Source organism: Lithobates pipiens, unplaced genomic scaffold (assembly GCF_037356315.1).
Source record: "Lithobates pipiens isolate NorthernLeopardFrog02 unplaced genomic scaffold, aLitPip1_a1.2 Scaffold_23, whole genome shotgun sequence".
Classification (NCBI taxonomy): Eukaryota; Metazoa; Chordata; class Amphibia; order Anura; family Ranidae; genus Lithobates; species Lithobates pipiens.
The window spans coordinates 199,552,979-199,679,970 of NW_027507785.1; the positions used below are offsets into that span (position 1 = coordinate 199,552,979).

Genomic DNA, 126,992 nt, shown 5'->3' on the forward strand with positions numbered 1-126,992 from the left:
AAAGGACTCCTTGCCAAAGAGACCAGGCCCTATCCAGTGTTGGAGATGCCATGAGGCGGGACACGTGTCGGCCCATTGCCCTCTTACCTCTGAACCCATGGAATGTGACGCTAGCCGGCGTCAGTCGCTATTTGCGGAACCATCTTGTGCTGCAGTTCCTGGACTAGAGACTGAACCGCAAATCTGCGATATTACAATCAATGACTTTCCTGTTAAAGCGTTAATGGACTCAGGAAGCCTTGTAACCTTGGTGCATGCTAGCCTGGTGACTGGGGACTTAGAGTCTAAAAAGCATATGAGTGTTGTGTGCATACATGGTGATACAAAAATGTACCCTATAGTGCTGGCTAAAGTCGGGACTGAACAAGGCACCGTACAATATGAAGTGGGTGTGGTTAAAAACCTCATGCATAATGTAATATTGGGGCGCGATTTTCCATTATTCTGGGCTCTCTGGGAAAAAAGAAAAATCCCCAAAAGGAGTGAGGATACCTCTAAGGGGGTTGCCTTGTCCACTGTGAATGATAAAAGTATGCAGGATGAAAATGATTGTTTTCCTTTACAGGTCCTGGCTGGGGAGGAGGAGGCTCCTCCCACTGAGCAAAATATACTAGACTTAGAGGTGTCTAGAGATAATTTTGGGGCTGCACAATTACAGGACCCCACTCTCAAAAATGCGAGAGAGCAGGTTGCTGTAATGAATGGGGTACCTCAGGAACCAGATGCTGAAAAAAGATTTCCACATTTTTCGGTGACTAATGATCTTTTCTATAGGGTTAATAAGGTTAAGGATGAGATTGTGGAACAGCTTCTGGTACCTAAGCCGTACCGGCGTCAGGTGCTTGACATGGCACATAACCATGTTCTTGGGGGACACTTGGGGACTGACAAAACGCGAGAGAGGGTTCTCCAGAGGTTTTTTTGGCCGGCCATATATGATGACATTAAAAAATACTGTGAGTCGTGCCCCACATGTCAGGTTAGTGCCCCAGTGTCACATTTTCGCAGTCCTTTGGTTTCGCTCCCTATTATAGAGGTGCCTTTTGAGCATATTGCCATGGATTTAGTGGGTCCCATTGTAAAGTCAGCTAGAGGACACCAGTATATTTTGGTAGTCCTGGATTATGCGACCCGCTATCCTGAGGCTGTACCCTTAAGAAACACTGCATCTAAAACAATTGCACGTGAGTTGTTTTATATGTTCTCTAGGACTGGGATCCCCAAAGAAATCCTAACTGACCAAGGTACGCCATTTATGTCGAAAGTAATGAAGGAATTATGCAGACTATTTAAAATCTCACACATCCGTACCTCTGTGTACCACCCCCAGACGGACGGATTGGTGGAGAGATTTAATAAAACTTTGAAACATATGTTGAAGAAAGTGGTGGCAAAAGATGGTCGTGACTGGGATCATTTATTACCCTACCTCATGTTTGCTATTAGGGAGGTGCCCCAAGCGTCCACAGGGTTCTCACCATTCGAGTTGGTCTATGGTCATCACCCTAGGGGTCTACTAGACATTTCAAAAGAGACATGGGAGAATGAGTCCACCCCATACAAGAGTGTTATTGAGCATGTAGCACAAATGCAGGACCGTATAGCCACTGTAATGCCCCTGGTAAGGGAACACCTCCAGAGAGCTCAAGAGGCCCAAAGTAGAATTTACAACCGGTCCGCAAGAATCAGGACATTCAACCCAGGCGATAGGGTCCTTATACTAGTCCCCACTGTTGAGAGTAAATTCTTGGCGAAGTGGCAAGGTCCTTATGAAATTGTTGAAAAGATCAGTGAGGTGAACTACAAGGTGCACCAACCAGGTAGAAGGAAGCCTTTCCAAGTTTATCACATAAACTTGATCAAGCCCTGGAAAGACAGGGAATCCTTGGGGGCGACAAATACTGTTAATAATTTGTCACAACCAATCCCTCCAGTCAAGGTAGGTGATACTCTATCAGTGTCACAGAAACAGGAGGCTCAGGAATTTTTACAGAAAAACAAAAACAAGTTCTCTGACCTCCCAGGGCGTACACACCTCATCCATCATCACATTGAAACTGAGCCTAGAAGCAGAGTAAACCTTAAGCCCTATAGGATACCTGAGGCACGTAGGGAAGCCGTATCTGCCGAGGTAAAACGTATGCTTGCTCTGGGGGTAATTGAGGTGTCACAGAGTGAATGGTCCAGCCCAATTGTGCTAATCCCAAAGCCCAATGGAACTTGGAGGTTCTGTAACGATTTCAGAAAGTTGAATGAGATCTCCAAGTTCGATGCGTATCCTATGCCCAGGGTAGATGAGTTGATTGAGAAGTTGGGTAACGCCAGGTACATAACCACCCTCGATCTCACAAAGGGCTACTGGCAGATTCCACTTTCTGGTGAGGCTAAAGAGAAAACTGCATTCTCCACCCCTGATGGGCTATTCCAGTATGTAGTGATGCCATTCGGGTTACATGGAGCGCCTGCAACTTTCCAGAGGTTGATGGACTTGATTCTGCGACCACATCGTGATTACTCAGCTGCCTACCTCGATGATGTGGTCATTTTTAGCCCTGATTGGGAAAGTCACCTCTGTAAGGTACAGGCCGTGTTGGATGCCATAAGTGATGCGGGGTTGACCATAAATGCCGAGAAGTGTGCTCTAGCCCTAGAAGAGGCCAAATATCTGGGCTACATTATTGGGAGAGGGTTGATTAAGCCACAGCTAAATAAAATTGAGGCAATACAGAGTTGGCCTAGACCCCTGACAAGGAAACAGGTTAGAGCTTTCCTGGGTATTACGGGGTATTACCGTAGATTTGTGCCGAACTTTGCCTCAGTTGCTGCTCCGCTAACTGACTTGACAAAGGGCGGAAAGACAGCAATGGTCACGTGGACCCCAGAGGCCGAGGAGGCTTTCCAAAGCCTTAAGTCTGCCTTGTGCCAACCACCTGTGTTAGTCACCCCCGATTTCAGGCGAGAATTTCTGGTCCAGACAGATGCCTCTAGCACAGGCTTAGGTGCAGTACTCTCACAAGTAGTGAATGGTGAGGAGCATCCGGTGACGTACTTGAGTAGAAAACTAACCCCGGCCGAGAAAAATTATGCCATTGTGGAGCGAGAATGTTTGGCAGTGAAGTGGGCCCTAGAATCTTTAAAGTATTACTTGCTAGGCAGGAAATTCAAGTTGGTGACAGACCATGCCCCCCTAACATGGATGAAGTTAAACAAGGAGAGAAATGCAAGAGTGACTAGATGGTTTCTCTCCCTACAAAACTTTAATTTCACTGTGGAACACAGGCCAGGGAAATTACAGGCAAATGCTGACGCATTGTCAAGGGTAAGTTGTCTGTGGGGACAAAAGGCTCAGCCCTCCGGTCTGAAAAAGAGGGGGGGGATATGTAGACATGTCACTGGAGAAGTGATCGAGGGGGTGTACATCTCACCTAGGTTGCTACACAGTGTGAGATGGTAAGTCCAGGATGGATCAGTTTCTCAGCAGCGATATGCTGCTGAGTTGTTATTTAATTTTGCCGGGCCTGGGTTTATATGGAATGGCAGGTAGGTTTGGTAGAGGGACCTGTCATTCCACATCCCCCGATCCAGTTCTGGGTTTGGGATCAGGTGAGCTTGGATCCTAATTAGCCTGGGAAGCTAAAGGCTCTGTAGGGTCTGCAGGTGATTGTTCTCAGCCAGGGAATGAACAATCTGTGTGTTGAAGGAAGCTGCAAGCACAGCCACTGCTGGAGCTAAAACTCACCCTGCGATATCCAGGCGAAAGACGCTGTGTTTGTAAGTGTCAGATAGGTGAGCAGAACCTGTTAGTAAGCGCCCAGCCGGGCTAGGACTTTTATTTTTGTTGTACTTAGAAAGCACGGTGTTGCTATATATATTTTGTTTGCTGGACTGTTTGCACCACGAATAAACGCCAAGATCTGCTTTATCAAATTCCAAGTCTGCTGTGAACTGTGTCCAAACACACCCTACCTCGGGAAGATCCCTTACACTAGCTATATAGGTGGATATAATGGTGTATACTGCGGTCAGGGCACGCAGACAACATCCACTACAGAAGAGCAAGAATGCAAAATCGGCCGATAACGGTGTAGGTACACAGAACACCCACTAACTGCTACAGACGCCAACACAATACACAAGGCTGCCGCGCTGGCGGCCTTATATAGTGTGGGGCGTGTACTACACAGCCTGAGCTATGATTGGCCACAGGCATCCTGTCTGTGGCCAATAATGGCTCTCCACGCTGCCGGCGCTGTGATTGGCCAAGCATGTGGGGTCACAGTGCATGCTTGGCCAATCGTGAGCCAGCAATGCACTGCAATGGCGCAGTGCATTGTGGCGCCAACGGCCCATAACGTTCGGTATTCGCCGAACGGGCGAACAGCCGATGTTCGAGTCGAATATACATGAAGCTCATACCTACTTGTCATCTTAGATATTTTCCAACACAACTCAGTGCTGGAAGCTCATTACAACAGTAGATGTAACAATATATTCACGCATAACACACTAGACAGATTTGCTAATTACTATACTTTTCAAACAAAGAAGCTGTAATGTAGGGCAAAAAAATTTATTAAAAAAAGCAGATGTCAACTTTTGGAGACTGTTCATTTTACAGAAATCTTAAAAGCTGAACTTCAGTCATAGAAATAGAAAGTGCTTTCCACAGCAGGTGTGCTGCCTTATGCCATGTACACACGATATGACTTTTCGGTGGACAATTCGATCGTGTGTGGGCTCCAACTGACTTTTTCTTCCCAAAAGTTCGGCAGACCTAGAAATAAGACTGGCTTCAAATTTGTCCGCCGGACTCGGCTTTTAGTGGACAATCCGCTCGTCTGTGTGCAAGTCCGACGGACTAAAACCGACGCTAGGGCAGCTATTGGCTACTGGCTATGAACTTCCTTATTCTACGTCATTCTACGTCATCACATTTGAATCCGTCTGACTTTTGGAGTGATTGTGTGTGGCCAAATCCGTTAGTTTTAAAAGTTCGGTGGACCTCAGCTGCCAAGTCCATCAGATTGTCCACCGGACCAAGTCCGTCGATAAGTCTGATCGTGTGTATGTGGCATTACTGGGAATAAAGTGCCCCAGTGCAGGGGGAAGCAGGGTGACGTTTCAGCCCTAGAGATTAATTTTTTCTAAACAGTACTGTGTTATGGGGGTTAGTCGTCACTGCAGCTTGCTGCTAAACTGAGTAACTTGTAACCTACAAAAGCATTGCCTTGTCTGGGGGGCCCCTCTGCAACAAACGACAGCCAGCCTTTCCCTACTCATTGTTTGCGAGCATTCGTCTTCAGCAGCCCAGAGTTTAGAGTAACAACTTGCCTAACGGGCACTTTCACCCCTTTCCTGACCAGGCCAAAATTTTCAGCTTTCAACACTGTCACACCTTGACAATTGCGCAGGCATGCAGCATTATACACATATGACATTTTTATCTCCCCCCACACTACAGCTTTCCTTTGATAGTATTTAGTCGCTACTAGGTTTTATTTTTTGCTGAACAAATGTAAAAAAAAGCAAAACATTTTGAAAAAAAAATAACTGAACTGTGTATGGACACAGCTGATCATGTGGTATCTGTGACTGGCGATCACAGAGTACGCTGGGTGTGCACCGCAGCGAGCACGGATCTTGAGGTTGTCAACAGATGCCTTCCTAGAACTAAACTTCCTAGAACTTCCTAGAACTAAACTATAGCACTGTAGCCATCATTCTGCTACAGTGTGGTCAACAAATGGTTAGAGCTAGTAGTGTCAGAGATTAGCTATTTTCATTCCAATTCCTATGGAGATCATCTGTCAAGAATGTCACCAAAATTTAAATAGTCAACAGTAATCCTACCACCATTTGATGTCGATGACTGTCACGTCGGCATCCTCTGTGGCTCAGAGTCTGGTGGGTTGCTAATAGGAATCTTTTTACAAGTGTGCGCACCCGAAGAGAAGGCCTGGGACTCTCAGCAGAAGGAGCCTAAAGCAAGGCTTGACAAATTTGCTTGGAATCTAGGAGCCAGCTAAAAAAGTTAGGAGCCAGGTCGGTAACAGCGATCCGGACCTGTCCCTGGCCTGACATGGAGATGAGTGAGGGGAAGATGGCCCCCCACCTGTCTCCAAGTCATTGCCCATAGCTCTTAAAGGGATATTTTGTTTTATTTTTTTCAAATGACAATATTTTTTTAAATTACATTTTAATATAAATATGAGATCTGAGGTCTCTCTGACCCAGATCTCATATTTAAGAGGTCCTGTAATGCTTTTTTCTATTACAAGGGATTTTTACATTCCTTGTAGTAGGAATAAAAGTGGCACAATTTTTTGAAATCATTTTAAACGTGCCTCGTCCCGCCAAGCTCACGCGCAGGATCGAACGCATATGTGAGTAACGCTTGCATATGAAAACTGTGTTCAAAGCACCCATGTGAAGTATCACCGCCATCGGTAGAGCGTGAGCAATAATTCTAGCTCTAGACCCCCTCTGTAACCCAAAACATGCAACTTGTATTGAATTTTTTTAAAAGTCGCCTATGGAGATTTTTAAGGGTAAAAGTTTGTCGCCATTCCACGAGCGGGCTCAATTTTGAAGCGTGACATGTTTAGATCATGGGTGGAGGCTCCCAGGCAATTATCACCGAAAGGGAGTCTCTTCACCCTAACGCAGCCTCTAGATCGCGGGTGGAGGCACCCAGGCAATTACCACCGAAAGAGAGTCATTTCACCCTGATGCGGCCTCTAGATCGCGGGTGGAGGCTCCCAGGAAAATACCACCGAAAGAGAGTCCCTTAACCCTGACGCGGCCTCTAGATCGCGGGTGGAGGCTCCCAGACAATTACCACCGAAAAGGGAGTCTGTTCACCCGACGTGGTCTCTAGATCGCAGGTGGAGGCTCCCAGGCAATTACCACAGAAAAGAAGTCCCTTCACCCCGACGTGGCCTCTAGATCGCGGGTGGAGGCTCCCTGGCAAATTACCACCGAAAAGGAGTCCCTTCACCCCGACACAGCCTCTAGATCGCGGGTGGGGGCACCCAGGCAATAACCACCGAAAGTGAGGCCCTTCACCCTGATGAGGCCTCTAGATTGCGGGTGGAGGCTCCTAGGCAATTACCACCAAAAGGGAGGCCCTTCAGCCCGACGTGACCTCTAGATCATGGGTGGAGTTCCCAAGTAATTTCCACTGAAATAGAGGCCCTTCACTCTAACGCGTTTTCTCGATCGCGTGTGGAGGCTCCCAGACAGTTACCACCGAAAGGGAGGCCCTTCACCCTGACGTAGTCTCTAGGTCGCGGGTGGAGGCTCCCAGGCAATTACCATGGAAAGGGTGGCCCTTCACCCTGACAGGGCCTCTAGATCGTGGGTGGAGGCTCCAAGGCAATAACCACCGAAAGGGAGGCCCTTCAGCCCGAAGCGGCCTCTAGATCGCGGGTGGAGGCTCCCAGGCAATTACCACCGAAAAGGAGTCCCTCCACCCCAACACATCCTCTAGCTCGTGGGTGGATGCTCCCAGGCAATAACCACCAAAAAGGAGTCCCTCCATCCCGACGCAGCCTCTAGATCGCAGGTGAAGGCTCCCAGGCAATCACCACCGAAAAAGAAGTCCCTCCACACCAACACATCCTCTAGCTCGTGGGTGGATGCTCCCAGGCAATAACCCCCGAAAAGGAGTCCCCCCATCCCGACGCAGCCTCTAGATCGCGGGTTCAGACTCCCAGACAATTACCAAGGAAAAGGACTCCCTCCACCCTGACGCAGCCTCTAGATCGTGGGTGGAGTCTTCCAGGCAATTACCACAGAAAGGGAGGCCTTTCACCCCGACGCGGTCTCTAGATCGTGGGTGGAGGCTCCCAGGCAATTACCCCTGAAAGGGAGTTCCTTCACCCCGACGCGTCCTCTAGATCGCAGGTGGAGACTCCCAGGCAATTACCACCGAAAGGGAGTCCCTTCCCCCCGACGCAGCCTCTAGATCGCAGGTGAAGGCTCCCAGGCAATTATCACCGAAAAGGAGTCCCCCCATTTTGGTGGTAATGGTCTGGGAGCCTCCACCCGCCATCTAGATGCAGCGTCGGGGTGAAGGCTCCCAGACCCTTACCACCAAAATGGAGTCCCTTCACCCTGACGCGGCCTTTAGATCGCAGGTGGAGGTTCCAAGACAATTACCACTGAAAAAGGAGTCCCTTCACCCCCATGAAGCCTCTAGATCTTGGGTGGAGGCTCCCAGGCAATTACCACCGAAAGGGAGTCCTTTTACCCCGAGGCGGTCTCTAGATTGAGGGTGAAGGCTCCCAGACAATTACCACCACAAAGGAGTCCCTTCACCCTGAAACAGCCTCTGGATCGCGGGTGGAGGCTCCCAGACAATTTCCACCAAAAAGGAGTCTCTTCAACCCGACGCGACCTCTAGATCGCGGGTGGAGGCTCCCAGACAATTTCCACCGAAAAGGAGTCCCTTCACCCCGGCGCGACCTCTAGATCGCGGGTGGAGGCACCCAGACAATTTCCACCGAAAAGGAGTCCCTTCACCTGACGCAGCCTCTAGATTGCAGGTGGAGGCTCCAAGACAATTACCACTGAAAAAGGAGTCCCTTCACCCCGACAAAGCCTCTAGATTGCAGGTGGAGGCTCCAAGGCAATTACCACCGAAAAGGAGTCCCTTCACCCTGACGCGGCATCTAGATCGCGGATGGAGGCTCCCAGACCATTGCCACCGAAATGGAGTCCCTTCACCCCAACGCGGTCTCTAGATCGTGGGAGGAGGCTCCCAGGCAATTATCACTGAAAAGGAGTCCATTCACCCCGATGTGGCCTCTAGATCGAGGGTGGAGGCTCCCAGACCATAACCACCAAAAAGGAGTCCCTTCACCTTGACGCAGCCTCTAGATCGCAGGTGGAGGCTCCAAGACAATTACCACTAAAAAAGGAGTCCCTTCACCCCGACGAAGCCTCTAGATCTTGGGTGGAGGCTCCCAGGCAATTACCACCGAAAGGGAGTCCTTTCACCCTGACACGGTCTCTAGATCACGGGTGGAGGCTCCCAGACAATTACCACCACAAAAGAATCCCTTCACCCTGACACAGCCTCTAGATCGCGGGTGGAGGCTCCCAGACAATTTCTACCAAAAAGGAGTCTCTTCATCCCCGAAGAGGCCTTTAGATTGAGGGTGGAAGCTCCCAGGCAATAACCACCGAAAGGAAGTCCGTTCACTCGACGAGGTCTCTAGATTGCGGGTGGAGGCTTCCAGGCAATTACCACCAAAAAGGAGTCCATTCACCCCGACGTGACCTCTAGATCGCGGGTGGAGGCTCCCAGACAATTTCCACCGAAAAGGAGTCCCTTCACCCGACGCAGCCTCTAGATCGCAGGTGGAGGCTCCAAGACAATTACCACTGAAAAAGGAGTCCCTTCACCCCGACAAAGCCTCTAGATCTTGTGTGGATCAAGGCAATTACCACCGAAAGGGAGTCCTTTCACCATGACTCGGTCTCTAGATCGCGGGTGGAGGATCCCAGGCAATTATTACCGAATGGGAGTCCCTTCACCCGACGTGGCCTCGAGATCTCAGGTGGAGGCTCCCAGACAATTTAAGATTTGTTGGTATTGCGCTGCCCCTATATTAAATAACCCTCCGAAGGTGATAAGTATAATGCCTAATTACATAAATCAATAGTGTAATATAAAAATATATATATAAATGTCTACTGAATAATATCAAAAAGTGCAAAGTGCTACATTAAATAAAATAAAATAAACACACCACAGAGGTGATAGGATGCAAATAAATGAAAATCAAGTGAACAAAGGTAAGTAACTAAAAACAGTCTCTTAAAAAATTACTATTTTGATAAAGTGCAGAGAAAATGCAAAAAAAATAAAAAATAAAATAAAGAAAAGTAAACGCACTACAGAGTCAATTGAAAACCTCCACGGAAACACAACTGCTTCAATTGAGTGCAAAGCCAAAAAACTGTGAATTGATCATAAAGTGCCAAGTGCGTCTTATAAATGTGCAAATAAGTAAACACTCTCCAGAGGTGATATAAGTGAACCACCCTAATAATAAACAAACAATATACAAGAAAATAAGAAAGAGTATACCTAGACCAAAAAGAGGGTAACCTCTCCTGATCACATGGAAATAAACTTTAGAATTAAACAAAAAATATATATAGTAGTAAACGCACTACAGAGCCGGCTGTAGCATACGTTATATCAGAATGAATCCGACCTCTATAGATTAAATATACATATTGAAATCCATCAAAAATAAAAAGATATAAATATTTAAGTCCATAAATAAACAACAGTCTCCTTTAAGTGCAAGTGCTTTGTGCAAACTTGTGCAAATTCAACTGAGGTGTGGATCTCCCAGTGCTTAATCCCGCTGTGATCACACTTTAGTGGGCAGTGGCCCCTTACCTATAGCAAGGAGGGATTCGCATAGAGGTATATAGATTTCTTTATATGTCTTCTCTCCTGGTAAATTCGGTCACCTTCTCCTTTAAATTTTATGCTCATTGCTCCATAGGACCCAATAGATTAACCACTTGACCACTGGGCACTTAAACACCCTTAATAACCAGACCAATTTTCAGCTTTCGGTGCTCTCACATTTTGAATGACAATTACTCAGTCATGCAACACTGGACCTATATGAAATTTTTGTCCTTTTTTTCACACAAATGAAGCTTTCTTTTGGTGGTATTTAATCACCGCTGGGTTTTTTATTTTTTGTGCTATAAAAGAAAAAAGACCGAAAATTTTGTAAAAAAAAGAATTTTTCTTCGTTTCTGTTATAAAATTTAGCAGATTAGTAATTTTTTCTTCATAAATTTTGGCCAAAATTTATACCACTACATATCTTTGGTAAAAATAAGTACAAATTGGTGGATATTATTTGGTCTTTGTGAAAGTTATAGAGTCCACAAGCTATGGTGCCAATATCTGAAAATTGATCACACCTGAAGTACTGACGGCCTATTTCAATTCTTGAGACCCTAACATGCCATAAATTTACAAATACCCCCCAAATGACCCCTTTTTGGAAAGAAGACATTCCAAGGTATTTAGTAAGAGGCATGATGAGTTTTTTGAATTTGTCATTTTTTCCCACAATTCTTTGCAAAATCAAGATTTTTTTCCTTTTTTTTACAAAATTGTCATATTATCAGTTTATTTCTCACACAGCATATGCATACCACAAATTACACCCCAAAACACATTCTGCTATTACTCCCGAGTACGGTGATACCACATGTGTGAGACTTTTACACAGTGTGGCCACATACAGAGGCCCAACATGCATGGAGCGCCATCAGGCGTTCTGGAGCACCCAGGACAATTCTGACATTTCTCTCCTACATGTAAATATCATCATTTATTTGCTAGAAAATTACATCGAATCCCAAAACATTATATATGTTTTTTTAGCAAACACCCTGGAGAATACAATGGTGGTCGTTGCAACTTTTTATCTCGCACGGTATTTGCGCAGCAATTTTTCAAATGCTTTTTTTTGGAAAAAAAACAGTTTTGTGCTTAAAAAAAAAAAACACAGTAAAGTTAGCCCAATTTTTGCATAATGTGAAAGATGAAGTTACACCGAGTAAATCGATACCTAACATGTCACTCTTCAAAATTGCACAGGCTCGTGGAATGGCGCCAAACGTCGCTACTTAAAAATCCCCATAGGCGACGATTTAATTTTTTTTTTACTGGTTATATGTTTTGAGTTACAGAGGAGGTCTGGGGCTAGAATTATTGCTCTCACTCTAACGTTCGCAGCGATACCTCACATGTGTGGTTTGAACACCGTTTTCATATGTTCAGGGGGCGCGCGAGAGCGGAATTCTGGGAGGACGTCATATGACGGCCTCCCAGAGTTAAGAAACCACCCTGTAGCCATCATTCGGCTATAGGGCGGTTATTAAGTGGCTAATAGAGAGGGAATACCATAGTGTAGTATTTCACAAATAGCATTTATTAAAAATTTTCATACATAGGGTACTCACACATTAATAGATAGAAAAAAGCCTTTTTCTAGTAATCAGCAGAAAGTGCATCCACAGTCAGCTTCCTTCCCGTCCCAAACAATTACAACCACAAAGGAGTCCCTTCACCCCGACACAGCCTCTAGATCGCGGGTGGAGGCTCCCAGACAATTACCACAGAAAAGGAGTCCCTTCACATCCGACGTGGCCTCTAGATCACGGATGGAGGCTCCCAGACCATTACCACCGAAATGGAGTCCCTTCACCCTGATGCGGCCTCTAGATCGCAAGTGGAGGCTCTCAGGCAATTATTACTGAAAGGGAGTCCCTTCACCCTGACGAAGCCTCTAGATCTTGGGTGGAGGCTACCAGGCAATTACCACCAAAATGGAGTCCTTTCACCCCGACGCGGTCTCTAGATTTCGGGTGGAGGCTGCCAGGCAATTTCCACCGAAAGGGAGGCCCTTCACCCCGATAAGGCCTCTACATTGTGGGTGGAGGCTCCCAAGCAATTACCACCGAAAGGGAGTCTCTTCACCCCGAAGCAGCCTCTAGATCGCAGGTGGAGGCTCCCAGGCAATAACCACCGAAAAGGAGTCCTCCATCCTGACGCAGCCTCTAAATCGCGGGTTTAGGCTCCCAGACAATTACCAAGGAAAATGATTCCGTTCACCCCAATGTGGTCTCTAGATCGCGGGTGGAGGCTCCCAGGCAATTACCACCGAAAAGGAGTCCCTTCACCCCGCCGCGGCCTCTAGATCTCGGGTGGAGGCTCCCAGACAATTAACACAGAAAAGGGAGTCCCTTCACCTCAACGCAGTCGCTAGATCGCGGGTGGAGGCTCCCAGGCAATTAGCATTGAAAGGAAGTCCCTTCACCCCAACGCGGTCTCTAGATTGTGGGAGGAGGCTCTCAGGCAATTACCACTGAAAAGGAGTCCATTCTCCCCGATGTGGCCTCTAGATCGAGGGTGGAGGCTCCCAGACCATAACCACCAAAAAGGAGTCCCTTCACCTTGACGCGGCCTCTAGATCGCAGGTGGAGGCTCCAAGACAATTACCACTGAAAAAAGAGTCCCTTCACCCCGACAAAGCCTCTAGATCTTGGGTGGAGGTTCTAAGGCAATTACCTCCGAAAGGGAGTCCTTTCACCCCGACGTGGTCTCCAGATCGGGGGTGGAGGCTCCCAGGCAATAATTACCGAAAGGGAGTCCCTTCACCCCGACGCCTCATCCAGATCACGGGTGGAGGCTCCCAGAGCATTACCACCGAATTAGGAGTCCCTTCACCCTGACACGGCCTCTAGATCGCAGGTGGGGGCTCCAAGACAATTACCACTGAAAAAGGAGTCCCTTCACCCTGACGCGGCCTCTAGATCGAAGGTCTCTAGAGCGCGGGTGGAGGTTCCCAGGCAATGACCACCGAAAGGGAGTCCCTTCAACCCGACGCGGTCTCTAGATCGCGAGTGGAGGCTCCCAGGCAATTATTACTGAAAGAGAGTCCCTTCACTCCGACACGGCCCCTAGATCGCGGGTGGGGGCTCCCAGGTAAGGACCACCGAAAGGGAGTCCCTTCACCCTGACGCGGCCTCTAGATCGCAGGTGGAGGCTCCAAGACAATTACCACTGAAAAAGGAGTCCCTTCACCCCGACGAAGCCTCTAGATCTTGGGTGGAGGCTCCCAGGCAATTACTACCGAAAGGGAGTCCTTTCACCCCCGACGCGGTCTCTAGATTGCGGGTGGAGGCTCCCAGGCAATTATTACCGAAAGGGAGTCCTTTCACCCCGACACAGCCTCTAGATCGCGGGTGGAGGCTCCCAGGCAATTACCACCAAAAAGGAGTCTCTTCACCTCGAAGAGGCCTTTAGATCGCGGGTGGAGGCACCCAGGCAATAACCACCGAAAAGGAATCCCTTCACCCCGACGCGTCCTCCAGATTGTGGGTGGAGGCTCCCAGGCAATTACTACTGAAAGGGAGTCCCTTCACCCCGACGCGGTCTCTAGATCGTGGGTAGAGGCTCCCAGGCAATTATTACCGAAAGGGAGTCCCTTCACCCCGACATGGCCTCTAGATCATGGGGGGAGGCTCCCAGGCAATTACCACTGAAAGGGAGTGCCTTCACCCTGACGCGGTCCCCAGATCGTGGGTAGAGGCTCCCAGGTAATTATTACCGAAAGGGGAGTCCCTTCACCCCGACGCGGCCTCTAGATTGCGGGAGGAGGCTCCCAGGCAAATACCACTGAAAGGGAGGCTCTTCACCCTGACGCAGTCTCTAGATCACGGATGGAGGCTCCCAGGCAATTACCACCAAAAAGGGAGATCATTCACCCGACCCGGCCTCTAGATCATGGGGGGAGGCTCCCAGGCAATTACCACTGAAAGGGAGTGCCTTCACCCTGACGCGGTCCCCAGATCGTGGGTAGAGGCTCCCAGGTAATTATTACCGAAAGGGGAGTCCCTTCACCCCGACGCGGCCTCTAGATTGCGGGAGGAGGCTCCCAGGCAAATACCACTGAAAGGGAGGCTCTTCACCCTGACGCAATCTCTAGATCACGGATGGAGGCTCCCAGGCAATTACCACCAAAAAGGGAGACCATTCACCCGACCCGGCCTCTAGATCGTGGGTGGAGGCTCCCAGACAATTATCACTGAAAAGGGAGTCCCTTCACCCCAACGCGGTTTCTAGAGCGCGGGTGGAGGCTCCCAGGCAATGACCACCGAAAGGGTGTCCCTTCAACCCGACGCGGTCTCTAGATCGCGGGTGGAGGCTTCCAGGCAATTATTACTGAAAGAGAGTCCCTTCACTCCGACGCTGCCTCTAGATCACGGGTGGGGGCTCCCAGGCAAGGACCACCGAAAGGGAGTCCCTTCACTGTGACGCGGCCTCTAGATCGTGGGTGGAGGCTCCCAGACAATAACTACCGAAAGGGAGGCCCTTCACCCCGACCCAGCCTCTAGATCGCGGGCGGAGGCTCCCAGACAATTATAAAGGAAAAGGAGTCCCTGCACCCCGACGCAGCCTCTAGATCGCGGGTGGCGGCTCCCTGGCAATTACCAACTAAAAGGAGTCTCTTCATCCTGACGAGGCCCCCCCAGTAGTCCTGAGGGTGAGCTCTTTGGAGTGGAAGTGCTGTGTACAGATGTGTGCGAGGTGACAGAAGAGTGGAGATCTCCCCTGTCATTGCTGATTTCTCCAGCATCCCTGTATGGAAAGGTCAGTGATTGTGCCTGCATAACAGTGATACATTTACTTACTGCAATGCTGTGGGCTAGTAAGCATTGGCAATGAGCGAGTTCTCATCCAGGGTTGCAATGTTATAGTCCAGGTAAAACCCCCATTCCCCCCTATCTATGAAAGCTGTAAAGGAAAGATGCAGACTAATGTAAGCTGAGTGACTCAGTTGAGGCCACCCATGGGTGAGCCACTCAGCTTGCACCCACCTGCGACCCATCCTTTGCAGGCAGCATGTTTAAAGATAGTCTCTGCTAAATAGAAGAGGAGCCATAGAGGAACTAAAAAGGTAAGCAGAAGATCAATGGATTCTGTTGCTTGGACCTGCTTGCTGTAGCTCAGGGTGACCACTGCCGTTCCCCAATTTGGGACACCTCCACGCCATGTGATAAAGGGTGCCTATCTCTGTCTGATATCTGCTGCAGATAGGGGAGGCAGTAGGGTTGCAATCTCTGGGGGTATAATTAATCCTTGGTAGAAAGTTCAACTGAATAAATTGGTCTTTAGCAGAGATGATCAGTTTGGTTTATTGTGACTTCAAGAGGCTTCATTGTCATAATCAAACAGTGAAATGCCCCCACCCAACCCTCAGGAGACTTCACAAGGCACTCAGGAGGTCACTGTGGACCATCTGGTAATCTGAGACTCCATCCTAAATTCTGGACAGTCTGTGACTCCTGCTCCTCCTCCTGACCATCCATAAACATACCGACTGTAAGCCATCGATAAGATAGAACGAGTCCAGAGAGGGCTAACAAAAATGGTGAAAGGTTTGAGGGAGAATACATATCAAGAGTGACTTCAGGAACTTAATATGTACAGTCTGGAGGAAAGAAGGGAAAGGGGAGACATGTTTGAGGCCGAATTCTCATATGTGCAGCCAAGGGTTTCCTGCTTTTTCACCGATTTCGGTGCAGATTTTTGCCTGAATTTGCACCTGACCTGGACACAAACACGCACAGGACCCTTTTGCAATCCGCTCCCCGGCCAACCCGGACCTGTCTGAACCTGCTCCAATAAGAGCCGGTCTTACTCGCATGTCATGCAAACTGTATGCGGAGAAACACTCACATATATGAAGCCAGCCTTTAAATACATCAAGGGGGTAAACCAAGGTTCAGAAGGGCAGTTTTTTTCAATAAAAAAAACAAATCAAGAACATGGGGACATGACCGCAAACTAACTGAAGGAAAGTTCAAAACGAATCTTAGAAACAATGTTTACTGAACGGGTAGTTGATGCTTGGAATAATCTACCAGCAGAGGTAGTGAGACGGTCAACAGTAAATGGCTTCAAACATGCTTGGGACAAACCTAGATCTATACTCAGGCAACATAAATTAAAAAAAAGGACTTTGTTTCAATCGTTTTTATTAATTTTACAAAAGACAGTAATACAATTTAGTAAACATTTTTACATTACTGAGGCTATCAAGAATGGTGAAGGCCTGCCTTCACTTTTTTATGTAGCTAGTAATGAGCACCCCCTAATCTGTGATGTTCACCCCCCTTACCTTTCTTAAGGATCACCCTCCAAACTGACTCCCGCTTCCATCCACACCTGTACCCAACAACCTGCAATATATGATTTCCCCCCATCCATTCCTATCATAAGGGGCACCCTACAACCATACTGACACCAAACAGCTCACGATCTATGTACTTTTGTAAAATGTAGTAGATCTTCTGTTTTTAATATCAAATAGTGCAGGTGATCCATTCAGATAATCATGCCAATTAGCTTCAGAGGTGGTCTCATATGGCACAGCAATTCCACTTCCATGAGGGTCCTGGAAGAAATCCAAAAACATAAGAAAAACAGTTAGTGCCACACCAATATTTGTAGAGTCCAGAAAGAATTGCAGCATTATAGAGAATTACACCAAGCATACAGGAGAAGTGGTACTGTGCTGATTCCTTACATGCAGAATAAAAACAGATACTGAGAATTATGCCCAGCACAGGGGACAAGAGAAGTAGCACTGTGCAGTGTACATACGGACAGAAAAAGAATGATGTGCGCTCAGGAAGCGACACTTATGGGCACTGATTAGGTGGCACCGATATGCAGCACTGATAATCAGTGCCCTGATTATCTGTACAAGTCTCTCTGCGAAGAAATGCTGCCGATTGGCTGTCCTCTCCTCAAACACTGTCAATGTGAGGCGAGGAGAACCGATAAAAGGAATTTCCATATTTACATGTGATTGGCTGTGATTAGACACAGCTGATCACATGTTTAAAGAGCCAAGTCATTGGCTCGTTACAGAGATCGGGGTCACACTTTGTATTGGGGACACGCCCCCAAGCCCAGGCTTCTCCTTTCTCCTCCTTCATCTGGCACAACTTTCTTCTGGGACTTGTAGTACCACCAAGTCGCTCAGTTTAACGTCTCCAGGTGGGGACTACATCACCCACAAATCTCTGCTGTTCCCAGCAGCCCTACGTGGCTCCCTGGGTGGGCTTTCCCTTCCCAGGATATTCTGCAGCCAATGCTTGCCCTCCTGCTGTCTGAGTGGTAGGTGGGACCGTCATCCAGCACCCGTAGAGTCCTTTTTCTCCTCTTCTCTAGCCCAGCAGCTCTGGCAGGGAGAAGTAGATAGTCTGCAGGGTAAGCTGTGTGATAACCCATCATGCAGAGGGACAAAGCAGCACCACTGCTCAGGCTTCAAAAGCACTTATGTATTCAAAAAAACACTACATGGATTTAACCACTTCAAGACCAGGCTTTTTTCTGACACTTGGTAAAGTCAGAATTTTTTTTTTTAAAGTCTGAATTACTTGGAACCCCCAAAAACATTATATATTTTAGCAGAGACCCTAGAGAATAAAATGGTGGTTGTTTAAATATTTTATGTCACACTGTATTTGTGCAGTGGTCTTTCAAACGCAATTGTTTGAGAATAAATACACTTCAATGAATTTAAAAAAATAAATATAAAATAAAAACTAAGCAGTAAAGTTAGCCCAGTTTATTGCATAATATGAGAAAGATGATGTTACACAGAGTAAATAGATACCCAACATGTCATGCTTTGAAATTGCGCACACTCATGGAATGGCGACAAACTACAGTACTTAAAAATATCCATAGGTGACACTTTAAAAATATTTTTACGTTACCCATTTAGAGTCACAGAGAATGTATTGTGCTATAATTATTGCTCTTGCTCGAACGATCGCAGCAATACCTCACATGTCTGGTTTGAACACAGTTTACATTGGCGGGTGCGATCACGGAGGGATGGGGCGCTTTAAAATAAATGTTTTTCTTATTTTTTTTGATCACTTTAATTGCTGTCACAAGAAATGTAAACATCCCTGTGACAGCAATTGTCACGTCTCAGGTATTTTTTTGGGGGACTAAATAATTGATAAAAACAGCGGGGTCAATAATCAAGGATTACCGCTTATAGCGAATCAAAAACCGTCCCACCCATTAGGGTGGGGTCCCTCAATAACAGAAACAAGATGCTCAAAAATGTCAATGTCAATATTAATGAGGGTCAAGAAGAGACCACCCAAACAAGTAGTTGTAAAGTGAGGATCAACTGCAGCATTTTTGAGTATTTTTTGGAGGGATCTGGGGTCTATAAGTGGGGATCTGGGGTCTATAAGACCCCTACTGATGTAATCCCTACTTTCTACTTCAACGTCCCCTCCCGCTGCTTGTGATAACAATCGAGCAGCTGCTTAGCCGCATCGGTTAATATCACAGGAAAGCTGACCGTCGGCTCTAAAAAAGGTTTACCGGGGTGAGGCACACCCTGGTACAACCACTTGTGGCAGAATGACGTACAGGTATGCGATTTTGCCACAAGTGTGCAAAATGCAACTACTATAAGTACATTAATTTGGCTTACTATCAGTCTTGTAGGTTGCTGGTCACAGACTGGAGCAATGTGTCCCAAGTTTCCAAATTGCCAACATTCACTAGGAAGATTTACATTTTATTCTATGAGGCCCAGTGCTGTCATCCCAGAGAAGTACAGGCACTTCCCTGCGGTAGGATCGTGTTTTCAGCCCAATAGAAATCAATGGGAGTGGCTGAAAAACGCATGTAACTGCCTAACAGCCAGTCACCACCTTTCAACTGACCAAAATAAAAACCCCTTTCACCTGGATCATGCATAAAAAACACGTTAATACAATTGGAGAAGCCGACACTCACGTGTGCAGCTAGCTGTAGCATGTTGTAATTCAGGCAGAACTGGCCAATCAGTAGTTGTGTTTAATTAGTTACCATCTTTTCTGCAGCAATCATGTGACCAATGTCTCGGCAGCACTGGTATGAGCGATTTCCCAAAAAGGATGCGATTAGGCTTTATTAACCGCCCCACACATATATATACTGTGGTAGGATGGCAATTCAGCACAAAATCACATAGCTGTATGTAATTTTTTTCCTTCACGTTAGGGGAAAAAAAAAGGAAATAAATTATATTTGGGTAAAGCTTCGCATGACCACGCAATTGTCAGTGAAAGTATTAAAAAAAATGGCCTGGTCATGGGGGGGTAAATCTTCTGGAGCTGCTGTGGTTATCTTGGTTTCATGTTCTGTTTAGATCACTGAGGTTCATTTTTAATAACATTCTTGTAATGATAAGGTATAGATCTACTTGGATTGAAGAAGCTTTATTCTGGATAAAGAATGACAGTGCAGAGCATAGAATTCGTCTCTTACCACACTGAGCAATCTAGGAGTGTGTACCTCTCCGTGTTTTAGTGAGCCCTGATAAAGAGAGGGGGTGTCTGGGGAGGGGTGAGGAAGAGAGGGGGTGTCTGGAGGGCCGCTGATAAGGCATTACAACTGGCCCTTCAGTACCGGGCCCAGTCCCTATTAGTCCAGAAAGGGGGCCCGGGCAACTTTACTGCTCATGGCTTCTGGTGCAGTAGGGCAGCTCAGAGCAGAACCACCACCACTACTACTAGGCTTAAAGGTCCCAAATTACATTTAGCTAGGCTCCATTGGGAGGTGAGGAAGAGAGGGGGGTGTCTGGGGAGAGGTGAGGAAGAGAGGGGGTGTCTGAGGGGGGGTGAGGAAGATAGGGGGGTGTCTGAGGAAGAAAGGGGGTGTCGGGGGAAGGAAGAGGGAGGGTGTCTGGGGGGGGGGAAAGGTGAGGAAGAGAGGGGTGTCTGGGGGGGGGGGTGAGGAGGAGGGGTGTCTGGGGGGGGGAGGAGGGAGGGTGTCTGGGGGGGAGGTGAGGAGAAGAGGGGGGTGTCTGTGGGGAGGTGAGGAAGAGAGAGGGACACTGTGAATGTGAAACGTCTTCTTCCGCCTCCAATCATGTGACAAGGGGATAGACTAAGGGAGAACGGGCAGCCTTCCCACACAATACCAGGGATTCGAACACAAGGCACTAATCTGAAAATGAGGTTTGAACCGCAGGGCTCCGAACTAAAAACGAGGCTTGGATTCTAGGGCACGGTGTCGCTCTGACAGCGAGGCTTGAAACTCAGGATACTGATTTTGTAGTGAGACTTGGAACTCAGAACAATGATAAAGAAATGAGACTTGGAATGCGAGTGAGGCTTGGATACTATTCTGGAAAGGACTCTTAGAACGCAGGATACCGCTAGAGTGAGGCGTGGCTCGCACAATAAGGTCTCGGAATCGAAGCTTGGAACGCAAGTGTTGATCTGAGAGTGAGGTTTGGAACGCAGTATGCTGATTTGGGAGCGAGGCTTGGAACTCGACCATAGAAAGAATAAGGAAGAAGAGGTAGAAAATCGGAGGAAGCACAGAAAGGTGGAAGAGGTGATATGAACTCCCTAGATGAGGTACTGTAAGGACTGATCTCTTGTAGCTGGGTTATCTACGTGCTCACACTGGACGGATATTGTAGTGTGAGGTGGAGTAATGGAGGCTGGGTACTATTTCAAAGTGTTTCTAAAGCCTAAACATGTTTTACCATAATGTATTTTCTGCATTAAAGTAAAAAATGTTTCAGTATGCGTATCACCCTCTTATACTTACCTGAGCCCTCACATGACCCACGCTGCGCCCATCTGTAGGGGCTTTGTCCTCTCTCCTTGCTCTCACAGGCTTTGCAGAGAGCAGCGGGAGTCATTGGCTCCTTCTGCTGTCAGATTCTGTGAGGAGGGAACGAGGGCCACAATCTGTGCCTACGCACACAGCTCGGAATCATGCCCACAGGAATGTCTGACGGCAAATGGATTGCTATGGGGGCACTGGGACTTGAGGTTTAAACAGGGGCACCAGCAGAACCCCAGAAGAGGAGGTTCAGGGCCGCTCTGTTAAATCCTATCTCATTTTTTGTTATTTAACCGTTGTTGACCACACAGCTGCTACAGGGTGGCAGCTGTGCACTGGATGATGTGTTTGTGTGTGTGTGTGTATATATACACATGATCCTGTCCTTATGCCTGCAGGAGGTGAGTGCCCGCCACCGGTGTGCCGCTTCCGTCAGCACCCGCCGATCGCTGGACAGAGACTCAGAATGGAGCTCTGCCTGTGTAAACAAGGCAGAATTCCGTTCTGACAGGTGGGAAGAGATGGATTCTGTGTTCCTGCAAAGCAGTGACTGAGATCCTTCTCTTCCACTAGTAAAAGCAGCACACATAGAAAACACAAACACTGGCTAGGCAGAAAGTTAACCCTTTGATTTACCTAGATGTTTAACCCCTTCCCAGCCGGTGTCATTAGTACAGTGACCGTGCATATTTTTATCACTGATCACTATATTTGTGTCACCGGTTCCCACAAAGTGTTAGTTAATGTCTGCTGCAATATCACAGTTCCGCTAGAAGTCGCTGATCACCACCATTACTAGTATAATACAAATTCCAGTATATATCCCATAGTTTGTAGACGCTATAACGTTTGCTTAATTAGTGTGTGTTTCACCTGCACATTTTTGGTTTGTTTTTATTTGCACCACCGCGGATAAAAAAAAAGAAGAAAACAAATCAAAATACGCCTATTGGGATTTTGTTTACCAAAAACATGTAGCGGAGTATATATTGGCCTAAATTTATGAAGAAATTCGATATATATATTTTTTTTTTTTAATTTCTTATAGGATAGGTTTTATAACAAAGTAAAAAATATTGTTGTTTTCTCTTTTTTTTTTCACTGTAAACAAAAAAAGACTGACAATTTTGAAAAAAAAACAAAAAACAAAAACGCAGTGGTGATCAAATACCACCAAAAGAAAGCTCTATTTGTAGGGAAAAATGACATCAATTTAGTGTACAGCGTTGCAAGAGTGCGCAATTGTAGTTAAAGTAACGCAGTGTCGTTTCACATAAAGTGGCTTGGTCATGAAAGAGGGCAAGGGGTTAAAAAAAAAGAAAAAAAGATTTTATAATCACTTTAAGGCTGGGTTGGCAATATCGTGAATTGGATGAGGGCTTCCTGCATCCAATTCGCAATAGCAGGAGATTTTGACCGACTCTCTATGGAGCCGATTCACATATCTCCCCGGGTTTGGTGCATATTTGCACAGGAGCTCTTTGCTTCTTTTGGTCTGTTTCATGTCCAAATTCAGCCAAAAATTCGGGCTGAAATTGGACCTGAAACAGTGAAGGCGGATGCACCGGACCCCTGCTGTCAGCCACATGCGAAGATAGTGTGAACCCAGCCTAAGAGCAGCTGGTGTCTGCAGTGCAGTGCCCATATTAAAGATGGTCACACCCCTTTATGTTGTTTTACAGGAAATGCGACGATCCTTCCATGCAATGAGGTTACGTGATTTTTAATAACGTTTTATCCATCCTGTGTCACTGCTGTATTTTTAACATGAAGAAGAGGAGGAGGATAATGCCGAAAATGCAAACCAGCTCATCTGATGGGAAGGAGAAGTCGGCTGTCCCAGATCTTCCCTCTGCACAGTGTGACCCCAGTCCATCTCCTGTAGTGAGAGCTCTGGATCAGAGAAAAGTCCTCAGTTCGCTCAGCTATAACAAAAACTTGCTGAAATATTTGAACGACGATCGCCAGCATCAATCGTCCTTCTGTGATTTGGTCATTGTGGTGGAAGGGAAGGAGTTCCAAGTGCACAAAGTGGTGGTGGCCGTGGGCAGCAGTTACTTCCATGCTTGTCTGACGAAGAACCCAAACATGGATGTGGTGACATTAGAGCATGTAAATAGCTCAATATTCCAACACTTGCTGAATTTTCTCTACACATCCGAATTCTTGGTGCTGGAAACTGAGATAAGCCTGGTATTGGAGGCTGCAAAGTTTTTGGACATAATTGATGCCGTTAAATTGCTGGCGGCTGAAAGTGACATTTTACCTCACCTTGACAATCAGCTGTCTTTGAACACAGAAGACAATGCCGTTAATAAACTCGACAACAATCACAAATGCCCCTTCTGTGAACGGAGTTTTTGCTATAAAAAAACACTGGAGAATCACGTGGACAAAGCCCACAAGTTGGATACAACTGATGTTCCCAAGAATTCTGATTCCTCCCCTAGGAAGTCAACGCGTAAAAGAAAAAGTCCCCAAAAATATGATGATGTAGAAGACGTAGAGAGTGACAGTGGAGCGTCAAGTAGCGATTTGGGCAAAAGCAGTCAGGAGAGCACAGACCCAGAAGATTCTGACAGTGAGCTTCAGGAGGAAAGCCATGCAGTGGAGGACAATGACCAGTCTGTGGAAGAAGAGTATGGGGGGGAGGTATCTGGTGGTGATGAGGGACAAAACATTGGGGAACAAGAAGAAGGCGAACAGAAAAATGAGAATGCTGTTAGTTTTGGAAAATTTCCAGAAGGTCTTGCGCCAATTGTGTTACAGGTTAACAAAAAAAGAACTTTAAAATGCCCAAAGTGTGATAAGACCTTTGATCGATTTGGTGAGTATATTGATGATATTGCTTCTTTGCAATCACCTCTGCTTGCTTTTATGATATATTGTTTTTTTGTTTTTGTTTTTTTTTCCTTTGTTTTTTAGATTTTGTTAACTTTATTTTTTGCCTGGAATCCTGTATATGCACTATATCCGGCTGTATAAGTGTTAATGACTGATGAACTCAGGATTGGTAGAAACTCCTGGCCATTGCCACCCACACAACTGTAGCCATGGCATTCCCAGCCCTGCAACTGCATGTACACAAAGGGACTGAGATTCTCATAACATTATTGACTTAATAGGGGTAAATGATGTCTCACGTTCATCCCTACTAATAATCTTTTTTTCTTGCAACTGGTGATTCGTAAGCAATGTATCCTGAAGGATAAAAAGTCACAAGTAGGGGTGCACTCAGGCATGTTTGGACACGCTGTCCTGCCAGGAAGCTGTAACTGAGGACAGCCAATTATAAGGCTGGATTCACACCTATGAGGTTTTAGTGCTTTTTGCATTTTGCAGATTTGCACTACAGTCCATTTAACATGGTTTCCTATTGAACAGGTTCTGTAGTGCAAATCTGCAAAATGCAAAAAGCACTAAAACTGCATAGGTGTGAATCCAGTCTAAGTGACAGACATTCCTTTCCTCACAACTGCATGTATACATGCCCCTTGTATATGTGCAAACAAAGCCTCCGCCACTTATGATTTGCTGTCTGTTATCAGAGCTGGTGCAAGGATTTTTGTCTACTTAGGCAAAGGTGCATTTTTTTTAAATTTTTATATGTCTTTGTATATATTTAAAACATTTTTTTTTTTAATTTTTATTTAATTTTACTTAACTTTTATTACTATCACATAGGGGGCAACTCGCCCCCCTATGTGATAGCATATAGGTGACAGGTTCTCTTTATGGAGACACCCAGGGTCTATTAGACCATGGATTTTTCCTTTCTGATCCACTGCAGCTGATGGAACACAGACTGTGTTCCCAGCACTGATTCCACAAAATGACTGCTCCGGTCCAGGAAGTGATGTCATACATGTCACTTTCCGCTTTGTGTACAGGAGGGAGGCTGAGTGGATGGAGCTCTGCTGCGCTTCCACCGCCCTTCCCAGTGACAAACAGCTGTGACAGTACCAAGCCCACAGGTGGGACAGCGGAGCCTGGTGAACATGGCAGGGGGGCATTTCGCGGCGGTGGTGGCAATGATAAGCTACTTAACAGCTGCTTGTATCACTTGCACATGAAAGCCAAAAGTCTGCTATACTAAAAAAAAAAAATAATAATCTTACTCCACACATTCACACTCAGTGTGAGAAGTTGAGATTCAGTCTTTGAATTTATGTTCTTGGGATGGTGCCATTATGTAATCCTTGTTGTAACTCCACCCACATGAATATTGCCACGTGCAATGTACATTCCCTTTTTTCTACTGTCCTATTCCGTATGGTTTGCTGTGTTCGCACATCCAAAAGGCATACTGTAAGCGGGGCTTTTACAAAAGCACCGGATGATGATCTTTTCCCCAGTCCCCCCTGGATCCAGTTATGGTTGCATGGTATTTTCAGGGTGGGCTTCCTGAGGGTGACCACATTCAACCATGCCTGTGCAATGTGTATTAAAATGGCTACTTAGTCTTAATGGCAAGATGACAACGCAGGTGCACAATTGGAAGAAAGAACAGTGTTGTCGCCCTCTAACAGGAAGTACTCAAATGAGGACTTTAATGGCAGTATCACCAAGTATTAGTTCACTGAAAGTTGTATAATAAAATAATTAGCATGACTTTTGAAATCATGTTACAGCTCGTATTGAAAGTAATTGGTTAGTTTTACATACACTTTTTAATACAACACTGTCTGTCACCCAAATAAAATCCTAATGTCAGTTCCCTACCTATATTACCTGCCTAGGTGGCTTGTCTCCTACCTTTGCTCCGTTCAAGTGCTGCACTTCCGTCAGACTCTAACATTGGATAGATGCCTGTGAACCATGTCATGCACTGTGATTCCATTCTCTGATCTCCCTAAAGACAGCTGAGGATAGAACTATAGAACCATAGTACGCAACAGAAGACGTGGGCATCTGACACTGTCAGAAGTGTGACTGCTGAAGAGCCTGAGGAAGGCTGCTGTGCTTGAACGAAATAAAGCTAGGAGACATGGGCCACCACAGAGATTAGTTTATTAGCTGCTCTATAACATGAAACTGATAAAAAAGATTTTTCCCAAAACATCTTTCTGGACAGCACCCGAGAGATCATGGCTCCTCCTCCAACAGGAAACACCTCATCATTCCAAGCTTTAACAGGAGGCCTCCACGCAGCTTCCTTCAGTTTTTTGTGTTTCCTTCAGCCGGAGCAACATCTCTGGTGGGAGCCATGATCTCCTCAGGGCTTTCCTGGGAGACAAAGGGTTCTCATCTGTCAGTTTTTTATTTTCTTAGGCGAGTGCTCCTCCCACTTGCTGGATGATCCCGTGGGCTCCCTCTCCCCGTTTCATTCTTGGGGAGAGCCTTTACTGCCTGGGAGTACTGTCCATTTTTTATTGCAGATGGGCAGTTGCGGTGGGTGGTCCCCTGCTGGCCGCCCGGATTGCGGGATGGCAGCAGGGCAAAGCTGTGCAGCCGCCATTGTTTTGGTGGCTGAGGAGAGCCCTCTGCCATGTCCGGTGAGTGAGTGAGGGCAGGGTCACTTGGTGCTCTTAAACTTCCGTTTCCTGGTCGGCACGACTGCGTTTTTGAATCTCTGAACTGGCTTTCTTTCAGCCACGAGACCACAGTGCACTCTACAATGGAGGATGCAGCGGAAAAGGGGGTAAGCCAGGGCACCAGCAAGGCCAAGGTAAGGGACTGTGTTCCTTTTTTTACTGTGGGTCATTTTCGCCTATGGGTGGATTTGCTAGTGAAGGTCCCCACCTTTAGTGAAAAGGAGTCTTTGGTGGTGGAAGAACCAGACAAGGTTTTCATCAGGTCTGTTATGGTCCTTCCCGCGCCAAGTAAGGTTAACAATGGATGCCAGCTTCTGGGGTTGGGGGGGCTCGCATGGTCGGTCAATGGGCTCAGGGCTCGTGGTCCACAAGAGAAGCAGTAAGATCTTCGGATTGGAGAAAACTAAAAGCAATAGAAATGGCTTTGCTGACATTTGCCAGAGAAGTGCAGGGACTTCATATACAGGTCCTGTCGGACAACGCCACAGCAGTGGCCTACATAAACAGACAGGGGGGTACCAGAAGCAGAGCTCTTCAGTACCTAGCAGGAAGTATTCTAAGATGGGCAGAGCTCCATATTCTATCCTTGTCTGCGGTCCATCTAAAAGGGAATCTAAACAAGGTAGTGGACTTCCTCAGCAGAAACAAGGCAGAGTGGTGATTGAACCCAGAAATCTTCCATATGCTCGTGAAGAAATGGGGGAAGCCAAAAGTGGATCTCTTCACAACTCAGGAAAATGCACAGGTGTATTTTTCTTCTCCCTGAACAGAACCAAGCCATCCCTGAGATTAGATGCTTTGGCGCACAGCTGGAATTTTCATTTCTGCTACACTTTTCAGCTTATCCCTCAGGTCATAAGGAAAATCCAGGAGGAGGATACGACCGTAATCCTCATCACTTCCTTTTGGCCCAAGAGAGCTTGGTTTTCATCCCCCCTCCAGATTCAACTTGAACCGTACTGGCACTTTCCGTTGAGACAAGACCTGCTGATACAAGGTTTCTTACTTCACCAGGAAGTAGCAAAGCTAAAGCTCACAGCTTGGCTTCTGAAGAGCAGCTCCTAAGAAAGAAGAGGTTTTCGGGTAGATTGGTTGCCACACTCCTATCTAGGAAGAGTGTTACCAGAGCAATTTATTCAGAAGTTTTTCAACTCCTGGTGCACTGCATCCAGCGGATCCTTTAAAATATATATTTCTTCTATTTTGGAATTCCTGCAAGGAGCGGATAAGGGCTTAGCAGTCAGTACCCTCAAAGTTCAAGTTGCTACGCTGGGAGTATTTTTGGAAAAATCAATCTCATCAGAACCCCTAGTGATCAGATTCTTCAAGGCCTTTACCCGGTCCAGACCGGGAGTGACCAGAAGCTGTCCAAAGTGGGACTTATCAGTTGTTCTACAGGCCCTGACCAGGGAACAATTTTAACATATTAATTTAGCCTCTGTGAGACTGATTAATTTGAAAACTTTTTTCTTTTTTTTTCAGTTACTATAACAGCTTGAAGAACTAGTGAGCTTCAAGCCTTGTCAATCAGGGAGCCATTTTTATTTTTTTTTTATTTTTTTCTCTTTTCAGACCAAATTGTTCTGAAGACAGATCCTAATTTTTTACCGAAGGTCACTTCGGTCCAAAATCGAGCTCAGGGGAGGATACTTTTTGCTCTAATCCATCAGGAAAGAAGGAAGAAGACTTCCCTACCTTAAATGTTAAGAGAGCAGTCTTAAGTTACCTGGAAACCACTAAGGACTTTAGGCGTTCAGGTGCATTATTTGTTTCATATGCTGGTAGTTGGAAAGGAAGACAAACTATCAGAGGAACCGTTGGCAGATGGTTGAGAATGGCGATCACTGAGGCCTGTTCCCTTTCAGGCCAGGAGAGTCCAGTTGGTATACGGGCTCATTCTGCAAGAGCTTTGGTGGTGAGTTGGCAGAGCTGGTGCTACCCCAGAACAGATCTGTAAAGCAGCTACATGGAGGAGTCTGACGACATTTTGCCCATCATTATAGGTTAGACCTCCTGATGCTGGGTACCAGGCTTTCAGAAGGAAAGTCTTGCAGACTGTTGTCCCACCCTGAATGGGGTAAGTCTCAATTATCCCCTCGAGTGCTGTCCTAAAAGATGTTTTGGGAAAATTAAAGTTAGACTTACCGGTTACTTGTTTTCCAATAGTCTTTCAGGACAGCAATAACCGCCCCCCCCCCCTTTTTTTTTTTTTTTTTTGCTGTAATGCTATGATATAACTGTTGCTTATGTGTTGCAGCCAGGGCTGGAGGTTCTCTACAAACAACTAAAGGAAGCTGCGTGGAGGTCTCCTGTTAAAGCTTGGAATGATGAGGTGTTTCCTGTTGGAGGAGGAGCCATGATCTCTCGGGTGCTGTCATGAAAGACTATTGGAATACAAGTTACTGGTAAGTATAACTTGAAATTTTTTATGTGATGGAGAGTTCTGCCTTAAAAAGAACCAGTCAGAAATAGGCATTTGTAGTATTACAATTTTTTTTTACTTGAGGATGAAAGTAGGGATGCACTGTGACTGATACCACTTTTTTATGAACAAATATGAGTACAGATACTTTTTATCAGGTACTCGCCAATACAAATTACTGATACCTATGGTCCAGTGCAGTGCGATTTAAGCTTATACAAAATAAATGGGCTCAAATCGCACTGTAAAGAATCACATGTAATTTGAACAGGAATGCAGTTTCCCACACTGCTCCTGTGTGAACCCATGCTTAAGTCACTATGGCAAACCTGGGTTCACACCGTACACACGCCAGTCACAAAGCTTGTGGTCTGTATCATTCTGATCCATCCATCAATCCATCCATCCTTGCTATGTGGCTGCTGTATAAGACTGAGCCAGGGTGTGTCCACAAGAGAGGCAAGGACAGCAAGAGCCGCTAGTTGTGATGAGGACCGGTGAACTGTCAAATCACTGTCAGACAGCACAGAGCCACAGCACGTGCAGGCTGGAGGAAGAGGCGCCAGTGCTTGCTGTGGATAGTGCAATGTGTTTCCGAGGGCATAGTCTCCTTCTTCAAGCATGCTCATTGTACTCCTCAGCCTCCCTATAAGGCAGGCACCAGCTCAAATAATTTGGGAGGAATAATTAAGAGAAGTAAGGTGTTTTTTTTTTTTTTTTTTTTGCACATTTATACTTGGGTGTATGCAGCATCAGTTTAATGCTGCATCTGTCCCCCGCCGCCTCTGCACTGAGAACCGAGCCATCAGAACACCGCCCATGTCTTGGTTCTCACAGATCCCTCAGTGGAGAGCTGCTGACTGTCAATTAGCAGCTCTCCTCACTGATCCTCCACGCTCACTGGAGTGCTGATCTGTGGAGGGGTGGGGAATGGCCATCTCAGGCTCTCATCAGCTTGCTGAGAAGCTGAGACGGGCATCAGTCCAGGCGCCCGGCGGACCCAGACTTTATTGTCATAATGACGCAGTGCCTGGACTGATTCCTGTTATGTCAGCAGAGAGCAGACTTCAGACTGCTCTCTGCTGAAACCGGGTCACCCTGATCTGGGGCAGGAGATGGGACAGCCTCTGTGGAAGCCCTATATCCATCCACAGAAGTGAGGCCTCTGCTTGCCTAAATCATAAATATAAATGAATAACAGGAGAGAACTATCTCTGGATGGTAAGTCTGCACTATTCAATGGAAGAGTTGAGGTTCTGATTTCTACAAATGCCACCTGCTGTCTTCTATTTAACGAGAACAATGCTATACTGGTAAGAGCTGTGTTGTCTATGTCTACACCTGTCTTATCAATGAAAATGCTTACCTTTTATTAGAGCTGACATTTATTTCCAGGTAAATATGAGAGCCATACAAGAGTGCACACAGGAGAAAAGCCTTTTCAATGTGACATCTGCAATTTGAAGTACTCCACCAAATCCAACCTTACAGTTCATCGAAAGAGGCACAACAATGAAACAGCGATTCCCAGAAAGGATCACAAGTGCCCATTCTGCAGCAAGCTCCATGCAAGCAGGAAGACCCTTGTGAAACATGTCAAGAGGTAAATCATTTGAGCTACATATTTACTGCTTGTGTGCACGGTTTATGTAGTTCTCCATGTTTTTACAATAAAGAGCTGGAAAAATATCAAACTCCTCTTTACTTAGGACCTCTTTCCTACAGTAAGAGAATAGTAACCCTTCCCATAGTAAGACAAGGGATTTACAACTACTGTAGTATCTCTGCAAACAGGTTGGGGACACTTGTCTCACTTCTGGTTGCTTTGGTTAACTGCCAAATAGCACTGATAGGCAACTGGCAATTATCCAGCTACCCTGAAACTGCAAGCCTAGCATGTCAAGATAGCCATAAAATGGAAGACCTCATCCAATGAGATCGCAGGGAAAATGGTTGGTAATATAAATTTGCAATTTGGAAAGTCCATTTTTACTAAAGACAAATGGCTTAAAGACTGGAATTGTAAAAAAAATTGCCTCTGTCTAGGATTCTGTAATTTTGCTTCCTGGAGGTGTCTCATCAGTGTCTCTCAAGTAAGCTGAGTGCTCCATTTTCATAGAGGGTACTGTTTGAAAAATAAGTATAGCTAGCTAAACCTTTTTGGCTATACTTCTCCTGTGGATCACAGGAGTGCAGTTCTGCTAAAGCCCGCTGTAGGATGACGTCAGACCCAATCCAGTCTCTGAAAAACTTTCGACCATTTGCCCAGAAGCCTAGACCGGCAGCTGGCTCAGCTCTCAACAAACCACTGGGAGCCTAAACCAGCTGCTCTCGCCCCCTACACAGCCCAGCACTCCAGTGAGTGCTGGAGGATAAGGATGAGCTCAGGCGTCTTCGCACACCCCACATGCAAAGCCCGTCAGGAAGTCGGCACTGCGTGTGCCAATCACAGGCAGTGAGACATTTCCCGATCTGTGCAGCCGCGCATCGGGACAATGTATCCCTGCCTGTGATCAGCGCAGTGCCGACTTCCTGGCGGACTCTGCACATGGGGTGTGCGAACACGCCTGAGCTCATCCTTGCTGAAGGGGCAGAGCAGAGAGCTTGTAATTAACAGTCACCAGCTCGCTGAAGGCCAACACAGAATGATCAGTGGTGTTTCATTGCTCAGTTCTTGGTCTTAGAGGTGGGAGACAGCTGCAGCTGAGAATGATGCTGCAGCCATCTAGGTAAGTATTGTTTTTTTTTTTTTTCTATTCCCATATTTTTCTTTTAAGCTGGCCAAACACATTACAGTTTGTACAACATCCTTTAAAAGCTAGGTTTACCATGGCAGAGAAACAGCATGCTGTTCATGCGGTGATGTCACCTCACTTGTGGTCCAGTGATACTTCCTCCAGTCCAGTAACCAATAGTGCTGATAGTACCAGAGTGACAGTTAAAACACTAAGTAATGATGGGCTTACTTCATACTGAGCCCTTTGGCCACAGAGGTGCCAATTCTACACTGTGGAAAAAAAAAAAAAAAATAGATTTTTTTTTTTTTAATCAAGCTTAATTTTTCACCAACATCTGCAAGAAAGATGAGAGTACAAATATCGGTCTATGCTGGGAGTTACCACCTCTACTCTCCTATCACTGAGGAACATTGCTACTTTTGGCTGGATTTGTTTCAACAGGTCAAATGATGCGGTGCTTTACAATTCCATCTCTCTGTGCATAAGAGATGATCACAAACTTGATCGATTTGCTGTTTCGCATGTGGCAGCAATTGGTGGTCCTATAACTCCAGATTAGCAGCATCAAGGAGATTTGTATCATTTGTGTGGCTTGGTGTACTACAGATATTGCTGGAGATTGTGTTGTGTTGCATATTATTTACATAATGCCAACAATTTACGCTGCACTTTACATCTTATACAGTCACATCAGTCCCTGCCTCAAGGAGCTTATAATCTCTCTAAGTTCCCTATCTTAAATTCATACACATACTAGGGCTAATGTAGACAGGAGGCAATTAACCTACCAGAATTTCTATGCAGTATGGGAGGAATCTGGAGTACCCAGGGCAAACCCACACAAGCAGAGGGAGAACATGCAAATCCATGCAGGTGGTGTCCTGGCAGAAGTGCTAACTACTAAACCATTGCACTTCAGACCCCATTGACTATCCTTTTTATTTTAATTACTTTTTATTGAAAAAAGATTTGTTTTATACAAACATAGGGCATAATTTTCTAAACATAGAAAAAATGCATATATCACAGCAAAAAATACAGATTCTTTCCTCAAGAGTTTACCTAGCGCCACAGGCACAGTCATACTAACACTCTAGTTGTCTCTGACCCACCTGCGAAACTATCCCCCCCCCCCCCCCCCCAAAACCCAATTTTTCGAACACGTGCTGCTAAATCCGGCCAAGTCTATTCTGGCTAGCCGGTAAGCGAGTGGCAAATCACTTCAGGAACAGGAATAGGGAGCATCAAGGAGACTCCCAGACCAAGCCCTAGTCGAGTGAGTTCGCCTTAAGTCTTATCCTCCACTGTCTCGTCCAGGGGGTAACCAATATCTCTCAACCATGGATTCCATAGCACCTTGAATTTTTTTAAGTTGTTTTGTCTAATAAGCATGGCTCATTCACACCAAATTGTAGAGTTTATGGCATTTACCCATGCTTGTAATGCTGGGGGATTTTTTGCCTGCCAATTCATCGCAATTAGACGTCTGGCCTGGTACAGGCATCTTACTATAGATATCTTTGTTGCAACAGGGGTACTACCCCATTCCATAATCCCTAATAGGCAGGTCTTAGCTTCTGGTTCCAAGGTGGTATTGAAGGTCCTGTTAATTCTATGTACAATTTCTATCCAGTACTGATATAATTTTGGGCACTTCCATACCATGTGAAGTAGGTCCCCTAATGCTCCACATCTAGGGCACTCACCGTTAGACTTTCTACTTATCTTCCACATTTTTTTAGGAGTATAATATGCCCTATATAAAAAAAGCTTGTGGGACATACGCTGCGATGTGGAGATAGACACCAGGTTCCCCTGTGCTAGGGCCTCGTCCCATTGCTCCTGCCCAATTGGTCCCAGGTCTTCCACCCATCCCCTCCTACTCTTGTCAGGTCCCTCGCCATTCAAGGCTTTATCCCTGAGTTTTATGTATAAGCTAGAAATCTGGCCCTTCGTTTGCCCTCATTCGAGGAGTCCCCGAAACAGGGGGGGTCTTCATCCTCTCGATGGTAAGTGTACCATACTGTGCTTGTATCCCGTGTCTCACTTGCAGGTATATATAAAACGTTTTGTTAGAGATACCAAATTCCTGACGGAGATCTTCAAATGATTTCATGGTGTTCCCCTGGTAGAGATGCACCAGTCTGGTAATCCCCCTTCTCTCCCACTCCAGGGGCCGATCTATTCTATTTAATTCAGCCAGTTCTCCATTATTCCATAGGGGGGTATACTCCGTTACTCCCTCATAGCCCAGGAGTTGCTTGGCTGTCTGCCACACTTTCCTCGCCAGAACATTTGTAGGGCATTTGTAAGCAAATGAGTTGGCCTCCAAAACTTCAACTAAGGTTTTATGGTATGCTTTATTAATCATCAATTTATGATTTGGACAGCCACCCCCCTCTAGTCCAGCCCCCGTTAAATGCTGGAGCTGGGCTGATAGGAAATATATTCTTGGATGCGGTATCGCTACTCCTCCCTTTTCTGCAGGAAGCTGCAGCGTCCGCAGCCGAATCCGAGGCTGTCTCTTTTTCCATATTAATTCACGAATCAGTCCCTCCAATCTGTTGAACCACTTCTGATTAATCCAGATTGGGGAATTGTGGAGAATGTATAGAATCTGTGGCTGCCAAATCATTTTTACTAAGTTGCATCGTCCCGCCACAGACAGGGGAAGACGACACCAATTATTGACCTTCTGCTTCAATTTCGCCAGTAATGGTACCAGATTCTCCTCGACATACCGAGCTATATCTCTAGGAATCCAGACACCCAAGTATTTCAACTCCGACAATGGCATAAGGGCTGATTTACTCCAGTTAATAACCAGGCCTGATTGTTGCCCAAATTCCTCCATCAACCACACTACCCTGTTCAGAGTGGAGCCCACATCGCCAATAAGGAACAGGACATCATCTGCAAATAGGGCCAGCTTCTCCTCCTCCAGTCCGCGCCGGAATCCCTGGATATCCGGGCGTGATCTCGCCATCACAGCCAGGGGTTCCATAGCCAGCACGAACAGCGGGCACCCCTGCCTCGTACCCCTTTCTAAATGAAACATATCGGAAAATAGGGTCCCCATTTTAATCTTGGCCCTAGGACCTCTATAAAGTAGTTTTACCCATTGGATAAATAGGGGGCCAAAGCCGAAACGTTCCAGTACGCCCCAAAGATAGCCCCACTCCAGGCTGTCAAAAGCTTTAGTAGCGTCTAAAGCTAGTATGGCCCCTGGTTTATCATTATCTCTAGGTATTTGTAGATTAAAAAAAACCCTCCTAATATTAGTATTAGTTGTTCTACCTGGGATGAATCCGGACTGATCTGGGTGTATTAATTTATGAATATAACTATTTAACCGGGTTGCTAGGACCTTAGCTAGGATTTTTACATCTGAGCATAACAGGGATATCGGCCGATATGACGAGACCTCTTGTTGATCCTTCCCCTCTTTGAGGATTAAAGTGATGTTAGCCTCCAGCATTGAAGCGGGGAGCTTCCCCGCCTCTAATACATGATTTAACGTTTCCAGTAGTGCCGGCATCAACTGTTCGCTATATCGTTTATAGATTTTTACTGGAAGCCCATCAGGGCCAGGAGATTTATAGTTGGGCATACTAATCATCGCACTTTTTAGCTCTTCCAAGGTAAGTGGTAAGTCTAGATTCATTTTATCCTGGTCTGAAAGCATGGGAATAGCTGTTTGGTGCAAAAAATTGGTGGCCAGAACCTCACAATCCTGTATAGTTGATTTATATAAGGTTCTATAATAGTCACTAAGTACCTTCATAATCTCGGGGGGCCTAGAGACAAGGTCGCCCTTCCGTGTTTTAATTGCCTGTATTACTGTAGAGGGGCCATTAGATTGAACCAATAGGGAAAGAACTCGACCCACCTTCTCTCCTTCGCCAAAATAATATTGACGTTGGAAGATACGCTGGTTCTCTACCTTTTTTTAAAATTGCCATTTTATATATCTGTTGGCTATCCACCCAGATCTGTTGTTTCCCCGGTGATGGGTCCTCCACAAACTCTCTCTCAGCCTGGATAACATCATTTCTAATTATTCTCTCTTGGTCTCGAGCTTCCCGTTTTTTGTTATTGCAATTTTCTGTATGAGTATTCCTCTAAGAAAGGCCTTTAGGGAGTCCCATTCCAGGTGCCGCTGTCCCTCTGTTAGTTTGGAGAAATTCCCCTATTCGATCCCCTAAAAGGTTAGAGCTATCGATTAATTCCAGCCAAGCGGGGTTTATTCTCCACTCTCTGTGGGGCAAGCTCTCCCGTATTCAAAGTTATAACCAGAGGAGAATGGTCTGATATCCCACGGACCCCATATTCTATATCTGCCACCAACCCGACTGCCTCTTTATTCCCCAAGCCCATGTCTATTCTTGATAGCGTCTGGTGGGTACTGGAAAAACAAGAGTACTGCCTGTCCTGAGGGTGTCGCACGCGCCAGATATCCCTTAATCCAACTTCTAGTAGAAATTCATGCAGTCGGCCTGTTCTATTCCCAGCTGGACAAGGGAATCTGTCCAGACGCTTATCTATAATTTCGTTGAAATCACCGGCTATTATCCACGGGACGCCCATTTTACCCAAGCTAAACATAAGAAGTTTATCCATAACCTCTAGCTTAAAAGGAGGAGGTATATATATATTCGCTAAGACATATTCCTGCCCATCCACCAGGCAGTGCAAAAAGACAAATCTCCCCTCCCCATCTATATGAGACTCTTTACATAGAAAATCTGTGCCCTTCCAAACTAGCACACTCACACCACGAGAATATGATGAATAGAAGGAATGGTAGTATGCCTGGAATTTCCGATTATGTAACAAAGAGGCCGTGGTTGGGGTTAGGTGGGTTTCCTGTAAAAAAAAAAGCAAACCAGGTTCCTTCCCCTCCGTCTCCAACATCACAGACCCCCTTTACTTAGGGTCTCCCAGGCCCCTCACATTCCACGAAGTTATGTTCCACCTACCCATCAACTCCAGTAGTTAATTGATGTACCCATGGAGGGGAGAAGGTGAGGGAACCGCTTCCTCTCCCCAACACCGCTCCCCATCCCAACCTGTCCCCCATCACCACCCCGTTACTCACAGCACGCGTTCGAAGACTCCCCTCCCTCCCTCCACCCACCCAACCCTGCCCATCAGAGCAACCCCTAGGGGTCTCGATTGTAGCCGGTATAATCATACCCCATTCATGAGTGTCCAAACTCACCGCCCCCCCACATGATCTTACCACACCCATTTAACACACGTCTAAGGTGGGATCATAATCCCTCCATGACACCAATTATGCCCCTATATAAAAAAGACAAAAAGGAGGGGGTAGGGAAAAAGGGAGAGAGCGGGAGAAGAGGAAAAAAAAAAAGGGGGGGGGGGGGAAGGTGCTGCTATAGCTTCAGAAACTTGGTAGTTACAATATTATTATAATACAATATTTTTTTACCTTCAAAGTATATATATATATATATATATATATCCCCCCCCCCCAACCCTCCCCTCAAATCCCACCCTCCCAACTCAACTATAAAACCTCATTTACCACATTCAATGCAAACTTGTATAAATTATTAATTCGCCATGTGATATCGCAGTGCTCTATAATCCATAATGCTTACCCCTTCCCTAATCAATTTATTATATCGTTTTACCCATCTCACCCAAGCAACAAGCAGTAGCATTATAGCTCCCCATTCCTTCACTGAGATGGGTTCACAAGTAAAGTGTACATGAACAAATTTACATTCCCCCTTGCAACCCCCCTCCCCACACCCCCGCCCTCCCACCTCACCTATACCATATCCTTATACCCTGTATAGATCACCCTATAGTGCTCAATAGCTCGTGGTACCTTTAGCTCCAAACTCTAATCTATTCATTTTATCCATCTACTTCCCTACCCCACCCCATTAACCCTTAAAAAAAAAAAAAAAAAAAAAAAAAGGATTTCTCTTCCCTTTTTCACCCCCCCCCCCCCCCACCACTCCCCACAGGGGCTCATACAGGCTGGTTCTAAGTATTATTAAAGAGACTCTTTATGTTCCTCCAGCCAGTTCACAACCTCCTGTGGGGAATTAAAAATTAATGTTGAGCCTAAAACAGACACACGAAGTCGGGCTGGATACAATAAGACATACATTATCTTATGCTTTTGCAGGGTGCGCTTAACAGAAATAAACTCTGCTCTCTGTTTCTGTAGATCCGATGAAAAATCTGGGTAGAATGATACCCTAGTCCCCTTATAGAAGATGTCTCCTAATCCCCTAACCCTCCGCGTCAAGATCATTCGATCATTGTAATTAATGAATTTCAATATCATTGGCCTACAGCGTCCCTCCGATAGATGAGATCTAGGAGGAACTCTGTAGGCTCTTTCTATGCAGGAGGGCGAGGAGAAGGAGACATCTCCCAGCAATTCCTTAAACCAATTTTCCAAAAAAGTTATGGGGTTGGGACCCTCACTTCCCTCTGGCAGGCCGATTAATCGCACATTATTCCTGCGGTTCTTATTGTCCATGTCGTCGATTTTGGATGCCTGTGCGATAATTTGTTTCTGGAGTGTAGCTATTTTTCCCTGCAAGGGGGATAGTTCATCCTCCACCATGCTTAATCTTCCCTCTAGAGCATTTGTTCTATCAATGGTATTACTTAATAGTTGGCTCATAGCATGCAGTTCATTTTGAATATTTTTTAATTGACTGTCCAGACCAAAGATGGAGCTCTTGCACTCATTAACCGCCAACAATATCTCTCGTAGAGTGGGTTCACCGCCCCCCACAGATCTTGGGACCATCCTGCTTTCCTCCTGGGATAACTCACCTACCCCCCCTCCTGGAGGTAGGGTGCCAAGCTCTGATGAAGATTGACCTGCACTTCTCCTGTCCCCCAGTGACCCCTGCATTTTAGGTTGGCCTGGCGGGTGGTGTTGTACTTTCCTTCCTGGAGAAGTCGCATGTGCAAAGCGCTCGAGTTTCGAAGCCGCAGAGGCTTGATTTAATTTTTCTTTGGTAGCCCGCGTTTTTTGATTCCCCTCCCCATGGGACATGTCCTCCATGGCTCTTTTACTAAGCATGGTAGAGTCTGTGTGAAAAAAACGCTAAGCCTGCAGAAGATAGTAATATGTTGGTCTATAACTCCTCAGCGAAGAGCCCAGCTATTTTATTCAGAGAGCCTGAGGGGGGGGGAGCCAGCTAATCCACCAGTCACACAGTGCCGAGGTCTCAAATTAATTATGTTATAGAGCGGGCTCTCTTCGACTGTCGGTTTATCAAGAGGAGAACAGGTGGGGAAAAACAAACATTTCATCCAAACAGGGGGGACCAATGTACCTCTCCGCTGTCTATTACTGACAAGACCACAGTCTCCACCACACAGCTTCTATCGTCAGTTCCGCTAGGCTACCTAGCAACTCTCACCATTCCAAAGCCAGGGTGCCGTCGGCTAGTCCAGCGAGATGTCACCGGGAGATCTTGTGCCGGCCCGGAGCCCTCCCCGCATATCCTCGTGTAGCGTCTCAGAATTCGTGTGCCTTCGGATCTCCGGCCGAGATCTCGCGATAGCTAAGCTGTCCGCGGGACCCTCCTCGGATATTCTCAGTAGTCTCCGACAGTGCTGGTCGAAAAATAGTGGTAGTACACGCTTCCAGATCCGAACGCTCGATATGGAACTCCAACAGGGGGCAATCAGGAGACAGCAACTGTGGCCACCGGCGGATTACATTCCTCTAATCGTAGGGCGGAGGCAGAGCGTTCGGACACACTCTCACTCCTTCTCACTCACTCACACCCATTTCCATCCGGCCACACCCCTCCTAATCCCCCCATTGACTATCCTTAGACGTTTGTGAATCCAGCCTTGCAGAGGGATTACCTTGTTATACAGCCAGTTTCTGCAAAGTACAGTTAATATAATGTGCTGACATTTGAAAAAAGTAGGCTCTGTATGTGGAGCAGCAGATTTTTATGGGCTCCATGAGTCCACGTATGGCTCTTACCTTTTTTATATACAATGATCGATTGCTGTAACAAAACATTCATTCTGAAACCATGACTGCTAGAGCAATCTGTCCTCATTATATAGTGCAGTTGAGGATGTTACATGTTGCTGTATTTAAAAATGGTGTGAAAATTTTGAGACGTGACGTGTGCACATAATAAAAAGCAGAGATTAATATTTCTTGCTATTCATTTTTTTTTTTTTCCAGGTTCCATGCAGAAAATGCACAAGAGTTTATTGCAATCAAGAGATTAAAGAGTGATGGCTGGAAGTGTGATGTAAGTCATTTTATTGAATTTGTTATATGTTTGAGGGAGTAAAATCGGGCCCCTCTGATTCCTCTTGTATTGAATTGTAATGTCTGCCTTTATTTTGTAAATGTCTGTGCACACTCTTGGCACTATATACATTCTGTATAATAATAATGTTTACTAACCAATAACTGGTTGAAGTACAACTATAGGCAAAACTTTTTTTTTTTTTTCCATTTTGGATAGAGTAACAGAGGGTTATACCCCTGTAAGGTTTATTTTTGCCCTCTTTGTCCCATTGGGGAGATTTCCCTTCACTTTCTGTCCTACAGTTAAAACAGGAAGTGAGAGGAGATCTCTGCAAATTAAAGGAATCCCTTGGGGACTCCCAGGACACAATAACTAGTGCCCCCATTTTGAAGATTTCCCCCCTCTTATTTTTCTGGGGACAACCCAAAATTTAGGATCTTCTTTTACTTTCAATGATAATGGTAAACAAGACAAAAAGAGGGGGGGGAATCTCCCTAATAGAATCACGGAAAAAATGGCTTTAGTTATACTAGACTTGTACTAAGCATACACATAGGTTTATAATAGATTCTTCCATCCTGGCTAAACGGTGAAGATGAATCCCCTCTGTTGACTTGTGTCAGCTGTCAGAATCCTGAACAGTGACTGCATCTGATTGGATACAGCTATTGTTTGGCAGAACAATTTCCACCTGGCTCCTTCAACAAAAGTTTATTGAAAAATAGTTTTTTTGTCAATCTGGGTGGTGCCTGAATTTCAGCAGGACTTGGCAAAGTTTGTCCGTGTATTGCAGGCAGAATCTAAGTATTAACACAGCAACTAAGGCCGCGTACACACGCGCGGACTGTTCGCCCAACTTTGTCCGTCAAACAGTTTCGGCAAACAGTCCGCTCAAAATTAGCATGGACGGACATGGCCACACACGACGGGCGAACAGTTTGCTGAAACCGCGCGCGATGGGGATGGGAGGAGCCGTGGACACGTAGCGGCCGTCGGCTCGCATCCTTTCCCCCCGCCGCCCCCGCCCATGCCTCCTGATCCACCCGCTCCGCCCACCCGCCGTCAGCTGTTCGCTTCCACGAGGCGAGCGGACACCCCGGATCAAGCCAGGAGAGAGAGCGAGCGGAGAATGCTTCCTGTGAAGCGGAGACACAGCGGTGGGAAGGTGGCTCTGTAGGAAGCCTTACGCCCCCCCCTCCTTTCAGCGGAGCAGGCTTGACGGCACGGACCTTCTCTACCCTCCATAGGTCGGTAAGGCAAGAATTAGAGGGTCATTGACAGAGTGGAGGAGCAGTGAGAGGTGAGCAACCGTATGGATGAGTGGAGGGGAGATGGCCTGCTGGAGATTTGGTCATCATCAGTGATCAGAAGTTATCATTCTAAAGACCTCTCTTTGAAAGCGGTAAGGTACATACATGTATAAGCTGGGTAACGATTGCTGCTAATGTGACATCTACTACCCGTCTATCAGTGTACTACCAATATCGCCTGATTAGCTGGACACGGACCTTTCCACCCCTGCACAGGCCGGCAAGGTTATGAATGAGATAATCAGCGACAGAGTGGAGGAGCAAGGATAGCTGAGTAATCTGTGTGAATGAAAGGAGGGGTGATGGTCGGCTGCATATCTTGTCATCATCATTGACTAGAAGCTGTTATGGTAATAACTTCTCTTGGAAAGTGGTAAGGCGGATATATATATAAGCACGCTAACAACTGCTCTTAATGTGACTCCTTCTCTGGGACTATCAGATTGTTACCAACACTGCTTGATTAGCTGGATATAAACCCTGCAGGGGGAGGAATGATGAGAGGTGAACAGATGGACATTTGAAGGATTAATAATCAGTAATGCTATGCGGAGTTTTTTTTTCTTTTTCCTCTATTTACAATTTTAGATAGAGACATAAAATAGCGGTCGGGTTGGGGGCTCATTTCACAAATTGTCGGTCCTTCGCCCATTGTGCACCCAGCACTCCCGGACAGCAATCTTGTCTTGTAGTGGCCTGCAGGCATACAGGTACAAGGGAGTGAGGTATCCCGCCCCCAGAAAGTGACCTGAGCAACCCGGACCCCATAAGAGTTATAGGGAAAGGGACAGGGCCTGGATCTGGGTGTCAACCTGTAACAAAGGAGAATGCCGGGGAAGATGAATAAAAGGGGGGGTACGGGACCCGTTAGCCCGGGGGGGATACAACGATACTTAGTGGGGGAGATAAGTGTGTTGGAAAGCAGCCAGGAAACCCCTAGCCAGAAGACATCAAGAAAATCAGGTGCAGGCACGAGTAAAACTATAGACACGGGAGAAGTGCGGGGAGCAGGAAAGCCTAAGGACGTAGGCCCAACTCGTACCAGGACGGGGGGGGTAAGCTCCCGAGATGAAGATAAAGGGAAAAAAAGGGAAGAACTGGGGAGAAAAGGAGAGGCTACCCCCCTACCCGAAATTCAACCTGAAATCCAACCCGAATTAGAAGGAGCCCTAGTGCTGGCAGACCCACAAGTGAGCCTGAGCATGCTGAGAGAGGTTTTTACAGAGGCATTGACCAAGGTTGAAACATCACTTAAATCTGATATAGCCGGGATTAAGACAGATATTGGCCGAGTGCTAGGAAGGGTGGAAGAGTTGGAGGAAAGAATGAATGGATACGAACAAAATATGAGGGATCTAAAAGAACAAGTGAAATTAGCCCAAAAAACAAACAGATCGATCCTATATAAAATCGAGGACCAAGAAAATCGCGGAAGAAGGAAAAATTTAAGGATAAAAGGCCTAGAAGAAAAATTTAGGAATGAAGAGCTCCCCAGGGTGATGCAGGATTTGTTCAATCCCATTCTAGGTAGGGCGGAGACGGACAAATTAAAAATAGACAGAGTACATCGAGTCATGGGATACCGCGCCCAAGCCACAGGAAAACCAAGAGACGTAATAATTAGATTCCATTTTTTTGAGGATAAAGCGTTAGTGTTGGAGAATATCCGAAGGTTGGACAAAATTTTGTTTCAGGAGGCGGAGATACAGATATTCTCGGACCTAGCAGGGGAAACATTGAGGAGAAGAAGGCTCCTTAAACCTCTGACAGATCTGATGAGGTCACTAAATGTCCCCTATCAATGGGGGTTCCCAGCATGCCTTAGGGGGAGGAGAGATGGCCGCTCCGCAGTACTAAGGTTCCCAGAGGACTTAACGGACTTTTGTAATAAGTTAGGAATCCCCCCACCAGCACTACCAGGATGGGAGGAGGTGTTGGGGAACGAAGGAATTAGTAGGGTGGTGCAATGGTCTCGGGTTCAGGATGGGGGGGGGAGGGAGGGGGTATAATTACCATCATTGGTGGGTGAGGGGGGGAGCTGGGGGGGAAGGCGAGGGCACCTGTATAGGCCGTGAATGAGGCGGTCCTCCCCAAGAAGGCTAGGTGGGCAAAAGATGACCTGTGGGTCACCGGGACACCTAAGCGAGGAACAAATGTGGAAATTGTTCACTCCTCCGAATGGAGGAGGGGGAAGGGGGGAGGGGGGATGGGAGGGGGGTGGAGGGGGGGGTGGGTCAGGGGGTAATCTCTCTCTCAAACAGGGTTTAGGTGCTCTCTCTACCGCTCTCTCGCCCCCCCTTCTCTCTTCCCCCGCGTCGACCTCCGGTGGGGGGGGGATGTCTCCCTCCCGGGGGGGCGGGGGAGGAGGGGAGGGGGAGGGGATCGGTGAGACATGACAAGACTGAAATTGATAACATATAATGTAAGGGGTATAAGTACTCCCCAAAAAAAGTTCAGAGTTAATAGGGAGTTGGAATTGTATGGAGCGAATGTGGTCTGCTTGCAGGAAACACATTTATCACACGAGGCTACAGGGAGATTGACGTCCCGGGGGTTCCCAACATGGTTCTACGGTGACTCTACAACATGCAACGCCAGGGGGGTAGCAATAGGCTTTGAGAGAAGTGTTAGGTTTGAAGTCGAGAAACAGATGGCCGACCCGGAAGGGAGATTCCTGTTTATAAGAGGGAAACTATCGGATGGAATATACACCTTTGCGAATATATACTCCCCAAACAGGGACCCAGATAAATTTTTAAGGAAGGTTTTGGAACTATTAGCGGAGTTTAAAAAAGGTAAACTGATAGTAGCGGGAGATCTGAATATGAGCATCGACCCTCGAGTGGACTCCTCAGCCGGGTCCCCGCGATGGCCGGAGCTTAGATATAAAAAAATAAAGGCCCTGCTCTTAGAATTTCAGTTGGTTGACGCTTGGAGGATTAAACATCCGAACAGCAGAGACTATACTTTCTACTCTTCGGTGCATGGCACATACACCCAAATTGATTATGTTCTGATTGAACATCAAATGCTTCCAGCTCTCAAAGATACAGTAATAAAATCTATCTCCTTATCTGACCACGCTCCAGTCATGGTGCAGCTGGAGCTTGTAATGGATCAGGCTAAAAGAGAGACATGGAGATTAAATGAAGCTTTGATCCAGGACCCAGAAACTAGAAGCAGAATTGAAACAGAACTAGAAGAGTTTTTTATAAGAAATGATTCCCCTGGGGTCACGAGGAGTACGATATGGGAGACCCACAAAGCATATATACGAGGTATCCTAATAAGCATCGGGACAGGGAAAAAAAAGGAAATAGGGAAAAGGTTACAAGATCTAAATAAGGAGATTTGGGAACTGGAGCAACAAACTAGATCAAAGGGGATTCCAGAGAAAGCAGAGCTAAAAGAGAAGAAGCTACAACTAGAAGAACTTATGGAGGAGGAAAGGGTGCGAGTTAACCACTGGGTAGAGAGCATAAGATACCAGGAGGGGAACAAACCTGGGAAATGGTTAGCGAGAGTAGTGCGGGAGAGAAGGAATGCGTCTTTCATACCCAAAATTAAAAATGAAAAGGGGGAAATGAAGCACTCCACCCCTGAAATAGCGACGGTCTTCCATAAATATTATAGTCGGTTATATAAGGTAGGACAGAGAATGGAGAAAAACAGAGCTACCGAGTATTTAAAAGGGATAGATCTTCCTAAAGTCCCAGAGGAAGAGTTGGAATTGTTGGAGACCCCGGTCACGGTAGACGAGGGGGCGAGGGCAATAAGAGGGATGGCAATAGGGAAAAGTCCAGGCCCGGATGGGTTTCCAATTTTATATTATAAAAAGTTTGAAAAGATATTGGCCCCCAAATTATGCGAGTATATGAATGCAGTTGCAGAAGGGGAAGATCTGAGGGAAGAGGCATTGATGGCTTACATAACTTTGATATTAAAGGAGGGGAAGGAGCCAACAACCCCTGGGAGTTATAGACCAATCTCTCTTCTGAACACGGATGTGAAGATATTCTCAAAAGTGATAGCAGAGAGATTGAAACCGTTGCTCCCCCAATGGGTCCATAAGGACCAAACGGGGTTTGTTATGGGCAGGGAGGGGAGGGATAACTGTCTTAAAACCCTAATGTTGATTCATGGGGCGGAGAGCAGTGGACCCCCAGTCGCCCTGTTATCGGTGGATGCTGAAAAAGCATTCGACAGGGTAGACTGGGGCTTCATGTTTGAGACTTTAAGATATTTGGGATTAAAAGAAAAAATATTACGATGGATAAAAGCATTTTATTCCCGCCCGTCGGCAAAAATTAAAATTAACGGTAATCTCTCCCCGGTAGTGAAGCTATACAATGGAACTAGACAGGGATGCCCCCTGTCTCCAATGCTGTTTATACTCGCCTTGGAACCCTTGTTGGCTTCAATTAGGAAGAATGGAGACATAAGGGGGGTGAGAATGGGCGGAGAAGAGTATAAGATCTCTGCGTATGCGGATGACATATTATTTTATGTATCGGACCTCAGGGTGACTTTGCCAAATATAATCAGGGAGATCCACAGATATGGGAAGCTGACAAATTTCAAGATTAATATGTCAAAAACTGAGATTCTGAACATAACGGTACCAAAAAAAGAACAAGAGGAACTCCAGAGGTTCTTCCCCTTCATCTGGTGTAGGGAAGATTTGAGGTACCTGGGAGTAAAAATCACACCCACATTGTCATCCGCATACGCAGCTAATTATACAGATATATTGAATAGGGTGAAAGAATGTATTAAACGCATGAGATATAAGCCCCTGTCGCTAATAGGAAGAGTAAACGCGTTGAAAATGTTTATTTTACCAAAACTGATATATGTGTTTCAAATGATCCCAATAAAAGTTCCGCAGGAGTTCTTTAGGAAACTCCAAACCCTAATTTTAAAACATATATGGGGACGTAGGAATCCCAGAATCTCATATGCGACTCTGGAAAGGGGGAAAGTAGAAGGGGGATTAGCCGCCCCGAACTTTAGAAGATATTATCAGGCAGCAGTAATCTCACGGGTGGTGGATTGGGTGTATGATAAAGGCGATAAAGGGTGGGTAAATATAGAGAAAACACAAAGTGGAGTTAATTTAGGAAAAAGGATCTGGATACCTAGGGACTACCGTGACTTGGGGAGAAGCACTAACCCACTAACTACTAATTTGTTTAGAATATGGGATAAAGTGGGCGAATTAAATCACTGGCAGCACAATTCACCTTTAATTTCTTTATTAGACACAAGTTTTTTTAAACCAGGGAAGGAAGAATATGTTTATTTCACAAGATGGGCAAAAAGGGATGATATTTTTTTGAAAGATGTGATGAACGGGGACAGAGTTTGTACTTTAGGAGAAATAAGACAAAAATGGGGATGTAGGAAATTAGACAGCTGGAGATATGCACAAATTAAACATTTTGTTCAGGCGCTACCCCGACCACTCCGCGGGGAAGGAGATCTTAGACCTATGGAGAGAATACTTTCAGACCCGGGCTGTAAAAAAAAAAGTTTGTCCAAAATCTATAAAATTCTGGAGGAGGAAAAGGAACCAGGAGAACCACTGTTTTTAAAAAAATGGGAAGAAGAGTTGGGTACTCTGGGAGATAAGGAACGCAGAAAGAAGATTTTAAGAATAGCAGGTACAATATCTAAGGACAATATGTCAGCGGAAATGTCATTTAAATTAATGGCAAGATGGTATATTGTCCCACAAAGAGCGCATAAGAGAAGGCCGGACATATCAGCACTCTGTTGGAGGGGTTGTGATAAGGTGGGAACTTTTGCACATATCTGGTGGGAGTGTGGCAAGATTGGCCTTTATTGGGAGAAAATAATAGGAAACATCTTCCAGATAACAGGGGAACAGGTAAAGAAGGATCCTTGGACATGTCTATTCCATGACACTGATAAAACAATAGGAGAATATAAAAATTCATTGGTACCTCACTTATTGATTGCTGCAAAAAGCCTGATCCCAAAGAGATGGGGCTCTGTTGAACCCCCATCCATGAGGGAATGGTTAGCTAAAGTAGAGTGGTTAAGATCAATGGAGGAATCAATATTTAAAAGAGGAGATCAAGTGGAAATTTATCATAGCAAATGGGGAAAATGGTTGGAGTATAAGAAACAAGGGAATGTCCCAGAATGAGTGGTCCCGAGGGGAGGGGAGGGAGGGGGCGGGAGAGAGAGACGGAGAGAGAGAGGGGGGGGTTGGGGAGGGGGATCTGAGGGGGAGGGGACGGGAAAATATAAGTTTATGGAATAGGAAGCATATTTTTGTAATATTCCTACTTTTCCGAATTTCTTTAAAATAAATAAAAATAAAATCGAGGAAGATGTTAAAAAAAAAAGGAAAAAAGGATTGCATGTGATGTCAAAGCAGCACTGCCAGTAGGCAAAATAGTGGCGATAAGAAGAAGGGCACCCAAAAACCACAAGGGCGTAAAACTTGCCACAAATTTGTTGACGAGAGATTATGGCGTGCTATAAACTGATGCAAAAAAAAAAAAAAAGAAACCGCGCGCGATGACGTGAACGGCACGTACGACGGGACGAAAAATACGACGTCCTATACACTGCATTATAACTTTCGGCGTGTAAATCCTTTCTGAGCATGCGCGGAACTTAGTTTGACGAACAAGCCTACACACGAGCGGACTGTTCGCTGAAACAAGGTTTCAGCGGACAGTTTTTCGGAAATTCCGTAAAACCTTGTTCGTCAAACTGTCCGCTGAAAGCCCACACACGAGCGGACTGTCCGCCCAAACACTGTTCAGCGGACAAAGTTGGGCGAACAGTCCACCCGTGTGTACACGGCCTAATTCCAAAACTTTAGTTTCAAGCTGGAGGAGGCCTAAATGAGTAACGTTCATCTAAGCCTGTGATTTATGCTGATTCACTTTACAGAATATCTAAGCCAAAGAACATAAATGTGATTGTTTCAGCTTGCCAGTCCTGAGCTGTAATGACTGCGTTCATTTTTCTTTTTTCTGTTATTCTTAAATGATATGGAAATTGTGCCAGTAACACATCTTGTGTACTAGAGCAGTGATGGCGAACTTTGGCACCCCAGATGTTTTGGAACTACATTTCCCATGATGCTCATGTACTCGCAGTGTAGTGGAGCATCATGGGAAATGTAGTTCCAAAACATCTGGGGTGCCAGGGTTCGCCATCACTGTACTTGAGGGACAACGCTCACTTACTGCTCTGTATGTATGAAGCATTGTCACCCTAGGTTGTTGTCCTGATTTGGACTACAAGCACCTACCCTTCTCCTCATCTCCACTACACAGTTTTCTAGTTCACAGAAGATGGTTGAGAAGGCTGCTAACATTTGAGATTTAGATCCGTCTGTAGCAAGTTACTAGCATACTGAATTTTTGGCAGAATCAACAGATATTTTTCTGTACTAGCAGAAAATGTGCTTGTTGTTACAAAAAGTAAACACCGCTACAACATCAAAGGACTTGTAAGGTTCTACTTACCAGAGCAGACCCTATACTCCTCTTTTAGGGTCCCCCACGAGCGCTCCTGGCTCCTCCTGTCTTCTGAGTACCCCCCCCCCCCCAGCAAGTGACTTGCTGGGGCTACTCATGCGCGTTTGTTCCCAAGCCCCGCTACTTGCATCCACAGACACAGACAGTTGGGCTTTGCCCCGTCCCTCTCTCTGGTGTCATAAGATTTGATTGACAGAAGCCAATGGCTCCCACTGCTATCAATCTTCCCAGTGAGGAGGGAGAGAGTCACTGCACTAGTGCATAGCACTGAATCAAAATTGGACTCCGGTAAGTATAAGGGGGCATGGGGGAGTGGGAGATCCAGGACATAGAGGTTTTTTTTACGTTAATGCAAAGAATGCATTAAGGTAAAAAACCTTGAGGCTTTAGAATCACTTTAACAGCAGGTAGGTAGTACTGTGAGGACTCTTCCTAATTTTGTTTCCTACGTTATTCATGTGTTGTTATGGTAATTGATTGCTTTACCTGATCATCTTATTATTTAATGAATGTACTTTTTTGCTTTAATATGTATGTATCTCATTTCTTAGATCTGCAATAAATCTTTCACACGGCGGCCCCACTTAGAGGAACACATGATCCTTCATTCACAGGACAAACCATTTAAGTGCACCTATTGTGATGAACACTTCAAATCACGCTTTAAAAGATTGAGGCATCAGGAAAAATATCATTTAGGTATGCTCATTTGTTCTCATTTTAAATTTATTTTATTTTAGTATTATTTATTTATTTTTAAACATAATGACTGTTATTGAAGTTTTTTAGGGTACAGAACATAGAGCACAAGTGGAAAAAGTCAGGATCACATCAAACATACACATTAAGTATACAGTTGAACAGTTATGTCAGAGTACAGGGTTACACAATCTGTAATGAATAGCAGTCACCTGAAGGGGAGGGCACGACTGGAGGGGTGTCAGTAAGTCACTCAGTGTATTTATGGATATAAAACGAAGATTTAACGGGTGGTCCTTTGAGTGGTCTGTAGACATGTATGAAAAGAAGAGATGAAGAGAAGTCTGTGGACAGCTATTTTAAAGGCGTCAATACCAGAAAAATTTTCACTTTGAATTGCGCGGTCATGCAACATCGTACCCAAACTAGATTTTTATAATTTTGTTCACACGACTAGAGCTTTCTTTTGGTGATGTATAATCACTACTGGGTTTTTAATTTTTTGCTAAAAAATCCCAAAAAAATATTTTTTTCCTTCTTTCTGTTATACAAATTTTGCAAATAATCGCTGTAAGTATGACATGTTTGTTATTTATTTTTATTTAAAAAAAAAAAAAGTTTAGTTATCCTTTAACACAGATATCATTGTTGACTGGGACAAGGCTGGAAATCGCTCTGTAATGCTGATTGAGTTAGAATAACAGACTGGAAGAAGGAGGCTGGTGCTTGGAGTCATTGTTCCTTTTCTGTTAACCATGGTTACCTGCAAGGAAACACGTGCAGTCATCATCGCTTTGCTTCACAGGCAAGGATATTGCTGCTACTAAGATTGCACCTAAATCGACCATTAATCCAAACATCAAGAACTTTAAGGAGAGAGGTTTAAAGAGGAAGTAAACCCTGATGAGTTTACTTCCTTTCATTCCCTGCAAAGGCAAAGCATAATGGACTACTATGTATCGCATAGTAGTCCATTATGTGTCACTTACTTGACACAGGAGCCAGCGATGTCACCGCTGTCCCCTGTTGTCTGGCGCATCCATCTTCTCGGTGGGGTCTCGCTGCTCCACAACTGTCATTCGGCGAACCCGCGATGACGTCACTCCCGCGCATGCGCATGGGAGGCGACACTCGCGGCATCTTTGTCGTTGACAGTGCCACACTCGGTGTGCCTGAGCACCGCTGTCTACGCCGCATGCGCCGTAGACAGCGGTGCCGGTCTTTCGCCAAATATCTCCTAAACCGTGTAGGTTTAGGAGATATTTCTTGGACCTACAGGTAAGCCTTAATCTAGGCTTACCTGTAGGTCAAAGTGTGTTGTAAGGGAGTACAACCACTTTAATTGTTGGGAAGAAGGTTTCAGGGAGCCCAAGAAAATCCAGCAAGCACCAGGGCCATCTCTTACAGTTGATTTAGGTGCAGGATAGGGACACCACCAGTGCAGAGCTTTCTCAGGAATGGCAGCAGGCAGGTGTGAGTGCATTTGAACACATTGTGAACCAGAGCATTATAATGTTACCATAGTAACATTGTATTACTCTAGGGAAGTAATCAGTATTTATTTATTTTTTAACATTGATTACTTATTGCAAAGAATTTCATTGTATCACGGACAGTGCTCAATTTTCTATATTGCTATCAGCAAGCATTTTAATTAAATTGATTCATTCAGTTTTTGTTGAGATTATCTGTGATTGGCCACAGCTAATCACATGGTACAGATGGGCTGTGATTGGCCCTGTCTGTACCATATGATCAAATACAGCTAGCAACACAACCACAATTGATTGCATGAAGGGAAACCATATATTGTTTAAAATTGTCATGTGATCTGCTGTAATTTGTTGCATGGTTCCGGCAGTGGGCCAGTACACTGATCCGATTGACACAGCCGGTGACAGATCCCGCTTGGCCATAATTTTGCTATAGACTGGTCGGGAACTGGTTAAAACTGGAAAGGATAAAAGAGGGCAGAGTAGGCAAGACAGGCAGAGGGGGGAACCCAGACAAAGGGAATCGAATGTCCCTACTTTTTAGAGAGTTTACTAAGTTAGTCGGTCATGGCTCTTGAGTATGTTGGAAACATGGAGAAATGATCTAGATACTCCCACGTGGTCAAATATATTGAGTGGATAGATGCAATGAGCTCTTCCAAATGCTGTATATTCATTTTAGTTTTAATACTTGTAATGTTAGACCAGAAAAAGCTTTCAAAAGGTTTTTATTTTTTCTGGCTTTTAGCAAAATGTGTGAATATAGACTGCTGGGTGTGTGTGTGTGTGTGTGTGTGTGTGTGTGTGTGTGTGTGTGTGTGTGTGTGTGTGTGTGTGTGTGTGTGTGATAAATAAAATATATATATTATACACCTTCTCTCACAAAAGTGAGTACACCCCACACATTTTTGTCAATATTTTATATTTTCATGTGACAATGCTGAAGAAATAACACTTTCTACAATGTAAAGTAGTTAGTATACAACAAAATAACTCAACACACAGTCATTAATGTCTAAACCGCTGGCAACAAAAGTCAGTACACCCCTAAGTGAAAATGTCCAAATTGGGCCCAAAGCGTCAATATTTTGTGTGGCCACCCTTTATTTTCCAGCTCTGTCTTAACCTTTTTGGGCATAGAGTTCACCAGAGCTTCACAAGTTGCCACTGGAGTCCTTTTCCACTCCTCCGCGATAACATCACGGAGCCAGTGGATGTTGGAAACCTTGCGCTCCTCCACCTTCTGTTTGAGGATGCCCCTCAGATGCTCAAAAGGGTTAAGGTCTGGGGACAAGCTTGGCCAGTCCATCACCTTTACCCTCGGCTTCTTTAGCAAGGCAGTGGTCTTCTTGGGTGTTTATCATTTTGGAATACTGCCCTGCGGCCCAGTCCCCAAAGGGAGGGGGGGATCATGCTCTGCTTTAGTATGTCACAGTACATGTTGGCATTCATGGTTCCCTCAATGAACTATAGCTCCCCAGCAGCATTCATGCAGCCCCAGACCATAACACTTCCACCACCATGCTTGGCTGTGTAGGCAAGACACACTTGCCTTTGTACTCCTCTCTTGGTTGCCGCCAAAGACACTTGACACTATATGTAGAGCAACAATGCTTTTTTTCAGATCCCTTAGAGAGTTTTGACATGAGGTGCCATGTTGAACTTCCAGTGACCAGTATGAGAGTGATAACACCAAATTTAACATACCTGCTCCCCATTCACACCTGAGACCTTGTAACCCTGAGTCACATGACACCAGGGAGGGAAAATAGCTAATTGGGCCCAATTTGGACATTTTCACTTAGGGGTGTACTCACTTTTGTTGCGGTTTGGACATTAATCATTTAAAGTCAATTTTTCAATAAGTTAGCGTGACTCAATGTGCTCTACCCCGAATGGCGGAGCAGAATGTTAAAGGGTTAATGGCTGTTGAGTTATTTTGAGGTGACAGCAAATTTACACTGTTATACAAGCTGTACACTCACTACTTTACATTGTAGAAAAGTAATTTCTTCAGTGTTGTCGCATGAAAAGATATAATAAAATGTTTTCAAAAATGAGGGGTGTACTCGCTTTTGTGAGATACCGTGTGTGTATATATGTGTGTATATATGTGTGTGTGTATGTGTGTATGTGTGTATGTATGTATGTATGTATATATGTGTGTGTATATATATATATATATATATATATATATATATATATATATATATATATATATATATATATAATTAGGGATGCACCGAAATTTCGGCCGCCGAAACATATCGGCCGAAAATGGTGTTTTCGGCAAATTGGCGAAAGGAAAATCTTGCCGATAATGGGGGCGGGGCCTGTGCGGGGCTCCGCTCCCCTGGTGCCGCCCATTGCACGGGTGTTTTCCTGGCTCGTCCTCCGTCCCCCCTCCTCCTTTCCTCAGGCCCGACAGTGCAGTCATCTCCGTGTGTCACCGAGCTGTGCATTGAATTTCCCGGGCGGCTGCAGTAACAATGTCCCGCCTCCTGTGACAGACGGTACACTGATCCAATGGCGGGACATTGAATCAGCGTGACGATATTACAGGAGGCGGGACATTGTTACTGCATCTGCCTGGGAAATTCAATGCACAGCTCCGTGACACACGGAGATCACCGCACTGATCCGGGCATGGGTAAGTGGAGATGCATGTGTTACATTGGATCCTTAATACATATTTGGTGGCAGTGTGCCTTAATCATCCCTTTTTTAGGACAAAGTAATAGAACTAATCAAATTGATTAGAGACCACATTGGTACTTGATGCAACATGCTGCTTACTGCATATATCAAACTGGCCCAAAAAAATAAAAGTACAAGTCTGAAACTATCTACCTCTGGCCACTTGTGTGAATGTAGCCATGCTATATAAACCAGGTCACAGGACAAATGCTGTACTCCCTTTATTTGCCATATAAAAAAAATAATAATCTTGATTTTGACCCAGCTAGGTTTTTATCACCATGTGATAGAATGGGGAAGGGTTAAGTTATTGCTAGTAGAGGTAACGATATGAGTATTCCCAATAGAAGTCTGTTGGAACGGAACCAGGTAGCTTGCTTGGGGGGCCAGTTCACACCAGATGCAGTTCCGTGTGCTTTTTTTTTTTTTTTTTGCACAAAATGCATGCACAGTGTTTTCCATGTATTCCAATGGCTCTAGTTCACACCATGCAGTCAGTTTCTGCACCGTAAACTGACTGCATGGTGTGAACTAAAGCCATTGGAATACATGGAAAACAATGTGCATGTATTTTTATCAGGCAGGCTGCATCTGAGGGGAACTGGTGAGGCTGCTTTGATCTCTCCTGTACCATGTCCGCAGTCTCTGACCATCTCCTGTACCATGCCTGCAGTCTCTGACCATCTCCTGTACCATGCCTGCAGTCTCTGACCATCTCCTGTACCATGCCTGCAGTCTCTGACCATCTCCTGTAGCATGCCTGCAGTCTCTGACCATCTCCTGTAGCATGCCTTCAGTCTCTGACCATCTCCTGTAGCATGCCTTCAGTCTCTGACCATCTCCTGTAGCATGCCTGCAGTCTCTGACCATCTCCTGTAGCATGCCTGCAGTCTCTGACCATCTCCTGTAGCATGCCTTCAGTCTCTGACCATCTCCTGTAGCATGCCTTCAGTCTCTGACCATCTCCTGTAGCATGCCTTCAGTCTCTGACCATCTCCTGTAGCATGCCTTCAGTCTCTGACCATCTCCTGTAGCATGCCTGCAGTCTCTGACCATCTCCTGTAGCATGCCTGCAGTCTCTGACCATCTCCTGTAGCATGCCTGCAGTCTCTGACCATCTCCTGTAGCATGCCTGCAGTCTCTGACCATCTCCTGTAGCATGCCTGCAGTCTCTGACCATCTCCTGTAGCATGCCTGCAGTCTCTGACCATCTCCTGTAGCATGCCTGCAGTCTCTGACCATCTCCTGTAGCATGCCTGCAGTCTCTGACCATCTCCTGTAGCATGCCTGCAGTCTCTGACCATCTCCTGTAGCATGCCTGCAGTCTCTGACCATCTCCTGTAGCATGCCTGCAGTCTCTGACCATCTCCTGTAATATGTCCCCAGTCTCTGACCATCTGCTGTATGAAAATATTTTTTAAAAACAGTCATTTTCGGTATCGGTGCTGTTTCGGTATCGGTTTTGGTTTTCGACCTAGTGTATTTTTCATTTTCGGTGTCGGTTTCGGCACCAAAAAAACCCATTCGGTGCACCCCTAATATATGTGTGTGTGTGTGTGTGTGTGTGTGTGTGTGTATATATATAATTTTCTACAGTCCCCTGGTTAAAAACATTTGACTTACAACTGACTACTTACAAAAGGAGTGAGAGGAAATCTACCCCTAGGAAGGAAAATGCACTCCAGTAAGAGTTATCATGGGGGAAAAAAGTGCCTCCATTGACAACAGCCCAAAATTCTCAAAATCCAATTGTCACAGGGACAGAAAGTGAGGTGAAATCTTGTGAACCGGGGCACAGACCGCAAAACAAATGTTACAGGGGTGTTCATCCTTGCCTATGCTATCCAAAAAACAGAAAAATATGTTTTTGGCTGGCATTACACTTAAAAAATGTATCTGTTCAGACTTGCATACAAATTCAACTTGAGAACAAACCTACAGACCTTATCTTGTTTGTAACCTGGGGACTGCCTGTGTGTGTATTTGTTAACTTTGCACTTGCACATGCTTAGGGTTTTGGTGCCCTTTGTGATTTTTTTTTTATTTTTTTAATATAGCTAATCTGTTGCAGGAATTATGGCATGCTGGGCAGAGTTGTTAGAGGAAACGTGCTGAGGAACGGAGATGGCTGCCATATCTGACCTTCTAAAACTCCAAGCTGTCGGTCTCTGACCTTAGTACCTTGGGAATCACTGCCTGGGCTTGCGCATGCGCTGTACACTTACTGTTAAGTCCTGTAGAATGTTTGTACACTGTGCTCTGGCAGAATCCACATTTTTCCATAGAATTTAATAAATAGTGTAAAGCATGTGAAGTTACAATTTAAGAAATATGTTAAAAATAAACAGCTGATTGGTGGTCATATAGGTATACTGCGGACATTCCTCAGTGAGCCACAGACTTGGATATTTTCCTCTTTCTTCTTGAAAGTAGTAAATCTCTTTAAGCTAACTTTTTAACAGCACAGAGCTTAAGGAGTATGATCAACGAGAGTGCTGCAGCACATTTGTGGAAACTACAATAATAAAGTGCACTGCTGCTGAACTGCATGTCAACTTGCAGTAACATAAATCATACCTATGACCTATACCTTTTTTTTTTTTTTTTTTTTTTACATTTTTTTTTTTTTTTGTTAAATTTGTCATTGCTAATGGGTCTCTTGTGTTTGGAGACAAATCCACATCAATATATAATTGCTGATGTAATTATGTATGGGGAAAACCTGTATATAGATATCTGATTTTATAGCCCAGTATTACAGAGCTCCCTTTCCTTGTCTTTAAAATTAGTTTTGTGTGAAATATACCGGGTTGATCCTACCTTCATTTGTTCCTCCCATCTTCTCTGTGTCCCAACTGCAGGTTGAGATTGTGTAGACCACCTGGTATCTTCTACGAAGCATGCTTAATTTAATTTTCCTTCTAAGCTCTTAATTTCCTCCTTTATCTTATCTGTGCCCCCGTTAAGACTATACAGTCACACATGTGGGCATATACACAAGGGTAAATGATGGTTCACCTCCCTCCCCTCCTAAGTGTCTCTCAAAGTGAAATAGAACAGCAGCATACTGAATGCAAGCTTAAACTAAATACAAAACAAATACTAGTTACGCTATCCTTTGAATCAATAAAAAAAACAACTTAAAGACTAATGCCTCGTACACACGATCAAACAATCCGGTGGAAAAGTCGTGTGTAGGCTCCGGCAGACTTTTTTCACCCAAAAGTCCGGCCACCCATGTGTAGGCTCTGGCAGACTTTTTTTACCCAAAAGTCCAGGGGACTAAAAGTATTTTTGCACTCCAATCTGTCCGCCGGACTCGCATTTCGGCGGACAGTACGGGCGTGTGTGTGCCAGTTCGCTGTACTTTTGAAATGAACAGACTTTTCCCGCCTGGAGAAAAGTGCTCATTTTGAGCGTGTCTCCAGGTAGCCGGGGCCAGTGCAGGAGGCGTCGCTGGCCCCGTCACCTGGTATGGACTTAAAGGGGAATCCCCCACCCCAAAGCACCTTGTCCCCATGTTGATGAGGACAAGGGCCTCTTCCCGACAACCCTGGCCGTTGGTTGTCGGGGTCTGCGGGCGGGGGGCTTATCGGAATCCGTGAGCTCCCTTTAATAAGGGGGCCCCGGATTCCGGCCCCCCACCCTATGTGAATGAGTATGGGGTACAATGTACCCCTACCCATTCACCTGTGGAAAAAAAAAAAGTAAAAAAAAAACATAACACACAAGGGTTAAAATAGTTTATTGCACAGCTCCGGGGGTCTTCTCGCCGGACTCTATCTTCTGCTAGCTCTTTTACTAGAGGAGGAGCCCGGTTTTCTTCTTAGTCACCGTCCGGGGGTCTTCTTCCGACTTCGGGTGTCTTGTCCCCCACTTGGGGTCTTCTTGCCGGGCCCTCCGCTTTCTTCTTCCAGCTCTTTTACTAGCGGTGGCCCGGTCTTCTGTCGCCACCTTCTCTTCTTCCTTGAGATGTTGACTCGACGCTGTCTTTGGCCGCAATGACAGGGACGCGTTTTGTGGCGACTTATATAGGGACAATGGGCGGGGTCACCGGGGGATGTCCCCGTCCCTTATGATGTCACAGAAGACGGCGACAGAAGACCGGGCCACCACTTGCAAAAGAGCTAGAAGAAGGCGCGGTGGCCCGGCAAGAAGAACCGAAGAGGGGGACAAGACCCCCAAAGTCGGAAGAAGAAGGTGGCGGCGGCGAAGAAGAAAGCCGGGCTCCTCCGCTAGTGAAAGAGCTAGCAAAAGAGCAGAAGATAGCGGAGGAGTCCGGAGAGAAGACCCCCGGAGCTGTGCAATAAACTATTTTAACCCTTGTGTGTTTTTTTTTTTTTTTTTTTTACTTTTTTTCACAGGTGAATGGGTAGGGGTACATTGCACCCCATACTTATTCACATAGGGTGGGGGCCGGGATCCGGGGCCCCCTTATTAAAGGGGGCTCATGGATTCCGATAAGCCCCTCGCCCGCAGACCCCGACAACCAACGGCCAGGTTTGTCGGGAAGAGGCCCTTGTCCTTATCAACATGGGGACAAGGTGCTTTGGGGCAAGGCTCCCCCCCCATGTTGAGGGCACACGGCCTGGTACGGCTCAGGAGGGGGGGGGGGCGCTCGCTCGTCCCCACCCCCTTTTCCTGGCCGGCCGGGTAGCGTGCTCGGATAACGGTCTGATATGGACCTAGGGGGGGACCCCACGTCGATCTTTCGGCATAGGGATTCCCCTTTAAGTCCATACCAGGTGACGGGGCCAGCGACGCCTCCTTCGCTGGTCCCGGCTACCTGGAGACATGGAGTGGGCGAGTCCGTTCATTTCAAAAGTACGGCGGATAGTCCGGCAGACTTAGTACGCCGTATTAGTCCGCCACAAAAGTACCGTGTGTGGGCAGGTAGCTCGTTCGGAAAGTCTGGCGGACAGTCAGGTGGTAAGTCCGCCGGGTAGTCTGCTACGTGTGTACGCGGCATAAGTATCATTTTCAAATTAACAAATCGCTTGGTAAAAATAAACATGCAATATGTGCAAACATATTACTTCAAACAAAAAGTGCATGTTACTTTAAATGTGAGTGACACAAAATAAAGTCTGTAAGTGAAATCGTACTGCTCCGATTTCATGGATGAATTTCCCCAAAATACAGTCCACTTAAAGTGCCAGTTTTAGTGTATAACAACAAATGAAATGTCCCAACGTTTTACCAGATCGATTTAATCTCTAAATTATAAGAGATCTGCAGCACATGAAAAATATCAGTTCTACACCAGCAGTCCGCAAAGTTATGCCACTCCATTAGGAGTGACCAGAATGGATTGCAACACACATGAAGGAAAACATAAGGCCCAGCCATACAGTGTAATATTGTGCCAACCGATTTATATTTATTAAAGGGTAAGTTTTTACCTTTACAGAAAATCGGTAAGATGAACATACACTGGTGGGCATGATGACATCACAGGCCAGGTTCCGACCAATGCGTTTCCTCACACTGAGGAGATTGTCAGGAGAAGAGAGAGCTAGCCGGCAACGCCTAACAGTGCATATTAAATACGGCCCAGTAACAACACGATCCTGTGCTCCACACTCATTTGGGAAAATAGTGTACAAATTAACCAGTAACCTCCACATACACCATCTAATCAACAAGGTTAAACTATGACCTTTAAAACTCTTCTTAATATTGGTAATATGTTCACCAATATGGACTTGGAGGGTCCGTGTGATCCTACCTACATATTGTAGTCGACGCGTACGATGGAGAAGGTATATTACAAACCTGGTAGAACAAGTAATAAGACCCATGAGTGACCTGCATAGAAAATGTTTTGGTATGTGTGCTATTACCTTTACATACTCTGCATCTCCTACAGGGGGAGAAAAACCTTTTAGTCCTCCGAAATAGGTGCTGGAGGAAAAAGTAAGTGAGCTCTTGGAGTTAAAAACTGGTTGAAGTTCCTTTTGGCAGCAGTGACTTCAAGTAAAAACTTCGGGAAGCTTTGGATCAGACCCGCGGAACATTCAGGAGGAATTTTGACCATTCCTTTTAAAAAAAAAAAAAAAAACTGCTTCAGCTCGGACACATTTGCAGGATGTCTGGTGTGAATGGCTCTCTTGAGGTTGTTCCACAGCACCTCCTATGGGGTTAAGGTATAGCCTCTGACTGGGCCACTTCAAAAGGAGCTTTTTTCTTTTTCTAAAGCCAGCCTGTTGTATGGATTTACTTTTATTATGGTCATTGTCCTGCTGCATCATCCAATTTCTACTAAGCTTCAGCTAGTGGAGAGTCACCCTGACATTACCCTGTAGGATATTTTTATAAACTTGTGAATTCGTTTTCTCCTCTGATGGCAAGTGGTCTAGGCCCTGAGGCAGAGAAGCAAGCCCACATCATGATGTTCCCTCCACCATACTTCACGGTTGGGATGATGTTTTGATGTTGGCAGGCTGTGCTCTTTTTGCACCATACACAGTGCTGAGTATTCTTTTTCCCAAAAAATTCAACTTTTGTTTCATTAGTCCACAAAACCTTTTCCTAGTAGCATTGTGGTTTAAGAAGACCAGACCGAGAGAAGGGAATTTTTGCAATAATTTATATTTCCCCAAAATTTTCCTTGCTGACTATATGGTGGATGTGGAGGTTATTTGTTAATTTGTTATTATACACTATTTGCCCAAATAAGGGAAGAGCATCATGCTGTTACCAATTGATATTTAATATGCACTGTTATGCCGCGTACACATGATCGGACCATCTGGCGGACTTAGTCCGGCGGACAAACCAGACTTTTCTGGCGGACTAGGTGCGGCGGACAAACCGCCGGACTAATAGCGGGAGTCCGCTGGACTTTTGAAATAAACAGACTTGCCCACACACAGAGGAAAGTCTGTTAATTTTAAACGTGGCTCCAGGTAGACGCGACTAGTGAAGGAAGTCAATTTCGGCGGCGAGATTGACACCTCGCTAGCCCCGTCACCTGGTATAGACTTAAAGAGGAAGCCCTACGCTGAAAAAAACACGCAAGGGTCCCCCCCAAAGCCCATATCAGACCCTTAGCCGAGCACGCAGCCCGGCCGGTCAGGAAAGGGGGTGGTGAAGAGCGAGCGCCCCCTCCTGAGCCATACCAGGCCACGTGCCCTCAACATGGGGGGGGTGCTTTGGGTTCTGTGCGGCCCCCCCCCCGCCCCAAAGCACCTTGTCCCCATGTTGATGAGGAAAAGGGCCTCTTCCCGACAACCCTGGCCGTTTGGTTGTCGGGGTCTGAGGCCGGGGGGCTTATCGGAATCTGGGAGCCCCCTTTAATAAGGGGGCCCCCAGATACTGGCCCCTCACCCTATGTGAATGAGTATTGGGGTACCATGTACCCCTACCCATTCACCTGGTGAAAAAAGTGTAAAGAAAAAAATACAACACACGTTTTTAAAATAATTTATTGCACAGCTCCGGGGGTCTTCTTCCGTCTTGGAGGGGTCTTCTCGCCGGGCCACCGCTAGTAAAAGAGCTGGAAGAAGACAGCGGAGGGCCCGGCAAGAAGACCCCCAAGAGGGGGACAAGACCCTCCGAAGTCGGAAGAAGACCCCCAGACGGCGACTAAGAAGAAAACCGGGCTCCTCCGCTAGTAAAAGAGCTAGCAGAAGATAGCGGAGGAGTCCCGGGCTCCTCCGCTAGTAAAAGAGCTAGCAGAAGATAGCGGAGGAGTCCGGCGAAAAGACCCCCCAAGACGGAAGTAGACCCCAGGAGCTGTGCAATAAATTATTTTAAAAACGTTTTTTGTGTTTTTTTTTTTTCTTTACACTTTTTTCGCCAGTTGGGGTACATGGTACCCCAATACTCACATAGGGTGGGGGGCCGGTATCTGGGGGCCCCCTTATTAAAGGGTGCTCCCGGATTCCGATAAGCCCCCCCGCCCGCAGACCTTGACAACCAACGTCCAGGGTTGTCGGGAAGAGGCCCTTGTCCTCATCAACATGGGGACAAGGTGCCGTGGTGGGGGCCACAGGCCCCCCCTTACCCAAAGCACCCCCCCATGTTGAGGGCACGCGGCCTGGTATGGCTCAGCAGGGAGGATGCTCGCTCATCCCCACCCCCTTTCCTGACCAGCCGGGCTGCGTGCTCGGATAAGGGTCTGATATGGGCTTTGGGGGGTCCCCCACGCCGTTTCTTCGGCGTAGGGCTTCCCCTTTAAGTCCATACCAGGTGACGGGGCTAGCGAGGTGTCAGCGGCGACATTGACTTCCTTTGCTAGTACCGTCTACCTGGAGCCGCGTTTGGGCAAGTTCGTTCATTTCAAAAGTTTGGCGGACTAGCGCACAGATGGCCGGATTGTCCGCCGGACTGCCGAGTCCAGCGAACAATTTTGAGTCAAAACTTCTTTCTAAGTCCATCGGAGCCCACACACGGGCGGATTGTCCGGCAGATTCTGGTCCGCCGGACAGTCTGATCGTGTGTGCGCGGCATTAGTTGTTGTTAGCTTAGCCCTCTTCCCTGATGTCCTCCGTGGGATGAAACACATTGGGAGGGACCTACCTCATGATATCATCACACTTGCCAGTCAGATTGCGGCGGTGCTTACATGCCTGATCTCTCAAATATATATTGTGGGTTTTACTCTTCTTTTTTTTTTTTTATATAAATATAATCAGTTGAAACTATCACACTATGTGACTTGTCCTTATGTTTTCCCATATGTGTGTTGTGAGCCTTTCTGGTCAGTCCTAACGGTACTGGAATAACTTTGCTAACTACTGGTGTGAAATCTTTTTATTGTGATGCTGATCTTGTGATTTAAAGATCATATTGATCTGGTAAGACATTGGGGAACTTTATTTGGTCTTAATACTTTGAAACTGGCACTTTGAATGATGCACTTTTTGTTTTTGAAGTAATATGTTTGCATGTATTACATGTTTATTTTACCTATTGATTTGTTTGTTTGAATATGATGATCGCTTATAAGCTCTTTTTTTTTTTTTTTTTTTATTCCTTAAAGGGATAGCGCGCCTTGCATTTGTTTGGTATTTAGTGTGCTACTTCATCTTTTTACATTTTACACTTGAAGACAGCTGAACATGTAATTGATGCAGAGTTATTGGGTTTTTTATTTATTTTTATTCCAGGTCCCTTTCCTTGTGATATTTGTGGACGTCAGTTCAATGACTCTGGAAATCTGAGACGCCATATTGAATATACACATTGTGGAAAGAGAAAGTATAGCTGCTTTATCTGTGGGAAATCCGTAAGAGAAAGGTAAGTTGGTGAAGTTAGGAGAGAGGTGGAGGAAGGCTTTTCTTTAAACTGTAAGTCCATCCTAACACTAAAATCCCTTCATCTACAGACATCCACGATTTAACACTAACCTATCTAGCCCTGTAAAGAAGACATCTGTATACATACCTTTTTTCTTTTTTTTTTTTTTTTTTAAGCCAACCCGGTCTCTAGTAGCGGAAGCTCTGCAGAGGACACAGCCGACAATGGCTGCGAAATTAATGTGGAGTGACGTCACCCTTAAACTTACTATGGGACTTCCATTGTCTGCTGTGTCCTATGCACCCACCCACACAGTGAAGCCGCAGCTGACAGCTCAGTGTGGGATCTGGTCAGATCGGCATCAAAAAAGGTATGTATACTGAATTCTTCTTTACAGGGCTAGATAGATTAGTGTTAGATCATGGATGTCTGTGGATGCAAGGATTTTAGTATGAAGGTAGCCTTTTACTTTAAAGCGGATTTAAATCCATTTAAATTACTGACTGACTTTTTTAATAATCGGACACTCACCTGTCCCACGGTACAGCGATGCAGGTAAACGAAGCCCCACTCCTCTCCTCCTCCTCTCTGTAGCCCTGGCATCACTACTGTGGGCGGCACTGCGCATGCACAAGCCACGCTGTGATTGACCAGGCAATCTTCTGGGACTTGTGATGTGTCACAGAAGATTGCAGAGAGGGAGAGGTGAACTTCCTTCCAGGGTTGCGGAGCCCCGCATAAAGTGGGGGGTGGATGCCTCCGCTCCCCTCCCCCCCACCCAAAAAAACCCGTCGCTTAGACCCCTTTCACACTGGGGCGTTTTTCAGGCGCTTTAGCGTTAAAAAAAGCGCCTGTAAAACGCTTGAAAGAAGCCTCATCTGCAGTCCCAATGTGAAAGCCCAAGTGCTTTAAGAGCCCTTTCACAATGTCAGCTCCCGAAAAATGCTCGTAAAGCGCAGCTTAAACTAGCAGCGCTTTACCAGTGTTTTTCGAGCGTTATTGGGGCGCTTTTAACCCCTGCTAGTGGCCAGATAAAGGGTTAAAAGCGCCCACAAAACGTTGCTGCCAATAGCGTTTTTCAGGCATTTTACAGGCGCTTCCCATTGATTTCAATGGGAAGGGGCGCTTTAGGAGCATTGTATTCACCGCTCCAAAAGCGCTGTAAAGAAGCTGCTTGCAGGACTTTTTTTGACGCCTTGCCAGCGCAGCGCCTCAGTGTGAAAGCACTCGAGCTTTTACATTGGGATTGCAGTTGCGGCTTCTTTCAGGCGGTTTTTTTAACGCTAAAGCGCATGAAAAAGCCCCAGTGTGAAAGCGGAAGTTCCATTCTTGGGTGGAACTCCACTTTAAGTAGTCTAGCCACTTCAGCCCCGGAAGGCTTTACCCTCTTCCTGACCAGAGCACTTTTTACAATTTGGAACTGCACTGCTTTAACTGGTAATTGAGCGGTCATGAAATGCTGTACCCAAACAAAATTCGTGTCCCCCTTTTTTTTTTTTTTTTTTTTTTCCCCACAAATAGAGCTTTCTTTTGCTGGTATCTGATCACCTCTGCAGTTTTTATTTTTTGGGATATAAATGAAAAAAACAAGATTTCTCTTATAATCAATGACTGACACAGCTCCTCTCTTTAGCCATTGGGTTATTACGCCACCTTTAGGAGAGGACTAGGCATAACATGTTAACATGTAATGAAAAAACACAGAACTTCTAGTTCCGCCTAAGGGACGGTCCCTTAGGTAACAACCCCCCAGCCTGCCATGCAGCTTCAGTTTTATTTTGCCTAGTGAAGAAAAACTGCCATTTTGAGAATATCAGAGAGATTCCCGTTGACTCTTTCACAGAAAGTGGTCTTTCTAGTGGCCATTACATCGGCTAGGAGGGTTTCGGAACTGGCGGCCTTGTCTTGCAAGTCGCCCTATCTGGTTATCCACAAGGATAAGGCAGTGTTGTGTCTGCAACCTTCTTTTCTGCCGAAGGTGGTTTCGGCGTTTCACATCAATGAAGACATTGTTTTACCATCTTTGTGTCCGAAACCGACACATCCTAAGGAGGTGGCCCTCCATTCCCTGGACATGGTTCAGGCTCTAAGGGTGTATCTGTCTGCCACGGCTCCCTTTCAGAAGTCAGACTCCTTGTTTTGTTTCCGTGGCCGGTCCAAAAAAATGCATGGCGGTCTCCTCGGCCACCATTTCCAGGTGGATCAGACAGATTGTAGTACAGGCCTACGCCTTAAAGGGGCAAGAAGCCCCCCTTTCCGGTCACGGCCCACTCCACAAGAGCAATCAGAACGTCTTGGGCCTTCCGACATAAAGCGTCTGTCGCTCAAGTGTGTAAAGTGGCGACCTGGTCGTCTGTTCACACTTTTACAAAATTCTACAAGGTAGATGTCAGTGCATCAGCTGATGCCTGTTTTGACCGCAAAGTTTTTGCAGGCGGCTGTATAGTTGCAATTGCATATACAATTTTTTATTTTTTCCTGTTTTTTGGGTAAAAACGCAGTACTTTTAAGTTAATGCACTGTTGCATTTGTTACCTCAGTTTTGGTGCGGTTTGAGGGTAGTGTCTCTCTGTTGAGGAGCACCCTGGTTTTTTGTGGGTACAAAAGTTTGGTTATCCCACACACTGTCATTTTTGTGGGAGAAGTTTATACTAGTTCCCACTTGCCATGGTGGATGGAGTTTTATGCTGTTTTCCCACCCCTCGTTTTGGCACTGCTTGGGGACGTCCCAATGGCTAAAGAGAGGAGCGGTGTCAGTCAGTGAATAAAAGAGAAAATAGGATTTTTTGTACTCATCGTAAAATCCTTTTCTCTGTAATTCACCGACTGACACAGCATCCGCCCCTCCTATTTTTCTTTACACTATACTGCTTGTTAACGTACTGAAGCTGCATGGCAGGCTGAGGGGTTGTTGCCTAAGGGACCGCCCCTTGGGCAGAACTAGAAGTTCTGTGTTTTTTCATTACATGTTAACATGTTATGCCTAGTCCTCTCCTAAAGGTGGCGTAACAACCCAATGGCTAAAGACAGGAGCTGTGTCAGTTGGTGAATTACAGAGAAAAGGATTTTACGGTGAGTACAAAAAATCCTATTATTGTCTACTTTTTGTTATATAAAAAAATACAATAAACACAATTTTAGTCATACATTTAGGCTAAAATGTATTCAGCCACATGTCTCAGGTAAAAAAAAAAATTCAATAAGCATATATTTATTGGTTTACACAAAAGTTATAACGTCTACAAACTCGTGTACATTTTCTGTAATTTACAGCTTTTAGTTTGACTACCTATCTCATTTCTTGAGGTGCTAAAATGGCAGGGCAGTACAACCCCCCCCCCCCCCATTACCCCACATGGAAAGTAGAAAAGTAGACACCCCAAGGAATTTGCTGAGAGGAATGTTGAGCACATTGAATATTTTTTTTGTCATAAGTGATTGTGTAATTTTTTTATTTATTTTAATTATTTATTTATTTTCATTTTTCAAAGTTGTCACTGAAATGTATATATTGCTCAAACATGCCATGGGCATATGTGAAATGACACCCCAAAATACATTCTGCTGCTTCTCCTGGAACTTTTTGGGAGCCTAGCCATGTACAGGACCCCAAAAACCAATCACCGTCTTCAGGCTTTCAGAGTGTGTAAATTTTTGATTTCACTCTTCACTACCTTTACACAGTTTCGGAGGCCATGAAATGCCCAGATAGCACAAAATTCCTTTTCTTTCTTCATTTTCAAAAACAAATGAGAGCTGCAAAATTGCTCACCATTTGAAATATAGACAACATTTCATAGCAAGTAGAACCTGCATTCCTTTAAACCCTACCAATGAATAAGTAAATGCACCAGCCCGCCTATAAAACCACTAAATAAAATGGTTATACCTGTGAACTGACAAATCGCATATAATAAATACCAATAAGGTGCTTTACACCATGAATACCTATCTAGGTGTATCAATCAAAATCAGTGTACAAATCTTAAATAACATTTGCGTGTGAACCAAACAACAAAAGTCCATATATATGTGAATCTTGTGCCCGTTTTTTTTTTTTTTTTTTTTTTTCTCCGAACCATCAATGGAAAACCTTCACCACATTATGGATATCACCCGAGAAGTGCTCAAAAAAACCTGTGTGTCAGCTTACCAGATGAAATTGACCTAATTAGTGAAAAAAAAGTCAAGTAGACTTTTGCAAGACAATCCTTGCTGTGTTGGAGAAATCTGTGGATCAGATACCCAGTCCCCAGCATATGGAGCTCACGGATGGAATATGAAACAAAATGCAGAGAAACCAAAAATTGTGAAATCTCATTTAATTTAAAAGGTTAAAAACAAGAAAAATGCCAAATGGCTACTTGCATATCTTGTGCCATGGCTCGAAACTGACGCTGAAAAGCGCTGCTTATTTGAATGGTATCCCACAGTATTGCACTGACAAGCGGCGTGCGTTCCACCTATGACGGGGAGACAACCACAGGGACTGGATATGATGTAATCGCGTGACCAATGAGGCGTAACTTTGGTCACGCGATTATGTCACGTCCCTGTGGTTGTCTCCCTGTCGTAGGTGGAACGCATACCACACCAAGATCGGTGTGATAAGATGCTTTCCCAATGGCGCTCTTTTTATATCCGGCGAAACCGAAGTCGTGAAATGATCACAGCTTCCGGTTTCTTAGGCCATAGAGATGATTGGAGCCGTTCTGGACTTTGATCATCTCTATGGTCAGCTGGCGGAACCACTGGCTGCATTCTCAGGTTCCTCGTGGGACAGGAGAGCCTGACAAAACCATGGAAGACGGCAGGAGGGCATTCCCTTGCACTGCTTGTAAAAGCAGTCTAGTGGCTAATTAACATGAAAGCTGACCACTGGCTGAAAGGAACGATACCAAGATGGGTGGCTTCCAGGCCCCCCTCGCCATTTTCTTTCCACTGCTGATCCCATAGGATTGGAAGCTCGCGCGGGAAAGGTTATTTTTCAAAGGAAAGCTGTAGGGCCATCGGCGACGGGTGTGGGGCTTAGCAGGGTGTTGGCGTCCTCCAACGTCCAGCGCAGGAAAGAGTGCTTAAAAGGCACCATTGTTGTTACTGCAAGCTGTGGAGGGAAACGAGCAAAGGTGCCATGAAAGCGGCTTGGTGACACAGGCATTCCTTTTGACACATTTACTGCGGCATCAGGCTGAGCATTAATAGCAGCGACAGGGTTGGACTATTGCTCAAGCAGCGGATGTGTTCCTTCTGGTAGTACCTCTGCTTTGTGCATCGGGCTATGGTTGGAAGGAAGGGTAAAAACACCTCAAAAAGGGGCTCTAGAAAGATACTTCTACAGTCACATGGAAGCCTAGAGCCATCTCAAAAAAGATGGCATCCTCCCCGAGCGTAATATGGCTGGTCAGAGTGAGCCATCAGGAGTGACGAGTGTTGCAGCTGCGCTTAACACTGCAGCCCCTGTATATATTACTAAGGAGGTTTTTTCTTAAACCATTTTAGGCTTGGAGCAAAAAATGTACGTTTTAAATGCATCCCAGAGTGGGACTAAGCGTAACAGGTCCCCGTTCATTGCTCAGGACCCTCATGCTGAGTAACAAGGGGCGAGAGATGATGAATTTCTCTCAGGGGACCAGGAAGAGGCTGGTGGCTCCTCTTCTGAACAACCTAATATGGAAGAATCAGGTTCACAAGAGGTTGTTGTTACAATCTCTTACTGAATAGATCCGCTCCACATTTTTGCTGCCAGTAGCGGAGTCAGTCAATGAACCCACGTCTGGTTTGGGTTCACTAAAGCCTCCCCAAACTGTTCATGCTTTTCCTATCCATTGATGGCTAAAAAAAGCTTATGTATTCTGAGTGGGAGCACCCAGATAAACCGTTTTTTCCTCCAAAAAAGTTTTCAACACTTTATCCTATGGAGGAAGAGTTTAATAAGAAATAGGGGATTCCAGCAATTGATGCTACTATATCCTCTGTGAAGAAAAACCTGACCTGTCCTGTAGACCATGCTTAAATGCTGAAGGATCCAACAGATTAGAAGTTTGAATTCCTTTTTAAAAACTCTATTTCGCTCGTAGGTTTAGTGGTTCAGCCTGCACTGGCAGCAATTGGGGTATCTCAGTCCTTAAAGGACCAGTTTATAGAGGTACTCAAGGTTATTCCTGATCAGCAGGCCCAAGATTTGGCCAGGATATAAGAGACATTGTGTTTTATAGTAGACGCTAAGAAAGATTCTATTCTCCACAGCTTATGCTAGGGCTGGTACATGTGCGTAGAATCTTATGGTTGAAAAATTGGTCAACTGAAGCGCCATGCAAAAAAGCTCTTGGCCAGTTTCCCTTTTCACGGTGAACGGTTATTTGGAGACGATCTGAATAAGTACATCCAAATAATTTCTAATTGGAAAAAGTTCCCTTTTTACCAGTTAAGAAGAAGTTTAAGCGGTTTTCTTTTAGACAAGCTTCTTCTCCAGTGCCAGGAGCATCAGACTCCAGGCAGTCACAACGGCCTCCACTGTCAGGTTTCAAGAGGTAAACTTCAGGGTCAGTCCCAGGGTCAAAAGAGGCCCTGGGAGAGGAAACCCACTAAACAAAATACTGAAACCTCCTTATGAAGGAGCGCCCCCGCTCGCTCGTGTGAGGTGAAGACTTCTGCAGTTTTCAAGGCTCTGGCAGGAACAATGTCAAGACAGATGGGTAGCTTCCTCTCTAAGTTACAAACTAGAGTTCAGAGAATTCCAGTCTCCTCGTTTTCTCAGATCAAACATTCCCAGAGATCCAGTAAAAAAGAAGTCTCTCTTTCTAGCTTTGGATCATCTCTTGTCTCAAAGAGTGATATCAGTGGTCCCCTTGGAAGAGCGAGGCTTAGGGTTTTATTAAAACCTTTTCATGGTACCAAAACCAAATGGGGATGCCAGACCCATTTTAGATCACAAATATCTAAACCGATTTTTGAATATCCGCTCTTTTCGCATGGAGTCAATCTGATCTGTAGTCTACATCCTACAAGGTGGAGAACTTCTGGCGTCAATCGATATCAAGGATGCTTATGTCCATGTGCCGATTTTTATTTTTTTTTATTTTTTTTCCCTGCTCACCAGAAATATTTACGCTTCTAGGTAGAAAATCTTCATTTTCAGTTCGTAACTCTGCCCTGCAGTCTAGCTACTGCACCTCGAGTGTTTACAAAGGTCCTGGCTCCTCCTTTAGCCAGATTAAGGGCTCAAGGTATAACAATACTAGCCTACTTGGACAATCTACTCTTGATGGATCAGTCGGTAACCTGCTTAAACCAAAGTTTGGTCACCGCAGTCAGCTACCTGGAATACCTAGGTTGGATTCTCAACCTAGAGAAATCCTCCTTTAAAACCATCAAGGAGATTGCAGTACTTGGGGCTGATCATAGATACAGGTGTTTTTGCCCCAGGAAAGGATCAGTTCCATAACGGAACTGATTCAGTTGGTCAAAACACAGAAGAATCCTTCTATTCGACTTCATGAAATTGTTGGGAAAGATGGTGGCTTCCTTCAAGGCCGTTCCTTATGCGCAGTTTCATTCAAGACTGCTGCAAAACAATATCCTGTCAACTTGGAAAAAGAAGGTCCAAGCTCTGGATGTCAGAGCCTCAATTGGTGGTTGATATCAAAGAATCTTCAAAAAGGAAAACCCTTTTTACCAGTTACCTGGAAGGTGGTAATAACAGATGCCTGCCTTCTGGGCTGGGGAGCAGTTCTGGAAGAAGTCTGTCCAAGGGAAATGGAAGGGAGCAGTAAGGGAAGGAGGTTATTTCTTGTGGCCCAGGAGATCTTGGTTTGCAGAGATCGTAAAGATTGCAGTAGGGGGCCCATGGACTCTGCCACTATGATCAGACCTTCTCTCACAAGGTCCGGTGTTCCATCCTACCCCACAAGCGCTAAATTTAACGGTCTGGCTAATGAGACCCACATTCTGAAGGACCGTGGGCGGTCATCTTCAGTATTTCCTATTTTGTTTAATGCTAGGAAGCCGCCCTCCAGAGTCATATACTATAGAGTCTGGAAGGCATATGTCTCTTGGTGTGAATCTAGGGGTTGACACCCCAGAAAATGTCATAGGTAAGATCCTCGAATTTCTGCAGATGGGTTTGAGTACTATCAAAGGCCAGGTGTTGGCCTTATCTGTGTTTTTTCATTGACCGCTTGCTTCACACTCCCTGGTTCTGGTTCGTAACCTTATTCAAGGGGTAGCGTGGATTAATCGTCCAGTTAGGTCACCCCTGAACCCTTGGGACTTGAATTTAGTCCTGTAGGCATTACAAAAACCTTTTGAGCCAATAAGAGATATTCCCTTGAACCTCTTGACAAGGAAAATAATTTTCTTGGTTGCCATATCTTCTGCAAGAAGAGAGTCAGAGTTGGCTGCTCTTTCTTGTAAAGAGCCATATTTTGATTATTCATAAGGTTATATTGTGGCCTCATCCTAATTTCCTACCGAAGGTAGTGTCAGGTTTTCATTTAAACCAGGATATTGTTCTGCCTTCATTTTTTCCAGAACCTCATTCTGTGGAAGAATGGTCACTACATTCTCTTGATGTGGTGAGAGCGGTCAAGGTCTATTTGAAGGTGATCACTCAGAGTCATAAAACAGATGTTTTGTGTTTGTTTCCAGACGGTCCTAAAAGAGGATAGGCAGCGTTGAAATCTACTATTTCTAAATGAATTTGTCAAGTGAGTGTTCAAGCTTACGGTTTTAAAAGGAAAATTCCACCTTTTTTTTATATTAAAGCACACTCTACCAGGGCTGTTAGTGCTTCTTGGGCAGTGCATCACCAAGCCCTCATGGCCCAGATCTGCAAGGCTGCAACTTGGTCTTAAGTCCATACATTTACCATATTCTATAGTAGATGTAAAAGGTCATGAGTATATCGCCCTTGGGCACAGTGCCCTACTTTGTTGTGTCTCCCTCCCTTCAGTTGCCATTGCTATGGGACATCCAACATAGTAACTACTATGGCTCTGTGTCCCGTGATGTATGATGAGAAAATAGGATTTTACAGGTAAGCTGTTTTAAAAATCCTATTTTTTCAAGCAGCCTGTGGGCTGAACAAAAAGAGATTGATTGTTGGGTATGGGTAATTCACCATTAGAATACTGCCCTGCATCCACCCACTTCTAATGATATGCATACACCATTTATTTTTTTATTTTTTTTAACTGTGGTGGTGAAATCGCCTCCTACAGCACTGGAGTCACTGATTTACATATGAGAGCAAACACTGTTGCTGTCAAGATAAATAAATCAATGCTGCAGCTGAATTGAGTACCTGAAAGGTAAACAATGGTAACAATAAAACATTAACTCAATAAAACCACAATCTGTGCCAAAAAAACTGTGAAACACATATGCTGAAGCATGGGGCAATCCACCCCTAATGTTAGGGGCAAATCGCCCCTCCACCCCTGCCCCCATGCTTCAGCATATATGCTCTTCTTCTTCTTCTTCTTCTTCTTCTTCTTCTTCTTTTTTTTTTTTTTCTTTAGTGGTGAAATCGCCTCTTTCATCGCTGGAGTCGCTGATTTATGTATAGCAAGAGCAAACGCTGTTGCTGTCAAGATAAAAAAAATCAGTGCTGCAGCTGAATGGCATACCTGAAAATAAAATAATGGTTAACCATAAAACACAGTAAAGTATAAAAATTACATACCTGAAAAGCAAACATCATAAAACATAGTAATAAAACATTGCAGTTATAAAATAAAAGCACAAAATGGTTGTAGTTTTTTTCTCTCTCTATTGTTCTGCTCTGTTTTACTGTATTTTTTATTTTTGTGGGGGGGTTTTTTTCAACTTTTTTATTTATTTATTTATTTATTTTTTTACACTTTTATTTGTAACTGTAACGGTTCCAGGTTTGGGTCTCTAAAAATGCGATGGCATCTTTGGAGACACTGTGTAAGTGTGTCCTAGTCTGTGCAGTGTTGTACCCTACGCTAATACTCCACTAGTGTGTGGTAGCGTTCGAAACATTCACAGATGCAGAGACCAGGTTGGTCAGGACAGGAGGGACAATAGCGGTTGTCATGCCTAAATCCGCACTTGCTACAGACACGACATCTTCTTTGGGATAATCGATTGGTAGGGAGGACATACAGAAAATGCCTCCAATGCAGCCGGCTCACTGCATTTACATTGAAAAGTTGGGCTACAGCACCGTCTGGAAACAGGATTACTAGAAAAGCTTATTTATGCTGAATAGGATCACCTGGATAAGCATTTTCTCCCTCCAAAGAGATTTCCAGTTCTCTATTCCATGGACGAGAAATTCACCAAAAAATGGAAGGTACCAGCAGTTGATGCTGCTATTTCTAATGTGAATAAAAGTCTAACTTGTCCAGTAGACCATGCACAGATGCTTAAGGATCCAACAGATAAAAGGTGGGAACTCTTGTTAAAATCTGCTTTTTCCTTGGCAGGTGTCGTTACTCAGCCTGCAGTAGGCGTCTGTCATCACTAAAGCAGTCGTCATCAACCCTGTCCACAGAGCCCACTAACAGGCCAGGTTTTATGTATTAACTTGGGGAGATGCAGACTAGAATACTGCAATCAATGAGCAGCAAATTATATCACCTGTGATGTATTTCCGTTATCTTGCAAACCTGGCCTGTTAGTGGGCCCTGAGGACAGGATTGATGACCACTGCCCTAAAGGACTTAGACAGGCCCTTAACGAGGTTCCTGCATGACAAGCCCAGGAATTGGCCGAACTACCAAAAGTATTATGCTTTGCCATAGATGCCATTAAAGATTCTATTCATCAGGTATCCCATCTTACGCTTATGCTAGTACATATGTGTAGAATCCTGTGGTTAAAAACAATTAGTCAGCCGAAGCACCATGTAAACAGCTCCTGACTGGGTTCCCTTTTCATGGGGATCGGCTATTTGGGAATGATTTGGACAAATACATCCAAACAATTTCTAGTGGGAAAGTACTCTTTTGCCAGTCAAAAGAAAGTATAAACGCCCTTCATTTCAACGGGCTCTCTCTCCTGCACTAGGGGCTTTTGCCTCCTAGGCATTCGCCTTTGCATGAAGTTGCTAGGAAAGATGGCTTCATTAGATGCCAAATTGTAAAGATGGCAGTGGAGGGTCCATGGTCCCTCCCACTACGGCCAGACTTACTTTCACAGGGGCTGATATTCCATCCTACCTTACGATCTCTAAATTTAACGGCTTGGCTATTGAAACCCACATTCTGAAGAAACGTGGGCTTTCCGGGTCAGTTGTCTCCACCTTTAATCCAAGGAAGCGAGCTTCCAGGACTATATATTCTAGAGTCTGAAGGGCTTATGTTTCCTGGTTTGAATCCAAGGGTTGGCACCCTCAGAAGTATATCATAGGCAGAATTATTGCCTTTCTACAATTGGGGGTAGAGATAAAATTGGCCTTAAGTACTATTAAGGGCCAAGTCTCAGCTTTATCGGTCTTATTTCAAAGACCGCTTGCTACACATTCTTTAGTCTGGGGTTTTATGCAAGGGGTGATGTGGCTTAATCCACCAGTCAAACCTTCTTTGAACCCTTGGGACTTGAACTTAGTTTTGTCTTTGTTACAAAAACAGCCATTTGAACGGATACAATACATTCCCTTAGTCCTTCTGACAAGGAAGCTGTTATTTTTGGTTGCTATATCCTCAGCAAGGAGGGCTCTTTCTTGTAAAAAGCCATATTTGATTATTCATGAAGACAGAGTGGTGTTACGCCCTCATCCAGACTTTTTTTTCCAAAAGTGGTTTCAGGTTTTCACCTGAACTAAGATATTGTCCTGCCATCATTTTTTCCAAAACCATGTTCCAGGGAAGAGAAGTCACTACATTGTCTTGATGTGGTGAGAGCAGTGCAATTCTATTTAAAGACAACTGCTCAGTTGTCTACAGATCAGTCGAAAGATTGATGTCTTAGGCCGCGTACACACGCGGGGACTGTTCGCTCAACTTTGTCCGCTGAACAGTGTTTCAGCGGACAGTCCGCTCGTGTGTGGGCTTTCAGCGGACAGTTTCAGCGAACAGTCTGCTGAACAAAGTTTTTCGGAATTTCCGAAAAACTGTCCGCTGAAACTTTGCTTCAGCGAACAGTCCCCTCGTGTGTAGGCTTGTTCGTCAAACTAAGTTTCGCGCATGCTCAGAAAGGATTTACACGCCGAAGGTTGCATTGCAGTGTATAGGACGTCGTTTTCTAGTCCTGTCGTACGTGCCGTTCACGTCATCGCGCACGGTTTCAGCGGACTGTTCGTTCATCGTGTGTGGGCAAGTCCGTCCATGCTAATTTTGAGCGGACTGTCCACTGAAACTGTTTGACGGACAAAGTTGAGCGAACAGTCCCCGCGTGTGTACGCGGCCTTATTTATTCTGCCTGTCGCTAAGTGTATTCGGCAAGTTTATAATTCAAACTTATATTTTAAGGGGTAAGATTCCCCCTTTTCAAGTCAAAGAGCACTCTACCAGGTCGGTTATTGCTTCTTGGGCAGTGCGTCACCAGGCCTCCATGGCTGAGATCTGTAAGGCTGCAACTTGGTCTTCAGTACATACATTCACAAAATGTTATCAGGTGAATGTAAGGAGGTATGAGGCTATCGCCTTCGGGCGCAGTGTGCTGCAGACAGCAGTAAAGGTCCTCAAGTCTGGGGGTACCCTCCAGGGTTGTGGCTCCCTCCACTCAAGTAGTATTGCTATGGGACGTCCCATTAAGTAATTACTTAAGGCTCTGTGTTCCATGATGTATGATAAAGAAAATAAGATTTTTATAACGGCTTACCTGTAAAATCCTTTTCTTGGAGTACATCATTGGACACAGAGGTCCCTCCCCTCTTTTTGGGGTTTAAGTGTATTGCTTTGCTACAAAAACTGATGTGCTCCTGGAAGGAGGAGGGGTTATATAGGGAGTGAAATTCCTGTATATAATGTATAATATGTATATATGTATACCAGTGTCCATCACCTGAAGGTGCCTATATACCCATTAAGTTATTACTTAGGTTCTGTGTCCCATGATGTACTCCAAGAAAGGGGTTTTACAGGTAAGTTGTTATAAAAAATCCTATTGTATAGCCTGTTGCCCTGTCACAGAGCTACATCTTGACCCCCGTCACTGGCAAGCTTGCTGGGAAGATGCTGTTTGAATGACAAGCGGCCAGAAAACGTAATCAGGGACTCGTCAACGCAGACAATTTGATCAGGAGTAAACAAGGCTGTGAACTGTTGGTTAAAGTGGTTTATGAGGGGCTGAATTTTGTAGAGCCGATCGTATTCGGGGTCACCTTGAGGATGACAGAGTTCATTGTCATTGAAATGCATGAACTGCAAGATCTGCTTGTATCTTGTCCCTGTCATGCAAGTAGAGAACACGGGCATATGGTGAACTGGGTCAGTGGACCAATATGACCGCAACTCACTTGTGTTTAGTTATGCCCATGAGAAGGGATAGGCCCAGGAAGGTCTTAAATTCAGAGACCGTGATAGGTCTCCAATCTCTGGCAAGGGTCAACTGGGGATTAGTGGCGATGAATTGACCAGCATACAAATTACTTTGGTCCACAATAGATCTATTATAGAGCTCTTCCGTGAAAAACGGCAAATAAAAATCGAGTGATGTAAAATCAACTGTTTTCAACCTGAATTCGGGTTGGCCACAATTCACATTGGCAAATGCAGCAGGAAGGGTACTATGTGCTTGACGGTCTTTGTCATCTTTGTGGCAGGAGGACACCAGTTGTGCTAGCCACCTCACCAGTTGAACTGCACTTTTGCGACTCGCCATACCGCGTTATACTGCAGTGCTGGTTTTTACTGGTACACTAGTGAGACTCACAGGAAAAAAAAAGAGCACCTGACTGTCAGCGACGGCTTCAAACGCTACCAAAAAAACTGTTAGCGTTCACAGGGATTAGGCCTGACTCTACAAATGCTGCATTTATGTGTTTAGCATTTTGTGACAGTGATCAATTGATACTGCACTTGGGGGCAGATGGGCTAAATGCAGGTGCTAGCAGATATCTGGGCTGATCCCGCTAACACTGCATTTTTGGGAACCCTAAACTACTGGGGACGCTAGTATAGATCTGATCAGATGTTGATCCGTTCAGACACTATACAACTAAGGGAGGTGTATGGTGCATGTATGGGTGTTAGCGCTACTGGCACTAATCTGATGCAGACCCTGACTGATGCTAAAACCTAACTGATATCACCCAACGGGTGATCGGAGGGTTTTGCCTTTATTTAGGTAATATACGACGGGTACCCCGACGCTATAAATAAAAACTAACCAGCGTCACCCGTAACACTAATACGTTGATCAGTGGGTTAAATCTTTATGGGGGGGTTACCCTAAAGCTACCTGGGCCTACCACTAACTGCCGTAACGCTGATTATTGTCACAAATTACACTGGTGCAGCGATCAAAGAAAAATATGAACAATGCACTGGGTGACAGTGTGACAGGGGGTAAAGGGGTTAACTGGGGGGGGGGGGGGGGTGGTCAGAGGGTGACAAGTGTGCCTACGTGTACTGGTGTTAGTGTAATGTAGATGTTCTCTCCTCTCTCTCTTTGGAAAGAAAAGGATTCCACGAGGGGAGATGACATCACTTCCCCTGCCTGTGTTTACACTTCCAGGCAGGGGAAGGATTTCATTCACCAGAACCAATCAGCAGGTCAAGCCATAAATTATTAGCCTGGACCTGAAGATTGATCAGTTCTGAAACAAATCCGATGGTCACGAGCGCAGTGCACGCCCCCTGGCAGTGAGAGCGCACTCCGTACAGGATTTTGCACAGCGATGCCATTGTGCCGCAGTAAATGTACACGACAAGTGGCTAGACAGGTTTACTGGACTGTACAGGTCTCCTATTAAGTAAAACATGTAATGTCTGTGATTTAACTCATTTTTTTTCACAATAAAAAGTATATACGGTACTCTGTTGCAGCCATTGCTTGTTCAGTACTCAAACTGCCTTTCATCACTGTAAATGTTATATGCGTAATTAATTTGAGCTATTTATGTATTTGCATGTTTGTTTTTAAGGACCACATTAAAGGAACATCTTAGGATTCACAGTGGGGAAAAGCCACACCTGTGCAGTATTTGTGGGCAGAATTTCCGTCATGGTAGCTCATACAGGTAAGTAAACAACACATAACGATAATAATGTTTTTATTACAGAGAAACTCAGACCTGACTTAACATTTTAAAACCCGTAGGTAATAAAACTCCTAAATTTATTAAATGGATGCATTTGCCTGCTCATTTGCAATGAACCGCAAACTGTGGACCAAACAAGTCAAGCTATATGTCTCTGGCAACATAATTGTGTTGACTGATCACATATCTGGTGAAGGAGGGGCCGTATACAAACAAAATTTTAAATCCTTTCACTATGTGAGAAATGGATACACCAAGAAAGTTTATTTCACAAGAAAGGTTGTATTTTTCAGCATTTGTATGTTATGTCTGTTCAGTCAAACGGTAAATTCCAGCATGTCCACATCTAAAAATAAAAATAAAAAATGGTATGTAAATACCTTTTATTTTTTCTGGCAGCCTTTGGTCCAGTTGCATATGTTTATGATTTCACTTCCTCCTTAGCTGGTCCCTGCAGTGGGTGGATCTTAAATGTTGCAGGGAACAGTGTCATATTATGATGTGATTCTGGTCTCTGGTGCGTCCAGGACAGCCTGTTGATGCAATTCCCAAAGGCTCTTGGTGCCCGGGATCAAATTAGGTGGGAAGGAATGATGCCGACAATTATTCAGTATGGGAAATCTGTAGCATCTAATGGCAGAGAGGATTTACTGAGGGGGACTGCCTGACAGGGTAAGTGTTGAACCTTTTTTTGGGGGGGGGGGGGGGGGGGGTTTGGACAGAGTAAGGAATAGAATTCTTTTGAGGTTTTTTTTTATTGCTTTCTCTGTCCATGTGACCACTTTTATCTGAACAGAAAAGTTTGTTGGTTGCCACCAGAAGAGAAGGTAGGGGAAATGTTTCCTCTAGGGAAACCTGATTATGTAACTTTTCCAAAAGATGATTTCCTCTTTGTTTTGTCAATGAGCCTGGAAGTGAAGAGACATCTTCCCAGTGGAAGAGTGCAAAACAAGCTGATGGGGGTCTAATTATCCCCTACTATATTTAAAATGGAAAGAGCTGGAAATAAAGAAAAAGTTTGGTCTAAATATACTTTTTTATTTTTTTTAGAAACTGGCACAATAAATTGTAAGATTTTGCACTTATGTGCTAAAAGGGAAAACTTGCCTTTGTATCTTAGGCTACATATTCGTGTTCATCATGATGACAAGCGTTATGAGTGTGAAGATTGTGGGAAGACCTTTATACGACATGATCATCTCACTAAACACAAGAAGATACATTCTGGTAAGTTAGTTTTTGTTTGTATACATTATCAAGAAAATAGTTTCCAGTTATATTTTGGTACTACTGAAAAGAGGAGCCGTACGTACGTGTTGTATGTTAGTGCGTTCTTGACGTTCGGCATTTCCGACGAGATTTGTGTGACCGTGTGTATGCAAGACAAGTTTGAGCCAACATCCGTTGGAAAAAAAAACATGGATTTTGTTGTCAGAAAATCCTATCGTGTGTACAGGGCATTCAAATTGAAGTAAATCCAGCACTGACTGGCTTCAGAAAAAGAAAATGTGCCTTTTTGGAGTGGCCCAGACAGAGCCCAAACCTTAACCTCATAGAGATGCTATGGAATGACCTTGAGAGCCATTCACACCAGACAAGCTAAAAAATGTGTCTAAGGTGAACCAGCATTTTAAAGAACTGTCAAATTCCTCCTCAAGGTGTGCAGATCTGATCCAGTGCTTGCTAGTTATTGCTACCAAAGAAGGTTCGACCAGCTGTGAACTTAAGGGATAACTTATTTTTTCCTCCAGCACTGTGAATGTTTGGGTGTGTTAAATAAAGACACGATAAATTACAACAACTATTCCAAAAATGTTGGGATGCTGTAAATTATACATTATTTTATACATTAAAAAACAATGCAATGATTTTAAATCTCTTAAACCCACATTTTATTCACAATAGAAAAATAGTAAACATATCAAATGTAACATAACAAATCAAATACCTCTCAATGATGCGAGGACCGGAAATTGTCACCAGCTTGAGGCCGTCTCCTCCCCCTGCGTTCCAGCCCCCGGCTGGAGTGATGCACTTGCCGCCCGGGACCCGGAAGAAGCATGGAGGCTGAGAAGACCCAGAGGAGACGCTGCACTCACTGCTGTGAAGCGCGACATCCTCTCCCAGCCTACAGCGCCGGTCTAATAAGAGCGGGACCCCCTGCAGCCTAAACCCTAGCCGGGTATGAAGGGGAGCAGCCACCTGAGAATCCCCCACACGTAAGGGGAGATGCTCGGCTGGCCTTAAAAAAGAAGCAAGATACAACAGGTATGCCCCATACTGCCTCCACCTGGAGATGGCGTAGCACACCCTTGGTTCCCTGCAGCGCTTCCACAATGGTTGGAGGAAACACTACAACTGAGGCCATGGTGGAAGTGTCCGGTCTATAAAGATTGATTGCAGTGTTTCCTGGGAAAGTGGGTGGAGCTACGCTCTCTCCAGGTGCTGGCCTGAAAGACAAGGTGAGACAATAGCCTTGCTTTGAAATAAAATAAAAAAAATAAAAAAATATATATATATATATATATATAATGGTGTGGTGGGTGTGGCCAGACTATTATCATTGTGAGGGGGTTAAAGGGGTGTGGTTAAATAATCCCTCTTGTACCCATAAAATATGCTTAGGTTGCTGTGCCAGAAGTAAGAGTCTCACAGATATGTACACCTCATCACAATCATTTAAAACTAACTGAAACCCTTCCATACATATTATTCTGTTCATAATAAAAATAAATTTGTAACCTGTTATGTTACACCCTGGATAAGGGTGTAACGTAACATATTGCAATAGATGAAATTGTCTATTAATGTTAAACTTGTGCTTGCTTTCTACTGCACAGATGCTCAATTCAGCATCAAATATTAGGTGGGCAGGGTACAGGGGGTCAAGAGTGCAAAGCACAGGCATTTAGCAGGGCAGAGCACAAGGGGTCCACACAGCAGCACATATTACACGGGGACAAAGCATGGGGGGACATAGCAGGGCACATTACGGTGCCTTGAGAAAGTTTTTTCATACCCCTTGAAATTTTCCACATTTTGTCATGTTCCAATCAAAAATGTAAAATGTATTTTTTGGGGATTTTACGTGATAGACCAACACAAATTGTCACATGATTGTGAAGTTAAAGGAAAATTATAAATGTTTTTCAGCCCCCTTTACTTTGATACCCCTAAATAAAATCTAGTGGAACCAATTACCTTCAGAAGACACTTAAGAGAAGTATGGGTTTGAACATTTTTGCAGAATCGTACTTACCTAGGTGTATACAAGATGGGTCCAATGCTGCATCTGTCCCCCACCACCTCTTCACTTAGAACTGAGCCACCGAACACTGCCGATGGCTCGGTTCTTACAGATTACCTGTTAGAGCCTGCAAAAGACTTGAGACTTGGGCGGAGGTTCACCTTCCAGCAGGACAATGACCACAAACATACAGCCAGATCTACAATGGAATGATTTACATCAAAGCATATATATATGTGTTAGAATGGCCCAGTCAAAGTCCAGACCTAAATCCAATTGAGAATCTGTGGCAAGACTTCAAAATTGCTGTTCACAGATGTTCAGTCTGACAGAGCTTGAGTTATTTTGCAAAGAATGGACAAAAATGTCACTATCTAGATGTGCTGAGCTGGTAGAGACATCCCCAAAAAGACTTGGAGCTGTAATTGCAGCGACAGGTGGTTCTACAAAATGACTCGGGCCTGAATACAAATGCATGTCACACTTTTCAAATTTTTGTAAAAAAAAACATTGAAAACCATTTATCTTTTACTTCCACTTCACAATTGTGTACCACTGTGTGTTGTTGGTCTGTCACATAAAATCCCAGGGGTATGAATACTTTTTCAAGGCACAATACATGGGAGTACAGTGGGGCATATTACATGGGGGTACATATGATGAGGGGCAGCAGTATGTGCCTCAGTATAATAAATAACCCCCTCCTCCAGGTCACTCTCTCACAATGTGCACAACCCCCCCCCCCCCATCATCTTCTCTGAATTCACAGACCTCAGCTAGTTCTCAGCTGCATGGGGGTTTTCCTTTTTTCCCTGTGGTTAGGATGACATCATCGCTCTGCACCTCAGTGATGCCAAACCCACCCCCAGATAGGTGCCTGCAGCTTTTGGACAGCAAGAGGCTCTGTGTGAAAGTGTGTCACATGGAATTGTGACAGGATCCAGGCACTGGCAGTTTTGGCTGCAGCGATCTGTCTCTGTGTGCAGTGTGTGGCAGGGCCCAGTGGGACCCCCTTCCCTTGGGCCAGTGTGCCCTGCATGCACTGAACACATTGATGATATGTCACTGGTTTCAAGAAGTGCAAAATATTTTCAAATGGTGAAGGGTCTTGACTGCCAGCAGGCCAGTTAAGCACCTGGACTCATCTACTAAGAAGATATGCTGTTGTCAAATATGTAATGTGTGGTTTAGCATTGTCCTGCTGAAATATGCAATGCCTTCCACGAAAAAGACATCATCTGAATGAGTGCATATGCTGATCCAAAACCTGGATATATCTTTCAGCACTGATGGAGCTTTTCCAGATGTGCAAGCTGCCTATTCCATACGCATTTATGCACCCCATACCATCAGAGATGCAGGCTTTTGAACTGAGCACTGATAACAACCCAGAAAGCCCCTAAAATTGCTGCAGAAATCCAGTTAATGTCAAGGGGCTCAAATCCTTTTCTTGACACTGTAAAATGGGGTGTGTGACGAAACGTCCCTACACTCCGCTTGAGTGTTTCCGTCAGTATACCGCTTACTAAGTCCTGGAACACGAGTCCAATGGATCTGGCTATAGGAACCCCCGAGAACTAGACAACACCAGTCTTGAAGTTTGGCCCTAATACCAGCTCTTCTGCTGGAGGCTTATCGGGTTGTTTTTCCTCAGCAGAAAAGTCTATCAAATCCCCAGTCTCTGCAACTGGTGTCTGGGGATATAGGTTCACCATCTCCTGTCCATGGAACCCAGAAGATGCTGTCAGTGCTGAGCAGAGGTTAGCAGAGCTCTGCCCTGTTGTCATCACTTCAGCTTTGGGGATGGAAATCTCCAGATTTTCCACTGCCAATTCTCTGGCATGCTGCTGGACAGGCACATTCCTCCATCCAAGATCATCCCATGCAGAAACAGGTTCATCAAGGTCAGTCAGCACTTGCTGCATCCACCATAAGACCTCCGCGTCCATAGGGGCAGGTTGGCAAAGCACACTGTTACTCTGCCACATTGCCAACTCTTCAGCCAGGATTTCAGAGTTGTCCACTGGTATTTCCTTATAGTCCCAGGCAAAGGGAGCCCAGCCATGGCACTGAGCAGAGTCCAGCAGCCATCTGTAGGCAATCTCCAGCTCCCATTCCTGAATGGCCAGAAACTCTATATCTTCCAGTGCCTAGTGCACTTCCAGGACGTTCAGTAGCCCTTTTTCTGAAATCCATGATTTCGTCAAACCGCCACTCCAAATCACTCCCAAAGTTAGAGTCCCCTGTCAGCTTCACATACAACAGTCCCAGGCCGCCATAACTTAAGCCTTCCGTTAGGCTGTCATCCGCTATCCAGGGACATGCTTGGGATACATGCCACAGGAGGGCTCTAACTCTCATCCAGCTTCATCTCTGCCCAGACCAGCCTGCTTAATTCAGCTGTCTGCTTTTTGTGCATTTTTTTTCTCCCAAAAATAGCACCCGCAATCCATACTGCGACTAGTACCTTTCATGGTTGGAGGGGAGCACTTTTCCTTGGTGACGCCGCTCACGGGCTAGCACTTCCTTCCAGAGTTCGCAGTGGATGGAATCAAACCATCCCAGCAGGACCTGCTCTAATACTGGTCCTCTATGCTGTAGCTGCATCTCTCACAAACTCCTTCTGAATTCCTCTTCCATGGCGGCTGGTATCTGTACCTCTCCTCCTCTCCTACTATCCGGACCTTGGATCCAGGTGGAAGTTTGGATGTCCCAGACTGCAGGAAGCATCCCACTGCTTGCCAACAATGTGACAAAACGTCCCTACGCTCCGCTTGAGTGTTTCCGTCAGTATACCGCTTCCTAAGTCCTGGAACACGAGTCCAATGGATCTGGCTATAGGAACCCCCAAGAACTAGACAACACTAGTCTTGGAGTACATCGGGAATAATCTTTTATTTGAGATCTCCCACAAATCTATACAGCAAGATGACTAAAACCTAACCTAATTAGGTCTGTTACAGGGTGTCTGCTCTTATAACCGTTACATGGAACCTGTAAATATACTATATGCTAAGGCAGTGGTCCCCAACCTTTTTGGCACTGGGGACCAGCATTGTGGATGAAAATTGTGGCAAGGCCGGGGGCGCATGGGGGGACGATGCGGCTTTTTGCGGCCAATTTGTCAGGAAATGGCTGGTGTTAGCACTTCATCACAACACCATGGTTAATATGGTGTCAGGATGATTGAAGTGCATCATTTTTATTATTATATTGTAATATAAAATTAAATAGTTCAACTCACCATAATGCAGAATCTGTCACTAGATGCAGCTTGTCACTTGCTACCTGCTTGCCATGTTGCCTATCACCAGATTTCCACATGCCACATCGCCTGCCACCAGATGCAGATTGACACATGCCACAGTCACATGTCACCAGATGCAGATTGCCACAGTTCAATGCCACCAGATTGCCACGTCACCAGATGCAGATTGCCACAGTCACTTGCCACATGCCACCAGATGCAGATTGCCACAGTCACTTGCCACATGCCACCAGATGCAGATTGCCACAGTCACTTGCCACATGCCACCAGATGCAGATTGCCACAGTCACTTGCCACATGCCACCAGATGCAGATTGCCACGTGTCACAAGCCACATGCCACCAGATGCAGATTGCCACATGTCACCAGATTGCCACAGTCACTTGCCACCAGATGCGCATTGCCACAGTCACTTGCCACCAGATGCGCATTGCCACAGACACATGCCACCAGATGCGCATTGCCACATTCACTTGCCACATGCCACCAGAAGCGCATTGCCACAGTCACTTGCCACATGCCACCAGATGCGCATTACCACAGACACATGCCACGAGATGCAGATTGCCCCATGCCACGAGATGCAGATTGCCCCATGCCACGAGATGCAGATTGCCCCATGCCACGAGATGCAGATTGCCCCATGCCACCAGATGCAGATTGCCACAGTCACTTGCCACATGCCACCAGACTCAGATTGCCACAGACACATGCCACTAGATGCAGCCTCTTAAATGCAAATTGTCACTAAGCTCAGTGCAGTGCAGTGGAGTGGAGTTGTGGGTTCCGCGTGAGAGAACAGAGGTGATGCGGGGCGGGCTGTGAGAGATTATGTAATCTCTCTGCTCCCCCTTCACCTCCAACAGTATACTGGCCGGGCTGTGTGGGCGAAACAGCGGTGATGTGGGCGGGCGGTGGGAGATGTCATCTCTCTGCTCGCCTGCTTCACCCCCAGCAGTGTAGCGGCAGGGCTGTGTGGGCGGAAGTGCTGTGATCGCTCTGCTCACCGCAGCCGCATCTCAGTGCACACTTCGTGGCCCGGCTGCAAATGGGCTCCGGCCCGGTAGCGGGCCGCAGCCCGGGGGTTGGAGACCCCTGTGCTAAGGGATTGAAAATGTTACATTTTGTAAATTACTAGTTGCATTAACACATATTTATATATATTTTTCGTTCTGTAATCGGGACAAAATGTAGCGTTTTATTTGTGCAGCAAAAATTTCTGTTTGTATAATTTTTGTAGAAGGGAATTGTGTATCCTTTAAATTTTCTCCCCACCTTGCGTAATCAACATAATCATACTGTTTATGCTACAAAAAGAAGGATCTATCCCCAGAAAAATTAGGTGCTTCTTTAAAGAAGAACAATATTTAAGAGTCCATATCACCTTGCTCATTCAGGACAAATGATTGATCCCCTTTAAACCTAACTATCCCTCTGATCCACTTATACCCACCTTCAGAGTATTCCCCAACTGTTCGTTCCTCCATTGCATCTGCTGCAAAATGCCCACTGTCTGAGCATACAGGGAGTGATAAGGTTACACCTATTTTCATGTTTTCAGACCAATCCATTGGCCACTATGCCTGACTGTTGCCTTATGGGAGGAGTTGACATGCTTTTTTGTTTTGCCTATGTTCCTAAACTTAACTCCATAAAAGCCTTTGTGTCCATGTACACATAGACTTTTACAAAAGATCAGCCGTTGCTGTGGTTAGGGGACGTTCAACTTCCCTCCCCTGAATGCGAAAGAATCGCGTTCAGGATGGGAATGTTTTGACCTCCGGTCGCAAAATTGTGGTGAGATTTTGCGGTTTCTCATGGCTGCCGGTCATCCTAGTCCAGTGATGGCGAACCTTGGCACCCCAGATGTTTTGGAACTACATTTCCCATGATGCTCATACACTCTGCAGTGTCGGTAAGCATCATGGGAAATGTAGTTCTAAAACATCTGGAGTGCCAAGGTTCGCCATCACTGTCCTAGTCTTTGTGTACATGAAGCCTTTGCACTAAATAAATGGGCAAGGTAACAGGGTCTCTAAGTTGAGAAGTTGAATTTCTCTATACCTGACTTTTACAGAGGTAGACATTTGTTACATAGTCAGGTTAAAAAAAGACACAAGTCCATCCAGTTCAACCACAAAAAAAAATATATATATATAATATCATACAAGCCCATATACCCAATTCTATACCCACAGTTGATCCAGAGGAAGGCAAAAAACCCCAGCAGAGCATGATCCAATTTGCTAAAGCAGGGAAAAAAAATTCCTTCCTGATCCCCCGAGAGGCAATCGGATTTTCCCCGGATCAACTTTACCTATAAATGTTAGTACCCAGTTATATTATGTACACTTAGGAAATAATCCAGGCCTTTCTTAAAGCAATCCACTGAGCTGGCCATAACCACCTCTGCAGGGAGTCCATAAAACATTTTCACAGCTCTTACTGTGAAGAAACCTTTCTGTATTTGGAGATGAAATCTCTTTTCCTCTAGACGTTAAAAGTGCCCCCTTGTCCTCTTTGTTGACTGTAAAGTGAATAACTCAACACCAAGTTCACTATATGGACCCCTTATATATTTGTACATGTTGATCATATCCCCCCTTAATATCCTCTTATCAAGAGTGAATAAATTCAGTTCCTCTAATCTTTCCTCATAGCTGAGTTCCTCCATGCCTCTTATCAGTTTGGTTGCCCTTCTCTGCACTTTCTCCAGTTCCCCGATTATCCTTTTTGATAACTGGTGCCCAAAACTGAACTGCATATTCCAGATGAGGTCTTACTAATGATTTGAACAGGGGCAAAATGATATCTCTCTCTCTGGAGTCCATACCTCTCTTAATACAGGAAAGGACTTTGCTCGCTTTGGAAACCGCAGCTTGGCATTGCATGTTATTATTGAGCTTATGATCTACCAAAACCCCCAGATCCTTCTCCTCTATGGATTCCCCCAGTTGTACTCCCCCTAGCATGTATGATGCATGCATATTCTTAGCCCCCAAGTGCATAACTTTACATGTCTCAACATTAAACCTCATCTGCCACATAGTCGCCCAATTAGACAGAGCATTGAGGTCGGCTTGTATATTGGAGACATCCTGTAAGGACATTATTCCACTGCATAGCTTGGTGTCATCTGCAAAGATGGATATTTTACTTTTGATTCCTGACCCAATATCATTTATAAAGATATTAAAAAGTAAGGGTCCCAACACTGAACCTTGGTGTACACCACTGATAACCTTAGACCATTCAGAGTAAGAATCATTAACCATTACTCTCTCTGAATTCTGTCTTTTAGCCAGTTTTCTATCCATTTACAAACTGATTATTTATTTTATTTATTTTATTTTATTTCAGTTACTTGTATAGCGCTATCAATTTACGCAGCGCTTTACATTGTACATTCACATCAGTCCCTACCCTCAAGGAGTTTCAATCTAAGGTCCCTAACTCACATTCATACATACTAGGGACAATTTAGACAGGATCCAATTAACCTACCAGCATGTCTTTGGAGTGTGGGAGGAAAACTGAGTACCTGGAGGAAACCCACGCAGGCACAGGGAGAACATGCAAACTCCAAGCAGGTAGTGTCGTGGTTGGGATTTGAACCAGCGACCCTTTTTACTGCTAGGTGAAAGTGCTATCCACTACACCACTGTGCCGCCCATTTCCAAACCTGTAGACTTTACCTTGCACATGAGCCGTGTGTGCTGAACTGTATCGAATGCTTTTGCAAAGTCCAAGTATATCACTTCCACCGCCACCCCTCTGTCCAAGGTTTTACTTACCACCTCATAAAAAGAAATCAGGTTTGTCTGACAACTTCTGTCTTTCATGAATCCATGCTGTCTGTTGCTTAAAATATTTTTTTCCTGCAAGAACTCGTCTATGTGGTCTTTTATTAATCTCTCCAGTATCTTCCCAACTATAGAAGTTAAACTAACAGGTCTATAGTTACTTGGTGAAGACTTTGTTCCCTTTTTAAATATAGGCACCACATTGACCCTGCGCCAATCCAGTGGTACTATTCCTGTCATTAATGAGTCCCTAAAAATTAGATACAATGGATTTGAAATTACAGAACTCAATTCTTTTAGGATCCGTGGGTGGATGCCATCAGGTCCAGGTGTTTTATCCACCTTTATTCTGTCCAGATATTTCTGGACCATATCACTTTTGAGCCATTGTAGATTTGGGGCTGTGTCACTACCACCCCCATTATGGACATGAGCTCCCCCATGCTCATTTGTATACACAGAGCTGAAGAAAGTATTTAATAAGTTAGCCTTCTCTTTGTCCCCAGTCACCCACTCCAGATTATTTTGCAAAGGGCCTACATGCCCAGACTTAACCTTTTTACTATTAATATATTTGAAGAATTTTTTGGGGTTTGTCCTACTATCTTTTGCAATCTGTCTTTCATTTTGAATTTTTGAATCCTTGATGTACTGTTTGTTTTTTTTGTTTGTTTTTTAACATCAAATACAGTTTGCACAAACTAAACATTTAATACCAAATCATAGCAATTAAATATTAAAATATGTATTTCAAGGTGAGAAAGCCCATCAGTGTGAAGAGTGTGGAAAATGTTTTGGCCGTCGTGACCATCTGACTGTGCATTACAAGAGTGTTCATTTAGGGGAGAAGATTTGGCAGAAGTAAGTGATTTCATTTCAAAAGTCAATGGATAGAATAAAAATGTATGCAACATATTGGTATAAATATATTGATATTTAATAGGAAGAAAAATCTCACCTTTTTGGTCCCATTTGCCCTTCAGAAATTAGAAGTGTTAATAGTTTATTTTTTTTATCAATTAAAAAAATGGAAAGTAAATGGACAGAAGAGAAATCCAATCAATATTTGGTGTGACCACCCTTTGCCTGAAAAACAGAATCAGTTCTTCTCTGTACACTTGTGCACAGTTTTAGAAGGAACTTGGCAGGTAGGTTGTTCCAAACCTCTAGTAGAATTAAATACAGATCTGTGGATATAGGCTGCCTCAAATCCTTCTGTCTCTTCATGTAATCCCAGACAGACTCAATCATTTTGAGATCAGTGCTCTGCCTTGTTCTTCTTTATGTTGAAGATGGTTCTTAATGACATTGGCTGCCTGTATTTCTCAGCACTTATTATTATACCACTCTCCAGCCTTTCCATAAACTAACAGCCTCCTGCTACAGCCAAAAATTCTGGTCCAGAGTACCTGTTTTCTTCACCCTAGTTACTATTTTTTTGTGCAAAGTTGAGTCGCTTAGCCTTGTTTCCATGTCGGAGATATGTCTTTTTGGCTGCAATTCTTCCATAAAGACAACTTTTGTACAGACTTTTCCAGACAAAGCCTGCTGGTTTCCACCACTTCTATGCTGATGACCCTGCTGAACATATGCCAATATCAAAGGGAAGTAAGCATGTGTTGTCTCATCTCCTGCATTAAGTTTCCTTGACTGAAAACTGCATCTACAGTCCTCAGTGTTGGCCTTTTCTTTTGTTTTTTCAAAATAGCTTGAACAGCACATCTTGAAACCTCAGTCTGCTTTGAAATCTTTGTGCCTTGTTGCTGTGCTTAAAGTAATTGAGTTTTTCGGGTTTTTTTTTTTTTTATTACAAACATGTCATACTTACCCCCACTGCACAGTTCGTTTTGCACAGAGTAGCCCCTATCATCCTTGTCTGGGGTCCCCCGGCAGCGCTTGTTGGCAAGCACAGAGGTAAGATGTTTCTTGTAGTTGGTTATCAGGTTTTCACACATCTCAGGAGAGATTTTGGTCCACTCTACTCTACAGATCTTCTTGAAATACTTAAGGTTTCTTTGCTGTCGCTTGGCAACTTGAAGTTTCAGCTCCCTCCATAAATTTTCTATAGGATTATGGTCTGAAAACTGGCTAGGGCACTCCATGACCTTAATGTGCTTCTTCTGGAGCCACTCCTTTGTTGTCTTGGTGGTATGTTTTGGGTCATTGTAATGCTGGAAGATCCATCCCTGACATGTGTTTTGGCTGAGGTAAGAAGGTTCTCATCCAAGATTTTTCAATACATGGCTCCGTCCATTGGCACCTCAATGTGACAAAGTCTCCCCGTACCTTTAGCAGAGAAACAGCTCCAAAGCATCATGTTTCCACCTCTGTGCTAGAATGTAGGGATGGTGTTCTTAGTCGAGTCAATGCCAAAGAGCTCAATTTTGGTCTCCTCTGACCACAGCACCTTTTCCCAATCCTTCTCTTAATCATTTAAGTGTTCATTATCAAACTTCAGATGGGCCTGTACATGTGTCTTCTTGAGAAGGGGGACCTTGCGGGTGCTGCAGGATTTCAATCTTTGGCAGCGTATTATTGTTTGGTGACTGTGATTCCAACTGCGTTATCATTCACAAGCTCCTCTATTGTAGTTCTGGGCTGCTGATTGCGAATTTGAATGGAAGAAAGATTCTGTGGACAGGTGTTTTTTATACACCTAATGAGTTGTCGGAGCACCTTCTTAAATTGACAGGACTAATCTGTGTACCACATGAGCATCTACTGTAGCCAGTCTGTGGGATTATTGTTGGTTGGTAGGGGATCAAATACTTTATTTTACTCACTGAACTGCAAATCAATTTATAACATTTGCATCATGTTTTTTTTCTGGATTTTTTGGTTAATATTCTGTCTCTCATTTTAAGATGCAGCTATGATAAAAAAAAATGTAGACCCTTAATTTCTTTGTAAGTGGGCAAACGTAAAAAATCTGCAGGGGATCAAAAAATTATTTTCCTCATTGTATATATGTAAATGTATGTGCATCTTAAAGTGTTTTCAGTACTATAAAATGTACATTATATGAGGCAGCAAGTACCCATACTAAGCATTTACTCTTTGAATGTGACTGCCTTTGGATAAATACATCAGAGATCACAGGGGTAAGTGTACTGTCCCCAGAAAAAGAGGGCTTATGCCCCTACAAGCTGTACTTCTACTCCTGAGTTTAGGAAGTTTTATTCTTCTCTTCTGAGCTTACTATTCTGTTACTTGAAAATTGCACTATATGAAAACCAATTATTTACAGATATTTATTGATCGTGGTAAACATCTGGTGTTCTACGACTTGTGTAAAAGTTGCCTTGTGCAAAATGATCAGAGAGTGCGTTTTTTGCTATTTTTTTTCCTATTTATTCCTGGTAAGAACACCTAGGAGCTAAAAATATATGTATCAAAACCTGCTACTAAATTGTGACCCTCTCTGTACCAAAAACGGTGTATAATCTGGGTAGACTGAAAAAGTTAAAGGTTCTAATGAGAAAAGAAAAAAAAACTGCCATGGGTCTCAAGAAGGGCAAAAAGAAGAAAAGCATCAAATCAAATTTGCAGCCCACTTCTTCAGCTGCATACTGTGTTGTGATTTGCATCTTATGCCGCGTACACACGATCAAACAAGCGGGTGGAAAAGTCTGGCAAACTCAAGTCCGCCGGACAATCCCCCCGTGTGTAGCCTCCGGCATACTTTTTTGACCCGAAAGTACGGCGGACTTAGAAAGTAGTTTTACACTCCAATCTTCCCGCTGGACTTGCATTTCGGCGGACAATGCGGCCGTGTGTATGCGAGTCCGCCGTACTTTTGAAATGAACGGACTTTTCCCGCCCGGAGAAAAGTCCGCTCATTTCGAGCGGGTCTCCAGGTAGGCGGGGCCCGTGAAGGATACGTCGCTGGCCCCGCCGCCTGGTATGGACTTAAAGGGGAACCCCAACGCCGAAAAAATCGGCGTGGGGGTCCCCCCAGGCCCACATCAGACCCTTGTCCGAGCACGCTACCTGGCCGGCCAGGAAAAGGGGACGAGCGAGCGCCCCCCCCCCCTCCTGAGCCGTACCAGGCCGTGTGCCCTCAACATGGGGGGTGCCTTGGGGAAGGGGGGGCAGCGCAGCCCCCCCACCCCAAAGCACCTTGTCCCCATGTTGATGAGGACAAGGGCCTCTTCCCGACAACCCTGGCCGTTGGTTGTCGGGGTCTGCGGGCGGGGGGCTTATCGGAATCCGGGAGCCCCCTTTAATAAGGGGGCCCCCGGATACTGGCCCCCCACCCTATGTGAATGAGTATGGGGTACAATGTACCCCTACCCATTCACCTGTAAAATAAAGTACAAAAAAAACACAACACACAAGGGTTAAAATAGTTTATTGCACAGCTCCGGGGGTCTTCCGTCTTCGGGGGTCTTCTCGCCGGACACCTCCGCTATCTTCTTGTAGCTCTTTTACTAGCGGAGGAGCCCGGCTTTCTTCCTCGCCACCGCCTCGCCAAGTCCTCCGCTCACAATGACGGGGACCGGGCACGCGGCGACTTATATAGGGACAATGTCACAGTCCCGGAGGATGCTGGGACTGTCGCCATGTGACATCAACTGAAGACCCCGCCCCTTGTCCCTATATAAGTCGCCGCGTGCCCGGTCCCTGGCCCGGTCTTCTGCCGCCGCCGCCTTCCGTTCTTCTGCTTCTTCTTCTGCTTCTTCTTCTTCTTCAGATGTTGCCTCGCCGAGTCCTCCGCTCACAATGACGAGGACCGGGCACGCGGCGACTTATATAGGGACAAGGGGCGGGATCTTCAGTTGATGTCACATGGCAACAGTCCCAGCATCCTCCGGGACTGTGACATTGTCCCTATATAAGTCGCCGCGTGCCCGGTCCCCGTCATTGTGAGCGGAGGACTTGGCGAGGCAACATCTGAAGAAGAAGAGAAGGACAGAAGAACAGAAGGCGGCGGCGGCAGAAGCCCGGGCCACCGCCTGTAAAAGAGCTAGAAGAAGGCGCGGTGGCCCGGCAGAAGAACCGAAGAGGGGGACAAGACCCCCGAAGTCGGAAGAAGGGCGGCGGCGAGGAAGAAAGCCGGGCTCCTCCACTAGTAAAAGAGCTACAAGAAGATAGCGGAGGAGTCGAGAAGACCCCCGAAGACCGGAGACCCCCGGAGCTGTGCAATAATAATAATAAACTATTTTAACCCTTGTGTGTTGTGTTTTTTTTTTGTACTTTATTTTACAGGTGAATGGGTAGGGGTACAGTGTACCCCATACTCATTCACATAGGGTGGGGGGCCGGTATCCGGGGGCCCCCTTATTAAAGGGGGCTCCCGGATTCCGATAAGCCCCCCGCCCGCAGACCCCGACAACCAACGGCCAGGGTTGTCGGGAAGAGGCCCTTGTCCTCATCAACATGGGGACAAGGTGCTGTGGGGTGGGCCGCGCGGCCCCCTCCTTCCCCAAGGCACCCCCATGTTGAGGGCACGCGGCCTGGTACGGCTCAGGAGGGGGGGCGTTCGCTCGCCCCCCCTTTCCTGGCCGGCCGGGTAGCGTGCTCGGACAAGGGTCTGATGTGGACCTGGGGGGACCCCCACGCCGATTTTTTTCGCTGTTGGGGTTCCCCTTTAAGTTCATACCAGGCGGCGGGGCCAGCGACGTATCCTTCGCGGGCCCCGCCTACCTGGAGACGCGCTCGAAATGAGCGGACTTTCCTCCGCGTGTGTGGGCGAGTCCGTTCATTTCAAAAGTACGGCGGATAGTACGGCGGACTTAGTACGCCGTATTAGTCCGCTGAAAAAGTGCCGTGTGTGGGCAAGTAGCCCGTTCGGAAAGTCCGACGGACAGTCTGGCGGGAAGTCCGCCAGACTAAGTACGTCGGACAGACGGCTACGTGTGTACGCGGCTTTAGACTTATAGGCAGGATGTCCTGGTGTCAGAAAACATGAAACAGACTGAGACAGAAATACAATCAAATCACACTTGTTTATTAATAAAAATAAAAAGGTAAATAGAAAAAAAATGTAGTCAAGCATAGCAGAGTGCAGTAGCCAGATCGGGTAGTCAGCCAGTCCAAAGTTCATTAACCAGATCGGGTAATCAGCCAGTCCAGACGTCAGGGATCCAAGGAGAGCAACTGCAAGCAGGATAGAAGCCAGGAGGGATGTCAGCAAGCCAGTCTTGAAACAAACAACAGGAGATGGTTCCCTGTGATGTGACCAACGCGAAGGCAAATGAAAAGTGAGCAGGAAGGCTTTAAATAGGCAGGTCAGAGGAGCATCATCGGGAACAGCTGGTAACTGTGGAAAGAGAAGAGAGCTGGCAATTAGCCGACAGCTGAGTAGCCAGCCCAGAGGAGGAAGGGCTAAGCCAGCCCTGACACCTAGTCACTTAAAAATTCTATCATATCACATTTGCATTCTGGCAACTGGGATTTTCCAGCTCCATTGTCAATAAGTGTTTTTTTTTTTTTTTTTTTTCAATTACTGTTTATAATTTTTTGTTTTTTTTTTCAAATCTTTTATTTATATGCAAGGCAGAAAAACACAGAATACGACATCCAGAAATAGTGAATACAGAGGATATAATAGGACTACATGGGTTGAAATATACAACATAACGTAGATGGAAAATACATGTATAATAAAGAGGGGGCCAAATAACCCCTAAACCTTCTACTGTATTCATCTGTATCTTTTAGCTTCTTCTAATTGGAGAGATTACTTAAACGTAACCAACCCTGTCTCTTACTGAGGATAACTGTATCTCTCTACTGAAATTGATCTTGATCTCCAGGACGGTTCCGTGAGTCCTGCCTCTGTTTTCAAATTTTATTGTAGGAACAGAGCAGTATGGGCACTTGGGGACATAGCATGAGTCTCTGCATGCCCAAGGACAAGATGGGAAAGGAGGGGTGGGTAAGGGGGAAGGAAGATGGGAAGGTAAGTAGGGGGGAGCATGCAGGCAACACGCGCACTTGATTTGGGTCTTGCATCCAAGTGGCATCATCAGATCTCTCCACCCATCAGCCCTTCTATAGGGGAGCTGTTCTACCCTCGAGTACCACTTCCCAAAAGAGCCCTGCCCTCATCTGAGAATATAAACATATTCCATAGGGACCAGGTTCTGGTAAATCGTTCATTTTGGTGGCGAGCCATAAGAACTAGGTTTTCAATTTTTTGGATTTCTTCCACTCTTTGGAGCCACATGCCTACAGTCGGGGGTTGTGTGGACTTCCAATGTAATGGGATACAAGCCTTTGCGGCATCCAATAAGTGGCGGATCAGAGATTTTTTTTTTATAGGTCTTACATGACATGTCAGAGGCATGAAGTAGGAAGAAGGCTGGATTAGCTGAGATGGGGCACTCTGTGAACTTCTGTATGGTATGTTCAATGGTCTTCCAGAACTGCTCCAAAGTGGGGTAGCTCCAGAAGATGTGTAGGATGGTTCCCCCGGTCTCCCTGACATCTCCAGCAATGATCTGAATAAGATGGGTAGATCTTTTGTAATTTTGCTGGGTTATTGTACCATCTGGTGACCAATTTGTAATTGGTCTCCTGCATTTTTGGGTAAAATGAAGATCTATATGTAAAGTTGAGAATGTTTTGTTTTTGTCGCGTCGTAAAGGTACATTGCATATCTCTTACCGACGCGTCTAGACACTGCTTTCGGTGGCCATCTGGTGTTGAGATTAACAGTTGACAGGTGGCAGACAGAGTATGGGTCTTTGCGCCCCTTTCTGAACAGTAGGTTTTGGATGAAATTGTCTGGTGGGGGTATTGATTTGAGAAAATGGGTGAGTTGGAGAGCCCTACAGTAGTCTAAGTGGAATGGGCCGTCTGAGCTCATTAGTTCACATGTGGTGGGCCATTTATTTATGATGCTTGATAATAGCCTGAGGTGCTCAGGGAGTGGAAGATGGGGTCTGTGTTTCCCGGGGGAAAACTCTGGGGTTCCCAGGATTGGACACAGCGGGGAGTCAAGTGATGTAAGGCAGGCACGTGTAAGGAGAGACTAACGTGTTCTCGTAGTTGTGCCTATTAGGGGATGATTTTTTGTGTCTCTTGATAGTAAGTTATGGCACTAAGGCACTCTGCCCAGGGGTACAGCACACTGGGTCTGCTCTAACTGGGTCCATAATTTAGTGGACTGATGGCGGTTCCAGTCGATAAGCCTAGTCAGGTGGGTTGCCTGATGGTATTTGCGGAGGTCTGCTTCTACCAGGCCTCAATACAGTTTGGGCAGTGTGAGTTGTCTTTTATTGAGTCTAGGCCTTTTATGTGCCCATATGAAGTCGAAAAAAAGTGCACTGGTCTGGTCAAAATAGAAGGAGGGGATTGGGATCGGTAAGGCTTGTAAAAGGTAGAGAAATTTAGGAAGGATGCACATCTTAAGGATATTGCATCTACCAAACCATGAATGTAACCCCATGTGCCATTTATTGAGCAGAGTGCGTACAGCTGTCAGTAGCGGGGGGGGGGGGGGGGAATTCAGGGCAAATATCTGAGACATTTTGGGGGGAGGATGTGTTTACCTAGATATTTTAGGGCTGTGTTTGTCTATTTAAATTTAAAACTGGTTCTAAGAATCATGAGAAGGCATGGGGGCACTCCTATACTCATCGCTTCAGATTTGTTGAAGTTAATTTTCATCTTTGAGATACTACCATATGTCCTGAATTCTTGTAAAAGGTTTGGAAGGGAGATCGCCGGATTAGTGAGGGAAAACGGCATATCATCCGCATATGCGGCCATCTTCTGTGAGTCTCCCATAACCCCCCCCCCCCCCCCCCCCCCCCGTGATATCGGGGTTGGCACGCACGGTACGCAGGAAGGGTTCCAGTGACAGGGCGAAAAGGAGTGGGCATAATGGGCACCCCTGTCGTGTCCCGTTCTTGATCACAAATGAATCTGATAAGACTCCGTTGGCACGGACTCGAGCTGAAGGGTCAGTGTATAGTGAGTTTATCCAATTCGGCATCGTGTTGCCCAGGCCTATGTGTTTGAAGACGGAGGACATCAATTGCCAGTTCACCCTGTCAAAGGCCTTCTCTGCGTCCGTGCTTAAGAAGACACAGGGGGTCTTATTTTTGTTCACCACATGTAGAAGGTTAAGGACTTTAATTGTGTTGTCCCTCTCCTCCCTGGTTGGGAGAAATCCAACCTGGTCCAAGTGAATAAGGGATGGAAGATATATAGTTGGATCCTGGTGGATAATATTTTCGTGAAAATATTTAGGTCTGCATTGAGTAGCGAGATCAGCCTATAGTTCCCGCATGCCGTAGGGTCCTTCCCTTCCTTGGGGATCACAGTGATGTTTGCCGATAGGGTGTCTCATGGGAGTTTTGTGTCAGAGCCTAGTGAGTTAAGGAATTTGTGCATAAATTCCTCAAGGGATGGTAATAAGATTTTGTAATATTGAGCAGTGAGCCCCATCCGGGGTCGGTGCTTTCCCTAGTTTAGTGGCCCCTACTGCCGACTGTATTTCTTCCAGGGTTAAGAGATCTTCAAGCAGCTTGATTCCGCGGGCAGTTTGGGCAATCCTGGCGTGTCAGCTGCAGCAATGCTGTGTTCACATGGCACTGTTGCAATGGCGCCCGGCAATGTCACGGAAGTATCGTCGGATACCGCTCTGCGGGGTCAATGATTGATTGCTGCTGGCCGATGATCTTGTCCTATACCTTCTGGTGGTTATCATACCTCAATGTCCCTTAGGTAAGCCGTCTGTTTTGCGAGGCCAAGCGGGGAAGGCCAGTAGCTCTCGTAAAACACTTCCTCACTTGGCCATCGATAAGCCACGCCCCCTACTGTTTATAATTTTAACAGATTGAATACAGATAGCATGATAATCACTAGATGGATTTAAATCCTGTAGGGGTGGTACACATCACACCGCAGCTGCTCAAAAAGACGAGGATAGCCATGGGGTTTGTTGGGTGGCAGTTGCATAATATTGTTTGGTACTGAGATGTGTTTGCTGACTTTCAGTAAACCTTTGGTGCTTAAACGCACCAAAGCTAATTAGTCAAATTAGGATTTTACCTATTATCCCACTAGACTTGTACTGTATGTTGTATATTCCTGTCTATGCATTTACAAAACAAAAAATGGAGATGTATCTTTTTTTTTTATTTTGCAGATACAAGGCAACAATTCATCAGTGTGAAGTATGCAAAAAAGTCTTTAAGGGGAAATCAAGCCTTGAAATGCACTTCAGAACACATTCGGGTAATATATATTTATATTGTAAAGTAATATCAAGATCTCTTTGTGCTATTTACCACTTTACCTCTAGAGCAATTTTTACATTTTTGTACAGATGTAAAAATCTGCATTTGTGGTCCTAAAAACCCCCAGACCAATTATGTTGCACGATATTTGAGCAGCTGTTTATCAAACGCATGTTTTCGGGGAAAAATATATTAACCACTTAAACCCCGGACCATTTGGCTGGCCTAAGACCAGAGCACTTTTTGCGATTCGGCACTGCGTTGCTTTAACTGACAATTACGCGGTCGTGTGAAGTGGCTCCCAGACAAAATTGATGTCATTTTTTCCCCACAAATAGATCTTTCTTTTGGTGATATTTAATTACTTCTGCGGTTTTTCTTTTTTTTGCGCTATAAACAAAAATAGAGCGACAATTTTGAAAAAACACATTATTTTTTTGCTATAATAAATATCCCCCAAAAATATGTTTTAAAAAAACTATTTTTTTTCTTCAGTTTAGGCTGATATGTATTCTTCTTCTACATATTTTTGGTTAAAAAAAAAATCGCAATAAGCGTTTGATTTCCTGAGTGATTCTAACCGTTAGGGGTGTGGCTATGAGTGACACGTCACTGATCACCGCTCCCTATCACAGGGAGCTATGATCAGTGACAGTGTCACTAGGCAGAACAGGGTGATGCCGATATTTAGAAATCACGGCGGCCGGTGGCCGATATATGATGCCTATATGTTAGGCTGATTTTTTCCCCCCCCCCCTTCATCTCATAAACTCTAACAGACACTGGGGCATTTTTTAGGCTCTTTTGGGCTAAAAATAGCGCCTGTAAAGTGCCTGCAAAACGCCTCCCCTGCAGTCTGTGTGAAAGACAGAGTGCTTTCACACTGAGGCGATGCACTTGCAGGATGTTAAAAAAAAAAAAAAAAAAAGTCTTGCAAGCAGCACCTTTGGAGTGGTGTATACCGCTCCTCCACCACTCCTGCCCATTGATATGAATGGGCACTACTGCCAAAGCAATGCGATTTGGCAGCGGCGCTTCACGGGCGCATTTAACCTCTTCCTTGGCCGCTAGTTGGGTTATATGCGCCCCACTAGCAGCCCAATTGGCTGATGCCGATTAATTAAAAAAACGGATATATCGGCCGACCTCTAAATATAATACAATTATATGTAAAAATATAAATATTTTTAAAAAACTGTCATTTCGGAATCCGTTTCAGTTTTCAGCCTAGTGCATCCTTCATTTTCGGTTTCGGCACCAAAATTTCCATTTGGTGTGCCCCTAATGTGAACGCATTATGCGCATGTTTGCATTAGTGAGTATATGCATACCAATAGGGCTTACAATTAATTTATTTTGGGGGTTTTTAATACAGTTTTATTACATTTTTTTTTAAATCTTTATTTCTATTTAACTTTCTTTTTTTTTATCACAATGGGTTAACAAATCCCCATGTGATAGCATTGGCCAGGTGAAGGTACTCTTTTTGGAGACCTTGGGAGTCTATTAGACTCCAGTGTCTCTCATGCCCTCCAAAGCAGCTAAACGAGCAAACATTGTGCTCCATTAGCAGCTTCCCTGGCTGTATCAAACAGGGAATGTGCTGATACACCATGCAGAAAATGTGTTTGAGTGCTATCAGCACCTTAAACCGGTGCTATAAACAAGAAAAGGGACAATTTTGGAAAAATATATATATTTTTTTGTTTTTACTTTTTGCTATAATAAATATCCCCCAAATTAAAAAAAATAAATCTTCATCAGCTTAGGCCAATATATATGCTTCTACATATTTTTGTTTAAAAAATATATCGTTATAAGCGTATATTGATTGATGTGTATGTGTGTAATATATATATATATATATATATATATATATATATATATATATATATATATATATATATATATATATATATATATATATATATATATATATTATAATATAATTTTTATTTTTACTAGTAATGGTGGTGATCTGCGATTTTTAGTGGTACTGCGATGGACAGATCGCAGACTTTTGACACTTTTTTGGGGACCATTGGCAATTATGCAGCAATCAGTGCTATAAAAATGCACTTATTACAGTGTAAATGTCACTGACAGGGAAGGGGTTAACAATAGGGGGCAATCAAGGGGTTAACTGTGTGTTCTCTCAATGTGCTCTAACTGTATGTTGATAGGATTGACTAGGAGAGGAGATATATAGTTTTTCCTATTTAGTAGAGCAAACGATATGGCTCCTCTCCTCTGACAGCACACACAATCCCTGTGCTGTCACTCGTGCCCTCTGGTGGCCGAAATGGGGTAGGATGCACCCGTATGGAATTTCGCCCAGGAGAGACATTGTGCCGCAGTATATCTGCGTGAGTGACATGGTAGGGAACCAGTTAAATACCGCGTTAAACTATGTGGTAAGTTATCGCAATATGATGCTTTTTCAAAAAAAATTGTAAGACAGCCAGCAATTTAGTCATGGCTGGTATGGCATGGCTTCTCTGGGTTAAGAGGTGAAAGGCATAGAATGCATTAATATGATTTTTTTTTTACCTTTACAACCCCTTTAATGCATGCATTTATTATTTCCTTCTGTGACTTGACTTGCTGCTTTTTTATTCAGTATTTTTTTTAAAAATACATTAAAATGCTCCTAAAAATGTGAATTTTTTTTTTTTTTTTTTAAATACAATTTTTTACTTGCCAGAAATGGCTGTTGCTAGGCAGATCGTCTTAATCTGCCACTTCCTACTCTGCGGTGGTCTTCATTCTTCTCCTCCTCGCATTGTCTTCTGGGGAATGGGGTGCGCTGTGTTCTGGGAACTGTGTGTGTCCCAGAACACAGCCGGCCATTCTCAAAGCGAGGCGTGACTCACGCATGCGCAGTAGGAAACGAGCAGTGAAGCCGCAAGGCTCCACTGCCTTTTTCTCTTAGTTGGAATAGTTGGAATGGCTGTGCCGGGACCCCATCCGATGGACGGATCGTCCTCGGCGGCTGACATTGCGGGAACCTTGGACAGGTACAGTGGGGATCGAAAGTTTGGGCACCCCAGGTAAAAATGTGTGTTTAATGTGCATAACGAAGCCAAGGAAAGATGGAAAAATCTCCAAATGGCATCAAATTACAGATTAGACATTCTTATAATATGTCAAAAAAAGTTAGATTTTATTTCCATCATTTATACTTTCAAAATTATAGAAAACTAAAAATGGCGTCTGCAAAAGTTTGGGCACCCTGCAGAATTTATAGCATGCACTGCCCCCTTTGCAAAGCTGAGACCTGCCAGTGTCATGGATTGTTCTCAATCATCGTCTGGGAAGACCAGGTGATGTCAATCTCAAAGTTTTTAAATGGCCACACTCATCTGACTTTGCCCCAACAATCAGCACCATGGGTTCTTCTAAGCACTTGTCTAGAAAACTGAAACTGAAAATAGTTGACGCTCACAAAGCTGGAGAAGGCTATAAGAAGATAGCAAAGCGTTTTCAGATGTCAATATCCTCTGTTCGGAATGTAATTAAGAAATGGCAGTCATCAGGAACAGTGGAAGTTAAAGCAAGATCTGGAAGACCAAGAAAAATATCAGACAGAACAGCTCGCTGGATTGTGAGAAAAGCAATTCAAAACCCACATTTGACTGCACGATCCCTCCAGAAAGATCTGGCAGACACTGAAGTTGTGGTACACTATTCCACTATAAAGAGATACTTGTACAAATATGGTCTTCATGAAAGAGTCATCAGAAGAAAACCTCTTCTACGTCCTCACCACAAAAGTCAGCGTTTGAACTTTGCAAATGAACATATAGACAAGCCTGAGGCATTTTGGAAACAAGTTCTGTGGACCGTTGAGGTTAAAATAGAACTTTTTGTCCGTAATGAGCAAAGGTACGTTTGGAGAAGAAAGGGCACAGAATTTAATGAAAAGAACCTCTGTCCAACTGTTAAGCATAGGGGTGGATCAGTCATGCTTTGGGGTTTTATTGCAGCCAGTGGCACAGGGAACATTTCACGAGTAGAAGGAAAAATGGATTCAATAAAATTTCAGCAAATTTTGGATGGTAACTTGATGCCATCTGTAAAAAAGCTGAAGTTAAAGAGAAGATGGCTTCTACAAATGGATAATGATCCTAAACACACCTCAAAATCCACGGGGGATTACAGGTTTTGCCATGGCCTTCACAATCTCCTGACCTCAACATTATTGAAAATCTATGGATAGGCCTTAAAAGAGCAGTATGTGACAGACAGCCCAGAAATTTTTTAAAGAACTGGAACACTTTTGTAAGGAAGAATGGGCAAAGATACCTCAAACAAGAATTGAAAGACTCTTGGCTGGCTACAAAAAGCATTTACAAGCTGTGATACTTGCCAAAGGGGGCAGTACAAGATATTAACTCTGCAGGGTGCCCAAACTTTTGCAGACGCCATTTTTTTGTTTTCTGTAATTTTGAAAGTGTAAATGATGGAAATAAAATCTAACTTTTTTTGACATATTATAAGAATGTCTAATCTGTAATTTGATGCCATTTGGAGATTTTTCCATCTTTCCTTGGCTTCGTTATGCACATTAATACACATTTTTACCTGGGGTGCCCAAACTTTCGATCCCTACTGTAAGTGTGCTTATTAAAAGTGTTTGTAGCTGCTGACTGTTTTTTCAGCTGGACCTCCGCTTTTAACGCGTGTTTTTGGTGTTTGCGCTAAATACCGCAATAGTAAATTTACATTTACCTTATCGAATGCGTTATGTGGTCACATGACTGTCAGAACACATTAGATAACCTTTTAGTGAATTGTGCCCATTTTCTTTTTAATTTTTTGTGCAAATACATTGGAAAGAGATTGTAAATATTCTTATCATTATTTTCTAAGGCCGGGTTTACATCTGTGCAGGTGTGGGACTCCCGCAGCAAAAATGCACTGCTGTTAGCAGACGTGCGGGGGTACCATTAATTCTTAATGGCACCCTCACACAATGGAAACCACAACACATTTTACCTGTGGTGGAAAATGCTGTGATTTTAGAAATGGTGCAGGGATCTTTTCCCTGCGTATCCACAGGTACAAATGAATGGACGTCTGTGCCTGCGCTATCGCAGATGCAGGGAATCTGCAATAAAGTACTGTTAGATGGAGTAGCAAGAGGAATTGGATGGGTGTTTTATTATGGGAATTAATTGGGGGGGAAATATATTTTTAGTTCCAGGATTTGATCTGCTGAAATGTCCTGTATTTATTTAAAGTGATATTAAACCTTTGGGTTTTTTAGATTTAAAATAACAAACATGTCTATACATACCTGCTCTGTGCATTGCTTTTGCACAGAGCACCCCCAATCCTCTTCTTCTGTTGTCCCCTGCCTGTGCTCCAGGCCCCTCTTCTTTAGCGGGTGCCCCCATGGAAAGCCACTTTCCACCTGTCCGTGCTGGTACGGGACTCTGCTCTGCTCGCGCTCCTGTGTCGCAGCATTTGATTGGCTTCCGCGGCTATCAATCTTCCCATTTAGGAGAATGCATTAAAGGAGTTTTAAAGTCTCAAGGTTTTTTATCCTAATGCATTCTATGCATTAAGATAAAAAGCCTTCTGTGTGCAGCAGCCCATTTAACACTTACCTGTGGATCCTCTGTCCAGCAATGTCCACAAGTGTCTCAGCCGTCTGAGATTCTCCCTCTTGATTGTCTGAGACACTGTAGCGGCTCCCATTGTCAATCAGTCAGCTAGCCAGTCAGGGGAGAGAGGGAGCGGGCCGGATCGGGGCTTCATGTCTGAATGGACACAGGGAGCTGTGACTCAGCTCAGATGCCCCCTTAGCAAGCTGTTTGCTGTGGGGGCACTGAACAGGAGGGGAGGGCCCAGTATCACAGAAGAGGCACCCTAGAAGAGGAGGATCCAGGCTGCTCTGTGCAAGTCCACTACCATATAACATGTTTGTTATTTTTATAGGAAAATAAACAAGACTTTACAATCATTTTAAGGTGAAAACCTTAAGGCTTTAGAACCACTTTATACATAGACATTATACTTGTACCAAAGGTGTGAATTTCAGTATAAGTAACTTATTCTGTCTTCGACAGGTGAAAAACCATATAAATGTCAGATCTGCAATCAAGCTTTTCGTATTAAAAAGACACTAACAAAACACATGGTCATACATTCAGATGCTCGTCCATTCAACTGCCAGTTTTGCAGTGCAGCTTTTAAACGCAAGGACAAGCTCAAGTACCACATTGACCATGTTCATAGTTTAAAGACAGAGGAAGAGGGAACAAACGAAGAAAGCAAGTTCTACCCAGCTGCTGCTCAGAGCTCAGAGACGGATATCTGTGTGCCTCTCACCCTGGTACCTGTGGAGATTGCAGAAAGTGAAGGTGAATTAGAGACCCATGCTGGCACCTCTGTATTGCCACAGGATGCACAGTACCAGCGTCCTTCTGACTTAACCTTCTTGGAAAAGTACACTCTTACGCCACAGCCAGCAACCCTTTTACATCCAGTCAGACCTGAGCAAATAATTGAGACTCGAGAACACTCTTACTTGGGGACACTGCTTGGCCTGGAGTCGCAGCCTTCTGTGCAGGCTGTTTCCAACAGTGACCACCAGTGAAAATGACATTCTGCAGACTTTAATCTGTAGAGGTTGCTGCTTGGAAGGGTTATGGGCAGGCACCACCCTTAGCAGTCATTTAACGTGTTTCTGTAGACTACTTGTTCTGTTCCCCACCACCTGCATATGTCATTGTGCTGTGTTGCATTGGATTTGCCTAATTAATGATATGATAGGTACAAATCTTCAGCTAGGATCCTGCATCACTGTAATGTTTATTAGAAAGTGAAAGAAAGAAAATTGCATTAGCAGAGGCAATCAGCAAGGTTCTAGCTGTCATTTGTCAAGTTGGTTTTGTATAGCAAAACACTTTCCTCTTGTGTATAAATCTGCCTGTAGTGCTTTTAAATTGTGATTTTTCTTTTGAGTAACTGTTACATGAATCTGCCAGGGAAGACAAGTAAGAGCTGCCTATAATGTAAGGGATTTGTTTTTTTAAGGTACAAGATGCTGGGCTGTTATCCTTTGACCTACCGTCTTTTCTAGCTCAGCCAGTGACCAAGTGGTGGTGGTTCACTAAAGAAGCAGAGGTTGTTCACGTTGCAAAGTGAATGTAAGTAAATATAGTGAACCTATAATCACTTTGAATACCCAGACATGTGCGATGGAAAGATTTTTACTGGCACGATTGGTTGATTGAAAAGAATGTAGCTTCATCCTTTGTACGAAGCAAAATTATAGTTCACTGAGCTAAGTTAACAGTTTCTACTCCTTTAATGAGTCAGCCTTGTGTCCCAACGCTTCACTGGCTGCATAATTGTTCCAATCCGGGAGTTTGTCACAATAACACATTTACCCATGGAGGCCCCTGTTTTTCATCTTTGCAGGTTATTTTTAAAGCTTTTCTGGGTGTCCTTGAATGTACAGCAATAATTAGGTTAGTGTTAACGTAGAACTATATGAGAGAGAGAGAGAGAGAGGACCTCCTTAACTGGGCAGGGACAGTAATAAAAACTGACAGGGGTTCTAATCTATCCAAAACTAAAAAAAGAGGTTTTGACATTTAGTTATACTTTAAGTAAACAGAATGCCTTTCTTGCTCCAAAGATATAAAACTAAACCTTGTTTTTATATATAGATTTTTAATTGTACAAAAAAAAGATACATTTTAACCAACATAAAACTCAAATCTGAAGGACATACCTATAGAAAGAGTATGCTGATTATGTCCATTCATTTTCACTGAGATTTTTTTTAAAGTGTGGTCCAAGTTATAAACAAAAATGAATTACTCTACTAAACAATAAGGTCAAATATTCAAACTATTCAAATATATAATTTCTCAATTACGTGCATGGTAATTTCCTGTGAAATCAAGGCTTTTAGTTGTGTCTAAACCTGTAAAAAGATTATAAATTCATTTGGCAAACTTCTCTGCACTTGCGTTTTTATTTTCATGTCCTTTTGATATTAGAGTAATGGAGGAATTAATGTCCATTGTGTTGTTGTGATAATTTATGATCCTGACTCCAAATAAGGAACTTATTGTTAATTCTCTTGTCCTCCTTATAGTTTGCCTGGTTCACGCCAGCATATTCTTGTGAACCCTCCTCTCAAATGCTTAACCACCTCAATACAGTGCACTTACACCCCCTTCCTGGCCAGACCAATTTTTAGCTTTCAGCGCTCTCCCACAATTTGAATGACAACTCAGTCATGCAAGACTGTACCCATATGAAACTTGCATCCTTTTTTCCACACAAATAGAGCTTTCTTTTAGTGGTATTTAATCACTAGTGGGTTTTTTATTTTTTGTGCTATAAATAAAATAAAACGTAAATTTTGTGAAAAAAATGCCTTTTTCTTTGTTTCTGTCATAAATTTTTGCTAATTAGTAATTTTTCTTCATAGATTTTGGCCAAAATTTATACTGCTACATATCTTTGGTAAAAATAACCCACATTAGTATATATTATTTGGTCTTTGTGAACGTTATAGAGTCTACAAACTATGGTGCCAATCGCTGAAAATTGATCACATCTGATCAGGCCTTCAGTACATCAGGTGTATCTCATTTCTTGATACACTAACAAGTCAGGAAAGTACAAATACCCCCCCAAATTAACCCTTTTTACAAAGTAGACATTCCAAGGTATTAAGTAGCATGGTGATTTTTTTAAGTTGTAATTTTTTCCCACAATTCTTTGCAAAATGAAGATTTTTTTTTTTTTTGATTTTTTTTTTTACAAAATTGTCATATTATCAGGTTATTTCTCACACACAGCATATGCATACAACAAATAACACCCCAAAATACATTCTGCTACTCTTCCTGAGTACGGCGATACCACATGTGAGACTTTTACACAGCCTGGCCACATACAAAGCACCAAAATTGATGTAGTACCTTCAGACGTTCTACGAGCAAAAATGACGTATCTCATTTCTCAACCACCTATTACACTTTTGAAGGCCCAGGAGTACCAGGACAATGGAATTTCCCATAAAATGACCCCATTTTGGAAAGCAAGCACCCCAACGTATAATCTGTGAGGCATAATGAGTCTTTTAAACAGTTCATTTTTTTTCCAGAAATTTTTGGAATATGTGGAAAAAAATGAAAACGCATTTTTTTTTTTTACACAAAGTTGTCAATTTATAAGATATTTCTAACACATAGCATGTATATAGCAAAAATTACAACCCAAAACACATTCTGCTACTCCTCCCGAGTATGGCGATACCACATGTGTAGGACTTTTACACAGCCTGGTCACATAGAGAGGCCAAACATTGAAGTAGTACGTTCAGGCGTTCTAGGAGCATAAATGACACATCTCATTTCATTCCTACCCATCACACTTTTGAAGGTCCTGGACCACCAGGACAGTGAAATTACCCACAAAATTACCCCATTTTGGAAAGCAAACACCCCAATGTATATTCTATGAGACATGGGCTGCAAATAGGTACTCGGGTACTCTGATGGGCTGGAAATAGGTACTCGGGTACTCTGATGGCCATGTGACAGGTACTCGGGTACTCTGATGGCCTGCTGACAGGTACTCGGGTACTCTGATGGCCTGCTGACAGGTACTCGGGTACTCTGATGGCCTGCTGACAGGTATTCGGGTACTCTGATGGCCTGCTGACAGGTACTCAGGTACTCTGATGGCCTGGTGACAGGTATTTGGGTCCTCATATGGACTGTGACAGGTACTTGGGTACTCGGATGAACTGCGACGGGTACTCAGATGGACTGTGACAGGTACTCGGATACTCAGATGGGCTGTGACAGGTGCCCGGGTACTCGGATGAACCGTGACAGGTACTCTGATGGGCTGTGACAGCTACTCGGGTACTCTGATGGACCGTGACAGGTACTCTGGTACTCTGATGGGCCGTGACAGGTACTCGTCTACTTTGATGGACCGTGACGGGTACTCGGGTACTCTGATGGGCCGTGACGGGTACTCTGATGGGCCGTGACGGGTACTCTGATGGGCCGCGACGGGTACTCGGGTACTCTGATGGGCCGTGACGGGTACTCGGGTACTCTGATGGGCCGTGACAGGTACTCGGGTACTCTGATGGGCCGTGACAGGTACTCGGGTACTCTGATGGGCCGTGACAGGTACTCGTCTACTTTGATGGACCGTGACAGGTACTCGGGTACTCTGATGGGCCGTGACAGGTACTCGGGTACTCTGATGGGCCGTGACAGGTACTCGGGTACTCTGATGGGCCGTGACAGGTACTCGTCTACTTTGATGGACCGTGACAGGTACTCGGGTACTCTGATGGACCGTGACGGGTACTCGGGTACTCTGATGGACCGTGACAGGTACTCTGATGGACCGTGACGGGTACTCTGATGGACCGTGACGGGTACTCTGATGGGCCGTGACGGGTACTCGGGTACTCTGATGGGCCGTGACGGGTACTCGGGTACTCTGATGGGCCGTGACGGGTACTCTGGTACTCTGATGGGCCGTGACAGGTACTCGGGTACTCTGACTGTGACAGGTACTCAGGTCTTCTGATGGCCTGTGACAGGTACTCTGATGGACTGTGACAGGTACTCTGATGGACTGTGATTGACAGGTACTATGAGGGGTGGTGACAGGTCCTCTTTATTGGGGGGGGGGGGCAATCCGTATGATTGGTGTACACTGTAGGCGGTAACGAGATATTACCGCAATCTCCTCCTCGCACACGATCGGTGTGTGAGGAGGAGAAGCCGGTAACATCTCGTTACCGCGGTTTGTTTACATTTTAGTGATCGGCTGTGAAAGGATCACAGCCGGCCAATGGCTGTTTTCCAGCGTCTGTGACGAGCAGTGTTCCCGGGAACACGGCGCCACCGACGTGCGATTGCGCGCATGCGCCGTGCACAGTGGGGGTGTGACCATCTGTGATCGGCTGTGACTTCATCGCAGCCGATCACGTGGTAAACAGCCATAACCAATGGCTGTTCACCCCCTTTGGTGGCGAGCGGTGTCTCCGTGACACGCCGCCACCGAAGAAACAGGGATGCGCGCGCACGATCGCGCGCATTCCCTGTTTAAACGGGAGGCCGTCATATGACTGCCTGCGGTCAGCAAGTAGTTCATGTTCAAAATGAAAGGAGAAGCATGGACTTTAAAAATAAACATTTATACAACCCTAGGTGGATGCAGCATCAATCCGATGCTGTATATGTCCCCCGCCGGCTCTGCAGTGAGAACTGAGCAATCAAACACCGCAGATCGCTCAGTTCTCTCCCTCAAATCTGAGCAGAGAGCCATGACTGTCAGTCACTGGCTCTGTGATCTGCCCCTCCAGTGCTCACTGGACTGCTGGGCTATGGAGGGGGCAGGAGGGGCTCTCAGTGGATTGCTAGAGGTTGAGCCAGGTGTTGGTCCAGGCTTCTGGGTGCTTCCCGAGTCTCAACCAGCTGAGTGATGTCAGCCGACAGCAGACTTTAGTCCCCTGTCGGCTGAAAATAGGTCACAGGAATGCAGAATGACCTGTACTCCTGTGGCCTACAGAAGTATAGCCAAAATAGCTTTGGCTATACTTTTAAGCAAACATTTACTGAATGTTTAGCAAGCATTTTAAAACATTTTGAAAGTTAGTTACAGTGAATAATCACTGTGCGATTATACCTAAAACAAATATTAATCAAACACACCAGTTCTTGGCTGCACACATCTTGATGACTCTGTGGTGTACACTACGTTCTTATCTTTCAAGACAGACTGCAAGTACCATGCACACAAGCTGTTCACAACCACAGGTGCAGGGAGATTTATACTATTTTTATCCATTCCTAACTTTGTCTCAATTTCAGAAATATTTTACATTATACTGTTGCTATAGTGTTTATCAAATTTAATGGTATAACATACTGTAATTTTTTTTTGTTAAGGACTTCTGACATAGTGCTTAACCACTTCAATACAGTGCACTTACACCCCCTTCCTGACCAGACCAATTTTCAGCTTTCAGCGCTCTCACAGTTTGAATGACAATTACTCAGTCATGCAACACTGTACCCATATGAAACGTGTGTCCTTTTTTCCACACAAATAGAGCTTTCTTTTAGTGGTATTTAATCACTAGTGGGTTTTTTGTGCTATAAATAAATAAAAAAAAGTAAATTTTGTGAAAAAAAAATTCCTTTTTCATTGTTTCTGTCATAAAATTTTGCTAATTAGTAAGTTTTCGTCATAAATTTTGGCCTACATATCTTTGGTAAAAATAACCCACATTAGTTTATATTATTTGGTCTTTGTGAAAGTTATAGAGTCTACAAACTATGGTGCCAATCGCTGAAAATTTATCACATCTGATCAGGCCTTCAGTACATCAGGTGTATCTCATTTCTTGAGACATTAACCACTTTCAGACTGGACCATTTTGCTGGTCAATGACCAGAGGTCTTTTTACAATTTGGCACTGCGCTGCTTTAACTGGTAATTGCGCGGTCATGCAATGTTGTACCCAAACAAAATTTGCGTCCTTTTCTTCCCACAAATAGAGCTTTCTTTTGATGGTATTTGATTGCCTCTGCGATTTTTATTTTTTGCGATATAAACGTAAAAAGACCGCAAATTTTGAAAAAAAATGATATTCTATACTTTTTGTTATTAGAAAAATCCAATAAACTCAATTTTAGTCATACATTTAGGCCAAAATGTATTCAGCCACATGTCTTTGGTAAAAAAAAAAGTCAATAACTGTATATTTATTGGTTTGCGCAAAAGTTGTCACATCTACAAACTAAGGTACGTTTTCTGGAATTTACGCAGCTTTTAGTTTACGACTGCCTATCTAATTTCTTGAGGTGCTAAAATGGCAGGGCAGTACAAAACCCCCCCAAATGACCCCATTTTGGAAAGTAGACCCCCTAAGGAAATTGATAAGAGGCATCTTGAGCCCATTGAATATTTTATTTTTTTGCCTCAAGCGATTGAATAATGACAAAAAAAATGTATTTTATTTTTTTTACACAAAGTTGTCACTAAATGATATATTGCTCACACATGCTATGGGCATATGTGAAATGACACCCCAAAATAAATTCTGCTGCTTCTCCTGAGTACGGGGATACCACATATGTGGGACTTTTTGGGAGCCTAGCCGCGTACGGGGCCCCGTAAACCAAGCACCGCCTTCAGGCTTTCTAAGGGCGTAAATTTTTGATTTCACTTCTCACTACCTATTACAGTATTGAAGGCCATAAAATGCCAAGATGGCACAAAACCCCCACAAATGACCCCATTTTAGAAAGTAGACACCCCAAGCTATTTGCTGAGAGGCATGTTGAGTCCATGGAATATTTTATATTTTGCCACAAGTTGCAGGAAAATTACAAACTTTTATTTTTATTTTTTCACAAAGTTGTCACTAAATGATATATTGCTCACACATGCTATGGGCATATGTGAAATGACACCCCAAAATAAGTTCTGCTGCTTCTCCTGAGTACGGGGATCGACGCAGACCTTATCTGACCCTCAAACTTATATCACCCGCCGGGTGATCAGGGGGTTAAACCTTTATTAGGTAATAAATGGCGGGTGCCCTGAAACTATAAAAAAATAACTAACCAACCAGCGTCACCTGTAACAGTTATATGGTGATCACTGGTGAAAGGGTTAACTAGGGGGCAATCAGGGGGCTTTATGCGGTAGTATATGGGGGTCCCTGGCGCTATAAAAAGCTGCGGCGAACCTAAATACCTACCTGCCTAACTAGCGTCACCTGTGACACTAATACAGCGATCAGAAAAATGATAGCTTATTAGGCTGGGTTCACACTGGAGCGATGCAGGAACGCCACGAATCCGCGGCGGGTTCCCGCATCGCATGCCTCCCGGCGGCAGTTCACACTGCCCTATGCGAACTGCTGGGAGTGTCAGTGAAATGTTAATGACACCCCCAGATCACACTGGAGTTTGCAGTGCGATCTGCAAACTCTGATCGCATGGTGTGAACACCCATGCGATCCGATTCTGCTGCGGACCAAAAAAAGAGTCCCGTGCGAATTTGCGGCAGGTGCGACGCAAATTCAGCCATACTATCTGTATGGCTGAACTGGAATCGCACAGAGATCGGATGTGATTTGCACTGCAGTGCGGTGCGAATCACATGCGTTCTCATGAACCGCTGCAATGTGAACCCAGCCTTAGTGACACTGGCGACGGGGGGTGATCACGGGGTTAAACCTTTATTGGGGGGGTTAGGGGGGTACCTTAGAACTAAAGGGGGCTAACCCTAACTGCCCTAACAGTTATTACAGTCACAAATGACACCAATGCAAAAAAATAAAAAATATGCAATTGGTGTCACTGTGACTGGGGGGGCAGGGGTAATTGGGGGGGTGAAGGGGGGGTATGAGTGTGCCTGGCATGTTCTACTGTGTAGTGTCGTGTTGGTGCAACTCACCGATCCTCTCTCCTCGGTGCCGGAACGAAAAATACCGACACGGAGGAGAGATTACATCACTTCCTCTGCCTGTGTTTACATTACAGGAGAGGAAGTGATGTCACGGAGCATTTCCATTCGTCGGGAGCGATCGTGAGGGGGTGGCCATGAATGAATGGCCGCCCCCTCATCCCGGATCGCTCCCGAACGAATACCGACCGCCGCAGGCACCGGGGGGGGCCCGATCGGGCCCCCCACCCGCGGGAAGGCAGGGATGTATATATACGCCCATATGCCTGCCCGTGCCATTCTGTCGACGTATATCGTCGTGCGGCGGTCGGCAAGTGGTTAACAAGTCAGGAAACTACAAATACCCCCCAAATGACCCCTTTTTAGAAAGTAGACACTCCAAGGTATTAAGTAAGTAGCATGGTGAGTTTTTTTAAGTTGTCTTTTTCCCACAATTCTTTGCAAAATTAAGATTTTTTTTTTTTTTTTTACAAAATTGTCATATCAGGTAATTTCTCACACACAGCATATGCATACAACAAATTACACTCCAAAATGCATTCTGCTACTCTTCCCGAGTATGGCGATACCACACATGTGAGACTTACACAGCCTGGCCACATACAGAGCACCTACATTGAAGTGGCACTTTCAGACGTTCTACGAGTAAAAATGACACATCTCATTTCACAGACACCTATTACCCTGGAGTACCAGGACAATGGAATTGCCCATAAAATGACCCCATTTTGGAAAGCTAACGCCCCAACGTATAATCTATGAGGCATAATGAGTCTTTTGAACGGTTCATTTTTTTTTTCCAGAAGTTTTTGGAAAATGTGGAAAAAAATGAAAATGCACATTCTGCTACTCCTCCCGAGTATGGCCATACCACATGTGTAGGACTTTTACACAGCCTGGCCACATACAGAGGCTGAACATTGAAGTAGTAACTTCAGGTGTTCTAGTAGCATAAATTACACATCTCATTTCATTCCTACCTATCACACTTTTGAAGGTCCTGGAGCACCAGGACAGTGAAATTACCCACAAAATGACCCCATTTTGGAAAGCAAACACCCCAACGTATATTCTATGAGGCATGGGCTGCAAATAGGTACTCGGGTACTCTGATGGACTGGTGGCAGGTACTCTGGTACTCTGATGGCCTGGTGGCAGGTACTCTGGTACTCTGATGGCCTGGTGACAGGTTCTCTGATGGCCCGGTGACTGGTATTTGGGTACTCTGAAGGGCGGTGATAGGTACTCATATGGACTGCGGCGGGTACTCGGGTACTCTGATGGCCTGGTGACAGGTACTCGGGTACTCTGATGGGCTGTGACAGGTACCCGGGTACTCTGATGGGCTGCGACAGGTACTCGGGTACTCTGATGGGCTGTGACAGGTACTCGGAGGGACTGTGACAGGTACTCGGATACTGTGATTGGACTGTGACAGGTACTTGGTTACTCTAAATGGACTGTGAGTGACAGGTACTATGATGGGTGGTGACAGGTCCTCTTTATTGGGGGGGGGGGGGGGGGCGCAATTGGTGTGCTTGATGTGTACTATAAGGGGTAATGAGATGTTACCACAATCTCCTCCTCACACACGATCGGTGTGTGAGGGGGAGAACCCGGTAACATCTCATTACCGCGGTTTGTTTACATTTAGTGATCGGCTGTGAAAAGATCACAGCCGATCACTTGGGTAAACAGCCACCCAATGGTTGTTTACCAGCGTTGGTGCCAAGCAGTGTTCCTGGGAACACGCCGCCACCAACATCGTGCGTTTGCGCCTTTCACAGTGGGAGTGTAACCATCTCTGATTGGCCGTGACTTCATCACGGCCGACCAGGTGGTAAACAGCCATGCCCAAGGGTTGTTCACCCCCACCCCCCCCCCCCTCAGTGGCGAGCGGTGTCTCCGTGACACGCCGCCACCGAAGGAACAGGGATGCGCGCGCACGATCACGTGCATTCTCTGTTTAAACGGGAGGACGTCATATGATGCCCTCGCGCCACAATAGGTGCGTCGCCTGCCCGTCATTTGACGGCCGGTTGTCAGCATCTAGTTAAAGGACTCCTATATGCAGACTGATTGTTTGCCACTGTACCTGTTGCTGGATTCCTCAGAGACAAAGCTATCAGAAATTGGTGCCTGATTGCTGTGATTCCCTTATACAGGCCACACAACCATGATCCATGTCCATTCCATGACTATCCTGCAGGTTAGGAACTCTCATCTGACAATGGAGGGTTGCTGAGGCCTGGGAACGGAAACACAGGGTACAGACGGCAGTGAGTCTACTGCAGGCTATAAAGAAGCTTAAATGAATAGGGGATCCCTAATTCTAGAGCAAAGTCTAGCACCTTCACAGCTTCAGCACCCTAATGCAAGCTTCCTTACAGAAGTACACCCTGCAACCTGTCTGAGTAAGAGAGCATTTACTGCAACTATGTCTGGAATCTGAGGGGGCTACCAAATGCAAGAACTGCTCATTCTATTCCCCCCCCCCCCCAAAATATGTTCATGGGATAAAACTGTGATTTTGGCACTTTGCCTCGGGCAGATACCAAAGATTTTTTTCACCATTTATGGAACTTCCTCACCTACCCTCTCTCCATATGCTATCTACTGTGAACTAATTGGCACAGTAAGTACTACTCTCTGGATAGATATGTCTATTGCTGCTCTGCAACTCACATGCACAAAAAAGAGCGCTTTTTGTAGAAAATGGTAGTTCATTGAGAACTACAAGCCGACATCCGCAAAGGATGTCAGGGCTTTCAGTTAATTCGCAACACAGAGCTGTGTGAATGAATGATGCGGCCATCTGGGAGGACCCCCACATGGCTGCGCTGGTTTCAAAAATTGACAGCTAGGATGGGGAACTTCTCCCTGTACAGCTGTCAAAGGGAGGGGGATTGGGCAGCTGCTGCAGCATTTTGGAAAATGTTACACGTTCCACCCTAGAAACGGGTGGAAGATGTGACATCTTTCCAAAGGTGAACTTCTCCTTTAAGCCAGGAAGTATGCAAAGCCTAATGGAAGAGCATTTCTTCAACTGGAAATTCTGGGAGCCAGTTAACTAAACCACAAATTGAGTAGGAACAGGGTTTCTTCTGTCTGCCAAAGATTATAGGCTCAACGTGGATAGACTTTCAATGGTGTGTGAAGGAGCCCTCAAAAGAGCACTCTTGAAACTCACTAAAATAAGCAGTCAATGATCAATTCCATATTTAATTTTCTAGTCACTCCCTGAATGTCATGGCATAGATAAACCAATGCCATAGCAGTCTGCACTTGCACATATTGGCTGCTTTTTTAAATGTATTAGTAAGATCAATTTCCATGTTCATTGTATAACCTTGCTATTGTGCAAAGACACCCATCCCTTGGCCAAGCAGGTATAAATAAGGGGGATGTAGCTCAGTGGTAGAGCACATGCCTTGCATGTGTGAGGCCCCTGGCTCAATTCCCAGTAAGCGTGTGGTACCATACTACCATACTCCAGGGGAAGCGGCCACCCCCCATCTGCCACAACCCAGGCATATGCACACACCCAGGAAACATGTGGCCAAAACAACCCCTACAAGGGTGGAGCAGACAGCCAGGAGCTCCTTCCCTTGTTCCTCTCTATCTGCATTTTCACCATCACAATGATCACATGTCTGCCTCGGCGCAGTAAGAGGGATGTAGCTTTGCATGTGTGAGGTCCCAGGTTCAACCCCCAGCATCTCTATTCTTTATCCTAAAATTTAGTCTAGTTACCATGCAGCGCATGCTGAGTTGCCCAATTATCCCCACAAAGTGCAAAATCCTGCTGAGAACTTCTCTCTAAGGTCAAACTTCCTCCCCAAAATGAAAAAAAAAAGGCACAGAAGCATAAGAGCAAGATGGGGATGTAGCTCAGTGGTAGAGCAGGAGCTTTGCATGTGTGAGGTCCCGGCATATCCATTCTTTATCTTAAAACCGAGTCTAGTTACCATGTAGCGCATGCTGAGTTGCCTAACTATCCCCACAAAGTGCAAAATACTGCTGGGGAACTTCTCTCTAAAGTCAAACTTCACCCCCAAAATAAAAAAAAGGCACAAACTGATACAAGCAGGATGGGGCTGTAGCTCAGTGGTAGAGCACATGCTTTGCATGTGTGAGGTCCTAGGTTCAATCCCTGGCATTTCTGTTTTTTATCTTAAAACCGAGTCTAGTTACTATGCAGCGCATGCTGACTTGACTATCCCCACAAAGTGCAAAATCCTGCTGAGAACTTTTCTCTAAAGTCAAACTCCCCCCCCCCCCCAAAAAAAAAGAGGCACAGAAGCCCAAGAGCCAGATGGGGATGTAGCTCAGTGGTAGAGCACACGCTTTCCATATGTGAGCCCCCAGGTTCAATCCCCAGCCTTCTCCTTATCCACTTTCAGACTGGACCATTTTGCTGGTCAAAGACCAGACCACTTTTTACGATTCGGCACTGCGTTGCTTTAACTGACAATTGCGCGGTCGTGCGACGTGGCTCCCAAACAAAATTGACGTCCTTTTTTTCCCACAAATAGAGCTTTCTTTTGGTGGTATTTGATCACCCCTGCGGTTTTTATTTTTTGCGATATAAACAAAAATAGAGCGACAATTTTGAAAAAAAGGCATTATTTTTTACTTTTTGTTATAATAAATATCCCCCAAAAATATATAAAAAAAACATTTTTTTCCCTCAGTTTATGCCGATACGTATTCTTCTACATATTTTTGGTAAAAAAAATCGCAATAAGCGATTATTGATTGGTTTGCGCAAAAGTTATAACGTTTACAAAATAGGGATAGTTTTATAGCATTTTTATTAATAATTTTTTATTATTTTTTTTTTTTACTAGTAATCAGCGATTTTTATTGTGACTGCGACATTGTGGGGGACCCATCGGACATTTACTGACACATTTTTGGGACCATTGTCATTTATACAGTAATCACTGCTATATAAATGCAGTGATTCCTGTGTAAATGACACTGGCAGTGAAAGGGTTAACCAGTGGGTGGCAGTGTATGGGTTAAGTGTTCCTAGGGGTGTGTTACTAACTGTGGGGGGGGGTTGGGCTTTTATTTAGTGAACACTGATCTCTGCTCCAATCGCATGGAGCAGAGATCAGCGTCACTAGTTGCTAGGCAGAATGGAGAAATGCTGTTTACACGGCATTTCCTCCATTCAGCCGTCCCGTGAGACGATCGCGGGTATGCCCGCGGCGATCGAGTCCGCGGGTCCCGCGACCGGACTCACGGGGGTCCCGACTGGCGCGGGAGCACGCCGGCGGCGGCGCGCTCCCGATGGCAGGGCGGCATTGAAGATTGGACGTACATGTACGCCAATATGCCTGCCCATGCCATTCTGTCGACGTACATCGTCGTGCGCTGGTCGGGAAGTGGTTAAACAAAGATCAGTTGGGGTGATTGCGACTAATTTCAAAACCCTGCTCACAGCTTTGCTGGGTACTGTCAAAACGGTTGGCAGTAGTAAGGCGATCAGGCGGACGGCGAACAGCCGAAATTCGCCACGAAACGACCGCCGGGCGAACCGTTCGGCCATCCCTAGTAGCAAGGAAGGCTTTTTTTGCAAGCATGCTAATGAACCTGTAGTTGACATTGGCTGTCTGTTTAAGGGTATCTCCAGTTTCGTCAGAAAAAAAGATTGCAAATAAGAAAAAATAATATTGTATATACAATTGCAACATAAGCCATATTGTCATTTATTTGAAAAAAAATGATCTTTCCTTTTCAATTGGCAGCGCTGTAATTTTCTGTAAAATTCAATGCAATATGGCAACCTGGAGGCGTTCCGTACACAGTTGGTGTACAGAACGGCCCCCAGAGATTTCAATTCCTGTTTGTGGATTTGTTCACTGATTTTCCTAGAAGTCTGTGCTTAGATACAAGTCAGATTTTAGGGATCCTCTGCAAGAAAAAATGTCAGATTTGGTGAGATGCTCCTAATAGTGATGGACGAACTTCCGACAGGACGTTACGCAAATGCGAACCGCGAACATGGCCAAAAGTTCTGCGGCGGACCCCATTGACTTTAATGGCAGGCGAACCTTAAAAACCTCCAGGTCATATTTTCAGCCACAAAATACTTACTAGCTGGGCACACATAGTCCCACAACATGGACACTGACATAACAAAAGTATTAAGTGAATCTGGGATCGACAATGACAAGCATTCTTTTTGTGAAATTTTGACAATTCAGGAGCGCATGCAGGCCATGGAGGAGAGGCAAGGTCAGGCCAGGCCAAGGGGGTGCAGGAGATGATCAGTGCCACAGTCAGGGCAGCGCAGTCCTGTGCCAGTTTCCCAGTGTGCCAACCTGTGCTTGAGCACCTCCCTCTGCCCGGCCCTTACCCCCACCTATGCGGGGCTCCACCTCGGTGGTCCGGAGGTGCCAGTCCAATGCTGATCCTCAGCCATGGTGCTGGCACTGCCTGCTGATTGGCTTCTCTGCTGCTATCTCCCTCACTGACATTAGCACTGAGATAGAACACTGACACCAGCACCGCGATAGAGACTGAGCACTAACACCAGCACCGAGATAGAGAGCACTGACACCAGCACCGAGATAGAGAACACTGACACCAGCACCGTGATAGAGAGCACTGACACCAGCACCGAGATAGAGAGCACTGACACCACCACTGTGATAGAGAGCACTGAGACCACACCAGCACCGAGATAGAGAGCACTGACACCACACCAGCACCGAGATAGAGAGAGAGCACTGACACCAGCACCGAGATAGAGAGAGAGCACTGACACCAGCACCGAGATAGAGAGAGAGCACTGACACCAGCACCGTGATAGAGAGAGAGCACTGACACCAGCACCGTGATAGAGAGCACTGACACCAGCACCGAGATAGAGAGTACTGACACCAGCACCGTGATAGAGAGCACTGAGACCACACCAGCACGAGATAGAGAGCACTGACACCACACCAGCACCGAGATAGAGAGAGAGCACTGACACCAGCACCGAGATAGAGAACACTGACACCAGCACCGAGATAGAGAGCACTGACACCAGCACTGTGATAGAGAGCACTGAGACCACACCAGCACCGAGATAGAGAGAGAGCACTGACACCAGCACCGAGATAGAGAGAGAGCACTGACACCAGCACCGTGATAGAGAGCACTGACACCAGCACCGAGATAGAGAGTACTGACACCAGCACCGTGATAGAGAGCACTGAGACCACACCAGCACGAGATAGAGAGCACTGACACCACACCAGCACCGAGATAGAGAGAGAGCACTGACACCAGCACCGAGATAGAAAGAGAGCACTGACACCAGCACTGTGATAGAGAGCACTGACACCACACCAGCACCGTGATAGAGAGCACTAACACCAGCACCAAGATAGAGAGCACTGACACCACACCAGCACCGTGATAGAGAGCACTGACACCACACCAGCACCGTGATAGAGAGCACTGACACCAGCACCAAGATAGAGAGCACTGACACCACACCAGCACCGTGATAGAGAGCACTGACACCACACCAGCACCATGATAAAGGGCACTGACACCACACCAGCACCGAGATAGAGAGCACTGATACCAGCAACTCGCTGTGGGACACAAAAATATGATACCGCTCAACCTCTTCAAACAGGAGGGTACGGGCATATAGTACAGTGTGCTTTTTCTGTACAAGGAAGAGAGCCAAAGGTAGAAAAAAGGTCCGTGTGCAAGATTATATAAATCGTTTATAGAGTTATGCATATACATGGTCTACTGGTCACATGTAGGTATGAGCTTGGTGTTTGAGTCGAACGCATGTTTGCCCGTTCGCGCCAAATTCGCATGGTGCTCACGGCCCACAATGCACTGCGCCATGGCAGCGCATTGCTGGCTCATGATTGGCCAAGCATGCACTGTGACCCTGCATGCTTGGCCAATCACAGCGCCGGCAGTGAGGAGAGCCATGATTGGCCACAGGCAGGATGCCTGTGGCCAATTATAACTCAGACTGTGTCGTACACGCCCCACACTATATAAGGCCGCCAGCACAGCGGCCTTGTGTAGCGTTCCGGCGTCTGCAGGAGTTAGTGGATGTTGTGTGTGTCTCTTCACCGCACAATACATCTGTATCTACCCTTCATTGCTGTTCTGAGTGTTCTCTAATTGAGCCATCTGCCATCTGCAGTAGTTAGCGGGCAACTGGGTGTTGTCTGTGTGCCAGCACCACAGAATACACCTGTATCTACCCATTGTTGCTGTTCTCTAATTGAGCCATCTGCTATCTGCCATCTGCAGTAGTTAGTGGGTGACTGGGTGTTGTCTGTGTGCCAGCACCGCAGAATACACCTGTATCTACCCATTGTTGCTGTTCTCTAATTGAGCCATCTGCTATCTGCAGGAGTTAGTTGGCGCGACTGAGTGGTGTCTGTGTGCCAGCACTGCAGAATACACCTGTATCTACCCATTGTTGCTGTTCTCTAATTGAGCCATCTGCCATCTGCAGGAGTTAGTGGGTGACTGGGTGTTGTCTAGGTGCCTGCACCACAGAATACACCTGTATCTACCCTTCATTGCTGTTCTCTAATTGACACATCTGCCACACACAGTTAGTTTGTGTTGTGTGCCTCCAGCACAGTATACACTTATATCTACCCTTTATTGCTGGTGTTCTATAATAAAGGCATCTGCAGAAGTTAGTGAGTGTTGTGTGCCTCCAACACAGCACAATATACACCTGTATCTGCCCTTTATTGCTGGTGTTCTATAATAAAGGCATCTGCAGGAGTTAGTGGGTGTTGTGTGACTCCAGCACAGGACAGTATACACCTATATCTACCCTTTATTGCTGGTGTTCTATAATAAAGGCATCTGCAGAAGTTAGTGGGTGCTGTGTGCCTCCAGCACAGCACAATATACACCTGTATCTGCCCTTTATTGCTGGTGTTCTCTAATAAAGGCATCTGCAGGAGTTAGTGGGTGTTTTGTGCCTCCAGCATAATATACACTACCCAATTGCTGGTTTTCCCATCTCACTGCAGGCCATTACCATGTCTGGATGGCCAACAAGGAGAGGCAGACAGGTACGAGCCAATAAAAGAGGGCAAGCAGGCTCTGTGTCTAGAGACAACAGTGCTGGTCGTGGACGCGGTGCATCATCATCAGCATGTGGCCATGGGACACGCTTGTCCTTATTTTCGGCAGCTGGACGTGTTGAGCTGCATCATGCCGAAGACTTGGTAGAGTGGATGACCAAGCCCTCTTCATCCTCCTCATCCTCTCTCACCAAGGCTCAGGGTACTAGCAAAGCAGCTGCCAACGCATCCTCTTCCCTCATCTCAATGTCATCATCAGTGACTCCTTCCCTAGACCCACCACGTCCTCCTGAGGAGCCATTGACCCATGTGCCCTGTGTGGCTCACGTCCTTAACCTGGTGGTGCAGCGGTTCTTGGGCAGGTACCCGGGCTTACAGGATGTCCTGAAGCAGGCCAGGAAAGTCTGTGTGCATTTCTGGCAATCATTTAATGCCAGTGGTCAGCTGGCAGAGCTCCAAAAGGAGTTGAACCTGCCCAAGAACCGCCTTATATGTGACATGCCCACCAGGTGGAACTCAATGGTGGCCATGCTGCAGCAGCTGCACACGCAGCAGAGGGCCATCAATTAGTACCTGTGCGACTATGGCACCAGGACAGAGTTAGGGGAGCTCGGGTTTTTTCTCGCCACGCCAGTGGGGCATGATCAGGGATGCATTTACTGTCCTGTCACCGTTTGAGGAGTCCACAAGGATGGTGAGCAGTGACAGTGCATGCATCAGTGACACTGTACCTCTTGTCCACCTGTTGGAGCATACACTGCATGGAATAATGGACAGGGCACTTGAGGCAGAACAGAGGCAGGAAGAGGAGGACTTCCTTGCCTCTCAAGGCCCCCTTTATCCAGACAGTGTTCCTGCTGTCCCACCCATCACACAGGAAGAGGAGGAGGAGGAGGAGGATTGTGTCAGCATGGAGGTGGAGCCTGGCACTCAGCATCAGCAGTCTTGTACGGATGATTTACAGTCCCAAGAAACCAGTGGACTTGTATGTGGCTGGGAGGTGGTAGCTGCGGATCATGTTGTCCTTAGTGACCCAGAAGACTCCGGACCGAATGCCTCAGCTAACCTATGCTGCATGGCCTCCCTGATCCTGCAAAGCCTGCAGAAGGATCCTCGTATTCTTCAGATCAAGGAGAGGGACCATTACTGGCTGGCCACTCTCCTTGATCCACGGTACAAGGGTAAGGTTGCCGACCTTATCTTGCCATCGCAGAGGGAGCAGAGGATGAGACATCTCCGGGAGGCCTTGCAGAAAGGTCTGTGCAACGTGTTCCCAGAGACTGGGAGGTTACAAACTCCTGGTCCTGGACAACATGTTGCTGAGGCTTCGGTCAGAAAGAGCGGTGGAGAAGGTGGCCGTCTGACCGATGCGTTCAGACAATTTTTTAGTCCGCAGCCCCAAGGTATGATCGGTTCCAGCAACCATCGCCAGCGTCTGATTTACATGGTGCAGGAATACCTAGGGGCAAGGTCAGACTTGGACACCTTTCCCACCAAAGATCCTCTGGCTTACTGGGTCTTGAGGATGGATCACTGGCCAGAGCTTGCACAGTATGCAATTGAGCTACTGGCCTGTCCTGCATCCAGCGTTCTTTCGGAACGCACCTTCAGTGCTGCTGGTGGCTTTGTAAGCGATCACAGGGTGCGCCTGTCCACCGACTCGGTTGATCGACTGACCTCCATAAAGATGAATCAGTCTTGGATCACCACCAGCTACCAAGCACCTGAAGCTGATGTAACTGAATAATTTTTTTTTAAATATCACATCCCTTCAAGACTGCCTATGCTGATGCTGAGTGACTGTCCTGTTATGTTGACTTTCTATCCTCTTCCTCCTCCGCTATCTTGGAAGAACATTTTTGGTTCTGGGTGATGCCACCAGCCCAATTTTTCAGCCCATTTAACAGGGGAGTGTAATTACAATTTTTGATGGAATGCTTTGCAGCAGGGCTCATTCCTGCACTCCAAATACAGTATATGGGAGAGGTTGCAGTGTCATGGCACCAGCACCAGTGCCTAAGGCCCAATTTTTCAGCCCCTGTTTAACAGGGGCATGTAATTAAAATTTTTGATGCAATGCTTTGCAGCAGGGCTCGTTCCTGCACTCCAAATAGAGTATATGGGAGAGGTTGCAGTGTCGTGGCACCAGTGCCTAAGGCCCAATTTTTCAGCCCCTGTTTAACAGGGGCGTGTAATTACAATTTTTGATGCAATGCTTCGCAGCAGGGCTCATTCCTGGACTTCAAATAGAGTATATGGGAGAGGTTGCAGTGTCGTGGTACCAGAACCAGTGCCTAAGGCCCAATTTTTCAGCCAATGTTTAACAGGGGCGTGTAATTACAATTTTTGATGCAATGCTTTGCAGCAGGGCTCATTCCTGCACTACAAATAGAGTATATGGGAGAGGTTGCAGTGTTGTGGCACCAGCACCAGTGCCTAAGACCCAATTTTACAGCCCCTGTTTAACAGGGGCATGCAATTACAATTTTTGATGCAATGCTTTGCAGCAGGCTCATTCCTGCACTACAAATAGAGTACATGGGAGAGGTTGCAGTGTCGTGGCACCAGCACCAGTGCCTAAGGCCCAATTTTTCAGCCCCTGTTTAACAGGGGCATGTAATTACAATTTTTGATGCAATGCTTTGCAGCAGGGCTCATTCCTGCAATCCAACTGGAGTATATGGGAGAGGTTGCAGTGTTGTGGCACCAGCAAGCAGTGCCTAAGGCCCAATTTTTCAGCCGGCATGTAATTACAATTCTTGATATAATATTTCACAGCAGGGCCCGTTCCTGTGCCCACCGAGAGTAACTGTGAAGACTTATAGCATTGTGGCACCAGCACCACCACCACAACCACCAAAGGCCCAATTTTTCTACCACTGTTCAACAATGGCATGTAATTACAATTCTTGATCTAATCGTTCACATCAGGGCTCTAGCGCCCACGAAGAGTCACTTTGAGGGCTTACAGTGTTGTGGCAACACCAACACCTTGTTTCGCCATTTCTGCAGAGCATATAGGGCAGGCCCCTACTTTCAAACATCCAACTTACAAACATCTCCTGCTTGCAAACAGAAGGAGACAACAGAAAGTGAGATGAAAAAAGACTTCAATGGGGTTCTAAAGTTTGCACGAATTTTCGGTCCGTTCGAAAGTTCTGGTGCAAACTGAACCGGGGGGCGTTCGGCTCATCCCTACTCACTGATTTTCCCAGAAGTCTGCATTTAGATACAAGTCAGAATTTAGGCATCCTCTGCAAGAAAAAATTTCAGATTTGGTGAGATGCTCCTAAATGGTTAATTGCTTCTCAAGGACTGCAGGTCCTGTTATTCTTCTCACTAGAGCCCTACAAGTGCATCAGCTGGTCAAAAGTGAAGAATAAAAAAATCACTCCCATTTCAAATCAGTCCTGCACAAGACATGATCTCTCAGACTAGTGCTCATGCAGGTGAGAGCCACACAGTAATTAGATGTGACACAGACACAAAGAGAGGTCACTTATGCAGCTGGGAGATGATGTGTTGTCAGCTAACTGACAAACACAATTCGGACATAAATGGGTTTCTTTTGGCTCTTGAAGGCTGAAAGTCCTTCCTGGAAGAAAAAAAATTAAAGCGTGGTTGGTTTTGGGAAGTGAAGGAGGCCCTGGGTACTGGTAGTGGAACACAGATGTGAAGGCCAGGTGCCGGGTTAAAGGATGCAACATCATTTAGAGCTTTGTGGGGCGAAAAAGGCACAAGCACTACCATGAGGTAAGGGGATGTAGCTCAGTGGTAGAGCGCACGCTTTCCATGTGTGAGGCCCCGTGTTCAATCCCTGGCATTTCTACTTACCGTACTCCAAGGGAAGTGGCCACACCTCATCTGCTGCAACCCAGGCCTGTGCACCCACCTGGGAAACATTTGGCATGTGTGAAGCCCCAGGTTCAATCCCTGGTTTCTCCAGCCTTCCCCTTAAACAGACATCAGTTGGGGTGATTGCGACTAATTTCAAAACCCTGCTCACAGCTTTGCTGGGTACTGTCAAAATGGGTGGCAGTAGCAAGGAAGGCTTTTCTTGGAAGCATGCTAATGAACTTGTAGTTGACATTGGCTGTCTGTTTAAGGGTATCTCTAGTTTCGTCAGAAAAAAAGATTGCAAATAAGTAAAAGTAATATTGTATATACCAATGTAACACAAGCCATATTGTCATTTATTTAAAAAAAATGATCTTTACTTTTCAATTGGCAGCGCTGTCATTTTCAGTGAGGCCCGGAACGGAAAAGACAGAAAAGAAAAAGTAGTGCAGGGCCGGGCATGACCATGTGTTTAGGGGAGACAATGCATGGGTTAATATGAAGAGATTAGAGGGGAGGGGACAGTGAGAAAAGTCCAAGGGGGAGTGGTAATATATAAGGAGGAGGCGGGGCTGGGCTGGGAAACAGAAAGTTGTGGAGAAAGAAATGAGGCGGCAGTTTTTCCCACCCACCCTCCCTATATGTTGTCTGTGTTTGTTGGTTTATGTGTTTTCTTTCTTTCAGGAGCATGGCAGATGGTCGTCATGGCAGCTGTGGATTGGCGGTGTTTTGTTGGTCTTTGACGGTGGC

General features: G+C 45.2%; 1 protein-coding gene and 1 non-coding gene across 3 annotated transcripts; both read left to right on the top strand.

Annotated features, from left to right (window-relative positions):
• The first annotated feature begins 20,710 nt into the window (after positions 1-20,710).
• Positions 20,711-106,811, top strand: ZBTB41 (zinc finger and BTB domain containing 41). 2 transcript variants are annotated; one of them, XM_077452764.1, is made up of 11 exons: positions 20,711-20,977; positions 22,897-24,041; positions 30,566-30,773; positions 40,118-40,187; positions 49,575-49,722; positions 63,026-63,155; positions 78,211-78,306; positions 79,448-79,554; positions 89,401-89,506; positions 98,748-98,836; positions 104,913-106,811. In XM_077452764.1, exons 2-11 carry the CDS (start codon positions 22,982-22,984, stop codon positions 105,440-105,442), a joined length of 2,544 nt encoding a protein of 847 aa, XP_077308890.1. In that variant the 5' UTR covers positions 20,711-20,977; positions 22,897-22,981; the 3' UTR covers positions 105,443-106,811. The 2 variants fall into 2 exon arrangements, with proteins under 2 accessions (XP_077308890.1, XP_077308888.1); XM_077452762.1 differs by having other exon boundaries at positions 20,712-21,000.
• A 19,351-nt stretch (positions 106,812-126,162) lies between these two features.
• Positions 126,163-126,234, top strand: TRNAG-UCC (transfer RNA glycine (anticodon UCC)). Its single transcript has one exon. It is a non-coding gene; the product is annotated as a tRNA-Gly (tRNA).
• Positions 126,235-126,992: the final 758 nt, after the last annotated feature.

Coding starts and splice junctions, on each gene's coding strand:
- ZBTB41 (XM_077452764.1), top strand. CDS start 22,982: ATGAAGAAGAGGAGGAGGATAATGCCGAAAATGCAAACCAGCTCATCT. Junction 40,188..49,574: donor GTGATGGCTGGAAGTGTGAT/GTAAGTCATTTT, acceptor CTCATTTCTTAG/ATCTGCAATAAATCTTTCAC. Junction 98,837..104,912: donor GCACTTCAGAACACATTCGG/GTAATATATATT, acceptor TGTCTTCGACAG/GTGAAAAACCATATAAATGT.